At 41.9% G+C, this 144,179-nt stretch overlaps 1 protein-coding gene across 3 annotated transcripts; it reads right to left on the bottom strand.

Annotated features, from left to right (window-relative positions):
- Positions 1–49,914: 49,914 nt before the first annotated feature.
- On the bottom strand, positions 49,915–128,637 carry TRPA1 (transient receptor potential cation channel subfamily A member 1). 3 transcript variants are annotated; one of them, XM_072151727.1, is made up of 28 exons: positions 128,479–128,637; positions 106,751–106,919; positions 105,059–105,221; positions 101,532–101,707; positions 98,908–99,015; positions 97,421–97,529; positions 97,193–97,341; positions 95,886–96,022; positions 91,016–91,064; positions 90,132–90,231; positions 88,485–88,585; positions 84,250–84,419; positions 83,014–83,178; positions 81,331–81,445; positions 80,243–80,409; positions 75,512–75,605; positions 75,055–75,114; positions 73,357–73,455; positions 70,999–71,069; positions 67,581–67,722; positions 66,384–66,473; positions 64,197–64,372; positions 61,268–61,397; positions 59,404–59,586; positions 58,676–58,744; positions 56,096–56,215; positions 53,403–53,500; positions 49,915–51,877 (listed from the first exon to the last, which is right to left on the bottom strand). In XM_072151727.1, exons 2-28 carry the CDS (start codon positions 106,877–106,879, stop codon positions 51,679–51,681), a joined length of 3,369 nt encoding a protein of 1,122 aa, XP_072007828.1. In that variant the 5' UTR covers positions 106,880–106,919; positions 128,479–128,637; the 3' UTR covers positions 49,915–51,678. The 3 variants fall into 3 exon arrangements, with proteins under 3 accessions (XP_072007828.1, XP_072007830.1, XP_072007829.1); XM_072151729.1 differs by having other exon boundaries at positions 97,196–97,341; XM_072151728.1 differs by lacking the exon at positions 128,479–128,637 and adding an exon at positions 107,011–107,068.
- Between the last annotated feature and the right edge of the window lie 15,542 nt (positions 128,638–144,179).

Below are 144,179 nucleotides of genomic sequence, written 5' to 3'. Positions count from 1 at the left end.
TCAGAGGGCCCCAGCCATCAGACGAAGGCTGCAAACCAGCCGAAACGCGCGTCGGGGTTGTTGTCATTCCAGGCAACGATCATCTTTATATGGGTAAGCTATACTTCATCTACTTTTAATGACTATTGTTTTGGATTAATCTGTAATTGTCTTATGCTTCCCATCAATACCAGACTGATAGACATGGCCACTGGTGCCCTTATTAAATACCCAACTTTTTCATTATGTTCTGTTGTCTGGAGTGCAACATTATCTTGTGTCCCCTCTGGGGCAGAATCATTTTTTAACCAGTGTTTGTTATTTGATCAAAATAAAGTATTTATATCTTCTGACATCACTAGTTTCTTCTTGTTTTAAATTGTGCTACATTGTTGGATTTTTACTTCCTTTTTTTGAAAGGAAGAACAATAGGTTCTACTTATGTGTGTATCCATGAGTGTAGTACTCCCCAGTGTGTTCTTTATATGTGTATAGTAGAGCTGTGTGTATTCATTTGTGTAGTACTTCCCAGAGTGTTCCTTATATGTGTATAGTAGAGCTGTCTATGTATTCATGTGTATAGTAGCGCCCGGTCAGTGTCTGTGTATATGTTGCAGTGCCCACTGTGTATAGTAGTGGAGGGTGTATGCAGCAGTGGGGAGTGTTCCTATTTCTGTTTGTGTATGTGTAGCTGATCTGTGTGTGTAAATGTATGGATGAAGCAGAGCTGTGTGTGTAAATGTATGGATGTAGCAGATCTGTGTGTGCTGTGCTTTAGTGCAACCAACAGGGATATTTTTATTGGTTTAAATATATATTTTTCCCTTTTTTGGAGGCCTAAATCAGGGGTGCGTCCTATATTAAGGAGCGTCTTATAGTCCGAAAAATATGGTATTTTTACTTCTGGCCAAGGTAGTGGGTTTTTAATCTTCTTGTACAAACTCAAGCTCTGGGTTTTTTTGTTTTTTAATTTGTCTGTTTTTCAATTAAGTAAAAAAATACAGTAAATGATGCTACTAATGATGGAAGGGATGATTGTCTCCTTGTTGGCTGAATGTAACTTCTCACTATTCCACCTGCTTTCCATTTGTGCTGACATATGCAACCTCTCCAGCATCAGGAACAGACAGCATTGTGGCAGGGGTCCTTCTTACCAGTCATTCTCAGTACTCTCCTAAGAGCTAACACTCAAACACATCCTGCGCAGGGTTCACTCCTACGAACCTAGTGTCCTTAGAGCCTAGACTAAGTAGTCTCGTATGCAAGTCTGCCTTCTGCTAGGTTGATGTGACACTGTAAACACCCTATAAATCATTTGCTCTTATCAGGAAGATGGATGAATATGGCTGGACTGATCAATGGAGATGTAAACGGTTTTGCTTAGCAGGGAACAAGATGTTTTTGTATGGCATAGGGTGCAATCATGTCTAAATAGCTATGAAAGGAAGTAATCATTTAGAGCATAATATCTGCATAAAATGTTTTGTGGTATTTTTCACGACAGAGATTATTTTTTTTTACTAAGAAATAAGTTTTATGAAACTGATTATTGAAAAAGCTTTGCATACATCTTAGATGTAATTTAAATAATAATAATAATAATAATGTATAGCCTGTAAAGCCTCTGCTGGAATCTTCTTTGGTTCGTGCTGATAGACTGAGGAGATGTTGAAATTCCTTGTGTCTCACCTACTTTGAGCAGTGTGAACAGCAGAATTCACTAAACCCATCTCCTCTCCAGCCTGGCTCTGAACCAGCGACAGCACTTTAAAGATCCTGTGTTCTGCTTGCCCCTGCCAGTTAAAAGTTTGCTTTACCCTCTCTATTATTTGTGTGAACGTTACTCTGTTATCTGTACTTCTGGTTATTTGATCTTGTCTCTTGTTTTGTGACTATCCCTTTATAACTGCATTTTTGTGCCCTATATGCTCATCTCTGTTGTGATCTGGACCGCTAATTATCCTTTTGTGTTATTTGTCTGCTTGTCCTGTTTCGTGTACCCACTATGGCTTAGGGAAGGACTTTTTTATGTTTGAGTTTTTTCTTGTTTTCCTGTGTAGCCTTTATCTATAATTTTCAGCTTTCTCAGATGTCTGTATTTTTACCATGAAAATCTGAGGTAAAACATTTATGACACGTATTAAAGGAAATCTACTATCAAAATCCATCATGATAAGCCAGGGAGACTTACTCATAGTTCCAGGCAACTTGACTGTGGTAATCTTCTTATTTGGTTTCTATGGCCTTCTCCCTTCTAAAATCAACTTCTATAATTATTTTAATGAGCCTGAAGGGCTCAGGTGGGTGCTTTCAGATCCCCTTAGTGCTGTAGCTTCACAGACTGTTACAATGAGCAGAGCAGATCTCCCCTTCCACTACACTTCATGCTGCTGTTAGATTGCACAACCAGAGGGAGAAGGGATACAAACGGGGGTGGGGAGGGGGTGGGGGGGGTGGAGACATGTTCTGTTCACTGTAACAGCCAGCAGATCTAATAACACCCAAGGAGCCCTTCAGGCTCATTAGCATAATTCAAAGTTAATTTTAGAAGAAAGAAGGCCATAGATAAGAAATATAAGAACATTACCACAGTCACAGTGCCTGGATCTGTGAGTAAGTGCCCCTTGTTTATCATGTTGGATTTTGATAGTAGATTTCCTTTAACCAAATCCTGAGTATGATTTAGACAAACTTGGCCTACAATGTGTTATCACAGGGGCTGATGACAATCTTGAGACTATATTACCTAAGTTTTTATCTAGCTACTAGTTGGTGTACTTTGTACCAGAATTTTGGAAGATAAATGGCCATATAAACTACCAGCAACTACAACAGGTAGTGTAAGAAATGTCCGTTTTAGAATTCCCTCTTTTCTGTGAAATCTCACCTGCATACCTAGAGATGTCCTTTAGCGTCAGAACTGGATATATACAGGCAGCAGAAGATATTGAAAATGTTAGCTGCTGATAAAGATCCAGTTCCCTCCTATTTATTTTCCTGCCTGTTTTTCCTGGTCTGCCGATCACAGAACCACAAGCTTAATGTGATCTGTAAGATGAAATTCATATCTTTAATATATTCTGAAAGGTTTTTTAAAGATAGGAAGTGAAAAATGGAAACGAAAAAAAACCGCAAGGGTCAGGTTGTTAAGGGTTAAAAATTAGAGAGACATTTACAAGCCTTATATTTGCTATAATGTTTCCTATTTGTTATTAGGAGTAGTATTATGAATATTTTTGTTACATATCGTTGTAAGAAAATGTATAAAATACACAAAAAGTGAACTACATTTGTTGCAGATTCACAGACATCAAACTAAAGGCTAATGTTCCTTCGTGCAGATGTGAAAGCCATCTGAAGTCTGTAAAACATACAGCCATATTGAAATGATTAAGGCAGAGCAAGATTTAGGAAATCCATAGTATTTTATGGATAAAGTGACTTGCATTATCATGTGGAGGACCATATCCTAATTCATCACGTCTTGCTTATCATATCATGCTGAATGACAACTTTATATCTGAAAACCATCTGCCTGAGAAAGTTGGTTTGGATTCTTGTGCTACACATGACATGATTATAATCCAGTTACAAGGGTGATAGTACAGGAAATGTATCAGAATTGTGGCACCTTTAGCAACTAAGATACAAGAAAATGTTAGGTTTTGAAATGTTATCACTTACAGATGAGATAATGGGCACATTTACTTACCCGGTCTTGTCGCGATCCAGCGGCGCGTTCTCTGCCGAGGATTTGGGTCTTCCAGCGATTCACTAAGGTAGTGCGCCCAATGTCCACCAGGTGTCGCTGCTGTGCCGAGGTCCGCTGGAGTTCGCCGGAGTTCACCATCCTAAGCTGGGTGCAGGTAAGCGCGTGTCAAGCGACACTTTTTAAAAAAAATACAGCGTTTTTTTCCGAATCCGTCGGGTTTCCCGGTAATATTCGGGAAGCCCGACGAAAAATAGCGATTTGGGCCCTTAGTAAATGACCCTCAATGTTCTATTTTGGAGAGGAATAACCCATAAAATAATATGTATAAACATTATTTTAGGTTTATTTATTTTCTTCTTTTTATTATAGATAATTCTGGAATTTATTTTACTTTAAATACGGTGGCATAAAACTGGGATTGATTGATTTTTTTTCATAACAGACTTCATAAGTTTCTACAACAAAACTAATGCTCCTTGTATCGCAGTATGAATGATTGGATTGGTCATGGCCAAAACCTGCTCTGAAGATCCATGTTCTTTAGTATGTTTCACAGACAAAGGAGTAACTTGAAGATGCTAGATCCAAGTTAAATATTTGTAATAGACCTCAAATAAATTATTTATTATTTGTAGTACTTGTCTCTCTTTATGGGAAACAAAAACCTTATGGACTCCGGAAGAGGTAGAAAGAGGGTCGGAAGAGGTAGCGAGCCCCGACACTAAACTCCCGCCCTTAATGATGGTCCCAACTGGAAGGCACGTAGCAGATAGGTAATAGGGGAGACAAAATGAAGTTAGCTAGGTGAGTTAAACCAGAAGAAGACACAATCACGTAATAGAGAATAAACAAAGTCCAAGCCAAAGTTACACAACAAAGATGGCAGGTTACAGAGCCAACAGGTAACTAAGGTTTAGACAGTATACACATACAGGTAACGACTCATGCAGACGAATGGTGCTAAGCCCAGGTTTGACTATTGGAAAAGATGGAGTCGTGCATCCAAATCTTGAAGAAAGTACAAAGAAGCTGGAGGAGAATACATAATCCTGCAGAAGGAAGGGGACCATGCAGCTGTACGTACAGCTAAAGATAGAGCATTCTCTGTCTTTTTTCCACCGATGGTGCTGTACAGTGGGCAATACGACCATTAAAATGGATGGCCCTATTGCCCATTAAAGTGAATGTGTCCGTGTGCTACCCATACTGAAACGGTACAGGTAGACATGGGCGCACCTGCCATGAGGCGAGTTGAGCATCTCACCTCTGGCGGCGCGGCTCCTGCTCGATGAGGGGATGGCACCGTTCGTCCACGCACCATGATCCCCACCGGCGCTGTGCGCCTGCCCCCCACCACCATATGGCCATATTAAAATGAGGTCTAAGTGTTACCTATAACTGGCACTGATACTTCAGGGTGACAGTAGGTTCTTGCCTGAATACTGAAAAAAAATTCCAATCATGCTTTTAACCCTTGCCTGCCTCTAAACTGAACAGAAGATATAAAACTTGCTTTCTCTTTACCACTTACATAAAGCAGTGAATGGTGAATTACCTAGACAGCATGTTTTATGGTTCTGTTTTAGTACTGGATGTCCGTCTGCTTACCGAAACGCCCATTTCAGTGCAGCAATTTGTCTTGCATGAAGCCTAGTGCATGTGCAACACATATATAGCGTAGACACTTCTTAAATATCTATGCAATCAGTTTGCACTGAAAAGAATGTCCGACAGAAAACTCGCACAAGCTCCATACTAAATGTGGGCCTGTATATAAGATGACTGTGACTGGTTTCAGCAGGATTATTTATTAAATTATATTTATTCTGTTCCCTTCTGTGTCACCGCTTCCTCCTCATAGAATGTAAGCTCTTGTGAGCTGCGCCCTTACTCTTAAGACTTTTTTACTCTATAATGTCTTATTTTATTTGTATATGTCCCCCACAATCTGTAAAGTGCTGCAGAATATGATGGAGCTCTATAAATAAAGATTATTATTATTAAAGGAAATCTACCATCAAAATCCATGATAAACCGGGGACTCTTACTCATAGATCCAGGCACCGTGACTGTGGTAATCATCTTATATTTGTTATCCATGGCCTACTTCATTCTAAAATCAGCTTTAAGGATCAATGATACTAATGAACCAGAGGGGCAACCCTAACCACTCTGTGATCTGGCTTTACAGACTGTTACGCTGTCCCACCCTCCACCCTGCTCCCTCAGCAATTGTGCAGTGAGCACTTCCTCTGTTCTCTGACATTAAACAGGGCAGCAATGATGGGGAGAGATTGGGGCTTATTTACTCAGGTTCCACGGACACACTTTTGTCAGATTTTCCAATGTTTTCAGGATTCACGCGGCTGTGACAGGTATTTAACTGGGGATTGTGTCGAACACGATCGGATTGTGGCGCGGATGCGCTAGCTTCCATGCGACACTAATTGGAGGGCGTGGTATTTAACTTTCAAATTGTGTCGCAATTGTGTCGCAAGATCAAGCACTTACATACACCAGGAAGAAGAAGGTGAACTCCGTCAGACCTGAGCGAGGAAGCAACACATGCAGGATATCAGGCACACAATCTTAGTGAATCGCAGCACAGAGCATTTTGGTCGGACAGTGCAATTTCGGGGAAGGGTGGGTAAGTAAATGTGCCCCATTGTGTCCATTACAGCAGGTTAACTGTTAGAGTAGGGTGTGAGGGCACAGATGTTACATGAATCTTACACAGATGGGTTTTAAGGTTTGGAAAGTGGGAGACTGCCTGGCAAGTTGTGGTAGAGAGTTCTAGGGTATGGTTGATGCACGAGAAGGGGAAGTGCTCACTGCACAATTGCTTATGAAGCAGGGGGAAAGGTGAGCCAGTGTAACAGCGTGCAAAGCCAGATCACAGAGGGTCTAGGTTGCCCCATCAGACTCATTAGCATATCTTTTCGAAAGAAGGGGGCCATGGATAACAAATATAAGAAGATTACTAAAGTCATAGTGCCTGGATCTATGAGTAAGTGTCCCTGGTTTATTATGCATCATTTTGTTGGTAGATTTTCTTTAACATAAAAGATGTAATTCTAGAAAGGACGTTTCATACCCTACCCAATTATGGTGGTAACTTAGTGGGGTAAAATCTGGTGACAGGTTTCCTTTAAATAATAATTTAAAGATGTGTCTGGTCAACAATGATGGAATTAGGAATAGTGCTATGAGGTGGACCACCATAAATCTGATATCGCTGACCTATCCTAATGATAGGACATCAGTATAAAAGACTTTAGAAAACCTTACATACTTGTCCTCTACATTGTGCAACATCATGAGTAACAATGCTCAGTATTATTTATAATTCTCTTATAAAGGTGCATTTATTAAAATATAAGTTAAACCCAGAATTTGTTATGTAGATATTTTTCCTTCCCAGAAAGTCTTCCCTTTTTCCCATCTGATGCATGTTTTGGCTAACACAATTACATTATACTCCTCTAATCCCTTGTATAGAACAGAATTTTTCCCATCATCTCCGAGAACAGCTGCAGTCACAACAAGTAGATCCGCACTCCCACCTGTGTTTCTGGAAAGATGAGCCAATGGCTTGCACAACAATCCTCCACTTTCCAGAGCTCATTCATTAGCCCTTGCAATACTACTGACTCTATTACAACCGTATGTACTTACATGCTCTGACCTCACTGCTGACATCTTATGTGTTAACCAGATTAACATATACATTTATCAGACCTTCATTGCTGGCCACTGGCTGCAGTAGTAGTTGTACTAGATGGATAGTTTTCACATCCAGATTTACTTACTGTATAATCCTGTCCTTATCCTGGGCATCAAGTCCTAAGAGTATACAGGCGGTCCCCCACTTAAGAACACCCGACTTACAGACGACCCCTAGTTATAAACGGACCTCTGGTTGTTGGTAATTTACTATTCTTTAGACTTAGGCTACAATTAACAGCTATAACAGTTATCACAGGTAAGATTTATTGTTAAACCTGGTTCTGATGACAAACAATCCAACATTTAAAATCCAATTGTCAAAGAGACCAAAAAAATTTTGGCTGGAGTTACAATTATAAATATACAGCTCCGACTCACATACAAACTCAACTTAAGAACAAACCTAAAGACCCTATCTTGTATGTAACTCGGGGACTGCGCGTATTACATTTTGAGATTTTGGTCCATCCTAAAATTTGATCAAAATCCAACCCACAACATCCACAGTAGAAATCCAATGCTGAGGTTCCTTGGAAGGGCCACATCTGTCATGAGTGGGGATGAAAATCCCACCTCAGATGGTAGATGATCAAGCCAGGAGGGGGTCGACAGATTTCTCGGAGAACAGACTTGCCAAATGCCTGCAACTCCATACTATTAGAAAAATCAACCGCATCTGCGTATTTAAGACGCAGATGCAACTCACGTGCAGAGCAAAGCAGCACAGACACATCCATCTGCACTCCTCTGTCACTCTGTATGACACAAGCCAACATGACATCATTATCTCAGCACTGGAGAAGCTGGGAGTCATCAGCAGAAGAGTGGGGAGAAGAGGAGATGGCAGTAACGAGGGAGACCTGAGGTGAGTATTACTTTTATTAATTTTTCACTGACCACATGTTATATAAATTTATAAGGGTAGTGAATATAATGAAACTACTTTGGTGGGGTGCGGGTATCTACTAAAACTATTACGGGATGTATAATAGTATTAAGGATGTATAATGAAAAAAAACTAATTATGGAGATTATATATAATAAAACTATAAACTATCTACTGAAACTATTGAGAGGCTATATATTTATATAAAACTAATCTATAGGAGCTGTATATGCTTTACATATGGGGACTTATTATAGTATGGGACCCGGATACATGTTTTACTATGGGGGAGGTATATGGGTCTATACAAACCCATCAGGCAAAACGCATCATTAATCACATATGTGTTTTGTAAGTACAGGCAGTCCCCGGGTTACATACAAGATAGGGTCTGTAGGTTTGTTCTTAAGTTGAGTTTGTATGTAAGTCGGAACTGTATATTTTATCATTGTAATCCCAGCCAGAACTTTTTTGGTCTCTGTGACAATTGGATTTTAAAAATGTTGGGTTGTCATAAGAATCAATATTAACACTAAAGCTTCATAGCAGACACATTTGATAACTGTTACAGCTGATTTTTGTAGGCTGGGACTAAAGTACAATAAATTACCAATATCCAGAGGTTCGTTTGTAACTATGGGTCGTATGTAAGTCGAGTGTTCTTAAGTAGGGGACCACCTGTAGTTACAACTGTTTTACAACAAAATTGGCAAAAGACATCGGGGCACATTTACTAAGGATCCGCAGACCGCATTTACGTCGGGTTTCCCGCCTATTTCCGTTCTGCGCCGTATTTAACAGGGGTTTTTGGTGCACGAGATCGGATTTTGGCCCAATCGCACAGACTTTCATGCAACACAAATCGGGGGCGATTGCACTCAATACACCAAGCCATGCACTCAAATACACCAAGAAGAAGAAGGTGAACTCCAGCGGATCTGAGCGGGGAAGCGACACATGCAGGATCTCGGGCGCACAATCTTGTTGAATCGTGGCAGACTTCATCCTCGTCAGACAACGCACCTGGGATCGCGCAAGGACTGGGTAAGTAAATGTGCCCCTTTGTTGTTACGTTTGCTAATGCTTCGTCTGATGCATTTGTATTGGGATTTGAAAACAAAATAATGTAAATGACTGTGGTATTTTTAGGGGCACAGTTTGCAGATTTGCATCACAGAGACATCTGGTGAAAAATGCATCAGTGATAAACCATGATTGGGAGAAGATGTTATGAAGTCATTTTTCTGATGGAGCAGATCCTCACCCATAAGGCACTAGATGCCACTAATGTCTGTGTCACTGGGTGACCTACTAGTGTGTGAGACTGACGTCAGTATGTGTAGCGTCAGTCACATAGGGGCACATTTACTAAGAGTCTGCAGACCGCATTTCCGTCAGAAATTTTTCAGTTTGCTCCGCATTTAACTGGGGTTTTGGCGCACACGATCAGATTTTGGCGCATCGGGGTCGGCTTTCAAGCGACAGATTTGGACAACGCACGGGATTTAACATCTTAAATTGTGTCGCAAGACATGCATTCCCATACACCAGGAAGAAGAAAGTGAACTCCGGCGGATCTTAGCGGGGAAGCGACAGATGCAGGATCTCGGGCGCACAATCTTGGTGAATCACACCGGACTTCATCTTTGTCAGGCCGTCCGGATCAGGGATCACGACAGGACCGGGTAACTAAATGTGCCCCATAGTGTCAGGAATGTTATCAGCATTTTCTGATCAGGTTGTAGATGTTTTTTTGTCTGTAAAGTCAGTATACCAAATTCAGTGTATTGAGGGGATTGGGGGTTCATTTACATTTTTACAGTTGGTAGCAAAGAGTCTTGAATGGTCCTTGCTCCTTGGTTTCTACTGCATTTTGTACAGTGGGCCTTATCAACAGGTTCCTAAAAACCTAGTTCTAGCGTCCAGGGACCTGGTGTCCCCCAGTCTATGCTGTCCCTGGTTTGGTGCTGAAGGTACCATGACATAACTTCATCACAACTGCCGGGTCATAGAACATATATGGTGGCTATTGACCCCTTGTATATTGTATCTGTATACCTGTAAGTTAACAAAGGGTCATTTCAATGGCTGCCCAGGACACTCAGCCTAAAAACTGTGACTATCCTGCCGGATGGAAGGCAGTCAGATGGGCAGCATAAGGGATGTGTTAAGGAAACCAGAAGCCCCTTTCTATCTTGGTTCTAATATAACCTTATCTTCAGTTTTTAAGAATAATAAAATATCTATAAAGTAAATGTTTTTCTAAAGACATTGAAAAGGCAAATGTGCAATTATTTAAACAGACAACGCTGCTTTGCCACCATTACGCTGTAATATTTATCATTTTGTTTGTTCTGCAATATAAATCCAGATTTTTTTGTCATTATGATCATGAGCCACCTACTTAATGGATTGCAGTGCTATTTTCCTATGTTAACCTATGGACCGGGGAAATTGTAAATTACATCTGTATAATAAACAACAATGACATCAATTTATTACAAATAATATATTAGAAGAATTCACTTCAACATGGTTTGACAATCACTAACTAATGCAAAAAGTAACATTCGTTTAGAATATGGCTTGTGTCGGTCACCTTGCTCCAAGTTGCGATCATTCACAGAAGTTTTTATTTTTCTACTGAGATTATTTTTAAGGATCAGTTTATATTAATGTTTAGAGATGAGAAAAATTTGTGTTAAATGAGCACTTGTCATATAATTTCCTTCACCATCCGCATGTTACATTACAGGAGGAGCTGAGTGGACCATGTACATTGAGCCAGATGTATCACTGTTCTGTGCTGTTGTTGCGCCTTAATTCTGGTGCATTGTTGCTCTGGAATTATCACAGGCTACAACCTGCTGAGTTGAGTTCCTGCCTCTTAAAGGAAACCTACCACTTTGCAACAGTGCTTCTAAGCAGCAAATACCGTGCACCAGCTCAGCGTGAGCTGGTGCCGGAGCATATCTTCGTTATGTTCTTAAACTGTTGTAAAGCGTTTTAACACTTTAGTAATCTTTATATACAAAGTAGCTTTGGCGCACTGTGGTACGCGCTCAGCTCCGTGCACGTGACCACTTTCTATTCAGGTAAACAATTTACAACATTTTAAGAACATAACGAAGATATGCTCCGGCGCCAGCTCACCCTGAGCTGGTGCACGGTATTTGCTGCTTAGAAGTACTATTGTAAAGTGGTAGGTTTCCTTTAATAATCACTTTACTCTAGGTGTAATATTAGATTCAGGCTCTTACAAGCTCTTCTCTGCTTCTCTCCCACTGCCTCTGCCCACAAAAGTCCACATGCAGAGGGCCCAGGAAAAATGCCCAGTTTGCAGCCCCTTAATGCTGACCTTAGATTTATGTGCAGGCAGCATGTTATAGAACAGAAGAAGCTGGGCAGATTGTACATAGTGTCCTATCTGCAGGCAGCATGTTATAGGGCATGGGGAGCTGAAATTATTGTACATAGTTTCCTATCTGTAGGCAGCATGGCGTGGAGGTGGCGGAAAGGGGAAAATAATCTCAAGTGCTTGCTACAAGCTAGCATTTGCCATTATTTCAGGGCTTCTACGTTTTGAAAATGACAATTAAAAAAAATCACTAAGAAATCAGAGTTACACTTTAATAATAAATATTATATAATAGTTGGGGATATCCAGATTTAGGGGTTTCAAGGTAAAGTTTTGGAATCCTAAAACTTGAATTGCTTAGCTATACCTAGGTATCCGACATTGTAAAGACATTTTGGGATTTATTTTACATGCTGTAGGTCTGGTCTTTAGGGTCAACACTAAATTATTTGGCTAAAGTTTGCATCTTTATTTGTAAGACTGGTTTTATATATTTATTTCCATAAAACCTGAGAATTAAGAGTTATCCCCCAGGATTAGTTTTTTATCTTTCTTGGGTTTAATGTAAATCTCCAAATGTATATGACACATTTTACAGGCCTGTCATTATTCCATGAAGATGTCTTTTCAGTCTGTTTTGCTTATTGTTAGAAATAAACCTCTTCCTCAAATTTTATGGCTAAAAACGCAACTTAGACGGAACAATTCCGGTGTCCATCTTTAATAGCCTCGCGTCTCTAAGCAGAGTCATGCACTCTCCACGGCCCCCAATGCTGCACATGCAGGTGCATTGTCGTGACTTGGAACTAGCACTGAAGTCATGTGAATATTGTTGTTAACATGTTAACAGTCACAGAACAAGACAATCAACAATACAAGTTTTGTTTTAATAAAAAAAAATAACATGAAAAAAACTCTCTACGATTTCCCCTCTCATTGTAGAGGAATGCATCTAATCCAGCAGTACATTCTTCAACCTTCATTTATCCTGCTGCTCTACTATGGTTCACATGAAATCTTAAAATCACCAGGCTTCATGGGGTCCAAGAGTAAAACAGGGACATCCTTGAACATGTCATCTGCTGAGGGCTAGGGTTACATCTTTTACTCAATTACACAATCTTAGGAATTTTTAGAAGAAACTTGTTCTTCTCAATCAAGTAAAGTTCTGTAGCAGGAAAGTGTTAACTGCTCAACACATTCACATGAAGAAAACAAGGTTTTGCTTTCTAGGAACGGCCAAAAAAATGTTTGCAAACAAATTGGAAAGGAGCAATGTTTCTATATGTGTAATGCGGGGTACTCCTGAGTATTTAAGGAAGGTGCCCCTGGACTGGTGGCTGATGTTCTGGTGTTATTGTAAAGTTATATAGGGATGATACTGGCACTTTAATTAGTGGAGGGATAGTGTTGAGGTCTCTTACCCTCCTCCTGTCTACCTCATCAGGTTTTCCACGCCCGTCTGCGTCGGGTCCCGCCCTCCCTCCCTATTTTTGCATTGTTTTTGTCTAATTGCCAATTTATGTTTTATTTCTTATTGTACTAAGTCACAGCTGGCGGAAAAGTTGAACTATTGAGGTGAACGCTCGGTTGGCCGACTTGCCAGTTGGGAGTCCAGCTGGTATACAGCGGCCGAGCCGGATGAACGGAATTCAACCATGTGCCTTAAGAGTTCAAGAGTTTTGAGAAATTGTTAAGATAAATAAAGCTGTGACCATCTTTTTACCCATCAAGAATGAGTCTGCATGCGTTTTATATAGTTATGTAAGAGATGTTGGTTTTATATTAAAGGGCCCTACAGCATCTACGCATGGTTATGTTAGGTCATGCCATCCAGTCTACTTATATTATACCTATATAATACTTCTATATATATATATGTAATACTGTCATATTACATAGTTTATCTTTAGGAGGTCTCTATTGATTTTCCAAGGGTAGAGAAATAAAAAATTGGTTAAATATATTTTCCTTTTGTGATTATCAGTCATTGTGGGAAGTGATGTCAGGCTATGCAGTACTGAATGAAGAAACCTGTGCTCCAGCAGAAGTGACGATACCCTAGGGCAGTGGTGGCGAACCTATGGCACTGGTGCCAGAGGCGGCACTCGGAGCCCTCTCTGTGGGCACACAGGCCATGAATCCAGAATGAATTTCACCAGACAGAACTCAAAAAATCTGCCTGCAGAATCTTCCTACAATGATAGATGAATTTGCCTTCCTCCTTTCAACTGGGTTGGTGTTCTTGGGAGGCTGAAGGATTGAAAGTTGTCAATGAACACGGAGAAATACATTACTGCTTAAATTGCTGCACTGGCACTTTGCAATAAATAAGTGGCTTTTGGTTGAAGTTTGGGCACTGAGGCTCAAAAAGGTTTGCCATCACTGCCCTAGGGGGCACAATAGAATTCCTTTGCATAAATATTGTTTTCTAAAAAGACAGATGTAATGCCTGCCCACCCCCTTCCATTCCTCAGTAGGCAGCAGGAAATGGAAATCCCTAGGCTGGCTGTTGGTATGATATCTACCTTAAAGGTCATCTATCACCAGGATGAAGGATTGTAAACCAAGTACACTGACATACTGGAGGGGTGCCGCCTCTGGAAGGACCAGCTCTTTTTTTCCTATACCCTTGATTTGTAAGAGAAAAGGCTTTAAAAATTATGCAAATGAGCACAAGAGGCTACAGGCTCCATTAACTGCTCATTTGCACAATTTTAAAAGGCTTTTTTTAGTAAAAATAAGGGCATAAGAAACTAAAAGAAGAGCAGATAACACCCCCATTCTGTGGCCAGCCCCTCTATGAACCCATATTTAATTGTGTATAAGCCGAGTTTTTCAGCACAAAAAAAGTGCTGAAAAACCTCACCTTGGCTTATACACGAGACAATTAAAAAAAAAAAACTTAATACTCGCCCTCCAGTGTCCCTGATGTTTGTCATGGCTCCCGGCGGCTCCCGATCCCCGTCACGGCTCCCGGCGGTTCCCGTGTCTCCTCTTCCATCTTGTATCTTCTCTCTTCTCTAGCCGACAGAGTCGCGTCCATGCGGTCTGCCGGCCGTCGCACACTATGACGGCTGGCAGATCGCATGGATGAGACTCTGACGGCTAGTGAAGAGAGAAGAAGCTGTCGGGAGCCGCGACAGGGATAGGGAGTCGCCGGGAGCCGCGACAAACATCGGGGACACCGGAGGGTAAGTATTAAGTTTCTTTTTTTTTCTGTTTGGCAAACTGCGGGGACAGGCTGTATTCTACATGGGGGCTGGCTGTATACTACTGGGGGCTGGCTGTATACTACATGGGGGCAGGCTGTACACTAGATGGGGGCTGGCTGTATACTACTGAGGGCTGGCTGTATACTACATGGGGGCAGGCTGTATACTACTGGGGGCTGGCTGTATACTACTGGGGGCTGGCTGTATACTATATGGGGGCTCGCTGTATACTACTGAGGGCTGGCTGTATACTACTGGGGGTTGGCTTGCTATATACTACATGGGGGATGGCTGTATATTACATGGAGACAGGCTGTATACTACATGGGGGCAGGCTGTATACTGTATGGGGGCTGGCTGTATACTGTATGGGGGATGGCTGTATACTGTATGGGGGCCGGCTGTATACTACATGGGGGCTGGCTGGCTGTATACTACATGGGGGCTGGCTGGCTGTATACTACACCATTGGCTTATACTCAAGTCAATAGGTTTTCCCAGTTTTCTGTGGTAAAATTAGGGGTCTCGGATTATACTCGGGTCGCCTTATACTCGAGTATATACAGTAATACTCCATAATCCAACCAGCAAAATATAATGCCTCCCTTTTTTATTTTATTTCCCCTTTATATGCCCCCCACTTGTAATACCCATATAATGCCCCCTTTACTTTTGGTCCCCTCACCCACATATAATTCTCTAGCATTCTGTAATCCTATAATGTGGTATGCAATCCACCAAATTACATTGTGGGCCCTTTCCTCCTCCCTTTCACAATGTGAATCCCTCCTAATCCCTCTCAGTATGTGGCACCTCCCCTCCCCTGTCCTTCGCCTATATGCCTCCTCCAACTTCCATTGTGGCCCCTTCTCTGTTATTAGATTTTTTACAGAAAGGACAGTATGTTCTGTATGCTCTATAACATGCTGCTTCCTGATAGGCCACTATGTACAATGTGCTCAACTTCTCCTTTTGTATAACATGCGACCACTGTTACAATGTACAATCAACTTAACTTGCTTCTTAGAGGTAGGACATCATTTAAGAACTGCTTATCTTTGTCTGCTGAAACACATGCTATCTGCAGATAAAACACAGCTCACCCTGCCCTATTACATGCTGCCTACAGGTAGAAGTTATTTAAATTCTTATCCTGTTTTGCTCTATAACATGCTGCTAGCAGACATGATACTATGTATAATCAGTAGGTACTTGCTCAGCTTCTCCATCTAGGAGAGGCCGGACTGCAGGGAATCAAAGGGAGGCCGGCATGACAGGGCCTTTTGGGAGGGACCGTTGCAAGGGGTGGCTTTTGTAGGTCGTCTCCTTCAGTGACCGTGAGCCAGGTTGTGAGAAACTGGTTGAAAGTGTCCTGCCCGCCAACTGGTTGAAAGTGTCCTGCCCGCCCTGTTGTTAAGTGGGTTCTGGAATGGGTTTGGGGCGCGTTCTCTGCGGAGGATTCGGGTCTTCCGGCGAATCACTAAGGTTGTGCGCCCGATGTCCACCAGGTGTCGCTGCTGCGGTGAATTCCATCGGAGTGCACTGAAGTTCACCGTTCTACGCTGGGTGCAGGTAAGCGCGTGTCAAGCGACACTTTTTTTTTTAAAATGCGGCGGTTTTTCCGAATCCGTCGGGTTTTCTTGCGGCCACGCCCCCCGATTTCTGTCACGTGCATGCCGGCGCCGATGCGCCACAATCAGATCGCGTGCGCCAAAATCCCGGGGCAATTTAAGGAAAATCAGCGGAAATATTCGGATAACCCGTCGGAAAAATGCGATTCGGACCCTTAGTAAATGACCCCCATAGTGTCAGCACACTGTGACTGTTCTGGGCAGTGTTTACTCCCTATTTTACACACACAATTGTGTGCATGAGGCTTCTGCAAGATATTGAATGCTTTTGCAATGGTGTCTATATGTTTGCTACTTATTTTATTGTGTCTTTATATTATGTAAATGACATAATTTATTACTAAAGTATCCAGCAACAGAAGGAGTTCAGGTGGGGAGGGGGGGGGGGGCATCTTCTTCTCCATCCATGTATTGTAGTTACAACTAGTTACATCCCACAACTTTTCACTTCGTATAACCATACAAAATAATACATTTGTGTAAATATATGTAAATAATAATTTTGCAAGTAGTCTATTATTTTTGTTTCTATTGTTCCATTTTGTTATATATTTTAAAATAATTAGTTATTATTACTTTGAATACTACTTTGTGTTGATATATTTAAGTGATTTATAGCATAAAGAATCTATAAAGAATCTATCTAAGATATTTGTGGTCCCATCAACCACTTTGTGGCCTTATTACGGTGGGTCCCTACACTAACACTACACTAATAAGAGGAGGTAACCTTCCTATATACTCACTGTATGTCTAGTGGAGTCTCTAAGAACTTGATCTCGTGGTCTATAGATGGAGTACAAAACTTATTATAGAGGTAAACTGTTAGTGTTTGGACCCATCTGAATGAGGTCGCTGTGACATGGCAGATGGGCTCTCACAATTTATCAAACTATGCGCTAAGAACCTCACATTTATAAAGCTGTAGACAGTAATAGATGGAAACTCAGTTTTCTGAATTAGCTTACACTACACACAGAGTTATCAGGTCTGGTTAATGGGTAAAGCCAGTCATGTAAATAAGCTTTACATCTACATATAGAGAATTAGAGGTCATTGTACATGGAGGGAGGAGGAGATAAGCTGTGACATCATCTATTGTCAGTAGTGATGTAATGATGGGTCAGTGTTATCTATATAGAGGTCATTGTACAGGGAGGGGGAGGAGATAAGCTGTGACATCATCTATTGTCAGTAGTGATGTAATGATGGATCAGTGTTATCTATATAGAGGTCATTGTACAGGGATGGGAGGAGATAAGCTGTGACATCATCTATTGTCAGTAGTGATGTAATGATGGATCAGTGTTATCTATATAGAGGTCATTGTACAGGGAGGGGGAGGAGATAAGCTGGGACATCATCTATTGTCAGTAGTGATGTAATGATGGGTCAGTGTTATCTATATAGAGGTCATTGTACAGGGAGGGGGAGGAAATAAGCGGTGACATCATCTATTGTCAGTAGTGATGTAATGATGGGTCAGTGTTATCTATATAGAGGTCATTGTACAGGGAGGAGGAGGAGATAAGCTGTGACATCATCTATTGTCAGTAGTGATGTAATGATGGGTCAGTGTTATCTATATAGAGGTCATTGTACAGGGAGGGGGGAGATAAGCTGTGACATCATCTATTGTCAGTAGTGATGTAATGATGGGTCAGTGTTATCTATATAGAGGTCATTGTACAGGGAGGGGGAGGAGATAGGCTGTGACATCATCTATTGTCAGTAGTGATGTAATGAGGGGTCAGTGTTCTCTATATAGAGGTCATTGTACAGGGAGGGGGAGGAGATAAGCTGTGACATCATCTATTGTAAGTAGTGATGTAATGATGGGTCAGTGTTATCTATATAGAGGTCATTGTACAGGGAGGAGGAGATAAGATGTGACATCATCTATTGTCAGTAGTGAAGTAATGATGGATCAGTGTTATCTATATAGAGGTCATTGTACAGGGAGGGGGAGGAGATAAGCTGTGACATCATCTGTTGTCATTAGTAATGTAATGATGGGTCAGTGTTATCTATATAGAGGTCATTCTACAGGGGGGAGGAGATAAGCTGTGAAATCATCTATTGTCAGTAGTTATGTAATGATGGGTCAGTATTATCTATATAGAAGTCATTGTACAGGGAGGGGGAGGAGATAAGCTGTGACATCATCTAGTGTCAGTAGTGATGTAATGATGGGTCAGTATTATCTATATAGAGGTCATTGTACATGGAGGAGGAGGAGATAAGCTGTGACATCATCTATTGTCAGTAGTGATGCAATGATGGGTCAGTGTTATCTATATAGAGGTTATTGTACAGGGAGGGGGAGGATATAAGCTGTGACATCATCTATTGTCAGTAGTGCTGTAATGATGGGTCAGTGTTATCTATATAGAGGTCAATGGAGGAGGAGGGGAGGAAGGAAAACCACCCTTAGCATTCTTTGTTCCCTCTCTAGTTGCAGAATATGGCTTCAAAGCTCCTGGGGTCCACAACAAAGTTTGCATATGTGATTGGGGAGAGAAGCTCCTGCCTGTGTCCAATAAAAGCAGCAGCTTCAGGGGTAGGCGTTTTTTATGTGCCCCCGACCCCCCCATTTATCACCATCATCGCCACCTACACATTCAGCACCCCAGTGCTCCCCTCTACCATTTCCTTACCTACAGCCCACTAAATGCCTCACATGTAACATCAATCCCAACCCACAGAGCCTTAACTACCAATACTGAGAACTGACTGGTGATAGTGGTTATACTAGACTGAGAACTGACTGGTGATAATGATTATACTAGACTGAGAACTGACTGGTGATAGTGATTATAGTATACTGAGAACTGACTGGTGATAGTGATTATACTAGACTGAGAAATGACTGGTGATAGTGATTATACTAGACCGAGAACTGACTGGTGATAGTGATTGTACCAGACTGAGAACTGACCGGTGATAGTAATTATACTAGACTGAGTACTGACTGGTGATAGTGATTATACTAGACTGAGAACTGACTGGTGATTGTGATTATACTAGACTGAGTACTGACTGGTGATAGTGATTATACTAGACTGAGAACTGACTGGTGATAGTGATTATACTAGACTGAGAACTGACTGGTGACAGTGATTATACTAGACTGAGAACTGACTGGTGATAGTGATTATACAAGACTGAGAACTGATTGGTGATAGTGTTTATACTAGACTGAGAACTGAATGATTGGAGTGATTAAACTAAACTGAGCACGGTCTGGTGGCAGTTATACTAGACTGAAAACTGACAGTGAAAAGTGATTATACTAGACTTTAGACAAACTGAGAATTTACACTGACCTGTGGACTAATCAACAGTGTTCTACATGGTTTCTGAAATAGCCGAAGCGCATGACAGATATGGGAGCTATGGGTCTACTGCTCTATCATTCTATGATATGTCGTCCATTCATTTTTTTTCTTCACATCAATGTTGAACACTTTTACCACTGTAGTCTAAGTCACTTAAATAGGCATACCTTGATTCAGGACACACTTGAATCTGTTTAGCTCCCAGTGCTGAACCAATTCCCCTCATAATACATTTTCCAGTATACATATTTTTGTTTCGACCAGTGCATACTGAATGTCAACATCTAAATTAGGATTTTGCCAATCCAGTAATCCCAGATTGTTGTTTCTCACAGTGGTGAAGCTCGCAGGGCATGGCTGCTGATATCTTTACATACCTCAATGTTCATGCCGATTCAACATGTTTGTCAATGGCTTTCTGCATGATAACCTTAACATCACAAATATTTCTTGGTCACTTCTGCCACTATGTCAAGTGCTCCAAATTCCCATAACAGCATTTGCATTAGGAGGGTTTTATACCCACTCAGGGGACTTGCACAACAGCTGAAAGCTTTTCATGAGAGCGTTTAAATGGCAGAAGATTCTCTCATGACCTCTGCTATGGAAATACTTCACAGCCTTACACTTAAGTTACATGTGGTGAATACATAGAAGTATCATCTACTCCATTGTTACACTATGTAAAAAATTCCAAAATTTTATTTCATAACTTTAATTTACTGTATAGGAAATGTATTAATTTAACGTATGATGGACCAAGTATTTTTTTTCAGTTTTCTGCTATATTTATTCCTATATTGCTTTTGACCTCTTTAATGCTGCATCATTAAATGGGTTAAAAAGTTGGGATCTGTATTATTGCCGTATTCAAATACCTGGTTTTCAATCACTCAGAGTACTTGCAACAGCAAAAATTCGGAGGCCATGCCATCAACTTGATATAACAGTATGTCTATGAGGCATAAACTTATAAATGTTAAAAAAAAACTTAGTTAAAGGGGTGTTCCCAAATGGGCATTCACATTTAATTGAATTGTTGTATCATATATTTACATTTATTTAATTGCATGTTATTAAAAAAATGTACCTGTGTGAAAATATTTTACATAAATGTACCCCTGTTTGAACCAAAATAGCTGTCCTTGGATACAACCACCAGTGTCCTCTGGCAGCAGAGGCCACATATGCAATATTGAGCCCTGCACCTAAAAAAGGAGCCATGGCCATTACTATGTTCCTTCACCCAGTGTTTCCATTATCCTTCCATATAGATTGTGAACCCTCGCAGCCAGGGTCCTACTTTCACTTGTACCAGTAGTACTTATTTGTTTTTTTTTATTTAAAATTTGAGGACCCCTTTATGAATATATAGCCCTATGGAGGTAATGGTGGACTGTAAATGAATAAATCCAACTCCTTCCATAAAACTCTTTATGCTAATCTATGGATCTATGCCTGTTTCTCCTTGGAATTTTGCAAAACTTCAGAAGAATACACAGGAGCAACATGGTCATATGTATATGCTACACAAAAATAGAATTTACTTTTAATTAATTTTTATTAATTAATTAACATTTATCATACACCAGTGCATGCTACATCACCCCTGTCGCGCTGGATACATGAGGAGGCTCTGGTCAATCCGGTGAGTGTCCACACGGGCAGACAATTTGTGCTATTACCTACAACTGTTCATGCCTGATTGGTCGGTGGCAATAGCAAGTGTTCAGGTGTGGGGGAGGAAAGCCCACTTGGCGTAGAGAATCCGTAAAGGGGGAAATAATCACAATTCCGGGTGGTTTGCATGGAATTGCGATTATTTTATAATAATAATAATAATCTTTATTTATATAGCGCCATCAAATTCCGTAGCGCATTACAAATCATTTTATGGCATGTACTCCAAAAAACAGGTGAACAAACCATAATAAATGTCCCCTCATGGATATGGGAATGATATACAGGCGGTCCCCTACTTAAGAACACATGACTTACATACGACCTCTAGTTATAAACGGACCTCTGGATGTTGGTAATTTACTGTACTTTAGCCCTAGGCTACAATGATCGGCTATAACAGTTATCACAGGTGTCTGCAATGAAGATTTATTGGTAACCCTGATTCTTATGACAACCCAACATTTTTAAAATCCAATGGTCACAGAGACCAAAAAAGTTCTGGCTGGGATTACAATTTTAAAATATACAGTTCCGACTTACATACAAATTCAACTTAGGAACAAACCTACAGACCCTATCTTGTATGTAACACGGGACAGTAGAGTCCAATATAAATAAATGTTTCCATCGGTGGTGGTCATATATTTGCACCACCATCCATTAACCTAGGGGAGTACAGGACATGCATTCTCCTAACCATCTCAGCAGAAAAACCAAACCTCACATGCACAGCTCTTCTTCCTTAGTGACTGTGCTACGCAAAATGCCTACTATGTACCCATCTAAGTAGGTCAACCATTGAGTAGCAGTTTTGCAGAGAATAAATCCAGCCTTTTTCTTGTGGCATAAATGTCAACATCTTCCTGAAGTTTTCTTCTGATTATCGTCTGTTGACCACAATCCATGTTCCTTTTCACATCTGCGAGACAACAAAAAGCCAGAGGTTTTAGATCTATCACCACAAGATCACTAACAATCGAAGAGTGATCTGTCATTACCATCCAAGAATTCGGCTTTTTCTTCCACTTCTGATTAAAGTTTTTAGCCGCCATGTTTGAGGAAAGCTAACGGTTACCTGATACTATAGTATTTGGCCATTATTGGATTTATTTCCTCAGGAGACAGTGGAGAGACGTTCTTTATAGCAATGATGAGGTTGATGTCTTTGACAGATGTTGCCCTGAGATAAAGTTTACATCTTTCAATTACTTAGAGACACGGCTCTCAATTATTCTGCAGGTGCAAAACTATTTACCATGACTTGTGTACAAGCGGCAATAGATACAAGGGAATCAGGGTTATCTCAGATAGAAACAAAAACTCTCTGCCTTTCTGTCATGTGTTTCTTCTCTTAAATTGTATTGGCTTGTTACAATCTATTGGACATTTCCTGTTCATTGGAGCATTATTTTTTTGACCCCTTAAAGGAAATCTACCATTTGTTTTTATGTATTGTGGACCAAACATACCTTGAGAATGCTGTAGCAACACTGATGCAGAAACATATCTTTTTTAATCCCTGAACCGAGTGGTTTTGCTGAAAAAACAATTATAAAATTTAGTACCTTGGGAAAGCTGGTTGCCCTACAAAAACACATTACACACGGAGCTTTCTGAACTGTCCAGACAGGACTAATCAACCTAAGGGCACATTCACATGGCCGTCTGCGGGGACGTACATGCGGCCGCAAATTTGCGGCCGCATGTACGTCCCCATAGACGGCAATAGCGGCGCATGCTCTATCTTTTGGCGTGTGTGCGGCCGTGCGCCGCTATTCTCTATGGAGGGAGGAGGGGCCGCCTCCTCCTCCTCTCCAGCACACGGCGGTATGTCCGCACGGTGGGCATACCGCTGTGTGAATGTACCCTGAGCTGGATGACTTATACACAGCAGCTGGGGGACAGTGCAGCAATTGATAACTTTTGCCTGTCAGGGACAACACAATGATGATTTATGCTGGGTAGGACAAGGCTGAACCGCATAATTAGGGTTAAAGTAGAAGCGCCGAGGTAGCCACAGGTACAACAGAGCCTTATTATCATAATCTTATTATTGTTTTTTTCAGCAAAACCACTCAGTTCAGGGATTAAGCTAGATATGTTTCTGCATCAGTGTCACCACAGTATTCTCAAGATTTGTTTGGTTCACAATGCATAAATGGTAGATTTCCTTTCAAAGGATTTTACCACCTTCACCAAGAGTTATAATCTGCTAAAAGATGTTATAGATAAATATACTGTGATTTAAAAAAATATCTTCAGTTTTCATTAATGTTATTTCCAAGATATTTCTACCTTAATCTGAATGCTAATGAGGCAATTAGTGTACCCTGAAAGAGCCCTCAGCACTTGGAAAACTGTTTCTCCTACTTAAATATCTTCCCTCTTCATCATATTTTTCTTAGGAGACAATTCTCCTGCTTATCTGATGGAAAGGTTTGTGTTCCAAGTGAGAAAAGCTCAATGTGCTATGAGTGCATTCTGGGTACACCAACTACCTCATTAGCATATGGTTTAAAAAATGGAATGTCTCAGAAATGTTTTAATAAGCATGCATAATTTGTTGTATTGTTGAAATCATTGTGGATTTTTCTACAACATGCTGCCAGCACATTATAAACCTTGGAGGAGGTGGGAGACTCCCTTCAAGGCAATTTACATTTTGTTTTGTGATTCAAAGTGCATTTTTTGTTCATTTTTCTATTTCTGGAGCAATCTGAAGGCTTTAAACTTTCTTGTGGCAGAATTTAATATTTTGTGCATCAGGACAGTATCCATTGTAAATGCTTATCATGGGTTAGGGGGGCCTTAAAGTAGGTGAAGGAAATCAACCAGTCAAAAAACATTAAAAAACCTTGAAATACTCACCCCCGCTCCTCTTCATCTTGATCTTGGCACTGTCCTCTGGAAGTCTTGACACACCGGAATCACCTAGAAAACAAACTTATAATCAGCAGCACGGAGCAGCATGGAGCGCAGAATCCGGTGCTCCTGTGTGTAAATATGAGTGACATATTACTGCATTCTAAAGAAACTGGGTGACAAACTATGGGGTGCTTTTACTTCTTTAACCTCTTCTAAAAATAAATTTGGTTGTCAAAGCAAGGTTTTTTGGAAAAAGATTTTCACTTATACTTCTGTGGTGGTAAAAAGTTAAAATTACAGATGTGGCGCAGAAGCCCTGATAAATGATAATAATTCCTTTATTTACACTCACCGGCCACTTTATTAGGTAAACCTGTAGGGTTTACAAAGAATGGTCCGAAAAAGAAAAAACATCCAGTAAGCGGCAGTTCTGTGGGCAGAAATGCATTGTTGATGCCAGAGGTCAGAGGAGAATGGGCAGACTGGTTCGAGCTGATAGAAAGGCAACAGTGACTCAAATCGCCACCCGTTACAACCAAGGTAGGCAGAAGAGCATCTCTGAACGCACAGTACGTCGAACTTTGAGGCAGATGGGCTACAGCAGCAGAAGATCACACCGGGTGCCACTCCTTTCAGCTAAGAACAGGAAACTGAGGCTACAATTTGCACAAGCTCAGCGAAATTGGACAGTAGAAGATTGGAAAAACGTTGCCTGATCTGATGAGTCTCGATTTCTGCTGTGGATGGTAGGGTCAGAATTTGGCGTCAACAACATGAAAGCATGGATCCATCCTGCCCTGTATCAACGGTTCAGGCTGGTGGTGGTGGTGTCATGGTGTGGGGAATATTTTCTTGGCACTCTTTGGGCCCCTTGGTACCAATTGAGCATTGTTGCAATGCCACAGCCTGCCTGAGTATTGTTGCTGCCCATGTCCATCCCTTTATGAGCACAATGTACCCTGTAACATCTGATGGCTACTTTCAGCAGGATAATGCGCCATGTCATAAAGCTGGAATCATCTTAGACTGGTTTCTTGAACATGACAATGAGTTCTCTGTACTCAAATGGCCTCCACAGTCACCAGATCTCAATACAATAGAGTATCTTTTAGATGTGGTGGAACGGGAGATTCGCATCATGGATGTGCAGCCGACAAATCTGCGGCAACTCTGTGATGCCATCATGCCAATTTGGACCAAAATCTCTGAGGAATGCTTCTTGCACCTTGTTGAATCTATGCCACAAAGAATTGAGGCAGTTCTGAAGGCAAAAAGGGGTCCAACCCGTTACTAGCATGGTGTACCTAATAGAGTGGCCGGTGAGTGTATATAGCACACACAGATTACGCAGCGCTGCACAGAGCTTGCCAAATCAGTCCCTGTCCCCAATGGGGCTCACAATCTAATCAACCTACAGGTATGTTTTGGAGTGTGGGAGAAAATCCGAGGAAACCTAAGCAAACACAGAGAGAACACACAAAATCTTTGAAGATGTTGACCCTGGGACTTGAACCCAGGTCCCCAGCGCTGCAAGGCTGTAATGCTAACCACTAAGTAACCGTGCAGCCCTTAAATAGCCCCCATACACTAAATACAGACATACAAGAGTAAGGTAAGGAAAGACACTGCAGGTAATTTATCATTAGACTGTCTCCTTCTGACAGTTCTATTTGTTTGGAGTTCTGCTGCCGTCAGATTCAATTAGGCTCTTGATAAATCTGCTGGCATTGTTTTATGCTAACGTTTGTGGGTTGTTTGCGACAGTTACATGAAAAGTTTCAAAAAAACATCAACATTTTAATAACATAGACCAAGTAGGGAGTGGCATCAATTTGCACCAAAAGTTGCAAAACTAGCTTCAGTCCAGGTTGCTACCTCTTCCAATCGCTTTTGAAACTGAAACTCTGATATGACAGTGGTTTGTCTGCACATTTCCCATGGGGAGCTATCTGAGCTTTATCTTGACTTCTGTATTTGGTATTCCATGACCCTTTGCCTGTTTTCTGTCTATCCCATTTGCCTATTGATTCTGAGTTATATGGTCGACCACTCTTTTTTTTTGTATTGTCCAGTCTTTTTCTCTGTTTGGACTTTGGGGCAGGAAGGGACTGTCGAACTAGTTGTCTCATACTGTGTAGGGTAAGCTGAGTGATTGAGTAGGGACATCTGGGAAAAGGGTTTAGCCTTAGTGTTCACTGTCCTTGTTTATCCTTCCAGTCCATCCAAGCCATTCCCTTGGATTATTTAATATAAATATTATTCAATATAACACGAAAAAATTATGTTTTCACTGACATTGGTGGGTTTGACATCTAACTAAGGGATGGACACAAAAACAAAACTGGCAAATTTTGAAAGCATTCCCACAAGTGGACTGTTGGCTATTGTGTCTAATGGAATGCGCTCTGCCCCAGTCTCCTGTAGATATGCGTCAATGATTGATTATGAACACCGTTAAACATTCTTTTCTCAGTACAGTAACATTCACTTCAGAAACATGTGTCCTTCATTGCAAGCAATCTCCATGAACAAGAGCTCATCAGATCTACATTTTTCGCAAACAATGGAATCCAGGATCTGATGAAAAAAAATATCACAGATGTGCAATAAGTGAGGAAGCAACCCCGCACTTACTAATGTATGGAGCTAATTTTAACAAACAGTAATATGTCATGTCCTTAGTTCACACTCCCCGGAGGCAGTAAGGCTAATTCTCTAAAACTCAATTTCATTTATATAGGCTCCATAGAGGATTCCAAAATATTAAGATCACATTTTTGGTAGAATATTTTCTGGAAGAATTAGGATGTTGATTAAAATCTAAGTGTGCACTTTTATGACTTGGATAGCAGGACTCGGGATGACTGACAGTTTGTCAATGGGTGTGGGGGAGGTTGCAAAACAAAAGAAAACTTCATGGATAAATGGTAACTGATAATAAGTCTCTATGGCCAAAGCTTTAGGAAGAATGGCTGGGTGGTCCCCTGCAGCTCCATTCTTGCAGTGGGGTCCTACATTCATGTCGGACCATGGGCAACATCTTTATGGAGTTTCTATGTCCCATTTGTGCTTTTGGGGATTTCTCCCATATACCAAAGACATGTTTAGGGCTGTAACTGAAGATATCTATTAAATAAATTGCAATACCTTTTGTAGATATTTTTGTTATTACTTGTTAAAAAAATATCACCATTTTTATTGCAGCGATTCCTCTGTGCCTGTTAGTGTGTACTCCAATGCAGGGGCGTTGCTAGGATGGTAAAAGATCCAGGGCACGGGCCCCAATGCATGTTTATCGCACTTTCAGTAATGCCCCCTCCTGTACATACCCTCCCTCACATTTGGTTCTACCAATAACAACGTTACTGAGGGTATATACAGCTACAGAAACACAGGAGAAATCCCTACGTGTTACATGCAGTGACTGCTAGTGACATGTCCACTCCACTATTAGGCATCACCACTAGAGATGAGCGAACATGCTCGTCCGAGCTTGATGCTCGGTCGAGCATTAGCGTACTCGAAACTGCTCGTTGCTCGGACGAATACTTCGCCCGCTCGAGAAAATGGCAGCTCCCGCCGTTTTGCTTTTTGGCGGCCAGAAACAGAGCCAATCACAAGCCAGGAGACTCTGCACTCCACCCAGCATGACGTGGTACCCTTACACGTCGATAGCAGTGGTTGGCTGGCCAGATCAGGTGACCCTGGGATAGACTAGCCGCTGCCCGCGCTGCTCGGATCATTCTGTGTCTGGATGCCGCTAGGGAGAGAGCTGCTGCTGGTCAGGGAAAGCGTTAGGGTGTTCTATTAGCTTACTGTTAGGCAGGAGTGATTCTCCAAGAACCCAACAGCCCTTCTTAGGGCTACAATAACGTTATACATTTTTTTTTTTATTTGCAACTAGTACCATATTGTGAGGAATTTGCAGGGGGACTTGCTACCGTTGTGTTTAGCTCTTAGTGACACACATATCCACCTCAAACACCAAAGTGGGAAAATTTATTAGGGGTTTGATTTCAATTAGGCACAGTCTGCCATTTACTTTTTATTTTACGTTTATTTTTTATTTTTTTTTAATATTTTAATAACTCAGTGTCATCTCATCTTGCATAGTAGTGTGCTTTCATACTTGGCTAGAAAATAGCCATAGGAGAATCCAAACGGCTTACTTACGCCTACAGTAGCGTTATATATATTTGATTTCTGGTTGATCTGCTGGTGGCTGTACTTGCTGCAGTGCATCTACTAGCAAATTGTGAGCAATTTGTAGTGAGACTTGCGACCGCTGTGTTTTGCGCTTAGTGACGCACATATCCATTGCAAAGACCGAAGTGGGAAAATTTATTAGGGGTTGGATTTCAATTAGGCACAGTCTGCCATTTCCTTTTTTATTTTACGTTTATTTTTTTAATAACTCAGTGTCATCTCATCTTGCATAGTAGTGTGATTTCATACTTGGCTAGAAAATAGCCATAGGAGAATCCAAACGGCTTACTTACGCCTACAGTAGCGTTATATATATTTGATTTCTGGTTGATCTGCTGGTGGCTGTACTTGCTGCAGTGCATCTACTAGCAAATTGTGAGCAATTTGTAGTGAGACTTGCGACCGCTGTGTTTTGCGCTTAGTGACGCACATATCCATTGCAAAGACCGAAGTGGGAAAATTTATTAGGGGTTGGATTTCAATTAGGCACAGTCTGCCATTTCCTTTTTTATTTTACGTTTATTTTGTTTAATAACTCAGCGTCATCTCATCTGGCATAGTAGTGTGCTTTCATACTTGGCTAGAAAATAGCCATAGCAATAGGATAGCATCGTTTGGTTTTAAAAACTAAAAAACACAAAAAAAAACAAAAAAACAAAAAAAAGTTAAAAAAAAATTAAAGTTATAACTCTCATTTTAAAAATGTTTAACCCGAGGGCTAGGGGTAGAGGACGAGGGCGGGGACGTGGGCGTCCAACTACTGCAGGGGTCAGAGGCCGTGGTCCTGGGCGGGGTGAGACACCACCTGCTTATGAGGGAGCAGGGGAACGCCGCAGAGCTACACTCCCTAGGTTCATGTCTGAAGTTACTGGGACTCGTGGTAGAGCACTGTTGAGGCCAGAACAGTGCGAACAGGTGATGTCGTGGATTGCAGACAATGCTTCGAGCAATTTGTCCACCAGTCAGTCTTCCACGCATTCCACCCATGTCACCGAAATCGGCACTCCTCCAGCTCCTGCACCTCAGCCTCCTCCCCCCCATTCTGCCCCCTCCCAGGAAAATTTGGCATTTGAACCGGCATACTCTGAGGAACTGTTTTCTGGACCCTTCCCACACTCACAAACCACTTGTCCGGTTGCTGCTGAGCAATTTTCCGATGCCCAGGTTTTCCACCAGTCGCAGTCTGTGGGTGATGATGACCTTCTTGACGTAGTGGAAGAAGTGTCTAAAGAGGTGTCCGACGATGAGGAGACACGGTTGTCAGACAGTGGGTAAGTTGTTGTCAGGGCAGGAAGTCCGAGGGGGGAGCAGACTGAGGGATCGGAGGATGATGAGGTGACAGACCCAAGCTGGGTTGATAGGCCGGGTGAACACAGTGCTTCTGAGACAGAGGAGAGTCCTCGACCAGAACAGGTTGGAAGAGGCAGTGGTGGGGCCAGACGGAGAGGCAGGGCCAGAGCTGGTGCATCAGCGCCAAATGTGTCAACTAGTGAAGCTCCCGTGGCGAGGGCTCCTGCGGTGAGGGCTAGATTTTCAGAAGTCTGGAGGTTCTTTAAGGAAACACTGGATGACCGACGGACTGTGGTGTGCAACATTTGCCAAACCAGGATCAGCAGGGGTTCCACCACTACTAGCTTAACTACCACCAGTATGCGCAGGCATATGAATGCTAAACACCCCACTCAGTGGCAACAAGCCCGTTCACCTCCGGCCGTGCACACCACTGCTCCTTCCCCTGTGTCAGCTGATAGTCAGCCCCCTGCCCAGGACCCTGCCACAAAAACCCCATCGTCGCCTCCACGATCCTCCACAGCATCCACCAGCGTTCAGCTCTCCATACCCCAGACGCTGGAGCGGAAACGCAAATATAGTGCAACCCACCCGCACGCCCAAGCCCTTAATGTCCACATCTCCAGATTGCTTAGCCTGGAGATGCTGCCCTATAGGCTAGTAGAGACCGAGGCCTTTCGCAACCTCATGGCGGCGGCCGCCCCTCGGTATTCGGTCCCCAGCCGCCACTACTTTTCCCGATGTGCCGTCCCAGCCCTGCACCAGCACGTGTCAGACAACATCATCCGTGCCCTGACCAACGCCGTTTCTGACAAGGTCCACCTGACCACGGACACGTGGACGAGTGCTGCCGGGCAGGGCCACTATATATCGCTGACGGCACATTGGGTTAACTTGGTGGAGGCTGGGACCGAGTCTGACCCTGCGGCTGGTCATATACTGCCGACGCCGAGGATTGCGGGGCCTACCGCGGTCCAGGTGTTTCAGGCCTACTATGCCTCCTCCTCCTCCCACCCCTCCTCCACCTCCTCCTCCTCCGAATTACCATCCGTGGGCATGGCGCCATCAGTCGGTAGCTCTAGGCACAGCAGCAGTGCCGTCGCTAAGCGACAGCAGGCGGTGCTCAAACTGCTGAGCCTAGGCGATAAAAGGCACACCGCCCAAGAGCTATTACAGGGCATCACGGCGCAGACTGATCTGTGGCTGGCACCGCTGAACCTGAAGCCAGGCATGGTTCTGTGTGACAACGGCCGTAACCTGGTGGCGGCTCTGCAACTCGGCAGACTGACACATGTGCCATGCCTGGCCCATGTGTTAAATCTCATAGTTCAGCGTTTCCTCAAGACATACCCCAATCTGTCTGATTTGCTCACGAAGGTGCGCCGCATCTGTGCGCATTTCAGGAAGTCCAGCACAGATGCTGCCACTCTCAGGGCAGCGCAGCGCCGCCTCCAACTGCCCGCTCACCGACTGTTGTGCGACGTGCCCACGAGGTGGATTTCAACACTGACCATGTTATCCAGAGTTTACCAGCAGCGCCGAGCGATTGTAGACTGCCAGATGTCAACTTCCACCAGAACTGGTAGTCAGGTCAGTCAGCTTCCTCAAGTCTACAATGAGGAGTGGACGTGGATGTCTGATATCTGTCAGGTGCTGAGTAACTTTGAGGAGTCAACACAGATGGTCAGTGGCGATGCCGCCATCATCAGCCTCACCATCCCGCTGCTTGGCCTGTTGAAAAACTCTCTGATCAGCATGAAGTCGGAAGCTTTGCGCTTATCACAAGAGACGGGGGAAGAAGATTCCCTTGTTGATAGCCAAAGCACCCTTAGGTCTGTTTCTCAGCGCATATCGGAGGAGGTGGAGGTGGAGGAGGATGAGGAGGAAGAGGAGGAGAATGTTGGCGAGACACAAGAGGGGACCATTGTTGAGTCCTTCACTGTTCAGCGTGTATGGGCAGAAGAAGAGGAGTTGGAGGAGTTGGAGGAGGAGGAAATGGACAGTCAGGCCAGTGAGGGGAGTGAATTCTTACGCGTTGGTACTCTGGCGCATATGGCAGATTTCATGCTAGGCTGCCTATCCCGTGACCCTCGCGTTCAAAGAATTTATTCCAGCACCGATTACTGGGTGTTCACTCTCCTGGACCCACGGTACAAGCAAAATCTTTCCACTCTCATCCCTGGAGAGGAAAGGAGTGTGAGAATGCATGAATACCAGCAGGCCCTGGTTCACAAGCTGAAACAGTATTTCCCTTCTGACAGCGCTAGCGGCAGAGTGCATAGTTCTGCGGGACAAGTAGCGAGGGAGAGTAGGCGAGCAGGCAGCTTGTCCAGCACTGGCAAGGGTACGCTTTACAAGGCTTTTGCCAGCTTTATGTCACCCCAGCAAGACACTGTCACCTGTCCCCAGTCTCGGCAGAGTAGGGCTGATCTTTACAGAAAGATGGTGAGGGAGTACGTAGCTGACCATACCATCGTCCTAAATGATCACACAGCTCCCTACAACTACTGGGTTTCAAAGCTGGACATGTGGCACGAACTGGCGCTGTACGCCTTGGAGGTTCTTGCCTGCCCTGCCGCTAGCGTCTTGTCCGAGCGGGTTTTCAGTGCAGCTGGTGGCATCATCACCGATAAGCGTACATGCCTGTCGACTGACAGCGCTGACAGGCTGACGCTTATTAAGATGAATAAAGCCTGGATTTCTCATAATTTCCAATCTCCACCAGGTGAAGGAAGCTCAACCTGAATAATTTATCCACTCCTCCTCCTCCTCATTTTCCTCCTTCTCCTCCTCTTTGTACAGTAAAGCAGAGGAAACTGGCTATTTTTTGACAGGGCCCACTGGCTCTAGCTATAGTACTTTATGCATTTAATTTTTCTGGAGGGCCACCTACCCGGTCCTCTGTTTTAAACAATTTTTGGGAGTGCCACATACAGGCACTCAATCTATTCAATTTTTCTGGAGGGCCACCTACCCGGTCCTCTGTTTTAAACAATTTTTGGGAGTGCCACATACAGGCACTCAATCTATTCAATTTTTCTGGAGGGCCACCTACCCGCTCCTCTGGTTTGAAAACTTTTTTGGACTGCCACATACAGGCACTCAATCTATTCCATTTTACTGGAGGGCCACCTACCTGCTCCTCTGGTTTGAAAAGTTTTTTGGACTGCCACATACAGGCACTCAATGTATTTCATTTTTCTGGAGGGCCACCTACCCGCTCCTCTGGTTTGAAAACTTTTTTGGACTGCCACATACAGGCACTCAATCTATTTCATTTTTCTGGAGGGCCACCTACCTGCTCCTCTGGTTTGAAAACTTTTTTGGACTGCCACATACAGGCACTATCCAAATTAAATTGTCTCCATAGCAGCCTCCACACGTTGTCTCCATTGCTACCTCCAAAAGTCGTCCATATAGCTGCCTCCATACATCGTCCCCTTATCAAACGAGGTGTGTCAGGCAGAAATTTGGTTTGTTTTCATGGATTCCACATCAAAGTTGTTAACTTTGTCGCCACCCTGCTGTGTTATCCACAAAATATACTGGCAAACTTTTATCATTACATTCCCCTCACCCGGCATATCCTAAACTTATAAGAACGCTACTACACTTGATCTTATACAAAAGGTTCTTAGAAGTGCTGTTTGGGGAGTAGCCTAGAGACAGGGGCTTGGATTGGCGAAAGCTCGCCTGGCAGCGGAGCGCCAGCTCCATGCGCATCATGCGCTTCTTGCGCATCTGTTTACATTCCCCTCACCCGCCATATCCCAAACTTATAAGAACGCTACTACACTTAACTTGGTGCAGGCTGGGACCGAGTCTGACCCTGGGGCTGGTCATATACTGCCGACGCAGAGAATTGCGGGGCCTACCTCGGTCCAGGTCTCAAAGGTCTAGTATACCTCCTCCTCCTCCCACCCCTCCTCCACCTCCCCCTCCTCCGAATTACCATCCGTGGCCATGGCGCCATCAGTCGGTAGCTCTAGGCACAGCAGCAGTGCCGTCGCTAAGCGACAGCAGGCGGTGCTCAAACTGCTGAGCCTAGGCGATAAAAGGCACACCGCCCAAGAGCTATTACAGGGCATTCCACATCAAACTTGTTAACTTTGTCGCCACCCTGCTGTGTAATCCACAAAATATACTGGCAAACTTTTATCATGTACCGATATTATTTGAGCGCTTCTTGCTCACCTCCTTTGGTTCCTCTCTGCCACCCATTGGTTTGAAGCCTGAGTCCATTTAGAGTATGTCGCCATGCCACTCTCTAGCCTGCCGCTGCTGCCGCTGCCTCTGCATGCCGTCCCCTATAGTGTCAGGGTCAATTATTGGATGTTTTACATGCTATCTAGCTTCATTCTGTCACTCTGTCATGGCCATGCTGTTGCCCATAGTTTTGGCATAATGGTGCGATTAAGCAGCCTCAGAGGCATCCATGCATGCTCCCCCTGCTGTTTCCTGTCCATTTCCGTGGTGTTTCCATCCTTTTCTGAGGTTCCCAGGTGTTTGGCCAAGCTTCCCTGTGCAGAGCCTTGGTCCCCTTGAAAAATGCTCGAGTCTCCCATTGACTTCAATGGGGCTCGTTATTCGAGATGAGCACTCGAGCATCGGGAAAAGTTCGTCTCGAATAACGAGTACCCGAGCATTTTAGTGCTCGCTCATCTCTAATCACCACATGTCCACATGTCCACATGTCCTCTCCAATATCTTGGTTCTCCGAAGTTGCGTTCACATGTTGCAATTAAAAATGCATCGCAATCAATTTTGAGAAGGTTTTAGGTGCAGTTTAGGTGCAGTTTTGTTATTTTAAGTGAACAGGTTTCCCCTTCAAACTCAAATTCACCCATTCAGATCAGGTCTTTCATTTGTTAAATTGACAAAACTGCACCTAAAACCACCTCAAAACTGCAACATGTGAACACACCCTGACAGTGTTATGCTGCTGCCCTAACACTCTCCCAAAATACTGTAAGGCTGCGCTCACACGTTTGCATCTAAACAAATACAAGACACCAGGCGCTCTTATCCATCACATAACCATCACTGGAAACTCATGTGTGAGGAAACCGAGGCCCCATCCTACTGCCACGTGTGAACACGCCCCAAGAAATGTCCCCACAGTCCCTCAGTAATGTCTCCCCGACACAGCCCCCCCTTTAATGTCCTCATTTATGTCCCCACAGACAGCCCCCCTGTAAGGTCCCTCAGTAATGTCCCCACACACAGTCCCCTGTAATGTTCCCAGTAATGTCCCCACACACAGCCCTCCTGTAATGTCCCCACACACAGCCCCCCTGTAATATCCCCACACACAGCCCCCAGTAATGTCCCCACACACAGCCCCCAGTAATGTCCCCACACACAGCACCCAGTAATGTCCCCACACACAGCCCCCTGTAATGTCCCCACACACAGCCCTCCTGTAATGTGCCCCCAATAATGTCCCCACACACAGCCCCCCCTGTAATGTCCCCCAGTAATGTCCCCACACACAGCACCCCTGTAATGTCCCTCATGAATGTCCTCACACACAGTCCCCCTGTAATGTTCCCAGTAATGTCCCCACACACAGCCCCCCCTGTAATGTCCCTCAGTAATGTTCCCACACACAGCCCTCCTGTAATGTGCCCCAGTAATGTCCCCACACACAGCATCCCTGTAATGTCCCTCAGTAATGTTCCCACACACAGCCCCCCCTGTAATGTCCCCCAGTAATGTCCCCACACACAGCCCCCCCTGTAATGTTCCTCAGTAATGTCCCCACACACAGCACCCCTGTAATGTCCCTCAGTAATGTCCCCACACACAGCCCCCCCTGTAATGTCCCTCAGTAATGTCCCCACACACAGCCCCCCTGTAATGTGCCACACACAGCCCTCCCTGTAATGTCCCCACACACAGCCCCCCCTGTAATGTCCCTCAGTAATGTCCCCACACACAGCACCCCTGTAATGTCCCCACTAATGTCCCCACACACAGCCCCCCCTGTAATGTCCCTCAGTAATGTCCCCCACACACAGCCCTCCTGTAATGTGCCCCCAGTAATGTCCCCACACACAGCCTCCCTGTAATGTCCCCCAGTAATGTCCCCACACACAGCACCCCTGTAATGTCCCTCAGTAATGTCCCCACACACAGCCCTCCTGTAATCTCCCCAGTAATGCCCTCACACACAGTCCCCCTGTAATGTTGCCAGTAATGTCCCCACACACAGCCCTCCTGTAATGTGCCCCATTAATGTCCCCACACACAGCACCCCTGTAATGTCCCCAGTAATGTCCCCACACACAGCCCCCCCTGTAATGTCCCTCAGTAATGTCCTCACACACAGCCCCCCCTGTAACGTCCCTCAGTAATGTCCCCACACACAGCCCTCCTGTAATGTTGCCAGTAATGTCCCCACACACAGCCCTCCTGTAATGTGCCCCATTAATGTCCCCACACACAGCACCCCTGTAATGTCCCCAGTAATGTCCCCACACACAGCCCCCCCTGTAATGTCCCTCAGTAATGTCCTCACACACAGCCCCCCCTGTAACGTCCCTCAGTAATGTCCCCACACACTGCCCTCCTGTAATGTGCCCCCAGTAATGTCCCCACACACAGCACCCCTGTAATGTCCCTCAGTAATGTCCCCACACACAGCCCTCCTGTAATGTCCCCCAGTAATGTCCCCACACACAGCCCTCCTGTAATGTGCCCCAGTAATGTCCCCACACACAGCCCTCCTGTATTGTCCCCCAGTAATGTCCCCACACACAGCACCCCTGTAATGTCCCTAAGTAATGTTCCCACACACAGCCCCCCCTGTAATGTCCCCCAGTAATGTCCCCACACACAGCCCCCCCTGTAATGTCCCTCAGTAATGTCCCCACACACAGCACCCCTGTAATGTCCCTCAGTAATGTCCCCACACACAGCCCCCCCTGTAATGTCCCTCAGTAATGTCCCCACACACAGCCCCTCTGTAATGTGCCACACACAGCCCTCCCTGTAATGTCCCCACACACAGCCCCCCTGTAATGTGCCACACACAGCCCTCCCTGTATTGTCCCCCAGTAATGTCCCCACACACAGCCCCCCCTGTAATGTCCCCCAGTAATGTCCCCACACACAGCACCCTGTAATGTCCCCACACACTGCCCCCCCTGTAATGTCCCCAGTAATGTCCCCACACACAGCCCCCGCTGTAATGTCCCCACAGACAGCCCCCCTATAATGTCCCTCAGTAATGTCCCCATACACAGATGATCTCATATAACCAGATAGCTGAATCATCAAGTGAAATATTCTCTAGGTATAGAACTAGTTAATCCTTAAAGGGGGTTTCACAGAAAAAAAGTTAGGCTCTATCCACAGTATACGATCTAATGTGCTGATCAGTGGGGGTCTCTGTGGTGAGACCTCCACATATCAAGAAAATGAGGGGTCCAATGGGGTCTGAGGTATATCCGTCGCTCCCCGAGATTAATGAAGCAGACTACCGTGCATGACATTTCTGCTCCATTGATCTCTATGGAGCTGACGTAGATTGCAGACTGTCGTTGACAACGAATTGCCAGACCCCTGGAGCTTCACACTGGTGTCTCCTCAGAAAACTGGGCCATCAACATCAGAACAATCCCCAGAGGTAGCAGCCTTTGGATCTCTTCACATCAAATCCCACATCCCTATATAGGAGTGGAAGGGTGAAAAACAGAGAGGTGTAGGGCCTATGCCGACTTTCCAACTGATTGGAAAGCTCATTGGGTCCAGAACCTGTAGTTCTTACCTCTTATTAGTTCAGTGCAGGGGCTGGGTGGCCTGATGAAGTCCCTTAAAGGGGTATTCCAGGAATCAGCATAATTCATATACAAGTGGGCACTCAAAATATAAGCTAATGTGTAATTAGTTGTTATTTAAAATTTTGCTCCCCTTAGCAGAAAATGCTGGTGTCATAGACTGTAATGAAGAATTACAATGCTACTGGCCCTTTAATCAGTCCGTTAATTTCCTCCGCGCGGTCCGTCGCAGAAAAGAAGATGGCCGCTGGTCACATGTCCACATCACATGTCCTGCACCTGCCTGGGCCGGTCATGTGATCACCACTACGTTTGGCTGTTGTCGGTTGGTTGCAGTGCATCCACTATGGCCAGTGTTGTGGTGATGGCAGTTACACATCATTACTATGGTAACAGAGCAAGAAAACCTGTTACATCATCACTGGGAGCAGAGCATAGGAGGGAGGAGGAGTAACTGAGAACTAAAGGATCATGGAACTTGTAGTTACCAGTGGCGGCCATCTTAGTGATAACTCCACCTACTTTACAGAGGCCATAAATTTTGTAAATCATAAAATCATATTATTTTAGCTCCGTTTTGTGACTAATAACATTGAGTATTGTTGTATTCATTTATTTATATCATCATGGGGTTTTGTGTCAGACGTTCATATTCCCGGAATACCCCTTTAAGCATAGTTGTGACAGTTGTGCACATGATTTGTTGTTGATGAGATTTATAGTCGCTCATGCTTGTCTGTGTTTTCCAATAGGTGGAAATAGCACTGTTCCTAACAGCCATTTATAATTTAATAATAATTCCCTAATTTATATAGCACACAGATTACGCAGCGCTGCACAGAGCTTGCCAAATAGGTCCCTGTCCCCAATGGGGCTCACAATCTAATCAACCTTACAGTATGTTTTGGAGTGTGGAAGGAAACCGGAGGACCCGAAGGAAACCCACGCAAACACGGAGAGAACATACAAATCCATTGAATATGTTGACCTTGGGACTTGAACCCAGGCCCAGCGCTGTAAGGCTATAATGCTAACCACTAAGCCACCATATAGTAACATAATGACGTATGTGTCCCAGTTTGCTTTTTTTATGTTTTGATGCAGCCCTTATTATCTGTTTAATGAAATGATGTGAAAGGTCTGAAAGGTCTGTTATTGTCAGTATTATAATTCTTACTGTAAAAGCCTAATTATTCTTTCCCTGACCCACATCTCAATAAAAATAAGAATCCATTGTAGGTTAATATACAAGTTGCAGTAGTTATAATGGTGCACAATAACAGGACATGTACTAAAGTTTCAAAACAAATCACTTTGTGGCAAGGTTTATTTTAATACTTCTTATATCTTTATTAATATAAGTCATAATATTTAGAGAAGGGATAATGTCTTTGTTTAATTTCTTCTTCCCAAAATTTCTTCTTCTAAGTGTCTGTGTGGCCTGACAGATGCATGACAGACCTCAAAGCCCTGCACCATTAAATAGAATTGGCAAAGATTTTGGAGCATGTCATTTGCAAGTGAAAGAATGCAAAAAGTGGGCTGCCATCTTTAAACGCTGTAGAATTATTAGACATATTTTATGACAAAAGATATTAAACCTTATCTTATGGACAATAGACCTGACTTTAATTCTTTCATTTAGTGTGGGCTATTTATCATTAGGTCGGCTTCTTGGGGCAGTTCTATGTCTATTTTTGAAGCTGCGCTGCCCATCAGATTTAATAATCAATGGTTTGGGCCCTTTAATAAATGTTCTTATGGAAATAATCAAAATGCATAAAAAGTCCAAGCATCATACACCAGCAGGGGACCAGAGGAAAAATTTTACATTTTATGGGACATTTTTTAAAAAAGCCGCAAGTTATGAATCTGGCTTTGCACAGCATTACACTAGTGGCAGTTCTATGTTTATTCCAGATTAATGAAGAGGTGGAAATAGCCCCGTGCGACTTTTTAGCAGAAAAATCTCCCAAAAAGTGGTATTGCTGAAAAAAGAATGATAAAATTAAGATAATGAGGCTCTGTCGCTCCCGTGCCTGGCTCCAGTGCTTCTCCTCTTATATTAAGTATGCACTACTCCAGAGAATGAATGATGTAATCACTGTGTTATGCCTGACAAGCATAAGTAATCAATCACTGCACCATCCCCCAGCTGCTGTGTATGAGTCCAGCTCACGTTGATTAGTCCTGTCTGGACAATGCAGGAAGCTCCATGTTATTTGTTTATGAACTGCAGTGTCAAGGGTGTCCCTGCACACTCGTGCCCCTCTTCGCAGTGCCCCGTGCCCCAGTCCACACTCACTTCTCCACACTCCTGATCCCGTCCCACCTTTGATTGGTGCTGGCACTTCCGGGTTTTCCTATTTAAGCCAGCTGCTACCAATATTCCCTGCCGGATCTTTGAGCTCATTGTCTTAGTCAAATTCTCCCGGCGTTGTTTGTTCCTGCCTAGATCTCCAGTTGTGACCCTGGACTTGATCTCTGGCCTTGCATCTCTGCCGCCTGCCCTGACTGCCTGCCTGTGCCTGACTCCGAGACTCCCCGCTGTAACTGTACCTCGACCTTCGCTGCCACCGTGGGCTAGTCGCACCTGTGGAACAACCTGGTGGCACCATGCTGCAGCAAGACCGTCGTTTGCTGGCGGGCTCTGGTGAAGACCGGGTGCAACTTAGACTCAGGTCCCAGGTGTCGGCTAGTGTCATCTCCTGCGTTGGTCCGGGGGTTCACTGACCCTGAGCCCAGACATGCAGGCTGGATGCAATCCAGCATTCCCAAGGTCCTTAATGTAATAGCTGCTTTTACAGCTTAGCCACTCAACTCAGAGATTAAACAAGATATGTTTCTACAACAGTGTAGCTACAAATAGTAGATTTCCTTTAAGCATAGAGAGGCTCTGGCAACACCCTCCAGTGCCCTTCAGGTTCATTAGCATATTTCTAAAACTTGATTTTGTCACTGTGCCAGGATTTATGAGTAAGTGTCCTTGGTTGATCGCTTAAGTTCCCTTCACAATTCTGAATTGCTTGTGGGGTTTTGGGAGCTGGTGGACTCCCTTTAAAATTGCCTAATTACAGTCATTTTATTATTAGTTCCCATATTGTCTGTGTGGGTTTTGTAAACTCCTTATTCTATTACTTTTTTTTTGTAATAGGAAAGCTAGACAGAAATTTGTCACGATTTGTAGAGCGCTATGGAATATGGAAATACAATATACACAATATACACAAGGAGAATAAAAATGAAGCCTGTCTCAGGCGCTGGTCACAGCAGGGACAGCAGGGAGCTTCAAGAAGGGTCTAGATGCCTCTTTACACCTAAATAACATTGATGGTTATGTTATATAGAATTGTTTCCTATAAATCTCCTTCTCATCCAATCCCCTCCCTTCCTTGGTTGAACTTGATGGGCACGTGTCTTTTTTCAACTGTATAAACAATGATATGATAAAGTAATGAAAATGGCAAAAATTTTACTTAGAATGTAAATGATGAAAAAGCTTAGAACAACATGTTTCTATATATAATACAGGATGACTATAAGAGTAGAGCTGTTCTGCTAATAATCTTTTCCAGGGTTAGGAGTTGGAGATTCGGCAGTGAATTCTTAACATTAATTGACACTAATGCAGTGCAAACTATTTGGTGAAAGATTTTTTTAATGGCTGAAATACTATAACACAGGACTTACATTGCAGGTGCAGAAATGATATTCTACACTCCCGGGAGAACTAAATTGCTCTTACTGTGAAATATCAATTAAAATTTATAGTCGCCTGTGCCGGTTCAGTGTCCTTTTCATGGGAAGTTTTAACTTTTGATTCCGCCTCAGAATGTATTATCCAGGCATTTGCAGCCACCACAGCGTTCTGTGCATCTATTTTATAAGTAGAATGAAAGATGGTTGTTTTTTTTCCCAGTTTTATGAGGTCATCGGAGTGACTTTTAAATGGGGCACCGGGCCAAACCTGATTCACACATCAGTTCATTAATTCACACAGCTGTCTAGAAAATCGCCATAATAACATGTGCTGCGAGGAGTAGAGAGGGGTGAAACTTTTAAGGCGATATTTCAATCAGCAGCCCTTGCTGACATCAGAAACAAGGAGCGGACAACTTAAACTCATTGTGAACAGCAGCGGCGCGCAGAGCTGAAATAACATTACAGATTGCATTAGTTACTTATAGCGCCCAACAGATGAAGCTGATGCTCCTAAGAGGAAAACTTGGAAACTGCCAATTTTTGGGGTTGATCGTGGGGATTTGATACACTATCATTGCTAGTCACAATTACATTTTTTTTAATACTATTTATTAAAGCTGCCAAAAAATTATTTGGTGAAATAGAATTTCTACCAAAGGATGAACTCGTTTTTGGATCTTTTGTTAGAATTCAAATCCAAAGTTAAGGGGAACCTGTCATTAGGATTTCAAATTTTTTACCTAATGACTGGTTCCCTTAGGCTTTTTAATACTAATTCATAATCTTTGGTTATAATGAATATTATTAGTTCCTTTCAGTTTTAAAACTATATAAAAGTTACCTGATTACCTGCCACCAAAGAGCATCGAGTCCTGGAGACATCTATACAAGGCTACGAGGCCCTGTGTAATCAGAGCTCTGCCAGCTCTCACTCCTCCCCCCTCCCTTCTACCAAACTGACTGAGATTTGTTTGCAGCATGGCATCGGCTCATGTCTGCATGATATGGGGGAGGGGGAAGGAGGGAGCAGAAGGAAGGGGGAGCCAGGTATAATTTTATACATTTTATAACTAAATGGAACTAAGAATGTTGTTAATTATAAAAGATTGCAATTAGTATTATACAGCATATGGTAATTGGTCAGCAGGTCAAATGGAAAATCCTGATTAAAGGTTCCTTTTAAAAGCCGATAAAATGTACAGTCTTACGCTAAAAACACATTTTGGATTTTTACAGAATACTTTTCTAACTGATCCGAAACAGTTTTATTTTAGGATTAAAATTTTAATAAAAGTTTGATACTGCAGGGTGCCCATGTTATGGATAATCCTTTCCTTATCCGCATTCGAGAGAAGGACCGTTCATCCATCCTGAGAAGCATCCGAGGTTTTTCCTCAAACCTCTTAAAGTGTTGTGACTATTCCCAACCAAACAAGGTGAGAAAAATTTGAAAAATATACACTATGGGGCACATTTACTTACCCGTCCCGTTGACACCGCCGATCCGGAATGTCCGACAAGGATTTGGAGCTGCCGCAATTCACTAAGATCGTGCGTCCAATTTCCTGCATGTGTCGCTTCCCCGCTGAGGTTCCCCTGGAGTTTACCTTCTTCTTCCCGGTGCATGTGAGTGCTGATTTGGCAACACAATTTGATTTTTAAATTCCGCGGTTTGTTCGAATCAGTCGGGTTGTCTGACGGCCACGTCCCCGATTTGTGTTGCATGAAAGCTTGCGCCGATGCAACACAATCCGATCGCGTGTGCCAAAAACCTGTGTGCAATTCAGGGCAAAACGGAAAGAATTCGGGAAACTCAACAGAAATGCGTCCGACGGATCACTAGTAAATGTACTATTTTATATAATTTCTGTTCTCCCATTTTGCAATATGTGATCTGTAGTGCACCAATTACAGTAATTAGAGGTCTATGGTACCCGGTCAAGGTTCAGTGAGCACACAGCACACAGGTGCCGGGCCCCTCAGCTTTCTATGGAGAAGGAAGGGGTGAGGAACTCCTATCTCCTGCACCCAGGGATACAGCCATTCCATCGATTCCATTGATGTTTCTGTACGATTTCGCTGTGCTGTAAAAACATATTTTATTCTTCCTTGGTTGACTTCTGTATCCAGTCATGGAGGCGGGGAGAGCTCTTGAATCCAGTGAAGCTCTCCCTGCCTCCTCTCATTCATCCAGATACCTAAAACTCTGCCCTCCGCCCTGCCCTCTTATCCACATCACTCACCACCGGTTCATGATGGCAGCGCATGCGCGCCTATATCTTAAAAGCTGGCCTGATCGTTCCCGGCTACCTCTCAAGGCACGTTCACATTGATGCTACCTCCTCAGACACGTTCACATTGTAGCAATTGGAGCAAAATCGGTTCAGACAATTTCAAAGGCTCAGCAAGTCGATCATGAATGATTCGTTCATCTCTAGTCAATATATATGTAGATTTTGTTAAATTTACTAATCAACTTTGTAGCATTTATTGAAACATTGGGGGTCATTTACTAAGGGCCCGATTCGCGTTTTTGCGGCGGGTTAACCAAATTTTTCCATTTTTCCTGTATTGCCTGGGATTTCGGCGCTTACCTTCACCCGCCAATGGATTGTGCATTCCGGCGGACCTCGGTGGACTTCAGCGCAGCAGCGACACTTGGTGGACGTCAGAGGAACTGCCTTAGTGAACCGCCGGAAGACCCGAATCCAACGCAGAGAGCGCGCCGCTGGATCGCGAATGGACCAGGTAAGTAAATCTGCCCCAATGTGGGGACTGTGCTGAATCTGATATATGAATTGGTAGCTCTTATCTATGTTGTCTAGTCATCTAGTGAAAATTGTTTTAGTAAAAAAAAGTAATGTTATGTCTGAATCAATGTTAAAACCAATGAGTTATGAAATCTGTGAGTATTCGAGGTTTCCTTGTATGCCATTGGAGTCCCACTATTAGAAGAAACATAAGTGACCTTTATGGACCCCAATCAGTAGATAAACCCATCTGTAGGCAGGGGCGGACTGGGAATTTAAAATGGCCCTGGAAAAAAATATAAAAGTGGCCCCATTTAACGGGCGGAGTCAAAACAAGTGGGTGTGGTCAGATAAAGTGGGTGGGGTTATAACAGACAAATTGTTGGTAGATGGCCTTAATGCAAAACAATAACATCTTTTGCTAGTAAGTGAATCTAATGAGCAAAGAATGTGACCTGTCGATTAGTAAATGATGCAAACACACAACCCGATAAGCCTTAAATAGCTTTCCCCTGTGCCATACATGTACAATTCAGAGAAATAATATATTGATACTGCCTCCTATGTACAAGAATAATGCTACAATAACACATTCAATCCTGCCTTCTATATACAAAATAAAACTACTACAATACCTTCTCCCATACTATAATACTGCCCCTATGTACAGGAATATAACTACTATAATACTGTCCCCTATGTACAAGAATATAACTACTATAATACTGCCCCTATGTACAAGAATAGAACTACTATAATACTGCCACCTATGTACAGGAATATAACTACTATAATACTGCCCCCTATGTACAAGAATATAACTACTATAATACTGCTCCCTATGTACAAGAATATAACTACTATAATACTGCCCCCTATGTACAGGAATATAACTACTATAATACTGTCCCCTGTGTACAAGAATATAACTACTATAATACTGCCTCTATGTACAAGAATATAACTACTATAATACTGCCACCTATGTACAGGAATATAACTACTATAATACTGCCCCCTATGTACAGGAATATAACTACTATAATACTGCCCCTATGTACAAGAATATAACTACTATAATACTGCCACCTATGTACAGGAATATAACTACTATAATACTGCCCCCTATGTACAGGAATATAACTACTATAATACTACATATATACACAGAAGCGAACATGAAAAAAATCAGTATTTACCATATACAGCTACAGAAAACACACGAGATCCTCACCTATTACATCCAGAGACATCAGGTGACGTTTCCTCGGATTGTACTCGTTCCTCATCTTCTCCATTAGTTCCACCATCTCCTTGTCTCTTCCTCCAGGTACACAGCTTTCCTGCAGAGTTTACCACACAGACGTCTTATCTTCTGCACTTTCCCATTGTCCCTTCTTCTGCTACCACCTATACTGTGCCCCAAATACTGTAATAGAGCCCCCTGAAATATTAGTACCACACAAATAGTGCACCATAATGTAACACCCCTACCCCAGACATATAATTAATGGCCCCAGCCTACCCCAGACATAGAATTTATGCCCCAAACCTACCACAGACATAGAAATTATACCCCCTGCCCGCCCCACACATATAATTAATGCCCCCTGCCAGCCCCAGATATAGAATAATCCCCCCCACCCCTACCCCAGACGTATAATTAATGCCCCCTGCCAGCCCCAGATATACAATAATGCCCCCTGCCCGCCTCAGACATATAATAAATGCCCCCTGCCAGGCCCAGATAAACATTAATGCCCCCGCCATATAATTAATGCCCCCTGCCAGCCCTAGATATAGAATAATGCCCCCCGCCCCAGACATATAGTTAATGCCCGCTGTCAGCCCCAGATATACAATAATGCCCCCCGCCATATAATTAATGCCCCCTGCCCGCCCCAGACATATAATAATGCCCCCTGCCCGCCTCAGACATATAATTAATGCCCCCTGCCAGCCCTAGATATGGACTAATGCCCCCCCCCCCTGCCCCAGACATATAATTAATGCCCCCTGCCAGCCCCAGATATAGAATAATGTCCCCCACCATATAATTAATGCCCCCCTGCCAGCCCTAGATATAGAATAATGCCCCCCACCATATAATTAATGCCCCCCTGCCAGCCCCAGATATACAATAATGCCCCCTGGCCGCCTCAGGCATAAAATTAATGCCCTCTGCCAGCCCCAGATATAGAAAAATGCCCCCCTTCCATATAATTAATTCCTCCTGCCAGTCCCAGATATAGAATAGCGCCCCCCTGCCATATAATGAATCCCCCCCCTCCCCGATATACAATAAAGCCCCCCTGCCATATAATGAATCTCCCCCCCCCCCCTCCCCGATATACAATAAAGCCCCCCATTCTATAATTTAAAAAAAAACAAAAAACACATAATACACACCTCTTTGGAGCAGGTTTCTTCCCGTCTTCCCTCGGTCTTCGGCGGCTTGGTGCAGAGGCGCGGGATAGTGACGTCACTGCTCCGCGCCTCTTACACCAAGCCGCGGAGCTACACGGAGGCAGGCGACTGGACAGCTGACAGCTGGTAAGTCAGCCTCCTCCACACTACACAGGTCGCGCAATGAAGTCAATTGCGCGACCTGTGTAGCTGAATGTATACACAGACGCAGAAGCAGCGGTGCTGCGCTGCGTCTGTGTACTAATTAATAGTACCTGCATCGTACGATCGTACGATGCAGGTACTATAGATTAAATCAAAAGTTGTAGGGAGGGAGTGCGGGCCGGCCCCGGAGAAGCTCCGGACCGGCCCCAGACCGGCCCAGGACCGACCGGCCCACCGGGAAAATTCCCGGTGGGTACAATGGCCAGTCCGCCCCTGTCTGTAGGTGGCCCTGCTCATTACCATACTTGTGAAGTAATTTAAATAGCAGATTGAGGTATTTAATTACATTTTAATTACAAAAGGTGACGAACCATAACAACAATGCTCATTAGCTTCACACCACCTTTTAATATGCCTCGTAGGAGCTATAAAGCACAGCATTTGTAGTGTAAATGTGTGTGATTTCAGTACTATGTGACCTCTGTGATACTGTATACTATGAACTCGTAATTACTCCTTGGAGGAGTTCACTAAGGAGCGTTGGAGCTGTGAGCAGGAAGTACTTATAGAAGGGATGTGAACGAGCACACATCTGACCCACCATCAGATAAAACAATATTGGCTACAATTTGATGGGAAGAGGTTGCCAATATGTTTGTGGGATTTTAGTTTCTTTTAGATGATAATACATATATAGTCATTACCAGGAATATTGGAGGAATTTCTGCTAGGTCAAGCTATATTATTCACATGCTGTATGTATATATCTGGAGCCAAGTCCAACTGAGTGTGAAAAGCGATATCTTAATGCAGAATATATGGACATTTCCTATCATGAATCCAAGGAAAAGTCATGATGGTCCACATGAGGGTAGTTAGGATGAGATATGGGCTTTTTTATTCTTACCGCTTCGATCTAGAGGGACTAATACTTCTTGGAATTGTGGAAACCAGAAAATACAGTATTAACAAGATGATTCTCTATAGGAAAAAGGGTGCAGCTTTGGAGGAGCCCTATGTAGAAATAGTAGGTGGGTCCCATTCTATCACCATGGACAAGTTCCCTTTAAGAATCTTACAGAGACACTTTTGGAAATGTTGAATATAAGTTAACAATATATATATATAGTAAGTAACAATATATAGTAAGTAAATATGCTGTAACATCCATGCCAGCAGCATCTACTGTCTGCAGAAGGCAGTTTAGGAAGCGTTTATTCTCTTTTGTGTTTTGTGTGTGAACTGTGGCTAAGGTTGCTGATGTTTTGGGATTGATTTAGCTACATGCAGCTGCCCGCAGCCCAGCCCTGTTCAGCCAGGGTTATCAGAGTGATGGACGGCCGATTCACTCAGCTGCTGTGGGCGGCATCCAGGAACTCCTTTATTAGCCTGCCCAGTCCCATAATACCTTGCTGGCTCTACTAGTCTCCTCATACCTGTCCCCTGTGATCTTGTGGTATGACTTCCTGATCTGTGTAACCGACCTCTGATACATTTACTCAACCTCTCTCTAGTTATTCACTTCTGTGCTTTCTTCGCCATCTTGGTTTTGACATGGTTCTGTCCGACTCAGGTTGTTTGTCTGTATCTGTTGTTTGTCCTTCTATGTCCGAGTATAAATACTGGTCTGTATCTGACTTCTTGTTACCTGTCCACTCCACCATCCAGCAGCTAACCTGGTATTGGTATATGGATATTCCCCCCCATCCCTCCCCCGTGGACCGTGGAAGAGGCTTTAGGCTATAAAACATATGGGGAGCCTCCCACGTCTGTCCGTGTGACGCCACACATCTGCCTGCCCCACTGTTTTGTTTATCTGATACTGTATGTGGATTTGTCTGAGAAAGTTTGTTATACTAACTATGCGATCTTTATATCTTTTATAAAACTCCCAGATGGGAATGTTTATATGTATTTTTAAGATGTCATTGTATTTATCCAAGCCATTTTTTTCGATATTGATGAAATTTCCTTGTGGTAACCCCTCTAACAAACATATTAGCTTCTGAAATACAGGAGCCAATAGGATACATATACTACTGTATGCCTATGTAGTGATCTACTGATGGTTATCTCTGACTTAAAGCAAAAAATTATTAAGTATAACTCAAAAACACATCATCTCATCATATAATAGTCTGCATTCTTTGAACATGATTCTAATTATTTATAATAGAAATCATTTAATTTCAGTCATTTTCTCATGACCATGGATTAATATACAGAAGGGAAAATGCTTGGGAAATTTTGCATCAGAATCTGTGGGATAGAATGGGAAAAACCTAGTGAACTCGATCCTAAGTTTAAGAAAGCAGATTGACATGCATTCACTTGTAGGTTTAACAAAGCAAAGTTTCGACAAAGGAGAATGGATTCGCACACAATGCCCCCCACCCCCAGGTCCACCTCGTATTTTGCCCCTAGCAGCCCCCCTCGCCCCCCCCCCCCCCAACAGCTCCAATTCTTATTTTGCACCCCCCACCAGCTCCCCTTCTTATTTTGCACCCCCAGCACGGAACCTCAAGCAGCTTCCAATCTTATTTTGCCTTCCAGCACCACCTTTCCCTGTTACCCCGCAACAGTTCTTCTTTCCTCTCCTTCTGTTGTATTTAGCAGGGTAGTCGGAAGGCAGAGTCTTCACATGATGTCATCACCTACCGTCTCTTCTGTACTCTGGTAAACACGCCTCCTGCACATTTCATTCACACCCATTTCTGTGCTGCAGCTTAGCAGGTGGTGTGTTGGGGGGTGTTTACAAGAGGACAAGAGGAGGAATGGGGTGTTGCTGCCTGGCTCAGTTCAGGAACACCCAGCTGACTCAATTCACAGGATTACAATACAGAGTAGGGGAGGGGGGTCATTTTATAATTCACAGGAGGTGCTGACTCTGGTTTTAATATCATCATGCAGAGCAACTCACTACAGTAAATGAGGTAGTGAGGTTGGTTTGGGGGGACTAAATGTTCCTGAATTCATTTAAGGACTGGATTAATCTCAGGCTGTTGCTTAACTCTCTAGTCTAATCTTGTTGAGCATGTAGTACACCCTTTCTATTTGTACGCGTCGGCAAGACAATTCATGTATCATAGAGCCCTTTGATAATTTAAGGGTTTGAGATTTGGTAATAGCCTAACTACGTAAGATAACCAGAATGTTGGGTTTCAGAAAAAACAATATAAAATGACAGAAAGATTTTATACAATAGTGCAACACAAATCACATTTTAGCCCAAAACTGACCTTTTATTTGCAATTCACATTACTTTTCACAATATACAGGTTGTTTTTGTACAGCTGCTTATGTCGACTGTGTAAGCAGAACTGTAATATTGTAGCAATAAAAGTGGGAAACCCCCTCCATAATTTAGATATCAAAAGTAGAGATGAGCGGACCAGAAGTTTTCGTTCCGGTTCGGGGTTTGGGCGTGTCCCATGCAACCCAGAAATATTGCTGGATTGTCCGGGGGTTTTTTCCCACTGGCCAATCAGAGCAATAGCTAGTAGCTAGTAGTGTCAATTTGCCAGATTGGCTGTTTAGTCGCTAAATACTGCAATTGTCGAGGTAGTTCAGGATGCACTCAAACTCGAAATGGAACTTCGGGTCCCCTCATCTCCAGAAAAAAAGGGTTCAGTGGCCAGAATAGTTTTAAATATATAAAGGGACAAATAAAGAAAAATAAAAAGTTACAATTTACAAAAAACTTGATTGAAACAAAATTTTATTTTCGGAATAATTAGCAATTATAATACTGAAAAGACACTTAACTTTATATACTGCTCTATGAGATTATCCTATTTTTATAGGGTAAATATTTTATCAGAGGGTTTGTTCCGAGCAAGTTACCACCTTAGTCTTCAATTTTTCACGATGTCTCATTAGTGGAAACCCAAGTCATTATGGGAATTATGGGTCTCCTGTTATGCTGCCGCTTCAGTCAAACTCTTAGCATCTCACAAGAAGTTGTATATCTATGACTTTTTCATGGACTTTTAATAGAGAATCCAAATTTTTATTTTACAGCCAATCGATTTAAATAAACAAGTTTCTATCTTGAGACCTAGTCTTTTTAGAGCATCTCAACTTGTATCACAACGCATTGCTGCTACATTGTAATCCCTTCTGTTGAGTATATTGGAATAGGAAAGATTATGGGGCGGATCGCATTTTCGTTGGACTGTTCGCCATTTTCGGGATTTGCGCAGCTTTGACAGGTATTTAACATGGGTTTGCGTCGGGATTGTGGCGCATGCGATTGAATTGTGGGGGGCGGGCCATCGGACAATCCCACTGATTCTGACTAAGCGCTGGATTTAACTTTCAAATTGTGTTGCAAACCCTAGGACTTACATGCACCAAGAAGAAGAAGGAGAACTCCGGGGGACCTGAGCAGGAAGCGACACAGTGCATTATCATCAGACAATGCACTTTCAGGGAACTCGCTGGACCGGTTAAGTAAATGTGCCCCTATAGCTTTGAACAATTCCTAAAACTAAGTACTATTAGCAAAGGCTTGAAGACTGGCAGTCTGTAAATGATGCTCTATCGCTTACTACATTTTCTGCTGAGCACAATCCTATTCTACATTATATCCTGCTACGACATTTGTAGAGAATCGAAATACATGGCCTAGAAGCCTCACATAACTTGTTGGAACCATACAGTACTATGTGCATGGATCTTAAAGGCTAAAACTACATTTTCTTTACTTTTAGATTTACTTATGCCAGTTTTGAATTTACCATATAGAAAAACCTGATACTACTTTCTGCAGGAACCCAACAAGCCTTCATTTCTTTGGATACAGAAATTTTGTCCATAGCTTCCCAATGGTCTGGCTTAATGCCCTTCAGATATTACTTACTAAAACTAACTTCCCAACAAAAATCATAGTAATGAATATGTTTAGGGCTTAGACAAGATATTGACCATGATTAATACATTATCATACATTTCAGTTTTGGAAAGAAAGTCAATATTTGGCAAATTTATCTTCTGCATTTTACAGCTTTCACCACACAATCCCATTTGCTTTCTTTGCACTCCAACTTCTGTTTCATTGGTTTGGTATGTTGAAACGAGTCCTCCTGATCTTCATCATCTGCTTCTGATACAATCTCCATCTTCTGAATAATAAGCTTGATAAGTTCATGCTGCTTCTGCATGACTGATGACAGATCCTTCAACCTAGGTTTGGACATAAATTACAGTCAGATTTCATTGACTCAGTTTGGCTACTGTAGTTTACATTGGTTTATGTAGACATGCAAGATACATTATTTCTTAGATAGTGAGACTTATTCAAAATTTCTTTCACCATCAAAATGTCATAATCTTGTCTCCAGTTATAATATATGTACTACACAGGAGTAGACAGCCCTGTAGGTATAGACACTATTCAAAGGTCTTTGCCTAATGCTGGCAACCAACAAGACTTTAACTACATTACCAGCTTAAAGGATTTCAGCGGATGGCACAGCCAGGAGGGATGAGATTGGGCCAGGGCAGGGCGTTACTGTCCCCAGGCCTGCGCACATGCTGCATAGGCAATTTTTCACATGTGAAAAGTCACCGGCCGTGTTTATTTCTACTCCAGGCAGGGCCTGTTGTAGAGATAAAAGCTGTGCAATATCCGCTGGATACATTAAGTGGCTGGAGCAGAGCAGCACGAGCACCGGCATATGACAAATATCCCCCAATGGGTGGATGCTGGGTCTTTTTTCATTGGTTAGATTGGACATGAAATGCAGAGTCTAACAATCAAAGTCTGTAACGAAAAGTCTGGGAGTTTGACACAGATCTTCAAATATTCTAACATCATTGAAGGGAAATGAAATTCCCAACGGCTTCCTACGCTATGTGCAAGTTTCAAGTGAGCTGTGTTTTTTCTAAGAAGAAAGTTGACAGATGTGATGGGTAGTGATGCGCTCATGTTCAGGGTTGGGTCTGGGGACTGAACTGCCTCCATTTAACACCAGCGAACAGTGCTACTATCGATCAAAGGTGTTAACTCTTTAAATGCTTCCGGCAAAGGTGTTGCACGTTCCATGTGCATTTAAAAGACGGGGCATTTAGAGCCTTTATTCCCATTCACGAGTGTTAAATGGCTGAAGGATTGTGAGCCAAACCCTAATCTGAACTTCTGATTGAAGTTGGGATTCGGATTCACAAGACTCGTAATGTTTGGCACGGATCCGAACATTGTAGGTTTGGGTCTGCTCATCACTAGCGGTTAGACATATGTCCTTAACAATGTTTAAAGTTGGATGAATTATCTGAGAGTATCCCTGGAGAAGGCTGTACTTACAAATAGGCAATTAATTTATTGTAAAAACCAGAAAGTTGCTAAATACTTAAAGGTTGGACTTGATGGACTTTTGTCTTTTTCCAGCCTTATATATTATGATACTATGAAAGTGATCACCCCTTTAATTTTATGCTCCCTGAACTCAATGCATAAAATTAAGCTTGTAATACCCCCCCAGCTATATAGTACTGCAGTCATCTTATAAGACTAAGACTAGACGGCTCTTTTAGGTCCCTCTGCATCCCCTATACACAAGCTCTTCAAGTAACAAGACCATGTATGGAAAAAAAGTGCAACTCTCTGCTAAATATCATATAAGTGAAATTCTGTCTTGTTAAATGCTTAAATTGAACAATTTTAATAGTATTATAAATTAGAATAAGAAAGGAAATAGAAAATACTAACCGATTCTTCTGCTTCCAAAGTTGTACTTCCATTGTGGGATCATTTTCAGGAACTTCATGTCTAAACTCATCACAAGTCAGAAAATAACGTAACATATTCTAGAAAAATGGAAAACAACGTGTAATTATTAATGGACATGTTCCATCACATCACCTCCTATAGGCAGTGGTATTCTCTCAGTTCATGCTGTTGTATAGCACAAAAAATAAAATTCAAAAAGATTTGCTTTTAATTAACCGCAACTGAGAAAACTGTCAAAAAAAGATTTTATACCAACCAGATTGAAAAGGAGCATTGAAAAATGCATCTACAGTAGGAAACAAATTTTATAGCATGCATTCTCATAGCATCAAGCAAAGCTACTCTTAAAGAGGAGATTTCATCACCTTGTCCAATTCCAACTCTTTGAACATTTTAATAGATAATGGGGCTCATTTACTAAGGGCCCCGCGGACCGCACTTTTCGGATGTCCGACGATTTCCATTTTGCGGCGCTGGGACAGGGATATAAAAGGGGTTTTTGGCGCATGTGATTGGATTTTGCCACAAGCTTGCCGGCCTTCATGCGACAGAAATCGGGGGGGCGGGTCATCAGACGATCCGACAGTTTCAGACAAACCGCAGAATTTAACTTCAAAATTGTGTCGCAAACCATGCACTTACATGCACCAGGAAGAAGATGGTGAATTCTGGCGGACCTGAGCGGGGAAGCGACACATGCAGGATATCAGGCACACAATCTAAGTGAAATGCGGCAGAGTGCATTCCGGATGGACAATACACTTTCGGGAACTCAGAGGGACCGGGTAAGTTAATGTGCCCCAATGTTTCACTCTAACTCTGACATAGCTGGAATTATCTCTCTAGCCCCCACCGTTCCCAAGTAATCAATGTCAATATTCTCTGATCTTTACTGTCAGATAGGTGGAGCCAGGCTTTCTGCTTCAACCCAGCTCCTCCCATCTGACACTATAGAGGAAATGTAGTAAGTACCCAATATGCTAATTAGATTCTCTCGACAACCCATTTGACAGTACAGATCACAAAATTGTAGAGAAAATTCCAACTGAACAAGCATCAGTAGAGCAAAACCTATTACAGGATGTGGAACTTTGAATTTGTTGGAGGAGTTTTAAGGGCATTCAGGTAAGTTAATGTGCCCCAATGTTTCACTCTAACTCTGACATAGATGGAATTATCTCTCTAGCCTCCACCGTTCCCAAGTAATCAATGTCAATATTCTCTGATCTTTACTGTCAGATAGGTGGAGCCAGGCTTTCTGTTCAACCCAGCTCCTACCATCTGACACTATAGTGGAAATGTAGTAAGTACCCAATATGCTAATTAGATTCTCTAGAAACCCATTTGAGAGTACAGATCACAAAATTGAAGCGAAAATTCCAACTGAACAAGCATCAGTAGAGCAAAACCTATTACAGGATGTGGAACTTTGAATTTGTTGGAGGAGTTTTAAGGGCCTCCAAGGGGTTGTACGGACTAACAGTTTTTTTTATTACAGGTCCCAAATTGAGTAAAATTAAAAAAGGATTTATTTTTATGGTCTTCAACTTCCGTGCAGTGCGGCAGCTCTAGCCACCAGCATCCTCAGCTGCAATACAGAGGCTGAGCTGTGATGTTGCTTCAATAGTACATACCTACTACAGCATGTAGTGAGAGATAGAATCCACCATACATAGTAAAGGACCATAGTGTAGTGGTAAGAATAAATGAATATAAAAATAACATTTATACTTTTTACACCAACTTGAGCCATTAATGCAAAACTTAGAAAGTTAAACAAATTAATTGCTGTAAATTGAAGGCACACTGACAACTGAAATGGAATGGGTTAAACTGAGTCTGTATAGGACAGAAATAAATCAATTTTGAAACATTTTTCAATATATTTCACAAATCCGCTGTATCACTTATGATCTCTCAGGCAGAAAAAAAGCTGTATATTAGGCAATTTTAACAAACAGGCCTAAAGAAATATAAACATAACCACAACAGCCATGTGAACAAACACTTAATGAAATAACAAAAAAAGGAAAACAAGAATAATATATATATATTAGGCCCCATTCACATGACAGTATCGGGGCCCATGATCCAGTCTTACAATCTGCAGCCAGACCAAGGCCCCCATAGATGAGTATGACACCTGGTCACCTTGGGGTGAGCACAGTGGGACACATTTACTAAGGGTCCGTCGGACGCATTTCCGTCGGGTTTCCTGAATATTTCCGATTTGCCCTAAATTGCAAAGGGGTTTTTGGCGCATGCAATCGGACAACTCGACTGATTAGGACAAACTGCGGAGATTAACTTTCAAAATTGTGTCGCAAGACACGCACTTACATGCACCAGGAAGAAGATGGTGAACTCCGGCGGACCTGATCAAGGAAGCATTACATGCAAGAAATTGGACACATGATCTGAGTGAATCCAGGTCCAGATCGGCGAATGCAACAGAACAGGTAAGTAAATGTGCCCCAGTAGCTCAACGCACCGTGATCAAGTGGGCCACTTGGCTATCAGTGGAGAGGGGAGAGGTCAGGAGAGCTCACTCCTCATCCTTTCTCCATGCAGCCGTGTGCTACACCCAGGATACGGTCCGGTCATGCACCGTGTGAATGAGGCCTTATAATTTAAATGGACTTAAGATTATAACAAAACAGAACACCACTCACTGATTTGATTGCAACTCCCCATATTCTTGGCCTATTGGGGTAAACAATAACAGTGTTTTGATCCACCCGTTTCAAGAACCAGTATGGCAGTTTTTTCTCCAAATTTGTGTGAAGATTCACCTACACATAAAACAATTGAAAAAATGTAGATGATACAGTAAATAGATTGCCTGTGATTACCAGTGGGAAAACTGTTGTTAACCACATCTGCCGGGGGAGGCATCATATCATGACAACTGCTGAAAGACTTCACAAGGTCAGAAAAAAACAAAGTCCCGTAAAGAAAAATACATTAAAGATAAACACAAAAAAGATAAATACTTAAATGCAAAAACGCAAAAAAATGTGGCTAACACCTACTCAGTTTTTCTCTATAAGGTTTCCATAATAAGGATAAGTCCACGTGGTAAATAGTGTACAATGATTTAACCAATGAGTTGTATGTGACTTGTCTGCTGTGATTCTTAATAGCAACATAATTAAGAATATTTGAGTAAATTCCTTCCATGTCCGTGGGTCCATAGCATAAACTGACTATAATTAAACTATTTAAAGGGGGTTTCCCACAAAAGAAAATTCTCTCATTTCAATCCCCTAGTGATGTTAACCCAATAAAGATCATTTTAACCCCTTACTTTACAATTTTACTCAGTTTTATTGCTGTTTTAGCTCCTATCACTCCTATCATGCTGCTTCATGCAAAATCCCAGTGTGTGGGTGTGGACTCTTTAAGCAGACACATTACTGTATTATCCATCTAGTTTTGTGGGGTGACAATGTGGTTACATTATCTGGGTACAAGGTGTATATACACTTTAATCTGGCTTCTGACATTGTACTTAAACACTGGCGCATGGAAAGAGATGAGACAGATCAGAGATGCATGAGATTACACAGAGGCTGATAGACCATTACACTGTTACACTATCAGCTCTGCTACATCTCACAGACTCCCCCTTCCCCCGGATCACTTATCTCCTTGTATCTTATTGTTTGCAGCCTCTATCTCTGCTCATGATATCCTGGCAGGATGTGATCAGTGAGTGTCTCTAGGCTCCGTGCAGGGGGCAGTGATACAGGCTCATAGCAGAGAGAGACAGAAATCTCAGCTACACAATCTCACACAAAAATCCAAGATGGCTGAAAACCCTAAGTGAGAAGTTACTCTGTTGTGTCTAGGGAAAACTGAAATTGTGTACACCAGGACTGATAGAGACAGGTTGGACTTATATCTCTGAAATGCTGTATTTTTGTTAATAACAGTGAATTAGAGAATGTGTTATTTTGTTATCCTGAGTACATATAAGAAACTTGTCTTTGTGGGAATACCCGTTTAAAGGAAACCTACCACTTGAAGTGGCAGGTTTCAGATGGAAATACCGAGCACCAGCTCAGGGAGAGCTGGTGCCGGAGCTTATTTTTGTTAGTGTTTTGAACCGCGGTATCGCGGTTTAAAACACTTTTTAAACTTTATAGCCGGCGCAGGGAGGTACGCGCTCGGCGCTTACCATGTGCGCGGGTCTCCTTCACTTCCTATGTAGCCGCGCGCACGGTAAGCGCCGAGCGCGTACCTCCCTGCGCCGGCTATAAAGTTTAAAAAGTGTTTTAAACCGCGATACCGCGGTTTAAAACACTAACAAAAATAAGCTCCGGCACCAGCTCACCCTGAGCTGGTGCCCGGTATTTCCATCAGAAACCTGCCACTTCAAGTGGTAGGTTTCCTTTAAGCTCCATTTTGTGATTAATGACATTGGGACACATTTACTAAGGGCTTTGCGCCCATTTCTGATGGACTATGCACGTTCCTTCAGGTGAAAAAGAAGTTTCTGCACTTTGTGGCGCAGCTGCACTGGCCTCCATGCAACACAACTTAGGGGGCGTTGTGGCGCTCGGTCCGACTATATAGGACCGAGAGTTGTATTTAACATGCAAATAACGCTGCATGCCCTATGTTAAAGGTGCACCAAAAAAAGGTGGTGAACTCTGTCGTAGCATACACATATTAGGGCACCAGTTTATGGGCTTTTAAACACGGAGCCCAACTTCCCGTTCAGGGTGCCGTGAGCGACCCAGAGATATTCCTGTATTAATCTGTCACCTTTACACCCCTAGCTACCAGCCATGCCTGAGATTGGCCAAAAGGTCTTGTACTTACCTACTTACTTAAATTTATCATATACTTGTGCATGGTGCGCCAGTCTATATGATGTTCCCCCACCCCTCTGCCATGCCGAATATATCAAAATTGTGCTGTAATCTGTACCAAACTGTAGCTAATAAACAGACATGGGTCAGGAAAGTTCTTCACATCCATTTGGCATGGAAATGGCTTAAGGGGTAAAATAATCAAAATTTCTTGTTTGTGCGCTTGGAATTTTGATTATTTTAAGCTATTAACTGCCGTACGTGCACTAATAAAGCTACCCCTATGTCTCTATGTTTAGCTGCAGTTAATAATTTAGTTTAACCACTTAAAAAATGTCACATGTCAGCACAAAAATTCATGTTCTAATTAATTTTCAAAATGTGCAAAAAATGTAATGATATCATGTTTCATTATCAACACCTAAATGTATTTACCTGCATTGCAATCCGTTTGAGAGCCGCATTTCGCTGAACTTCTGCAATGTCACCTACAGCCAGACCAATCTATAGGTTTAATAAAAAGTCAACGTGATTAATCCAAGCCTAATCTTGCATACTAACATTGTATTCTTCATTGTTCACTATCATGTATCTATGTCACTTATGGAGGTCATTGGTGAAACATATATACTAGACCCAAATTTGATTTATACATGACAAGTAAGTTACTTTACTTTTCTCCCATTGGCCAGTTAGACAATTACTCTGGATAGTTCTATCAAACATAGTTTCAATAGGTATTGTCTTACACTGAAGAGCAAAAGGGTAAGAAGGTTTCTGAACTTTTTATTTTAGGCTCCATATCTCAACAACATGAGACTACTACCATCATTTTATAGACAATCATCTTGGCTATCTCATATATACATTTTTTTTATATAAATCCAAGATGGTGGTAGTCTCGTGTTCAAAGTTGTAGTGGATGATCGGATATGAAGCCTGAAAGTCAAAAGTTCCAACCATTGTTATCATTTGGCAAATCAATGGAGGTCATTTATCTTTATTTTTTTTCCTGTTTTGGCACCCCCCCCCCCCCCCAAGGAAGTGACAGGTGTTATGCATAAACAGCCAGATAGCCAACAACAACCCGAGCTGCCTATTGTCTGACATTACAGCAATCAATGCGAATGAACATTTTTTGTGCTATATTCACTATAACTTACAAGTAAATTCATAAGAAGGATTGGGATTAACAAAGTGAATACAATTAGATGAACAAATGTTAAAACTGGATATTCGATCTGATTGTCAAGCAGTGGTTCAAGGAAGCTATCACGATAGTTGATATCACCGAGCATCATGGTAAAGGCTTGCATTAGGGAAAGCACAGGATTCTTAAAAGCCATCTGGAAATAAAACAGACATAAATCACGTCATTCACTGTTGTAACAAAACAATCAAGCTCAATAATAATGGTGTTAATAATAAAGTATTCGCATCTTATGCACTAATAAGTGAAAAAATGAAAGAAAACCCAATGTTTAATATCTGAGGATGTGCTGATTAACATTGTTCTGTCTTTACTAGTGTGAACCCTGGACTGTTTCTTCCTCGCAGCTTTGATTAATTATACACCACACCCAGAGGAGTCCTACCTGGTTCACTAACAGTTAACATGCTTTGATAGGCAGAATATATCCAATCAGGAATAAGATTCTGACATCACTCCAAAAAACATACTGGTAGGATGATTAGATTGTGAGCACCCTTGGGGACAGGGACTGATCTGGCAAGCTCTGTGCAGTGCTGTATTATTATTATCCTTGGTGCTTGTTATAGTTCACACTAGCTTGCATGTGATCTGTCTGCTTATATCTGGTATTTACTGATCCTTTGACTTGTCTTCCTGGTTATACCCCCCAACATGTTTCGCTGTTCACATGGCTTCATCATCACGTGTGTCTCAGGCTGTCTATCATGTGCATGTGCCGTGGGCTACCTTACCCTGTCCAATGCAGGTTTGACCTAGCCAATACTTACCAATACTTACCTTCCCTGACCGCCTGATGTGAATATACCTTGATACTTTAAGGGCTATGATGTAAATAGCACCTTAATTGGTCACGACTCTTTTATGGAGTTATCAATATAGCACACATACTCTCTCTACCATAATCTGCCTCAGTGTCTTTGAGTACTGTGCAATACGTACATACAGACATATATGTGTAGATTCGACTGTTAGTCTGGTTACCCGGGAAAACCAGTCCTAACTGAATCAAGTACACTACTTTGGTGTTTTTTCTGTGTAAATTTCTGTGTAAATTTTAATTTCTTGGATAAGGTATCTTTGGGTTGACTGATAACCCCATTTTGGAAGTCTTGTTAGTAACCTACCAAGAAGTCATCCTTCTTTTCTTTTTGTAATGAGTAAGTAGGTAGGGACTGTCTGGTGAGTTCAACTTTAGTTTTCATAATTTGTGTCCCCCACAATGATTATTTGATCAGTTTTATGATCTATAGAGTAGAAAAACGAATCTGCATTTTATGGTGATAAAGGGGTTATCCCAAAACCAAACCATAAGAGCGAAACTTCCCAATTGGTGAGTGTCCATCTCACTGATCATGGAATGGAACCCTCAGAAATTAGGAGAATGGGGATCCCACTCTCAGTATTGGGGATAGCGGCAGAACATGTGCCCTGCCGCTGCATTCAATTCTATGAGAGTGGACAAAGATTACCAAACTAAGAGCTTGGGTATCCTGTAGATTAAGGATAACTTCCTAAATTGAGACAAACCAATCCAAAAACCACTTGCATCACATCTGCTACAATTACTGAGAAGCGCATGGTTCTAAGTAATTGTGGAATATTGGAGGCCATTAATGCAACATTAGATATCATCTACTCTAGTGACATATAAAAGCCGGTGTAGATTTCAGGTATTTTTAACTTCAGTTCTGTCATGTATTACATTGAACATTTTGACTATGGAGTCCACAAAGTCTACATTCTGTCACCTCTCACCCCTCTCTTAAACTGTGCTTTGGTAAAGTATTATAGGACAATCTCTCAATCGGACATACCTGTGGAGTAAGTAGTACGTAAAAGCTCAATGCAAATCCCAGAATCAGGAAAAAGAAGATAACCACAATCCGCACTAGTGTCCTCAGAATCTCCCAAAACATGACAATATAAATTCCACATGATTCAAACCTAAAAAAAACAGACACATATAAAGAAAATTTGTTGCAATTTTAAAACAATTATTGTGTCTCCCCATTTACATTTTCACAAGGAAAGCTTTAGGACAGAATGGGGGACATGTATCAAACATTTGAATTTCCTTTTTTAAAAAAATGTGAGACTTATTATGGTGCTTGTGCTCATTTGTGACTATTTGTGCGCCTAAAACAGCCTCCCATCAAAGTTCACCATTGTCTTGTCTTCTGCAGCTGAGCAGGAGCCCCTGAGTCGAGCAGGAGCCCTGCAGGATTAAGCGCTTGTAGCGCGAAAAGGGCCGTCGCCTCTTGTGGGATCCTGCTCTACTCCTCTCTCCTGTAGCAAAGTTTTTAAAGCGATATGGAATAAAAGACAGTTTTTACTTCATCAGCGGTGAGTGCCAGCTCTTTCTTTCCTCTTGAATGCATTGTTTCTTAAGCATTGTGAACTATGTGAGCTAGAGCACCCCTGCATACATTCTGTTTCCAGATCATTATTGCCTGGATTGATTGATTTCAAGTTAATGCTCAAAAAAAATCTCCTGTGGGACGTTATGTTAGCGCTGTGCCCTTCTATTTTCTTTTTTCTTATTTTTAGAAAAAAAGTTGCAAAAAAGTCGAAAATTTTCTCGCAAATCTATGGCTGTCCCAGATCAGACGGAGGTATTGGCTTGGAACTGATTTAGACTTTTGGAGACTTTTGGAGACTTTTGTTTTAATTCACTAAAGACCAAACACCACATGTATCAATAAGGAAATCCTACTAAAATACAGTACATCTGGCCAGCAGAAATGCCAAGAAAAGTCCCAAAAACAGAAGCACAAAGCCGGACCTATAATTTATGTGCCCCAATATATGTTAAACATAGGCAATCATCCCAATTATACTGAGAGACCAAAGGAGTGGGGGAATTTATCATTGATTGTACACCAGTTTTCTGATGTACAAGCCCTGAAAAGGTCACAATTTTGGGCACACCAACACCATGTCACCTCCATTAACATTAAATATAGTTTGGGCAGAAACCTCTTACTATACTTGAAGAGATTTGCACAATCATGGGGAGTATTATAACTGGTGCACAATGCGCCTTTTGACCTCAGTTCTGTGTTATCTACTGAGGATTCATTTGTTTAAAGGGGTCTTCCCATTTCAGCAAACTAAAGTTATTGTTTTTATGATATAAAGTTATACAATTTTCTAATATACTTTCTTTATCAATTTCTCATGGTTTTCTGGATCTCTGCTTGCTGTACTACTATAGAAAGCTTCTACGTTACTTCCAGTGGACAGAAATCTGACCATTGTTACACAGTTGCTCGACTCATTATATCACAGTGAGTAATCAGAGCTGTGTGACATAATGGGGCAGATTTACTTACCCGGTCCTTTTCGCGATCCAGTGGCGCGGTCTCTGCGCTGGATTCGGGTCCGGCCGGGATTCACTAAGGTAGTTCCTCCGCTGTCCATCAGGTGGCGCTGCTGCGCTGAAAAGCATCGGAACGCGCTGGAGTTCACCGGCTCGTGCTGAGTGAAGGTAAGTGCAAGCTCTGCGACACATTTTTTGTTTTAAATGTGGCGGTTTTTCCGAATCCGTCGGGTTTTCATTCATCCATGCCCCCCGATTTCCGTCACGTGCATGCCATCGCCGATGCGCCACAATACGATCGCGTGCGCCAAAATCCCAGGGCAATTCAGGGGAAATCGGCGCAAATCGGAAATATTCGGGAAACACGTCGGGAAAACGCGAATCGGGCCCTTAGTAAATGACCCCCAATGAGTTGCGCACCTAAGTGACATCACATGACCAGGTGATATAATGAGCTGTGCACCTGTGTGACATCACATGACCAGGGATATAATGAGCTCTGCACCTGTGTGACATCACATGACAGGGATATAACGAGAAGTACTAGTGTGACTCACAAGACCAAAGATATATAACGAGCAGTGCACTGGTCACCTGTGTGACATCACATGACAGGGATATAATGAGCTGTGCACCTGTGTGACATTACATGACCAGGGATATAATGAGCCGTGCACCTGTGTGACCTCACATGACAGGGAAATAATGAGCTGTGCACCTGTGTGACAATACATGACCTGGGATATAATGGGCCGTGCACCTGTGTGACCTCACATGACAGGGATATAACGAGAAGTACTAGTGTGACTCACAAGACCAAAGATATATAACGAGCAGTGCACTGGTGTGACATTACATGATCAGGGATATAATGAGCTATGCACCTGTGTGACCATGGTCAGTTTTCTGTCAGCAAGCAGAGATCTAGAAAACTGTGAGGAATTGATACAGGAAGCATATTGGAAAGTTGTATAACTTTTTATAACCCAAACAATAACATTAATTTGCTGTAATGGGAACACCCCTTTAGTGTATGAAATCCCACCGCAGACCCCACTATATTTTACAGAACTATCCATGGTGTCCACTTTTTTCACATCCTTATAGGTGTAAAATAGCACAGAATAACATCTGTTACAGGCTTCTATTCAACATATGTGCAGTGTATAAGAGTCTTGGTAAGTTTACATTTTGCTAATAGCAAAAGCCAAGTCCCTTTTTTTCCCCATAAACACAAGACTTTTGCTGTATGATGCAAAATAAGGGGGAGATTTATCATAAGTCTCTTAGAGCAGAACTGTTCCAGTTGCCCATGGCAATTAATCAGAGCTCAGCTTTTATTTTCCCACAGCTGCCTATAAAATTAAGGCTGATTGGATATGTCACTTTTAGTAAAAAAATAATAAACTGTTATGATTTATTACCTTTGAAGATAAATCAAAAAGTTGATCCATGATGTAAACACAGCAATGGCTGCACACTGCCATTTCCAACTGGGCACGTTAAGAGGATTCGTACAGATAGAGGAAGCAAAAAGGATGCAGGTCACATGGATCGACCAGTCTATAACGTTACTGCTGTCCATGAAATACTTGGCTTTCTAAAATGCAGAATGATACACAACATAAAAATATGTGAAAACGGTTTAAGACATCAGGTAATTGTCTTTGTGTATTTGTATGTGCAACTTCACATCTAACATTATGGCCCACATTTACTAAGGTCCAGTTTTCTGTTGGACTTTGCAAGTGTTACCCGAATATTTCCGATTTGCGACGATTTTTCCTGAATTGGCCTGGGTTTTTGGCGCACGCGATCGGATCGTGGTGCATCGGCGCCGGCGTGCACGCGACGGAAATCGGGGGCGTGTCCGAACGAAAACCCTACGGATTCGGAGAAACCGCCGCATTTAAAAATGAAAAAGTGTCGCTGGACACGCGCTTACCTTCACCAAGAATAGGATCGTGAACTCGCAGCGCAGCAGCGACACCTGGTGGATGTCGGAGGAACTGCCTTAGTGAATCGCCAGAAGACCCGAATCCACCGCAGAGAACATGCCGCTGGATCGCGAATGGACCGGGTAAGTAAATCTGCCCCTAAATGTCTTAGACAAATAGTTATATTGCCGATTGTGCCCCACATAACACTATGGAGAGCGTGATGTCAAAACAAAATAAACATTTCTTATTGTCATAAAAAGCAAATCTTTATTGATAAGCAAAAAATTTGTAAAATAGTATAAAGTTTACACATAAAGCCGCAGGTAATTGTACACAGAAGAGCTGTTATCTCCTTAGGTGCAACTAAGGAAAAAATTGATAAAACGTCATATGCCTATACAGGTTCAAAGATACAATATAAATATGGTGGATGACCGGGCGGGAGGGGGGTGGCTTAATTAATAAAATGTTCATGAGAGTATGCTAAATCATATTCCCTTTACTGAAATAAGCCAGAAAAATGTAACAAAAAATTTAAAATACCCATTGATCAATCCACAGATGCTCGTGTGCCGGGGATAATGCGTCCTCAGTGCGCTTCGGCTTGAATCGCCTTCATCTGGAGGTGGCCAAGGCACACGTTTTATTGAAGCACTGCAGGGAGCGCCAGATTCATGAAGAACGTGCACCAGAAATCCTGAACCTGGCACCCTCTGCACACTACACACTGCACATAATACAGACTGCACTGCTTTTAGTAAATGTGGGCCTATATACTTTTTGTAATTTTAAATGCACTGAGGGAATTTATTAAGACTGCCATTTTAAAGCCTCTTAAAAGATTCAGAAGCCCTCCTCACCAGGTTTTACCCATTTACGCTGTATGTGACCTGCTGGAGATTTCAGCTATAGTCTCCATCCTTTTTCTAGGGGAGACTGCAGTAAATATGGCAGAACATGACCTCACTCCCACCATGCTCCCCTCCCTGTCACACCCAAAGTGGGTGCATGGCAGAAACACCAAGAAACTGGTGGGGATGAGGCTTTACAAATTCACCCCATTGGATCTTGCCAAAATGACTGGACTAGGGTAAGATTTATCCTATCCTATGAATATAGCATTCTTAAGTTGAAGGGTTCTGAAGAAGGGTGTACAATGTGTGCAAGTAGTCCTCCTACTACTTGAAAGGACTGTAATACAGTCAATGCAGAACAATTAGGGGCTGATTATAAATGTTGCCTAGGGTCTATGACCATAAAGGCTGTATCTTAATAATAGGTAACTTTATGTCATACATAAGAATATTTATAGACAATTCTTCTGCTCTTACTGCTCATGGGTGGGGGGTGGAGGTGTGTGTGGTGCATGTGCCTCCCAATCCCCTTTCCCAACTTCTCCTTCTCCCTCCTTTTCCTATCCCCTTCCTGCTTCATTTCTTCTTGCTTTTACTAACTTATGGTGGTGGTTTATATATCTTTATGTTAGAGTATATATTATACCGTTGTTTAGTTGTATTGGATGGAATTAGCATTTTCAGCCCTGCTTGACCAAACTTTTGTCTTTTTTGTACTTCACAGATATGTTCTTCTTTTTTTCTCAATAAACCACAAATTAAACATACATTAGAATATTTATGGATATTTAAAAATGCAAGGTTGTTAGTTATATACCTGTTGAAACATCTGTACAACTTCTTTTAAAATCCCAAATGTACTCATGACCATAACAATGCCCAGGCAAGTGCGTATGAAATATGAGTCCTGAAAGGAAACAAGAAATAGAGAGAAATAAGGAATAGTCAATATATCCCATCATTAGGGTTTCCACCCATTGGACCACAATAAAGTCTGTGGCACAGATAAAAACTACATCTCATCTTACAAAAACCAAGCCCTCTTACAATTATATTGGGAAAACCTCATGGTTTTCCAAGTTCAGCAACACAAATACCTATGTTGAATTTTTCCAAATGCTAAAAGGTAAAACAAAAGAAAAATTTAGCATTTCTTTCTGAAATGAAGGTGACTAAAAGCCACTTGTAATTAAGAAAATGACAAAATGGCTTAAATAAAGGGGTGGATAAAGGGGATTTTCAGGACTTTTAGATTGATGACCTATCAATATCAGAAAATGGTGTCTCATATTTATCTATCTATAATTAATATTATTATTATTATGTAATTATTATATTAAAGTCCTGAAAAACTATTTTGACCCCAGTCACCAGTATCATGTATTTCTTAGCATTCAGCAATTTAAAAAAAAATCAACAGGAAGCTGTTAAAAAAAAGCAGTCTCTGATCATGTGATATCACACAAGTGCAGGGCTCGTTATATCATGCAGCTGTTATTACTCGTTAACTAACGAGCCATGCACCTTTGTAACATCACATTTCCAGGGACTGGTTTTTATGCACAGGAAGTAAAGAGTATATCTTTCTATTCAATCACAGAAAGCAGAGTTCTAGAAAACCGTGAGTATATTCGAAAATTATAGAACTTTTCATTACACAAACAATATCAATTATTTGCTTAAAATGGACAGGCCCTTTAAATAAAATGTGATCTTTTTGTAATGTTGTGCTCTGGTTAACACAAACAGTGGGCAAACCAGAATGATGATTGAGGCTGTTTGGGACAGGACCGAAAGATTTATTAAAAAACTGTAAAAAAAAATGTAATGTTTTTCTTACAATAAAGCTTGTTGAAAACTAAAAAAAAAACTGCACAGGAAACTGGGGAAGGTTATAGCTGGAATATACCCCGGCCTCTAACTGGCACAAGTTATTATATTTCTGGTGCATCTTGTGCCAGAAGAGAAGTTGATTGAGAATTAAGCATGAATAAAGAACTGGATGGAAATATACCTCAAGCTTTAAGGGTTTTATTGCTGCTGTTGAATTGGTGCCATTGCCTGTCCCAGCATTTACTATCAGAAGTGTAAGAGGAATGAGTCCCAGGGAGTAAATGGCCAGGTTTAGGAGATGTGCTTTGAATCCATATGCTCTCCTGCAATACAAGCAAATGTATACTGTATGTTAGCAACATGGACAGAACACATTACATGTCCAAGTAATTATTAAATGACCCACACGGACAGGAACGCAACCTGCTCTATCGTTTGTAGAGTCTGTCAATTGTGAGTGGAGTTCACCCGCCAATGCTACATGGGATGCAAAAATGCTCTATAGGACTATAGGTCCGAGAACTGTACACATTTATGTGCAGAAAGTGGTGAATGATGCCAATCACAGTAAGGGGAGTATTTGGAGGTGGGTAGAGCTTCTTCTGTGACTGTATGCAACCATTTAACATTTCACTTCAAAATTAATTTTTTTGGACGACCCAAGAAAGAGACATGTTATAGAGGGTGTTTAGCTGCTTCACAAAATACTGGTAGTGGATTATTAGATGAATTTCTGCTGACAGATTCCCTTAAAGCTCTGGAGTCTCTTGAACCTAAACATTGTTACAAACCATGTATTTAACTCCTTAGAGACGCGGCCTGTAAAGGCTTTAGTGACCGGGCATTTTTAGCAAATATTTGTAAGCTCAGGTTTAAGGGTCATAACTTTTTGCGTGGTAACTTAAAATTTATTGTGTTTTTTTTTTTCAGGACACATACAGCTAAAACGTAACAAAAGTTTAAAAAAAAATTCATTTATATTCTTATTTGGGGTTAAAAGTGGAAAAAAGTATTTTAGTACATATTTTTTTTAAATTTTAAAATTAACTCAAAATGAACATTATTCATGAATTCCCTATTTTGTTTCAGTCGTTTTGATGTATAATATGTATAGTCTTGGGCAAACGGGGCGACCATGGTGATGTTTTATGTAGTTTGGCGGGGTTTTTTTTAAAATTTTATGGGGAAATGTCATTGTATTTTTTAATGAATATTTCTTAATATTTTGTGTGTGTTTTTACTTAATGGGGCTTATTTACTAAGGGTCGAGGATCGCACTTTCGTCTGACTGTTCGCCAGTTTTGGGATTTGCGCAGCTCTGACAGGTATTTAACAGGGGTTTACGCTGGTATTGTGTTGCAAGTGATCGGATTGTGCCACAGCTGCGCTGGCTTTCAAGCGACAGAAATGGGGTGGGGGTGCCGTCCGACTATCCTACTGATTCAGACTGAGCCCGAGATTTAACTTTCAATTTGTGTTGCAAGACAATGCACTTACATGCACCAGGAAGAAGGTGAACTCTGTCGGACCTGAGAGGGGAAGCGACACATGCAGGATATCAGGCGCACGATCTTAGTGAATCACGGCGCATTATCGTCGGACAATGCACTTTCTGTGAACTCCTTGGGTCGGGTAAGTAAATGTGCCCCAATATGTCCCACATGAGGTTATAAAAGACCTCTGGGGGACATTTTCACTTTTTTCTAATTTTACTTTATTCTTTTTGTTTTACAAGTTTTCCCCTGTAACTGAGGCATAAAGACGTCACTGCAGACTCCTAACCTGCACCGCTGACGTCTAAAGAGAGGAGGTAATGGTACTAATCTGCCCATGTGAGACAAAGAGATCTGTCCAGTTTCTTCAAGCTCTAAGGCTCAGATGCAGTTTGAAATCTGTCCAAATTTGTTACATAGACAACATTCACCTATTCACAGCAGTCTATGGAGCGCAGCACAAAAACTCTACACAAATTACTTCACGACTTCCAGCACAGCTTGGCATTCAGTTCTGGTCCCCTCTTCTCCCACACCAGGTAATTTTTGTGCACAAATTTTAGCTGTCGGCTGTCACCACTAGAGGGCAGACAGCCCACTATATAAATACTACCTTCTAGTGGAAAGTTTCTGTACTAAAGAAATAGGGCCCTCAAACCTTTTCCAGGAAGATGACTGTAACTCAAAAGTTGTTTATATGAAAACATCTTTTAATGAGGAAAATGTGAATACACCATTAGGCCTCAATCACTAATTATTTCACAGAGTGTCTTTGTTTATTGTCCAGCAGCTCCTTCTAAAACTTCAATTTATAAATATACAAATAAGGCTTAAGTGCTTTGGCAAAGCACCTCATGGCTCTGCCTCTAAATCTCCCTGGACTCAGGAGTGATATGGCTGAAGGGAGAAGGATGAGAGAAGACGCTGGGTAGTGGCGGTGTAGGAGGGGGCGTTGTTACTGCAGTGGAGCTGGAGCCCTGAGATGCTCTGCTAACACCTCCCAAAGCACTTCAGACTCATTTACACATCAAAGTTGAGTTTTGGCACAAAAAGAACAGCTGGAAAATAAAAATAAAGTTGTTATCTCTGGGCAAAGCCCTATGTAACATACCAGTTACTATAGGTAACTAAAACATAGTAGCAGACTCTCCTAAAGGGGGAGGCCACTTTCAATAAATCTTTTCTATCTGACTTGTCTCTGCATGCATATGTATCTGTGTCTTTCATTGCTTCTTCATTTCCCTGTTCTCACCATGCTGCCCTTTGCATATATATACAACTGCCCTTTCTATCCCTGCTCTAAGCCGTCCTTATGGCATCTCCCACTGTATCTTTCTTCTCACAGTCTGTCACTGACAATGACAGGAAGGGGGGGTTAGCAGGATGAGTCATAATCTCCTGCTGCAGCTCCTCCTATTCAACAGAGCCTACCAAGTCTGCACACAGTAAAAGTAAGTAGCAGGTCTGTTGAACCACTTGATGAACAGTCACAGATTATCCACATGGCAGTAAAGGCACACAGGCAACTTATGTAAAAAGAGTGGCCAACCCCCTTAAAGTTGGTCATGAATCAAGGGCAGATGTACATGCTTGACCTAAAATACAATGAATTATGTAGGGGTTGTTGGAAGTTGTCACAGACATCCCATAGAAAACGGATGGGGACAGATTGAGGGGACCGATTGAGCATACACACCTACACATCATATAGAACACTATAGAAATTTTCCAGTCCACCAAACTTTTAATCACCAAGTCAATGGTGATGCCTGAACTACCTTGAGACCACTAAAAACATGAATAGTCTGTAGTTAAAGACTGACGGGTAACACCACAGCACAAACGTGTGCAGCCCTTGTAAACGTGCCGTATGGTGACACGGTACTATGGGCTGTACACAGAGCAGAGGACTGGAGTCCTTGCATTATACAGAAATTTAATGCAGGAACGTTCTCTCTGACGGCCAAACAGCCGCGCCGGAACTGTATTAACTATTACGTTCTTACGTTTTTTGCAAGAGCCCTAACATTAATTCACAAAAAAGATCTAAACACTGGTATTGCCTTTGTCCTGGTACATCCCTTGCACTGTCACCTCATTACATACCATTTCATGAGCAAGTATTCCTTACACACCGGATGAGACAAGAGCTCCACGCGATTGTGTTGTACCATGGCCTAAAATAGTCAACGGGAAAAAAAAGTTACAATTGGCAGTTCACGCACCCAAAATCCAATGACATGCACAAGTAAAAAGTATGTGAACCACAAATCTGATGCTTGTGGATGAAGAGAATACAGCTCCCATTGAGGTCTGTACTAATTCTCATGAAACCGGCTCCCCCTGGTGCTTGTCGTGTGTATACTATACAGAGCTTGTCCCATTCACAACGTTTTTCCCTTTTACAACTTGACAAATTGTAATACATCAAAAACAATTTTTTTCAAAATAATCTTTATTAATCAAATAGGTTTAAAATCCATGATCCGTTGCTCTTTTATGTCTTTTGTATTTACAATTGGGGTAACAGAATTAGTGGTTCTTTTTCTTTATAGTTTTTTTTGCTGATGTTTTAATATTAAAGGGCTTATTCTTAGCTGTATTTATTCAGCGTCTAATAATTTTTGGGGGTATAATCCGGTTCATAATATATTAATACAGAAGTTTAATGCAACCTTGTTTGTTCTGTTTGTTGCTTCCTTATTGCCTGCAATGTTTTAGTGTTACGTTTTAAACCTATGTGATTTTTTTGAAAAAGTTTTTCCTATTTTGGAACTACTATGTATTGGCTTTTGGAGTTGAACTTGACAAATAGGTCATAAAAGCAAGTTGAAAGTGTGTTCAACCTCTGGGATCCATATCTTTAAAGGGAACCTAACCCCATTTTAGCCCCTGTCCCCATAGAGCATTGCACATACACTGCTAAACTTTTTTTTTTTTTTTTGAAAAATCACTTTTAAAGAACAAAAGATAACTTATATATAACCTTTGAAAGACATGTGCTGTGTGACTACTCAAGTCACAGGATAAGCCAGTGACAAATACTCAGAGATCCAGACACTGTGACTGTGGTAATATTCTCATACAGTATATGTGATATATATGCTCCTTCCTTCCAAAATTATGGTAAGGAGCCTAAAGTCTTTGGGGGTGGTTCCTAGAACCCTCTGTGTTACAGATTTAAAGGCTGTTACTGTGCAAAGAGCATTTCCCCCTCCCACTGTGTACTGGAACTTTCTGTGCAGCAGTGAGATTACCGGTACATCAGGCAGGGGAGCATGATATGACCTTGCAGGGTAACCAGATTTAGATAACCCTATTCACACTTTAACCAATTAAACAAAATGTCTTCCTCTGCCCCATGAATAGAAAATGCTAATTAATGCAAATGTATTCTCAGCCTTTTGTCTCTAATATATCTATTCTATGACTGTTTGTACTCTGTAATGTCTTATTATATTTGTATATGTCCCCTATGATTTGTAAAGCGCTATGGAAGTTGATGGCGCTATATGAATACAGATTATTATTATTTTTAATAATAATGTTATTATTATTCTAACATATAGATAGAATAGGTCTACAATATCAGATTGTTACGCTGTGCTAAGTAGTTGATAAACAGAGAATAGAACAGGAAGACCAAATTACTTTTATAATTCATATTAATGGTTTTACTCACTCATAAAGATGACATAGAAGAATAGCTGGTTTTCTGCTTTGAGTTACAGGGGTGTTGGAGTCACTGTGTTATCATCCTCATTATCTCCTCTCTGCTATCTCTTTGAGTATTTCTCCCTGCCCACCTCTCCCCTCTTCTAGACTTGAACTGACAGAAATTTTCTTGGATCACAGGGTCAGCTATAAGCTGCATGAGGGAGGGAGTTGGGAGGAAGGAAGAGCTAGAATAGCGGAGAGGAGATAATAATGTTGATGATGATATAGAGACTGCAGCCTTGTAGCAGACGTCCCCATGACTTGATGCAGTTTGTGTGCAGGGAGCAAAGTATACTTATGTATCCATGTAAAAGTGAGTAGCATTAGTATTAAAAATGGGAACCTGTCATGAAAGTGTGTGATCCTGATGACAGGTTCCCCTTTAATAGTGTAGGTGCCAGTAGGTATGACTGGAACAGTGCCAAGGGATGGTTGGGACTTGTAGTGGGGTCCATACAATAGTAATTGTTAGGTAAAGTTAAACTTTAATTTCCAACCAATCCTTGGCACCGTTCTAGTCATGCCTGCTGGCACTTACATTATTGAGGAAACCAAGAGTTTTCATCCGACTGTTGAACAGCCGTATGATACTTTTTTAAGTTAAACTTCCACTCAGGGTGTGGTGGGGGTATACCATAAATATTCTTTAGTCTACCTGACAGGGTGCTTTATCTTTTCCTACTGGTTTTACTTTAAGAAACACCATATTGAAACAAATATTAAAGTAAACCGAGAAGCACAGCTTACATTTAAAGTCACGAGAGGCTCATACGTGGCTTTGTTATCCACATTCTTTTTTTTCTTAAACGTGAGAGGACATTGAAGATAACGAAAATTGTACTCAACCTGATGAAAAATAAAATATAAAGGTAAAAATCTGCTCACAACATTTAAAGTCTCTCTACTATATACAGATTTATCACCTTTTAGCTGGTCATTCACATTAGATGTGTTTTAGGTAAGACTGCCTGTGTCAATGGGTTCCCCATTAATTTAATATTTACAGGGTCCTTGTGACTCTTTCCCAATGGCAGATGTCATGGCAGATAAGGATCAGGTAGTTCAAAATGGCAGACACCCAAATTGAAGCCCAACAGATTTTTGGTCTATGATGGTGCTCATTATTTTAAACATCCAGTACATTTATTGTTATGATCCTATATCGGTGAAGATAAGTATTAACCTATCCTAACTTGTGAAGCTTTCAGATAAAATCTCCTAGATCTGTAAAGTACATACACTTGCCTCCACATAATGGTCCAAATCATTTCTTTTTGCAGGGATGGAGCAGTAAATATTATACCTTCTAATCAGAGTTATCTCACAAACTATAGTATTGTAACTTTTATCCCTTTATGACAATTTTAAAATGGCCAACACTGTTTCTACCTCTCTATCCTCACCTATGGACAAGCAAAGTGAAAACTGTAGATTTTGTAATTAAACCCAACTCTTTAAGCAATATTGTCTCTGCTGTTTTTCTAAATTTTGCCAATTGGTAAACAAGACTGGAGTAGAAGATTCTAATGTGAAAGAAATCTTAAAAGTTTAGCTTGTTCTGAGATAGATATATATAGAGATATAGATAGAAAAGGGAAAAAAGTCTTTTTGCAGCACAGTGTGAACAAGCCCCAGTGTGTGTGTGTGTGTGTGTGCGGGGGGTGTGTGCAAAACAAGGCTTCAAAGTCCAGGTACACGACTAACATACATACAGTATCTAAGAAAAATGAAGCAGCACTCCAAGTAGTTGGTGTAAATGGAGGGTGTAATTTATTCCAAGACAAGCGACGTTTTGGTGCGGTGTGCTGCTTCATTTTTGTTGGATATAGATAGATCGTGATTAGAGATGAATGAATCTTGTTGGTTTGTTGGTTTTCAGGCACTGAATTGAAAATGAATTTTAGCTCTAGATGAACAAGTTCCGTATATACGCTAAGCATACACATTGGGAAGGCACCCGATGTATACACTTAACGTATACATTGAGAAATAGTGGTAGACTGAGGCATAGTTGTTGCCTCCGTCTGGCCACTAAACATCCAGAAATGCCAGATAGCAAGCCAAATCTAGAAATGCAGGATAGCAAGCCAAATCTTTTCATCCTGCAGCCTCAGCCTAAATACGGCACATGTGTTTGACAGAGGCAATAGATCTCTATTGGGATCGGATGCAGTGTATTGCACCCCGCCCCATTGTACTCCCGAGCGCATACATCACTCGGCAGGAGGGAGGACCCAGTGCTGTCACTCTGCGTATTAGGATCGCCGGCTGCTGCCAATGTACATCCTTCCCTCCTCATTCAAGGATGAGGGAGGGGGGTCCCCCAGGCGATGTATCCCACTGTATAGACATGCAGTGGGATACATCTGTGCTATACATTGTTAAGAAATGTCAGACTCCTCCTGATCATACAACATATGGCATATATGGCTGTAGATAACTCACAAAATAATCCCAGCTCTTTCTGTCGGCTGATGATTCAATCATACATCTATCCAAAAGATTCTAAATGAAAAAGAGAAAAGAGAATTAAAATTTGGGTATTTTGTGAAGCAAATATACAAATACATTTTACATGGCTGAATAAGTAAAACTTTGGTTCCTAAAGCAAGACTTACAAGACCAGAGACATGAGGTGGGATAGTAAAAAGAACCAACATGTTTTCTCCAAAAGGAACATTTATCCAGGCGATTATCACACATCACATCACTAGGCTTCATGTAAGTCATGCTTGAGGTAAAGACGGCTGTCTTTCCAGGTCGCATTAAGGCAAAGTTTTCCCAAAATCACTGGAAGGATGAGGCAATAGTTGAAGACATCAACCTATCCAAATAACATTGTACCCCAAACTCAATGACATATTTACATTTTTATATGTAGTGTTAGAAAATAACCCATTACCTTTAAGCCTTCTGGGAGATAATTTACCATTTCGAGAATGGGGCACGTAAAACTTGTAGAAGTGTCTGAAAACGTGACAAGTACTTCTTCCCACCTACAATAAAATATGGTGAGATAGTAAGAATACTGCACAGAACTATCCTAGATGCAAACATTTATATGTGTCATTTTTTCCATTTACAGTAGAGATACAGTGGTGAGGATGTATTAACGCACTAGTGCCACAATTCTGGTGGTTTTGCGCCTAAAACACTCTCTAAAATGCCTTGCGCCACATTTATCAAGGCTTTTAGACCAGCTTTTAGCCATTTTCCGACTTGTCCGACTGAGGGGCGTGGCCTTCCCAAAAGGGTTGTGGTTTGGACTAAAAGGGGGTGTGGCCTATTTGCATGTTCCGTGCACCAAAAATTGTGGCGCAGAGTTTAGACCACTTTAAAGTAGGTCTAAACTAGAAACCGACAGTGTTATCCTGCACCAGATTCATTAGCCAGTGATAAATCTGCTGAAGAAAATGACTAGGGTTTTCCTCCACTAAAGTGACGGAACCTGGGACACATTGATACATCCCCCCCAGTAACTTGCATTCGAATACAACACTTCCACCTTTTCCGTTTTGGTGTTTGCTTAACTCATTCCTGACCTTCCAAACGCCATAGTTTTTAAAATGTTTCTGTTTATAGAGCCATTTGCAGGTTTGTTACCTGTGTTCGTCCTGGCTTCAGTGTCATCCTCTGCCCGTAAAAGTGCAGCATAGGATGCACTGATGTATGTGAATTTATGCCTGCATTAAGTCCTGCACAATACAAATCATACGCAAGCCTTTGTATAGCTTTCTTAGGTAAAAATACATTTATTCTATATCACAATATTATATATGAAAAAGTAGTAAAAACAATGGGGCTATTTTACTAAGGGTCCGAATGCTGCACTTTCGTCGGGTTTCCTGAATATTTCCGTTTTGCGCCGAATTGCCCCGGGTTTTTTGCGTACGCGATCGAATTGTGGCGCATCAGCGCCGGCTTTCACGTGACAGAAATTGGGCTGCGTGGCCGTCGGACAACCCGACGGATTCAGAAAAAACGTGGAATTTAAAAAACAATTTGTGTCGCAAGCCAAAGCACTTACATGCACCAGGAAGAAGAAGGTGAACTGCGGCGGACCTGTTGGATATCGGGAGCACGACCTTAGTGAATCCCGGCAGACCCAAATCCTTGTCGGACAACGTGGCGCGGGATCGCGACTGGACCAGGTAAGTAAATGTGCCCCAATGTATATTTCACCAAAATGTAATCTGATCGAATTCCTAAGTATTTTATGCTTTACAAATCCAATCAATAGGTAAAGTTTGTTTCATTGCATTCACCAAGGCGTGGGCTTCACTGAGAAGAAAGGTGTACACTGCTACATTTCGGAGGTCACAACTTCTTCTTTCTTTGTGACCGCCGAAACGTAACATTGTACACCTTTCTACTCAAGTGAAGCCCACTTTCTTATACTTATAACCTATAGCTTGTCACCCCTCCTCCCTAGGCAGAAGAGCGGCCGCCCAACACAGTCACATTGCAGTGATGCACCGTGTGCTCACCACGCCATAATCTGCGCCATTGAGATATATGGGGGATATGATCTGGTTGCAAGTCATGCAACCAGATCACGGCCCCAATTGTGGCCGTGTGAATGAGGCCTTAGAATGTAAGAGTTTATGAATATATGTGTATATAATTACATAAATGTGTGTGTATATACTGTATATGAGTGTATAAACGTGTATTTTTATTAGGGTATACTGATAAAATATCAGTGTATACTCTAAATGTGCTTGAGTCAATTAATATTTTTTAGAGGGGGGGGGGCATACAGAAGTCTATAGACCTCAGCCTCTTCTAGTTACACCACTGTGTGTACTGTATGTATGAAACTGTCTTTTAATTGGTTGCAGAAATTCCATATGAGTTTATTTAGATGGGAATAAACCTGCCCATTTTGAGTCTCTATTTATTCACCACCATACGTGTATACCTAAAATGGATGCTGATACTGTAAATTGTATTTTGACTTAGTTCTTGATGTCCTTCTATATTCCATCATGGGGTAGAATAATGTCCACCTAGAGCTGATAGTAAACAGAAGACCTTCCTTTTTTCATCCATTTCCCTTGACTTCCACATAAGCAAGTTCCCTTCTATTGCCCATTTGTTATTTATACTAGCAAAAATAGCACTTCAGTTGGTATTATTTATGGTGTTAAAAATATTATTAAAATGTGATATTGTATGTATATAAAGATATATAAAATATATAAAATTACTTAGAAAAGAATTTTAAATATAACAATTGTTGATTAGAGTAGGTATCTTTGTTACACTCATCATGCTAAAGGACTCCTCAAAGGAAGCCTGTCGTTAAACTTTTGAATCCCACCCATGAGTGCTAATCTGGTTTGTCTTGATGTCAGTGGCCCGGTCCACTCACTTTTTAGATCGGGACTCTGATATCTCGTAAGAGGATTGTCTTCTAGAGATGAGCGAGCACTAAAATGCTCGGGTGCTCGTTATTTGAGACGAACTTTTCCTGATGCTCGAGTGCTCGTCTCGAATAACGAGCCCCATTGAAGTCAATGGGAGACTCGAGCATTTTTCAAAGGGACCATGGTTCGGGAATAAAATGTGTTAATTAATTGAAAAAGAATGTCTTCTGATAAGTTAGCAGATGTATGCAAACATCTGCAATCTATTCTTCACTGTTCCGCGCGTATATTATCTCCCGACAAGTTAGCAGATGTGAAGAACAGTGAAGAATAGAATAAAAACAGTGAACACAAGATCATTTAAGTGAAAAACACAGTGAAGAATAGATTGCAGATGTTCGGCACATCTGCTTACTTGTCGGGAGATATGCTGTCCCGGGATCGCTCCTCTTCTTCCACTGAAGTCTCCCCGATGTCTCCGTGCCGCTGCCCGATGTCTCCGTGCCGCTGCCCGATGTCTCCGTGCCCCGATGTCACCGTGCCCCGATGTCACCGTGCCCCGATGTCACCGTGCCCCGATGTCACCGTGCCCCGATGTCTCCGTGCCCCGATGTCTCCGTGCCCCGATGTCTCCGTGCCCCGATGTCTCCATGCCCCGATGTCACCGTGCCCCGATGTCTCCGTGCCGCTGCCCGATGTCACCGTGCCCCAATGTCTCCGTGCCGCTGCCCGATGTCACCGTGCCCCAATGTCTCCGTGCCCCGATGTCACCGTGCCCCGATGTCTCCGTGCCCCGATGTCTCCGTGCCCCGATGTCTCCGTGCCCCGATGTCTCCGTGCCCCGATGTCTCCGTGCCCCGATGTCTCCGTGCCCCGATGTCTCCGTGCCCCTATATCTCCGTGCCCCTATGTCTCCGTGCCGCTCCGTGTCGCTGCCCGATGTCTCCGTGCCGCTCCCCGGTGTCTCTGTGCTGCTCCCCGGTGTCTCTGTCCTGCTCACCGTGTTCTTCAATGTGTTCTTCACACATATATATTGTTCTTCACATGCTATTTTGTTCGCACCGTTCCGCGCGTATCTTCCGACAAGTAAGCAGATGTGCCGAACATCTGTAATCTATTCTTCACTGTGTTCTTTACTGTGTTTTTCACTTAAATGATCCTGTGTTCACTGTGTTCACTGTTTTTATTCTATTCTTCATTGTTCTTCACTGTGTTTTTTTTAATTAAATGCTCGATCTCGAGCAGGGGAAATACTCGTCCGAGCAACGAGCCGTTTCGAGTACCTTAATACTCGAACGAGCATCAAGCTCGGACGAGTATACTCGCTCATCTCTATTGTCTTCCCATTTCCCAGTGTTTTCTATCCCAAGTCTTCTCTGGAGCTTGCTAGCATTTTCTGGACTTACGTATTTTAGATCTATTGACCTCTTGATTGTATTCTGAATGTCTCTCCGTCTATTGATTCTGTACTGGATTGTTCTCTTGGTTTTGACACATATTTATACAACCATTCTTCTGTTTTTTGTCTTCATGTTATCACTTTGGGACAGACAGGGAACTTTGGCGAGTTGTGACCTACTTTGTCTAGGGTTGGTAATGGCAAGTATGTAGGGAGAACTGTTAAGGGCTCACTGTATGTGTCTGTCCTTTCCTTCCATCTAATTGTTCTTTGACCATCAATAGCATTACAGTGATTATTTTATATCTCATCCAATATACTTTGGATATACTAAAAATTCTAAATGCAGAACAACTTACAGCTATTTTTACAGCTTTCAATGTGCAATGTGCAAGGCCAATGTCCAAATGACACATCTCCCTTATTATTTGGGTCATTATTATCATTAAGATACTATAATGCAGACAACCACCATGTGTAGAGAGGACACCACCCATGAATAGATCTATCTTCAAGCATTCGCATAATTTGTACAAGACTGAAAAGCAATACCAGACACCACATATGGACAGGCATGGGGCTATTCCTAGGTTTATCAAGAGCTCTGGTCTGTTGTCTTTTATAAATCCCATAGACTTTAACTGAGAAATTCAAGCACTTGTGTAGAGACTTATCTAGAAGGTAAAGGTAACTGTGGTTCTCAGTGGGTCAAGCAGATATCGTCGTATCCTAAGGGCCATATTGAAAAATCCCCCACATTATTTCCATCTGCCATTTAATAATGGATCTATTACAACATAAAATACCAGGAAAGAAATTTGACAGTTTTCAAGTAACTTGCATATTACACAGAATCAGTTTTTACCTTTCACTATGAATAGCAGTAAAGACAACATCCTTTCTACCGCCACGTATTGCCTCATGAACGAATGACGCCTCAACCGCATTCAAAGTTATGGCTGCCCCAGTCTCTAGCAGAAGACCTACAGCTTTGAAATGTCCCTCGCGGCCGGCTAAATGCAGAGCTGTATTCTACAATAAGAATAGATATGGATTAGAGTAGGACAACAATTGACTAAATACAGGCAGTCTCCGGGGAAGGTATAGTCTGACATTTATGAGAACTATGGATGGTCTGGTCCTTAAAATAGGACCGGGAATGAAATGTGAGGAAACCTGTGAGGGAAATCACGATCCTGAACACTAGAGTCATTTTTAAACACATACAACTTGTGCAATTCTCTCTTAGGGCTCATTCACGAAGCCGTAATGGGGACCGATATGCGGCCGCACTATTTGCGGCAGGATATAGGTCCCCATTGGCGCCAATGGTGCCTGGTCACAGTGCAGTAAGCAAACATTATTTCACCAAACCGGGAAATGGCTTTTTCTTAGTTTCTATTACGCGCTACTAAAATGGAGATTGTAACAGAAATTCCGACACAGGTGTGAATTGAGCCTAAGATTTAGTAGCATTTCAACAGTGCTATAAAAATGATAAATGTCGGCACTGTGGCAAAGCTTGTATTCTATATAGATACATATTTAAAAAGTCTTCATGATTGCACTCGAAACAACTAGAAATGCGTCAGATGATTTCATTAGTATTGTCATATAGACCACATGCACCAAAAAATACAAGTTTTGGCACAGTGCCAAGGTTTATCCTTTTTGGAATAAACTATAGATGTCCAAACTGACTTCCTTTCCTGAACACAACAAAGTTTTTCAGTAATACTGATTGAATGAATCTAAGAGTGATGCACATTTGAGAAACCAAAGATGAAAGCAGAGGTCACCCAGAAGACCTGCCGATTACTGGAATATGTTTTAGGCCTGTAGTAAATAACCCTACTAGTAAATTTGTATTTTTAATATAAAACTCTGAGCAGATAATACAGTATCCTCAAATGATTACAGTGGGATGAGGAAGGGTTCATGGAAATAATTTACCTTTTCTTTGTCAGGCTTATCAATAAGTGCAATAGATGTATCCAGAAGAACCTTGATGGTACGAGTATAGCCTCCAAAAGCTGCATAGTGCAAGGCTGTCCAACCACGATAATCACTAAAAACCAACAAAGGCAACATTGTTAAGATAAAATTTGAACCAAAAATATTTTCGTCACATATTTAAAGGGGCTTCATTATTTTGAGATAAAGGGGGTTATATATCATACGGCCTCTTCGGCCTCTTGATGTATCTGGCAGGGTCCTATGCAGCAGTTATCTCTATGCCAGGCCCTGCGAGCGAATGCAAAGGCGTTGGGACAGCCCACTCCTAGCTGGCCGTGCCCTCCGCTCAGCTGACCGAACCCCCCCCCCCTTCATGGCCCACTGCCGTAAAAGTGGCGGATTGGGGAAAATAATCGCAAGTGCTAGCAATAAGCTATTATTTGAGATCATTTCAGGGCTTCTACGGAGAGGCCTTCATAAATATCCCCCAAAGAAGCAAAACCACCATAGAAGAAATAAAAACTGAAGAAACTGCTGGTATCCCAAAGTAAACGTTCACTGCTGCACTTGGGAAATGCAAAACTGGGGCTAGGGAAGTACAACAGACATAATTTGTATATTGTTATTGGATTAATTGGAGGACTTGTATCTTTATTTTGGCCTGTTTTTTTCTCTTCTTTTTGTTTTTTGATTTTTTTAGGACTTTTTGGGTGCATTTTTGCGACTATGACAGGGGCTTAATAAGTGAGCCGGTGGGTGTGTCTGTTGCAGTGTTCCAAATGTATATAAATGTTTTCTTTGGTTTGCGACGTTTTGTAGAGCAAATTTTAGGTGCAAAACAGAGTACAATTGACCCTATGCTTAGTTTCATAAATGCTCTTAAAAGCTCACAAAAAATAAAATAAAATCGTAAAACTAAGACAAATGATACATGTGCCCCATTTCCTTTACAAACTATTCACATCACACCTAAATCAACGTCCAAGGCAACTTAAATTATTACCGTTGTTTCAATAACCCCTTAATGACGCGTGATTTGGAGAGGGCTCACAGGCTGGCAATTGAGGGTCTCGTTACCAAGTGGGCCAACTGCTATAAACAACAGGACCACTTTCAGAAGAAACACTCTTTGTATCTTTCTGTAGAGAGGACCAAACCCCTGACTTGAGGATAAAGGGTGAAAATGGGGGAGGTTCATTGGTAATTTCCACAGCGGTCTGCCAAAATGGTTGTATCACACAGTGGGTTTACATCCACTCATTGTTACCATTACGGTTACTCAGTTCACAACACAACCACTGATTTGCTCCTCATATTGGATGGTCATTTTGTGCCAAAGTATCATTAAACAATGGTGTTTTGAACAGATGATCATCTCATGACACAGAAATGTCCAGCTAAGAGGAAGGGTAACGCAGGACATATATCTGTATGTTGTCAAATAACAGATGGGAACATAACTTTTGTACCCAATATATGACTACAGAAGGTTAAGAAGATAATGTTCGTCTTCTGCCTAGTATATATAAAGGACAAATTAACATTTTATTTAATCACTCTACACATTGTATTGACTATAAACTTCCAAGATAAGAGAACATCACAGACATGAAACAATCACTTATTGGTGATTCAGACCTCTCTAATCTAACATATCCTGTAAGAAATAGACGGTTTTACCTTAATAGAAGAGCTCCCTTCTTGAGTAAAAGAAACACTATTCTGTCATGTCCATTTTCAGCCGCCAAATGCAGGGGCGTCATTCCTTTTTCATCGGCGTCATTGAGAAGTGTGGCATCCGGCACAAATCTTAAAAGTCGCTCACATGTATTGAATCGGCCATAGCTTTATTGAGAAATAAAAATAAAGATTATGACTATAGATATTATACATTGTTTTTTTTTATACTTTTTAAATTCAATCCATAATAAGTAGATAAGTAGATACCTAGCATGTTGTCAAATCAAGGTTTGTCCTTGAAAAGTCAGTGGAGGGAATTCTTTAAGACTAGCATTTTGAACAGCCTTAAAATTCCCCCCACTGGTACTCTGGTGTCCATAACCACTAAGAGCTCTACCCCGCCGAGCATCCGTCACAGACAGATACATGAAGAGACTCCGGCTTCTTGGTGTATCCGTCGTGGTCGTGTGCAGAGTTTATTTCTACGGCAGACCCTGCCTGCTATAGAAATTCGCGGGCTACGAATTTCACGCCCTCCCATTGGCTGGCCGTACCCCACCCTTATTGACCCTCCACACCCCCCTGGTGTGGAGGTGGCAGAAAGGGGAAAATAATCATATTTCTAATTAGTGCTGACAATAATAGATTGTGAAGGGCTGCACTTTGCCAAGATCGGTTAACAGGGAGAGGGGTGAACTTAACTATCTTCATCACCCAAAGTAAGTTATATGATTCTGTGTCATCTACCTACCTACCAGTTTTGTAGATATATTACATGTATAGATATGTAGAGGTATTACATGTCATTGTTATTCCTTCTTGTGTTGAAAAAGAAATTACTGATGAAAATTGAACTCCAATGAACAGGAATGGGAGGCCTATTGTACATCTCCTTGGCGAGAATAAATACTAAGAACTAAAAAAAAAAATCTAAATGATAGAAAAATGTTAAACATTGCTTCAAAAATATAACTATTTGTCTGATCTTTTTGAAATTTGATTTCTAAAAATGTACTTTTTTCTGACACAATAGGTAGTCCCTGCTAGAATGCACCATGGTTTCAATAAAAGAGGCTTACAGAGACATATAGACAGTACCACAGGTGAATAGAAGTGGCGCTGTGAAACAGAACTTTATGTCAAATTTACTGCTAATTTTCGTGTATCCATAACTGACAATAACCGTGATACTATTACAACCAATAGACATCTATTACTACACAATATAAAACATACAAAGCAGCAAAGTGCAGAGCTGATCTTTTATTCTTGCTCTTGGAATACAGCGACACGTTGAGCCCAAGAAGATTGTTCACTGAATTCGGGACACCATGGCGGCAGGCGTAGTGTAGGGGGGTGCATCCGTCCGCATCTTCATCACTCACCAGACTCTTGATGTCCTCCCTCTAACATAAACAAGATGAAAGTATTATGGTAATGTGAATAAAAGATGCTTTTTAAAAGAATTTAAAATTCCCTAAACCTTTATCAATACATGTATATTAAAAATGTGAAATGGATTCATGCCTATATATGGAAGCAATTGTTTCTAGTATTACATTACATCTCTGTTCCATAGACCACAGATCTCCTTTCAAATTATACAGTCAGAAACATAGGGAATATTTATCAGGGCTTATATGCCAACATACAAGCCCTAAAATAATTGAAATTACTGGTGAATTGCCAATGCATAAAAATGGTGAAATGGACCGGAGTGGGGCGTTCCTGCCCAATGCCTGTGCGCCCACTATAGCCCGCTATAGCCTGCTGCCTTTCATGGTTTTCGCGTAATTCTATACTAGACACGGCCTGGTTTAAGATTTTATTCTGGCACACCCAGGCTGGGGTCTCATACACTGCAGTTTGATAATTGCCTCCATAAAATCTATTAAATGACAGAATCTTGGTCCATATTAGAGGCAGATTGCTGAAGGCAGATTTGTATAACCACCCATTCATATTTGTATCTTTCAGCAGCTTCGGGGCTCCCATTACAAGCAAGCACATTGAAACCACTATTTGGCCATTTAAAGGGTCTGCTCCAGGTTTTAAAATTATGCTGTTTTCACAGAATAGGAAATAACTTAAAGGGGTATTCCTGGAATATGAGCGTCTGATACAAAAACTTGATGATATAAATAAATGAATGTAACAAAACTTAATGTCATTAGTCACAAAATAGAGCTTAAATTGTTTGATTTTATGATATACAAAATTTTATGGCCTCTCAAAAGAATGCAGAGTTATCACCACGATGACCGCCACTGGAAACTACAAGTCCCATGATCCTTTAGTTCTCAGTAACTCCTCCTCCCTCTTATGCTCTGTTCCCAGTGATGATCTAACAGGTTTTCTTGCTCTGTTACCATAGTAATGATGTGTAACTGCCATCACCACAACACTGGCCATACTGGATGCACTGCAACCAACCGACTACAGCCAAACGTAGTGGTGATCACATGACCTGCCCAGGCAGGTGCAGGACATGTGATGTGGACATGTGACCAGCGGCATCTTCTGTCCTGTGTCTGCTCCGTGCGGAGTAAAATTAACAGACTGATTAAAGGGCCAGTAGCATTTTAATTCTTCATTACAGTCTATGTCACCAGCATTTTCTGCTAAGGGGAGCAAAATTTTAAATAACAGCTAATTACATATTAGCTTATATTTTAAGGACACATTTATATATGAATTATGGTGATTCCTGGAATACCCCTTTAATACTTAGAAGGATTCCAGCCTTTTAAATGCATGGATGATGAGTATGCCTCTCACTGTCTTTCCTAGAAGTCCTGTTCTGTTTACCTATATCATATTCTGTTCCCTGATAGGAAATCAGAGATCACTTAACAGGTTTGATTTGAAAGGTTATACCAAGATTTATTGCTATTTGATTGGCAGAGGTGTTACTGCAGGAACCCCCTTATCTTAAGAACGGGGGTCCCGTTCTCATTAAAGGTCATCTACCACCTGGATGAAGGATTGTAAACCAAGCACACTGACATACTGGTGTGTACCTCCTATGGTAGGATCTGCTCTTATTTTAGCTTCTTATGCCCTGTTTTTTCCAAATTAAAGGTTTTAGATATTAAGCAAAATGAGCCTGAAGGGCTCCCGGCTCCATAGATGCCAATGGAGCCAGGAGCCCCTCAGGCTCATTTGCATTATGATTAAAACCTTTTTTGTAAAAACAAGGGCTTAAGAAGCTAAAATAAGAGCGGATCCTGCAAGAGGGTGCAAACACCTCATGTCAGTATGCTTGGTTTACAATCCTTCAACCTGGTGGTAGATGTCCTTTAACTTATGGAGCAGAAGGTTGAGCACTCATCTTGCTGGTCCATTCAATTCTCTCCAGGATGACCAGCTTCCAGTGGCGTAACTACCGCCGTAGCAGCCGTAGCGGTTGCTACGGGGCCCGTGAGGTTCAGGGGCCCGGGGATGCACGCTCCCTGCAGTGCTTTGTCACGGCCTGGGGTAAGTGGTCCGGGGTTGCAGTGCCGGGTGCCTGCCAGATCGTGCCCCCGGGCCCCTCCCTCTCTGTGCATCTACACATGTCTCCTGAGCCAACCCACCTCTTTCCGGTATCCCTGCCTGCTCATCTCCTTGACCCGCCCCCCCAGCCACCTCTCTGACCCGCCCCCCTCATCTCCCTGACCTGCCCGCTCATCACCCTGCAGGGTGGCACAGTTGACACTCTGCCCCTCCCTTCCCCCGCTCGGCCCCCCCCTCCCCCGCTCGTGCCCCCCGAATGCATCTGGACACCCACCTGAACAACTGCCTGAACACCCATACAGCCCCCAAACTTCCTAAAAGGTAAGTATATACAGATGTATTCATCTGTATGTATATATGTATTTATCTTTTTGTATATATGTATTTATCTGTATGTATATATGTATACATATGTATACAGTGTATATGTGCATATACTGTGTATATGTGTATATATGTATATACTGTGTATAGATGTATGTACTGTGTATATATGTATATATTGTATATATACTGTGTATATGTGTGTATATACTGTGTATATGTGTATACATTGTATATATACTGTGTATATGTGTATACATTGTATATATACTGTGTATAAAGTGTATACATTGTATATATACTGTGTATACATATATATATATATATATATATATATACTGTTTATGCATATTCTGTATATAAATATATATGTAAATCCTATGTATATTTGTATATATGCATCTACTATGTATACATGTATATACTGTGTATAAATGCATTGAAGCAAATACTGTAATTTTACATGCATATATTTATATTAGCATATATATGTGCACATTTAAATATATGTGCATATATATATATATATATATATATATATATATATATGATGTGTGTTTTTGTATGTGGTAAGTATGTATGCTGTATATACTGAATGTGTGTGTATATTCTGTATGTATATGCAGCATGTGTGTATATAGTGTTTTTATCCTGCATGTATGTGTATATATGGTCAGTGTATACTGTATGTGTGTATGTATATATATATATATATATATATATATATGTGTGTATTGTAAATGTATTATATGTATATACTCTGTGTATTAGTGTATAAAAGTATATGAGTGCATAAATGTGTGTGTATAGGTCTATACTTGTATGTATAAGGGTGCGAGTATACGAGTGTAGAACTTTATGTGTGTATATAAAGGTGTGTATATATCAGTGTATAAATGTGTGTAATTGTATAAACATGTCTGTATAGGGGTACATTCCCAAGAACATATGGGGGACGTATATATCTGGCCGCAAATTTGCTGCCGGATATACTTCCCCCATAAGCTTCTATATGCATGGGCTCGGTACGGTGAGCACGAGTACTCACTGTTTTGAGCAAAAGAGATAGAGCCTGCTCTATCTATGGCCATAAGAACGGCCATGTGGCTCTATTCTCTATGGAGAGGGGAGGGGTGAGCTGCGCTCACCTCTCCTCCTCTCCAGCGCGCCCGACGTGTGCCTGCCATATATATATATTTTAAGGGGAAGGGGGGCCCCATGCAGAAATCTGCTATGGGGCCCAGCCTCTCCTAGTTACGCCCCTGCCAGCTTCATCATCTCCATCCTCGGGAAATCTGTAATTGCCAAGCACAGTGCTTGGTTATACCTGGCAGTTCCATTAACTGGCTATGAGATTGCTATAGATACCGGAGCGCTATGCTCAACCTACCTTTCTATCAATTAGTGAGAACAAGACCCACACTTTTGTTTTCCTTCACTTCCCATTCAAGCAGTCAGATCCGTACTGATCAAATTGTTTTCACCTATGCCTTAAATAGGGGATAACAATTAAACTTGGAACAACCCCTTTAAGTAAAATGGCCACCCTCAAGGCAAGTCGGTTACATGACCGATACAGTCAAAAAAGGATTGACAAGTTGTAATGCAAATTAACCTGTAACTACATAACCACAAACTGCAAAAATACATACATGTAGAAATTCCTCCCTGATGTTCTTCAAACCCCCCGGCTGCAATACAGTCAGATGAAGAAAATTCCTTCCATAATTATCTGTCAGCTTTACATCAGTTCCTATGAAAGAAAATACAGATTACATTGTAATCCAGTGTTAAAAGGGTTTGCCCATTAAAGTAGCTCGTAGAGTAATCATGCAGCCAAGAGACACTTTTCATGAGAAGAATCTGCCCTGCCCGACCGTAGGCAGATTTATGGTCGGATCCTGGGGCAACCGAAATTGTGTACACCAGGACTGGTGAGATATAGGCTGGAATTATATCTGTCAAATGCTGTATTTATGTTAATAACAGTGAATTAGAGAATGTGTTATTTTGTTATCCTGATTATATTTAAGAATCTTGACTTGGAGTGGGAAAACTGCTTTAAAGTTTATTGATATATAGACGGCTCTGAGATTACCCATTCCGAATTTAGGAAATCAAAAAGACAATGTGGGAATCCAATAACTCCCTTCCCCCACGAATACTCTACAGGACTGTTATACAAAGAGGTTCAGACCTCTTAATATGTGCAGAATTGATTTCTCCCTTGTCAGGTGAGTTTATACCAGTTTGACTTGGCAGATATTTCTATACTATACTATAACCTATATAGTATACATTGCGGGCTGGGGCGTTCACACTCCGTCAAGTCCAGAGTGTCGGAAATATGGTTTTGGCAAAGTATTTAACCTATAATATTCTGCTGCGTTTCTTGTTTTTTACTTGCCTTTCTATGTATTTCCGGTGGTGAAGGATATAATTAGCTTGTGTAGATGTGTGCATGTTTGATGAAGGTCCCGCCTGGTGTAGTTTTGCCTGGTGGCAAGGCCACCAGACAAATACGTCAAGAGGTCTAAGCCTCTTGATGTATCCGTCGGGACACGGGGGTAGTGACCTTAAACAGCGTATAATCAATTCTGCCCTTTTTTGGCTTGAAATTAACTTTACTTATTTGAAAGCGGATCAAAAGTTCATAGACCTAGCTAAAGTGATTGTGCCAACAATTTAAAGAGAACCTGTCACCTCCAAAAACCCTGTAAAACCACAAAGAGTACCTTATCTGGCATCATTGATCTGTTCCAAAGATGTTTCTATAACCGGCCAATGCTATGGCAATGTGCCTGTGCAACAGCATTGGCAAGCCGGAAAATCACCTAATGGGAAAGGAGGCTATCTCGTAATAGCCGCCAGGATGAAAGCCAGCTCCCCACCTCCTTTACTGGATGATAGCAAGGAAAAAGTGTTATTTTCACAAGCATGCTGCAGCATTGTCTGGTTGTACAGACACCTCCGAAACAAATCAATGATACTAGATAGGGCCTGGGTGCCAACAGAAAGGATTATGAGTGCCACCTCTTGCACTCGTGCCACCTCTTGCACTCGTGCCATAGGTTCGACACCACTGTCCTATGCCATGGATAAGAGATATCTTAAATGGATGGTGCAACCTCTTTAATATTCTTCATAAATTAGTAATTTATGGCCAAGTCCATTCTTACCCAATTTTGGGCTGTGCAAGCTATTTTAGGGAGTTGTGGAGTTTTATCTGGGCCTCAACATTCATGTATATTTTTCAGGTTTAGTTATCTATTGCCACTTGGGCAGTGTTTGATCTGTACCATTTTCAAGAAGTAAATTCACAATCTTCCAAGAGGAACATGAAGTAGCCAGGAGAAGAGGCGTGCGTAACTCATTATCCACACTGTCAATATTTGCTTCCTATAAATAAGAGAACAATGTGAGTACACAATGGAAGAAACACAAGATAAAAACTGGTAAAACCCATAATAACTGTACAGATAGCAGGTGGGAGGACTCTCACCTGTGGTCACTAATGTACTGATGGGTACACATTGCATTGCCATAGTACCCTCTATAGTCAAAGTCAAACATCAGAGACTGAATAGTAGTAAATCACTGAATTAGGACATGAGAGCCATTTAATAACCAGAAAGATACAAGGGTCACGTGTTCATCGCTCAATGTATGAAAAGTAAATATTTGAAAAAGTTCAAGGTCTACTTTGGTCTTCTGCATGAGTAGTTTTAAGTGTGGATTAATCATATCTTGATTTATTAATATTGATCGCAGTATTAATCAACATCATAAGGGATATTTTCCTGTAAAATTCAGCATAGAGGGAGGGGAACAGAACAGACTGCATGGATACTCACACAGGACAGTTTATTTACATACCTCCCTGCAGATAGAGAGACACTTAGCTTGTCATATACTGTATATGTAGTCAGCCTGTAGGGGAGGGGGGCGGGACGTGAATTGTAGCCTGATAAACAACAAGCTAATTTGAAATGTGAAGCCCATCATTAAACAATATGGTGATGGGAGTGATATCTAGAATTTATAAGGGTAATTGTAATCTCCTTGCCCTATGACCTAGAAATGTTTATTGGGCCATTGATTTAGCAGTAAATTGAGTTCTCTAATGGAACAGATTTAGCACAATATTGCATTTTTGTACAAAATTTATTAAAAATGTACTTACCATTGATATTAAATACTCTGCCAGGTCCACATGATCAAACAGACACGATCTACAAGAGAAGAATGCCCAGGAAAAGAAATGAGTCACATAAGAAACATATTAATACTATGAGAAAAGTCGGCAGTGGTACTTATACTACAATGAATACCAACAAAGATACCCTCTACAATCAAATGTAATCCCTATACCAATCAAGAGATAAATACCAAAAGGCAGTATATAGGATCTAAGTAGTTTATCACTATCAATATACAAACACCATATTATTGTGAAATCAATTCAGACTTTATAATGCAACAAATTGACACTCCAAAAATAAATGTAGCACTTATACTACAGACTGTTTTTCTAAGGCATATTCCTAATCCTTACTGAACATGACGCTTCATATAAATGCTGGATTAAACACATCTACACCTTATCATTAGAGATGAGCGAGTATACTCGTCCGAGCTTGATGCTCGTTCGAGTATTAAGGTACTCGAAACGGCTCGTTGCTCGGACGCGTATTTCCCCTGCTCGAGATCGAGCATTTAATTAAAAAAACACAGTGAAGAACAATGAAGAATAGAATAAAAACAGTGAACACAGGATCATTTAAGTGAAAAAGACAGTGAAGAATAGATTACAGATGTTCGGCACATCTGCTTACTTGTCGGAAGATACGCGCGGAACGGCAGCAGGGAGACATCAAGCAGCAGGGAGACATCAAGCAGCACGGGGAGACATCAAGCAGCAGGGAGACATCGGCCAGCACGGGGGAGACATCGGCCAGCACTGGGGAGACATCGGGCAGCACTGGGGAGACATCGGGCAGCACGGGGGAGACATCGGGCAGCACGGGGGAGACATCGGGCAGCACGGGGAGACTTCAGTGAAAGAAGAGGAGCGATCCCGGGACAGCGTATCACCCCGACAAGTAAGCAGATGTGCCGAACATCTGTAATCTATTCTTCACTGTGTTTTTCACTGCGTTTTTCACTTAAATGATCCTGTGTTCACTGTTTTTATTCTATTCTTCACTGTTCTTCACATCTGTTAACTTGTCGGGAGATAATATACGTAGGAACAGTGAAGAATAGATTGCAGATGTTTGCATACATCTGCTAACTTATCAGAAGACATTCTTTTTCAATTAAATAACACATTTTATTCCTGAAAAATGCTCGGGTCTCCCATTGACTTCAATGGGGCTCGTTATTCGAGACGAGCACTCGAGCATCTGGAAAAGTTCGTCTCGAATAACGAGCACCCGAGCATTTTAGTGCTCGCTCATCTCTACTTATCATCATATTTTGAAGCCTTTCATTTGTTTCAGGAACAATATTATGAAGCAGATTTATTCAAGGTGTCTTAAAGGACTTCATAGTGCATGCGCCGACTGTCCAGGCAGCAAATTATAGAGCAGGACCTTTTCCAGCCCGAGTTTGCGGCTTGGCAGTCATTTCATCAGCGTGGTATGTGCCCCATTGTATGCGCCCCTGAAACATCACAGGTACATGTGCTTGGGGCCTAAGACAGTGGAAAGTTAGTCCACGTCTTGGTAATAAGAAGACTCCTACCATTTATAGAAAATCTACCATCAACCATCCAGCATGATAAACCAGGGGCACTTACTCATAGATCCAGGCACTGTGACTGTAGTCATCTTCTTATACTTATTATATATGGCCTCCTCTATTCTAAAATCAACTTATAGTAATGATAATTTGTTTAGCTGTTACCAGAGTTGCTTTGCAGGCTGTTACACTGGGCACGGGTACTTCTCCCATCCAACTGTGTGCTAAAACTTCCTTTGCTGCTATGAAGTTGTAGCAGGCAGGGGGTGGGGGCACTTGCTGAAGGAGCAGGGGGGAAGGTTACCAGCCTGTGAATCTACAGCAAGGAGGGGCTCTGGTAACACCGCAGGGAGCACTTATGGCTCATAAGTATAATTTTACAAAATCATTTTAGAAGGAAGGATGCCATGGATAACATACATAACACCTGGATTTATGAGTGTCCCTGGTTTATCATGCTTGATTTTGATGGTTGATTTCCTTTAACCCTTTTGTTGACATAGACAAATCTCATCTCCTCACAGGATGGCACCTCAGTGGCCAAGGATGTATGTGACATATTCCTGGTTCAAGGAGCCATTTTTCTTTGGGCACTTGGTACATAGGATCTAGTTTTGTTTCCTCTTTCATAATAATCCAGGATTGTGTTTATGGGTGCCAGGGATCTATGGAGATTTAAAGTGACAGTTTTGAGGTGTAATTTTTATATACAGTAAATTCTTCCCAGTCCATATCTCTAGTTTTCTGGCACCTAAAAACACACCCCTAGATTCATATAAAAGAGGAGATTTCAGGTGCCAAGGATCCAAAGTTATAGCCCCCTGTAGTGTTCCCCTCCGTCCTCAGCTTCTTAGACACCTGGCAGAAAGAAGGAAAAGAAGAAGGATGCACAGAGGAGCTTCTCACAGCTCACATATAAAGTAAATATTTGTTTATCTGTAGCTAAATTTAGGAAACCGATAACATGAACTTTATGTTCATGTTATTAACCTTCTCTTAACCAGAACAATCATAGAGCACACAGGATCTCTGACTGTCATATATTGAGTGATCGTTTTTTTATGTAATGGAGGGAGAGGATGACCATTCAATCCTCTTCACTTAATATGGGTACATATTAACATTGCAACCCAGAACATGAAAAATACCTTCCCTCCAAAGTTATAGTGTTCTTACTCAAGTTCTTATGAACCTCGGTAGGTTCCATTATTCCACTGCTAATACAATGGGGCACATTTTACATCTAAAAATGAGCTTTATTATCTCCTTAGCTCGGTTTATGGATATATAGCTTTTTATTTGGGTTCCCGTTGTATAAGGTAGTTTAAACTAATATATCTGTTGAAACACAGTCCAAATTTCTGAAAAAATTTTTGGTGCACCCCAAATTCATCAGAAAGTAGTGTGTGAAAAATGAAATTCCTGGTGACAGGAGTGCTTTAAGGTTCTGTTGTACACAGGAATATGAGTCAAAACTACTCATAACAAGTATTATTTATGATCTTCTATAATACTATAAATCCCATTGTTGATCAGGTAAATGCTACTAATCCTCAAAATGCCAGATGGTGATCGGAAGCTACACCTTAATGGCAAATAATAAAATGATAAATGTAAGAACATACAACAGAAACTCAGCACTTAAACCAAGCTTCACTTAGTCCCAAGCAGTAAAGGCCTGTTCAGGGGGACATGTTTCCCCCCATTTTTCCATCAGCAGTCAGATTCCCTATGATAACACATTGATACTTGTTATGGCGGCAGAACATCATGTCCATGTGTCATCATAAATGTCTGGACAAAAGAAGCAGATGGAAGCGATAACGTCTGCTCATCTCTGAACCTACTTAAACCATAAAGTTAATAAGTTAATATCATTTAGTTTCTAAACAAACTGTATCTGGTCAGCAGTCTCTTTACAATGTCATGTTTATGGCTATATATTATAACTAGACAGCACAATATTATACCTATGCACATATAGATAGCACTATGGAATATATGAAATAGGTTGTCTCACACTGACATATTGGAGTCACTAAAGTAAGCAGGGCCCTTATTCCTGATGTTATACAAAAATAAAATACTGGTAAGCCTTTACAGAGTAATATGTAATCTCTGATCCTTAGTGCTGCGGAATATAATATAAATGTATTATCATGTAATACATGGAAATCAGAGCAGCTCTTGGCTATAGCTCATAGAGAGGCGTGAGTGCATGTCATATGGGGAGCATAATATTGCATCATGTTTAGGCTACATTCACACGATGTATGCCCGCCGTACCGTAGGACGGCGGGCATACATCTGCGCTGCGGAGAGGAGCAGGGGATGAGCGCTGCTCTCCCCCGCCCCTCTCCATAGGAAGATACAGCGCATGTCCTATCTTTTCCCGGGCTACGGAGCTTGTACGGTGCCGCACGTGTGCTGCACCGTACCTCTCCCGCAGAGGGCCGTGAGCCCATAGAAGTGTATGGGGGACGTATATCGGCCGTACATACGCCGGCCGTATATACGTCCCCCATACATGTGTGTGAATGTAGCCTTATGGAGTAAATACCCAGTTATTTACCAATGGGTAGAAGTCTTTGCACAAGCAATATTTAAATGACAGTATGTTGGACGTACAAATGATTTTGGCGTTACTGTTTATGCTTTAAAGGAAACCTACCATTTGATTTCATACATTATGAAAATACCTTTAAAATACTGTAGCAACACTGACGCAGAACCATTTCTTGTTTAATCCCTGAGCTGAGTGGTTTTGCTAGAAAAGACAATTATAAAATTCAGGACCTTGGGAAAGCTAGGTTGCATGCTGTTTGCCATTCATAAACACATTACAAGGAGCTTTCTGAACTGTCCAGACAGGACTAATCAACCTGAGCGGGATCACTGATTATTTCTGCCTGTCAGGCACCACACAGTGATTACATCATTCTCTGAAGCAGTGCAAGAGGAGAAACACCGAGCCAGGCAAAGGAGCGACAGAGACTCACTATCCTAAATTTTATAATTGTTTTTTCAGCAAAACCACTTAGCTCAGGGAATATACTTCATTCAAAGAACTTTTTTTGTTTTACCATATACATTTTCGTCAAACAATTAAAGTAACAACAATGAGAGTAAACCCAGAACAATCAGAGAGTACACGGGATCTATGATTGTCATACATTGAGTGATCATTTGTGGAGTTTTTCCATAAAGGAATTTTTTCTGGAACAGATTTCTGCCTGCACCTCAACCAAGAAGTAAAGTTATGACTTAGGACCAAATTCTATCAGTAGATTGTTTTCTATTTGCTTTCTTACTTATGCAGTGGAGTTTCATTATTTCCATCTGGCAAATCCACAATTTTCTTGTCGCCGGTGTAGGAGGATACCATGAATTTCACGATTTCAGTCGCTCCTTGTGAGGCCGCAAAATGAAGCGGGGTCGCATTATCAATCTTAGAATAAAAATGACCGGTTACTTACTTTATCAAAGATAGAAGGAATGACAATTGTATCTTCGATGACTAAGAACTTTCTAATTAATTGATCCTGGGTTCAAGGCAAACTAAGGCCATCATCAACTTGGTGCCTATAAAGTTGTGTGCTCCCTTTCTTGTCTAGATTTTTTTACATCAAATATCCAGCCTTTCAAAATAGTATGGTTTTGAGATATTGGGGCAGATTTACTTACCCGGTCCATTCGCGATCCAGCAGCGCGTTCTCTGCGGTGGATTCGGGTCTGGCCAAGATTCACTTAGGCAGTTCCTCCGACGTCCACCAGGTGGCGCTGCTGCGCTGAAGTCCGCCGAGGCCTGCCGTAATGCACTGAAGTTCACCGGCCTATTCCTGGTGAAGGTAAGCGCGAGTCCCGCGACACTTTTTCTTTTTTAAATGCGCCATTTTTTTCCGAATCAGTCGGGTTTTTGTTTTGCCACGCCCCCCCCCCCATTTCCGTCAAGTGCATGCCAGCGCCGATGTGCCACGATCGCGTGCACCAAAATTCCGGGGCAATACAGGGAAAATCGGCGCATATCGGAAATATTCGGGTAAACGTCGGGAAAACGCGAATTGGGCCCTTAGTAAATGACCCCCATTCTGTCCTGTGATGTCTATCCTATAAAATATGTCCTGCTGATTAGTAGCCTTCTTTGTATTACTTGGTATTGTACTGAACAAATGATGAATTTGGAGTTTTTGTAGGGTAAATTTATCTTGTATTATATCCTCTCCATGGAACTGGGAGCTGAGCCAAGTTTATTTGGCCATGTTACTAAACAGAAAATATATCTGACCTGATATTGACGACCTATGGGTGTACATGTCGATTTTTTAAAAAAAAGTCCCCTAATAAACTATATTAGAAAAATTGTTTTAAAGCACGTTACTTATTCATTTAAGAAAAATAAGTAAAATGTCTTTTATGCTTTAAGGCCATGCAGATATCTAACTGGATGCAAGATCCAAATCAGATCCACTGGGATCCCATTATGAAGCCACTGATAAAGTGACCCCCCAACTCCCAAGTAAAGAAATATTCTAGAATATTCTTACAGTGGTAAAAGAAATCTTATAGATCCTAGCTAACACCTGTCCTGTAAAACATGCAAACACGGTAAAATAGCAACTACCTGTTTGAGGTCGATTTTCGCTCCATACCCTATGCAAGCTTTCACAATTTCTAGACGCCCATTTTGTACGGCCACGTGAAGTGGACTGCTTTTCTCATTATCTGTGAAATTGATGTGGTCTTCGATGCTAAATCCAAATTCTTCCCCTGGAAGGCAAAATATACAAATGAATAAAGAGTGATGAAGATAACATATTCTTACTAATAATGGTAATTTTAGTGATACCTTTCTTTAGAACTATATCCATGCACTTTAAGGACCCTGCGAATGCAGTCATGTGTATTGGGAAGCATCCGATCTTGTTTCTCTTACAAAGCTTTGCATCATGATTAAGCTGGAAGAGAAAGCAATGATTTTAAGAGAAAACTATAAAAAAAAACACTTTAAACCTTTCTAAAATGTGCATATAACCTATTCATACTTACCTAGTACAATCTGATTCAGAATATATAGGGACAGATTGATACAAATTGAAATGCTCCAGAATCTTAATTTGTGCTTTGATTTTTTTTAAAGGCTAATAGATCTTTTAAAGTTAGGCTCCATTCACACTTTTGTGGGAAAAAAAGGGCTGCAAAGTCATAAATACTTAAAATCAACATACTTATTGATATATAATAATTTCATCGTCATGTTATAATTTTCTGAAACATCGTAATGACTCTCCAAACTCTCAATTCCATCGTCAATTTCCTGTAACCCTACTGTCTTTAGAATCTTTGGCCCTTCCTTGAATGAGCTCCTCCATGTAGCTGCTTGTAGCCATTGTATACATCAGCTCCCTTCTCCTCCTTTTCGTCTCCATGCTGCCTTCAGGTGACAGTTTGAAGGGGGAAGACTTCAAACAATGATATCTGAATCATGGCACCCAGTTCTTGTGCCATTTTAAAGAGCAGCATCTCCCCTAAAATCGGGTGCCAGCGCACGATGCTACCCTGCCCTTTATGTAGCTTTGGATATACTAAGAGTATATCAACAGCTGGACGATTCTATGACAGGTCCATTGTGCTATAACCTGCTTTAGCAATGTGCAAAATCCATTCCATGCTCTATTGGAGTGGAGGTGGCTTTAGGGTGAAAATAATTACAATTCCTGGCTGTAAGATTGTAACAAGCCTTGATAAATCCCCCATTGTATTTCTAGGCGCCACAAACACAGCTGCATCCATTGTTAAAGTTATAGTCATGAATGAAAATTACACTGCAGAGCGTTACGTCAAAAGTATATATTTCTGGTTCTGTGGCACCCAGAATCAAAATCCTTATGTGATATTATAGTGGGAATTCTCTTTGAAATGAAACCAGAACTGTGTCTCTAGGTGTCATGGTTCAGAATATATAGTTGTTTGTAGCTATCTCCTATTTTCTGGGTAGAGTTTATTATTTCAGCCATGCTCTGAAAAAGCTGAAAAATTATGTCTATTTTCAGGGTAGGTCTTATTTTTGGAGAAAAATGGTATTAGCAAATATTAGGGAATCTGCCTGGGTGACCACAGAGCCTCTGTAGAAGTCCTTGTATAGATATTGTTCTACTGTGTGAGCCTTGGCGTATTCTATCTGAATATTAAACGTCTTTTAAGGTTATTTGATATTTTACATTTATTGTTAGAGAGTGAATGTTGCATTAGGAGAAATCTACATTTACAATCATACATGACCAGATATATTTATAAAGGCCAAATGCAGTATTATTACAGAATCTATAGACTCACCAGTATTAGTAGGGCTTCTGAGTTATCCTTATAGCAGGCCTGCATGATCGGTGTATTCCCAAGATCTCCTTCTAGATTAATATCGGTCGTACTGTTCTCAACTAATGCCTGCAGGAAAGCAAACAAAATTATCTAATATTTAATATATAATAATAAAATACAACATTTAGACAAAGGGTTATGGGTACAGACAGCCACCAATAAACTACATTTCTATCAGGGTTCCAAATAATGGGGGTGGCCACTTTACCTCATGTTTTTTGTAATGTGAGTGTAAGGGTACATTCACATGGCGATATGCCCACCAGGCGGTGCGCTGGGGAGGAGGTAGGGTGACTCCTCCCCTCTATAGATAGAGCATGCTCTATCTTTTCCCAGTGTACGGCGCGGAACGGTGCCACACATTGCTGTCTATGGGGACGTATTTGCGGCTGTAAATTTGCGGCTGCATATATGTCCCCACAGACGGCCATCTGAATGAGGCCTAAGTGTTAGGCCAGGATACTAAGTATTTTAATGCACCACTTTCTTGAAATGTAAAGTAAAGTCCTGGTTCAGAAATGTCTTTTACCTCACCAGCTGCCATTCCGGTCCATAAAGCGGCAGCAGATGGAAGGTCATGTGATCTTATCTGTCCATGAACAATTTATCTACCAGGACCTTATGACTGTATTCACGTATTCAATGATGAAGGTGATGGCCACTTTATCTCATGTTTTTGTAATGTATAAGTGTTGGGGGGGGGGGGGGCAGGATATCAGTTAAATTACCAATATACATCTAGTAATAGTTCTGCTCCGCTTTCTTGATATGTGATGTGAAGCCTCCTGTATTTTACCTCATCAGCCAGAGATTCCTCACCATAAAATGGCTGCAGATGGTCATGTGACTAGTGATTGTTCATGGACAGTTAGAGATTACATGACCCTCCATCTGCGGCCATTTTATGATTTAGGGATGTCTGGCTGTCATGTAAAAGACAGGAGGCTTCACTTTACATATCAAGAAAGCAGAGCAGAATTAAATCAAGAAAGCAGAGCAGAACTAAAGACAATGAGGTAAAGTGACCAACCTCTTTAAGGTCCTGTAAGGGAGTTTGGTTATGGACAGTTAGAGATCACATGACCCTCTATATACGGCCATTTTATGTTCAGGAATGTCAGCTGATGTGGTAAACCCCTATAAGTCTGCAATGAACTTTTTGTCCATAACTTGTAACATAAGCTGACACCATGTAATCATATAGTCGGAGGATTATTTGGTGACCACTTTAATCAGTGCTAGATTTGAAATTTAAATAAATTATCGCCAAATCTGTGGATTTTTCTACTACTAGGCCTTCCTGTAATAAAATACTGGATACCCTACTTTTTCCCCATGTTGGGTTTAAACATATCCGATACTTCTGTTCTACCAGGAGATAACCATGACAGGTGTCTGTGTGCAGCATTTACACCACTGTCTATGTTCAGAACATGCGCCTGCTAGGCCAGGTCGGGTGTACATATGTATGGATGGGTTATATATGGCAGCACATGACTGTTCTACAACTGTTTTACAGCTATGACTTCTCCCAACAACAACACTACAGGCGGAACCATACTTAAGGACACCTGACTTACAGACGACCCCAAATATGAGAAATAATTGGAGTGAGTTGCATGAAATGTACAGAAATATATTTGATATATTAATATTGGCACAAGAAATGTGCATCTTTATTGTGGCTTTTATTTTATAAATCTGACGGCAACTGCATTAGCCGGAGAAAATAACAACTTTTCCGTCTGTAAATTGAAGAGTTTTTTCTTTTGCTTATTAGTCAAAATTAGAAACTTGTAAAAATGCATTTCTAACATTTACAAAGGTGTTGCAAGAAATAATATATTAAATCATGTCTATGGTCATTTGCCAGAGGCTATGAACAATGGAATCTTGTTGGTTGACTTTGGTAATAACTTTTCATTTGTTTTTAAAGGACATCTAACACCACATTTACGCCATATGCATGTTTATTACCTTAGGAGTGAAGGGGGGCCTTCTGCCGCGTTCCGGTACATTTGCTACATCGATATAAAGACTTTTTAAGCTCATGCAAAATGATCCGGAGGCATTCACCCCTCCACTAGCCAAGCACCTTCTGCCTCCATTGGGAAATAATTCCCCCACAAATTAGACAGCCGATGACGTCACCCGGCTGTCTGCTAATCTTGTGTGTGAGCTAACTACCTTGTACAGCTGGAGAGAAGTGCAGCTCCGCAAGGAGACAGATATGTGACTTTGTCCGATGAAGAGGAGGAGTTTAGCTGATAGCCAGGTGTAGCGCTAGCGGCCGTCGACGTGTGGGAATATCAATGAGGGGGCATGCATAATTTATCTTCCAGGGGATCCAGGAAGCGCTCGGCTAGCAGAGGGGTGAGCGACTCCGGCTCATTTGCATAAACTTACAAAGTCTTTATATTTTTGTAGCAGACATGCCGGAAAGTAGCACCTTTACCCCCTAAGGTAACGAGCATGCATTTGGTGAAAGTCTACCACCCCTAAATGTGGTGTTAGATGTCCTTTAAGATTTTAGAAACCTGAATCTGATCAATAAATGGTAGAGGAAGGACTTGGCATACTACCTCCACAATACTGTTATGATGCAAGTGAACAGCCAGGTGTAGAGGGGACAATCTGTAATAGCTGAGAATGTTCGGGTCAGCTCCGCGGCTCAGTAGAACTTTCACACTGTCCAGCTGGTTCTTCTGAACAGCCCAATGTAATGGTGTGCTACCTTTATTATCCACTGCATTGAGGCCTAAGGATAACAAAGGGACAAAGACAAATTTTTTAATAATATAATAGTTGTGGTCGACATTGAAAGGTTGGTAGAATGAAAGGTACAGGAAGTAAGTTGTAAATATAGGTGATCAGATTGACTTTCACATACAAATTAATGGTCTTCTATGAAGTTGCATTTGCCACTGAAATTTCAACTGTCTTCAGAAATAGGGGATTTATTACCATCAAAACACTGAGAGACATTTATCAGTGTGTTTCACATTAGACTTAGTCCAGTCTTCTGATGTATCTGAATCATCACTAACACCCACAGGAGCCCTTCAGACTCATTTATATGATTTAAAAAGATGATCTTAGAAGGAAGTAGAATATGGATAACAAATAAATATAAGAAGTTTACCACAGTCACTGTGCCTGGATCCATAAGTGTGCCTGGTTTATCATGTTTGATTTTGATGGTAGATTTCATTGTCGAGTCATAGTTTGCACCATCTATTCGTCTAGTTTAATGCCACGTAAATTTACTCATTCTCTTTGAAAAAGTGCCATAAAACGGTTTAATACCATTAATAAATGTGGCACAAAGTTTTTCACTCTAGAATTTTGGTGCACACAGCTTTATATATCTCCCTCGTCGTGTTTTGCTCATCTCTAGCTGCTTTTACTGTATTTGCTGTAACATATTCCATTAACAATTATGATGTACACCCAGTTGTATGTGTTAAATGTCCATTTTCGCTGGATACTTCATCTACAAAGGCCATCTACAAACAGCATTCTGGTTACTATTCTGTATCAGTATTTGGAAGCCATAACCAGAAATGGATCCTAAACACATACAAATCTGTCTATGCTGCTCTTTCTCTTTGTAAAATCTAATCACAAAGCTTATGTGTACTGACATAAAATGCTGTCATAAGAAACTGGCCTTTTCATGACTTTTAGATAATGGTATATTAATATATTTTCTTTAATTTAAACATATATGTCCTATATTTATTATACAGCAACTTTGACCTGGGGACCCAGTGTGACCTGAGATCACCTTATCCATATCAAAAGTGATGGAGAAAAGGTTAACTGCTGACATTTTGTGCCCAGACATTTCGGAGTCTGTAGAATAATGTGTGTCTCTGCAGCCTAAAGCACTCTAAATACAATAATACTTTTAGGTTCCTGATTTCTGAGTTATGCAATCTCTATACGCTGATTGCATTAAAACATTTGGACACACTAATATTACTCAGCTTCTAAACAATTTGGAACAACCCATATGATGATGCCATTTCTTTGGAGGCTTCTGATAGTTGTATTGGCAACATCTGAGTTAATTAGAGACAAACCTATGAATGTATTTGAAGCAACACTCGAAACACACTGCTGCTTTTTGTAACATCATGGGAAAGTCTAAAGAAGTCAGCAAAGATATCAGGAAGAGAACTTGCACAAGTCTGGTTCATCCTTGGGTGACTATGTCCAAAAGCCTAAAGTGCCTTGATAATCTGTACAGATAATTATATGCAAAGAAATACAAACAAGCTGGGAATATCCAGCCATTATGCCACTCAGGAAGGAGACGGGTTCTGTGTCCCAACAACCATAGGCATATGAACCGGAGAACAAATGCCAAAGACCTTGTGAATATTCTGTTCTGTATTGACATGGGCTGAAAGGCCACTTTGCCAGGAAGAAGCCAATTCTCCAAAAGAAACATAAAAAAGCCAGATTAATGTTTGCAAATGCTCACAAGTACAAAGACCTTCATTTTTGAAGACATGTACTTTTGTCTGAAGACACTAAAATTGAACTATTTGACCATAATGACCATTGTTACATCTGGGGAAGAAAGGGTGAAACTTGAGAACACCATCCTAACTATGAAACACGGGATGGGCGGCAGCATCACGTTGTGAAGGGACTGGTGCACTTTAACAATCTATGAACACTATGAACAATCTGTTTATCTTCTCCTACTCTATAACAAAAAGACTTCAGATAGGACACCATGCACAATCTGCACAGTTTATCTTGCTCTATAACATGCTCCAACTAGACAGAACACCATACAATGTACTTATTTCCTCTTACTCTATAAATGAGAATATGTTGCATTCTCAGCTAACAAATTGTCTAATTTGTTTCAAGATAAATACTGTTTCACATAATGAACTGGATATTCTCGTATACCTGTATTCAATATTTTGTAAAAAAAAAAAAAAAATTATTACAATCATGACAGCTGTCGCCTTCCGTCCATAAGGACCGTGTTATCTCTAATTTAAACAGGAAGACAAACACTTTCTTATCTTCCTTCTCAAGGTCAAGCAGCTTTCTATGAAATGACTAGAATAACTATGAAATTAGAGAATTCATGTGACTTGGCTCTCTATGACAGACCATACATGCCGTGATTTCACAGATCAGATCCGTTACCAAAATTTCTGAAGGATAACCATAATGAAATAGTGAGTAGCTAACCCCCCGTTATTTCCATTAGTAGCATAGTGGATGGGATTTATACAGATGCCGAAAGATAAAACTACACAGGGGGTTTAGAGTCCAAAAGATGTCATTTATTTCTGTAGATTATATAGGCACCAAAACTAACTAGCCCCAAGTAACCTAAACTAACCATACCATTCACTGTAAGTTTATTGTGGGTTACAGCTGTGGCAAAAAGGAGCCATTCTCCTCTTGTTTCTGTGGGGATCAGAATTTCTCTGGGATGCCATCGTGCAGCAATTGCACTACATGTGGCCCCGGCCTTAGGGAAGATGAACACAACAATGAAATTGACCATTTTTACAGTGGACAACATACGGCTGCACTAAGTCCTATACTTTTTAATAGAGGTCCACGGCCATTATTGTGATGGACAATTAAGATGTAGAACTTGTCCAAGTCTGAATTGTTTTTCACTCATTGTTCATGAGGATCCATGAAAAATGGATGCATATTGTTCATCAATGTCCATATTTCACAGCCAATCTTGTCCATGGTCATGTGCAGTGGGGCTTAGGCTACACTCAGATTGTTGTAACAGAACGTGTGCTTGCCTGGCCGTAGCCCAGGTGAGCACGCGTTGGCACGCAGAAGAGGATGAGGAAGGAGCACTGCTCACCCCTCCCCTCTCCATATGAAATAGCGCTGCATGGCTGTAGACATAGAGAAAGATAGATCCTGCTCTACGCTGCTGTGCCACGCGGCTGAACATACGTCCCTACAACGGCCCGAAGGAACGTGGCCTTAGGCAGTACTATATGTGCCAGATTTTTATCTCATTGTTCTCCGAACTGTGTTGCCATATTATTAGACAAGGTAGATATATGCAGTATAGAATCAGTGCACATAGGATTATATATATTACCTTCATCACAAGTCTCATTGATAATCATCAACATCAGCTCCAAGTGTCCGTATTTGGAAGCGTAATGAAGCGGCGTGGCCTCCGAATCATCTCTACCCATCAGGCTTGAAGGGTTTTTCATTATAAAGCTCCGGATTCGGCACACATTGCCCTCTTGAATAAGCTGAATAACAAATATAATAGTAATTTATTTTACATGCATTATATAGACACATAAACATATCCCATACAAATTTTATATCCACAGCAAGAACATTCAGAATAATAGAAGAAAAACTTCCAATATCTGCTGTGTCATTCTCACTGCTGATATGAAATCTTGGCTGCGGAGATTATAGTTTTAACATGTTATTCAGATGACAAATAGAATATGAAACCTCATGTACCATAGTGTATTACGACTTTTAGTCGTCTATGGGGGTCATTTATTTCAGGATTTAGGATGCGACTTTTTGGCATATTTGATATCTGCACTTAAATTTGCGTCTTTTCCACTCACCTAGCAAAGTTTTCGGCGCAAGAATTTTCAGTGATATATCTTTAAAATCCAGATGCAAATACTTGAAAACACTTGAAAATGGCGCAATTTTGACAAATTGTGGTTAAAAAAGTTGCAAATAAACTCCAGTCCTGTCCAGGCATAGGAAAAACTTTAGAAGATGTTGCAGAAGAGTTTGAGACTTTTGTGCCGATAGGCTCAGCTGTCTAATATCTTGACCTCTAAGATAAATCAAACAAGTCCGAAACCCAGAAAAAACGAGAAAAGACCTGCAAAAATGCCCTGGCTAATGATAAACGACCCCCTATGTCATTTATCATTGTCATTTCAAGGGGAACTTAAGTGAAATGACAAGCCCCCCCATGTTACGAATCACTATTCAACAATCTCTAGAGACGATGATCTTAGAAATGTAAATTTTAATGTTTGACGTTCATCAGCTCATGAGATCCTATTCATAAATGATTGATAAATCTCTATAATGAGAAGTACCAAAGCAATGATTTATAAATCATCAGCGTGTATTACTAATATCAGGACAAGAGCGAGAATGAAACACGTGGTTTAGCCTGAGTCACGTTGGAACTTGGTCAATATGGCAAACAGAGATGTGATTGAAAACAAACCCTTAGAACATGTCAGTCCATGTACAGTTCTGGCTTTTTATGGGGAATCAGGATCACAGTAGTGTTATTGAAAAGCAAGCACATATAAAAGTATGGAAAGTACCTTAGAAAAATGAAGGCAATAAAATGAAGATACTACCTTGTCTAAGTGTAACTTAGAATCTTAGTGTTAGAAGAGCCTATATGAAGCCTCTACATACAGTAGTAGAGGAGTGACTATACAGTACTGTGATTTCCTGATCTATGATCTAATATTAGACCAGAACATAGAAATGACATTAACCTCCGCTCCATTCCTCTGCAGGTGTAATAGTATTGGCTGTCATACAGACTTGGGCTCATCTTACAGTCAGGCAAGTTGCCTTGTACACATTGATCGAAAAGCCTCCTAAGAATCTCATGATCACTTTGGCTTTAGAAGTGCTAAAAGAATTCCTTCTGGGCAGAGAGCTTTCAGTACTTGGAGGAAGCTGCACATAATTAAATCAGCATGCTGTGTCCTAACTGTATAAGCAATCCTATATTATAATGTACAAGCACGATATACAGCATTGTAATCTCACATACCTTGAAGATAAGCTGTGGGTCCTCCTGAATGGAGGTGGAGGACTCCGAGTGCAGGATGACCCCATCATATGGCCCACTGTCCTTCTCCCCTGCAGGATGGAACATTTTCCGGATAGACCTCTTCATCATATTTCTTCTGTACCGGAGCTCTCTGTATTATAGCTCCTTCCTATAGATAAAAGAACACAGATATTATATCCAGACTGTGCAGAATTCTATTCTAAAGTTTACTTAACTTCGCCTCCAGCTTCTTAAGAGACCTTTGGGAGAAACATAAGGTTGTGATGTTTCTGAATGGCCTATGCTGTGTATAGTAATGAGCAGCGTGCAATGCATGCTGTAGAGTATAATGTAAGTACATGGAAGGCTGCGATACAGAAACTCCCACATCAAGTCCCGCCTAGAAATCAGAGGCCAATCTCTGGAGCGAGTCCTGACAGGATCAGACACACCACACTCTCTGAAATTCTGGAACCTCTTCTAATACCAAAAAATACAGCAATAACAGCTATGTGCTGCACACCTCTCTCATGGAGCTACAAAAAGTCAAGGGTTGATCCAGTAAACCCAAATTGTAAAACATAGAAAATGAGTTCTGACCGGAGCTCCCGATTCCCTTGCTTCCGTGTGTCTTTCTCTTCCAATATGTCAAAATAGAGCAGTTCACACTCCTCCAGCACAAATTCCTGAATCCTCCGATAAGAATATACCGCTATTCAGACCAACACTCCTGCGTTTTTCTTGTGACCTCCTCCGTATGCAACATATGTTGCGGTAGATCGCTGGAAGAAATTCACCCGCAGATAGCTTAGTACAGTTTACACTCAGAATTTATTTAGATTAAAAACATACTCACAAAAGAGCGATAAAAATGCGCATATAAAACTCCAATATGGGACGCCAGCTGCACGTTCTCGCCTGGCGTCCCATATTGGAGTTTTATATGCGCATTTTTATCGCTCTTTTGTGAGTATGTTTTTAATCTAAATAAATCTTGAGTGTAAACTGCACTACGCTATCTGCGGGTGAATTTCTTCCAGCGATCTACCACAACATATGTTGCATACGGAGGAGGTCACAAGAAAAACGCGTGTTGGTCTGAATAGCGGTATATTCTTATTGGAGGATTCAGGAATTTGTGCTGCTCTATTTTGACATATTGGAAGAGAAAGACACACGGAAGCAAGGGAATCGGGAGCTCCGGTCAGAACTCATTTTCTATCTTCTAATACCAGTAGTATGAATACTATGAAATTATGTCCCCCAATGGGAGGGAGATCGTATTCTTCATATACATCTACCGTATAAAGAAACTGTGACAGAGAGACTTATATCCTAATCATTTATGCAATGGAGCTTGCGGAACCTTTTTATTGTTCTACCAATAATGTGATAAATAATTATATCATTAGTAATGTATAGATTTTATAGAAGGCTGACGTTTTCACCCTCACAAGAATTAAGCATCTATACATTGTATAAAAATCTTGCATGGTAAATGATACATTAATATATTATGTGCAGATTACTTAAAAGCGTTCTATAAATTCAATAAAAATTTGCCCCAAAAAATTGCTAAAAAAACGGCACCGTAAGATGAATAAATGAGCGTCAGAAATGACAATCCACATTCATAAGGGGGTGTAGAAGTTGGCAAATTTGCTCTTATTAAGTGCCAAAAATTCCGCCATAAAAAATGTCAGGAAAGTAGAAGTGCAGGAAAAGTGTCAGGACTCAAAAGGTGTGCCCAGTTGATTGTCGGAAAAGAAGCTAAGTTGTTGTGCCGACATTTAATAAAATATTCAGCAGCAACAAAAGAAAATGCTGATGTTAAAAATACTGCTGCAAAGTCAATAATAAATGCAAATATACGTCCCCACAACATCAGTGTGAAAGGGGCCTAAAATAATACATCTGGTTCCTCTGTTATTCCTCCTACAAATGTATGAATCTATTGAGAACTGGGTGTTATTATTTGGAAAATCCTTACAAGCCATTGTCCAATCAGTTCTGCAATAGTGGATTATAATAAATGGCCTCAGTAGCCCTAGCGTTCTAGATGGCTCATGGCCACCCACCAAATTTTATACTAAGAATGGCCTTCACCCATGAAATCCTTGTACATCTGTTTCTGCCCTCAATACAGATGTACACAAGAGCCATTTAAGGACCTCTGAAGGTCTTCCAAAGGTCCTGAAACAGACTTAAATCAGGAGGAAGGGACACATCCTCCATCCCCCAAGAAGCTGATTCTGATAAACATTGTATCTTAGATGTAGTGATGCAAGTCCTGGGCATGAAAGGCAGCACCTGAATAAGTTTGGATGATTGCCTTATTTATTATGTTAAGGTCAGGAAGTTTACCATCTACACCAGACACAAACTCAAAGGGGTTGGCCGAATGTTCTTTAATGTTTTTCTTTATTAACATTGATATTGAGGTTTGACTACTGCTGCCCCACCTGTAGCAATATTGGGTTTTATAGTTTCCCTGTATAACTGGAAGGGTAAGACATGGATGCTCTCTGCCAGGGCACTGACAATACCTTTACCATCTATGGGACTGCCAGAGATAGCCAAGGACATGTGCCCTGGTCCTAAATTTAATCAGGTAAATGGGACCCTTGATCTCATGATTTTGTGGTGGTGCCAATGGTATTCCCATTGATCAGCATGTTGAAACATTGAAGCGCACCTGGCTCCCTGCCAGCAGTGTGCAATGACTCCTGCGGAAGGGGCAGCTGCAGCCATGTCTCCTCATGTATTCTTCCTCTCCTCCACACCATCCCCCTCCCTCCCCTGTCTGCTCAATAGACATGACATGAAGTGGGGAGGGGATGAGACTGACACAGGCTGCAGCCGCCTCCTCCCCAGGGACTCACCACACGCTGCTGGAAGGGAGCTAGGTAATGCGAATAACACTTACTGGTATATATAAAATACTGAAATGATTTATAATGCGGACAAAGGCATTTTTAAAATCAGCATAGCATAGACTATTGGAACTTGCCACCAGCTACTAAAAATGACTTTCCTGGTGACAGGTTCCCTGTAATGTCCAATCCTTTGAAGGCACATATTGCTGACATGCTAGTAACACCATATCATTTAGAACCACAAAAGAGAGCCTTATATCATCATATCATCTGTACAAATATTTACTGTAAGTTTTATAATATACCAACTAATTGCTCACACAAATGTGCAAAACTGTTAACTTAGCTGCATATAAAGAATAATTAGCTCAGGTATCAGGCTTGGCTGTGTAATCCTTGGGGAAATTATTATGTATATCCTTATAGGAAGGAAGAGAGAAGGTTTCCTAAGTGCGAGTGATAAGAGGCTTATAGACTTTATGCTTACAAGAGAAGGATGACTATTTTATCACCAATTATACACATACAAGAAGTATATTTGGCAATAATTAAAGGTTCTTTGAAGGGAGTCTACCACCACCCATTGGCATTATAATCTGTTGGCAGCACGGGGGGGGGGGGTAATTTATTAAGACTGCTATTTAAATTCAGATTTACGAAGAGGCCATCTGTACCAGTTCGGATCTGGCAGAGATTTCAGCAAGAGTCTCTGGTTTTATGGTGGAGGCTATATTAAATATGAAAGGCCAGGGAATTCATTTCCCTGCCCCCCTCCCCCCGCTCGCACCATACTTCACCCCATCACTCCCAAAGTGTTGTGGGGGTAGAAAAGCTTCCCAACCTGCAGCGATGGGGATATTTACATGTCTTCTCTGCTAGAAAACTGTCAGAGAAGTAATTGTAAATCTCCCCCACTGTGATTTCAAAAACACTGTTATAATTTTGAGCCATTATGCCATTCCTGGGAAATTCTCATTTTAATCCATATGCTAATGAGGCAGTTGTTGCACCGAGGAAGTATCCTCTGCAGCTGGAGCGCTGCTATTTCTACTTGGACTACTTTTCTCTCCATCAGATAAGCAGGACATTTGTCTTGTGAGTCGCATGGAATGAAATCGGAAAAAGAGTGATTTAGGCAATGATCTGTTGTTGAGGACATGTTCTAACTGCCTCATTAGCATATGGATTTAACTGTGGAATATTTTGGAAATGGAGATAAATAATATAGGCACTGTATGAAATACATTCCCATTTGCTGCCAGGGTGCATGTGGTATATCCCTTTAAAATGACCAAAAATGTACGGTACATCTTTACAAAACCCCAAGGAAAAAAGCCCTTAAAAATAGTGACTCCTTTTAACAATTTTTTCAGGTGCCCCTACAGGTAACAATTGACCCCAGTTCCTTCAGCAGGACACTTTGTATTTTATCTGATTGCATATAAATATTATTTTAATATGGACAACACTTTTTGTTGTAGTCAAACCCTCATGATTGATATCTGTTTTTACTAGATATCATAATGTCTCCCTTTTATTAAGCATCATATTTCACTCACCTCCACTCGGTTACATAAAAACATTGTCAATAGAGATGAGCGAACACTAAAATGCTCGGGTACTCGTTATTCGAGACGAACTTTTCCCGATGCTCGAGTGCTCGTCTCGAATAACGAACCCCATTGAAGTCAATGGGAGACTCGAGCATTTTTCAAGGGGACCAAGGCTCTGCACAGGGAAGCTTGGCCAAACACCTGGGAACCTCAGAAAAGGATGGAAACACCACGGGGACGGCATGCAGAGGCAGCGGCAGCAGGCTAGAGAGTGTCATGGCGACATACCCTAAATGGACTCAGGCTTCAAACCAATGGGTGGCAGAGAGGAACCAAAGGAGGTGAGCAAGAAGTGCTCAAATAATATCGGTACATGATAAAAGTTTGCCAGTATATTTTGTGGATTACACAGCAGGGTGGCGACAAAGTTAACATGGAAGCCATGAAAACAACCCAAAATTCTGCCTGACACAGCTCGTTTGATAAGGGGACCATGTATGGAGGCAGTGAACTAGTAGTAGATTAAAGGTGCTGCAGTTAAAACTATGTTAGTTGGATCTTGGCATGGAGCTGGCGCTCCGCTGCCAGGCGAGCTTTCGCCAATCCAAGCCCCTGTCTCTAGGCTACTCCCCAAACAGCACTTTTGTATAAGATCAAGTGTAGTAGCGTTCTTATAAGTTTAGGATATGCCGGGTGAGGGGAATGTAAACAGATGCGCAAGAAGCGCATGATGCGCATGGAGCTGGCGCTCCGCTGCCAGGCGAGCTTTCGCAAATCCAAGCCCCTGTCTCTAGGCTACTCCCCAAACAGCACTTTTGTATAAGATCAAGTGTAGTAGCGTTCTTATAAGTTTAGGATATGCCGGGTGAGGGGAATGTAAACAGATGCGCAAGAAGCGCATGATGCGCATGGAGCTGGCGCTCCGCTGCCAGGCGAGCTTTCGCAAATCCAAGCCCCTGTCTCTAGGCTACTCCCCAAACAGCACTTTTGTATAAGATCAAGTGTAGTAGCGTTCTTATAAGTTTAGGATATGGCGGGTGAGGGGAATGTAAACAGATGCGCAAGAAGCGCTGAAATAATATCCCTAAATGGTAAAAGTTTGCAAGTATATTTTGTGGATTACACAGCAGGGTGGCGACAAAGTTAACAACTTTGATGTGGAATCCATGAAAACAACCCAAATTTCTGCCTGACACACCTCGTTTGATAAAGGGACGATGTATGGAGGCAGCTATATGGACGACTTTTGGAGGTAGCAATGGAGACAACGTGTGGAGGCTGCTATGGAGACAATTTAATTTGGATAGTGCCTGTATGTGGCAGTCCCAAACATTTTTCAAACCAGAGGAGCAGGTAGGTGGCCCTCCAGTAAAATGGGATAGATTGAGTGCCTGTATGTGGCAGTCCCAAAAATTGTTCAAACCAGAGGAGCAGGTAGGTGGCCCTCCAGTAAAATGGAATAGATTGAGTGCCTGTATGTGGCAGTCCCAAAAATTGTTCAAACCAGAGGAGCAGGTAGGTGGCCCTGCAGTAAAATGGAATAGATTGAGTGCCTGTATGTGGCAGTCCCAAAAATGTTTCAAACCAGAGGAGCAGGTAGGTGGCCCTCCAGTAAAATGGGATAGATTGAGTGCCTGTATGTGGCAGTCCCAAAAATGTTTCAAACCAGAGGAGCAGGTAGGTGGCCCTCCAGTAAAATGGAATAGATTGAGTGCCTGTATGTGGCAGTCCCAAAAATTCTTCAAACCAGAGGAGCAGGTAGGTGGCCCTGCAGTAAAATGGAATAGATTGAGTGCCTGTATGTGGCAGTCCCAAAAATGTTTCAAACCAGAGGAGCAGGTAGGTGGCCCTCCAGTAAAATGGGATAGATTGAGTGCCTGTATGTGGCAGTCCCAAAAATGTTTCAAACCAGAGGAGCAGGTAGGTGGCCCTCCAGTAAAATGGAATAGATTGAGTGCCTGTATGTGGCAGTCCCAAAAATTCTTCAAACCAGAGGAGCAGGTAGGTGGCCCTGCAGTAAAATGGAATAGATTGAGTGCCTGTATGTGGCAGTCCCAAAAATGTTTCAAACCAGAGGACCGGGTAGGTGGCCCTCCAGAAAAATGGAATAGATTGAGTGCCTGTATGTGGCACTCACAAAAATTGTTTCAAACAGAGGACCGGGTAGGTGGCCCTCCAGAAAAATTAAATGCATGAAGTATAGCAAGAGCCAGTGGGCCCTGTCAAAAAATAGCCATTTTCCTCTGCTTTACTGTACAAAGAGGAGGAGAAGGAGGAAAATGAGGAGGAGGAGGAGGAGTGGATCAATTATTCAGGTTGAGCTTCCTTCACCTGGTGGAGATTGGAAATTCTGAGAAATCCAGCCTTTATTCATTTTAATAAGCGTCAGCCTGTCAGCGCTGTCAGTCGACAGGCGTGTACGCTTATCGGTGATGATGCCACCAGCTGCACTGAAAACCCGCTCGGACAAGACGCTAGCGGCAGGGCAGGCAAGAACCTCCAAGGCGTACAGCGCCAGTTCGTGCCACATGTCCAGCTTTGAAACCCAGTAGTTGTAGGGAGCTGTGTGATCATTTAGGACGATGGTATGGTCAGCTACGTACTCCCTCACCATCTTTCTGTAAAGATCAGCCCTACTCTGCCGAGACTGGGGACAGGTGACAGTGTCTTGCTGGGGTGACATAAAGCTGGCAAAAGCCTTGTAAAGCGTACCCTTGCCAGTGCTGGACAAGCTGCCTGCTCGCCTACTCTCCCTCGCTACTTGTCCCGCAGAACTACGCACTCTGCCGCTAGCGCTGTCAGAAGGGAAATACTGTTTCAGCTTGTGCACCAGGGCCTGCTGGTATTCATGCATTCTCACACTCCTTTCCTCTGCAGGGATGAGAGTGGCAAGATTTTGCTTGTACCGTGGGTCCAGGAGAGTGAACACCCAGTAATCGGTGCTGGAATAAATTCTTTGAACGCGAGGGTCACGGGATAGGCAGCCTAGCATGAAATCTGCCATATGCGCCAGAGTACCAACGCGTAAGAATTCACTCCCCTCACTGGCCTGACTGTCCATTTCCTCCTCCTCCAACTCCTCCAACTCCTCTTCTTCTGCCCATACACGCTGAACAGTGAAGGACTCAACAATGGTCCCCTCTTGTGTCTCGCCAACATTCTCCTCCTCTTCCTCCTCATCCTCCTCCACCTCCACCTCCTCCGATATGCGCTGAGAAACAGACCTCAGGGTGCTTTGGCTATCAACAAGGGAATATTCTTCCCCCGTCTCTTGTGACGAGCGCAAAGCTTCCGACTTCATGCTGACCAGAGAGTTTTTCAACAGGCCAAGCAGCGGGATGGTGAGGCTGATGATGGCGGCATCGCCACTGACCATCTGTGTTGACTCCTCAAAGTTACTCAGCACCTGACAGATATCAGACATCCACGTCCACTCCTCATTGTAGACTTGAGGAAGCTGACTGACCTGACTACCAGTTCTGGTGGAAGTTGACATCTGGCAGTCTACAATCGCTCTGCGCTGCTGGTAAACTCTGGATAACATGGTCAGTGTTGAATTCCACCTCGTGGGCACGTCGCACAACAGTCGGTGAGCGGGCAGTTGGAGGCGGCGCTGCGCTGCCCTGAGAGTGGCAGCATCTGGGCTGGACTTCCTGAAATGCGCACAGATGCGGCGCACCTTCGTGAGCAAATCAGACAGATTGGGGTATGTCTTGAGGAAACGCTGCACTATCAGATTTAACACATGGGCCAGGCATGGCACATGTGTCAGTCTGCCGAGTTGCAGAGCCGCCACCAGGTTACGGCCGTTGTCACACACAACCATTCCCGGCTTGAGGTTCAGCGGTGCCAGCCACAGATCAGTCTGCGCCGTGATGCCCTGTAATAGCTCTTGGGCGGTGTGCCTTTTGTCGCCTAGGCTCAGCAGTTTGAGCACCGCCTGCTGTCGCTTAGCGACGGCACTGCTGCTGTGCCTAGAGCTACCGACTGATGGCGCCGTGCCCACGGATGGTAGTTCGGAGGAGGAGGTGGAGGAGGGGTGGGAGGAGGAGGAGGCATAGTAGGCCTGAAACACCTGGACCGAGGTAGGCCCCGCAATCCTCGGCGTCGGCAGTATATGAGCAGCCCCAGGGTCAGTCTCGGTCCCAGCCTCCACCAAGTTAACCCAATGTGCCGGCAGCGATATATAGTGGCCCTGCCCGGCAGCACTCGTCCACGTGTCCGTGGTCAGGTGGACCTTGTCAGAAACGGCGTTGGTCAGGGCACGGATGATGTTGTCTGACACGTGCTGGTGCAGGGCTGGGACGGCACATCGGGAAAAGTAGTGGCGGCTGGGGACCGAATACCGAGGGGCGGCCGCCGCCATGAGGTTGCGAAAGGCCTCGGTCTCTACTAGCCTATAGGGCAGCATCTCCAGGCTAAGCAATCTGGAGATGTGCACATTAAGGGCTTGGGCGTGCGGGTGGGTTGCACTATATTTGCGTTTCCGCTCCAGCGTCTGGGGTATGGAGAGCTGAACGCTGGTGGATGCTGTGGAGGATCGTGGAGGCGACGATGGGGTTTTTGGGCCAGGGTCCTGGGCAGGGGGCTGACTAGCAGCTGACACAGGGGAAGGAGCAGTGGTGTGCACGGCCGGAGGTGAACGGGCTTGTTGCCACTGAGTGGGGTGCTTAGCATTCATATGCCTGCGCATACTGGTGGTAGTTAAGCTAGTAGTGGTGGAACCCCTGCTGAGCCTGGTTTGGCAAATGTTGCACACCACAGTCCGTCGGTCATCCGGTGTTTCCTTAAAGAACCTCCACACTTCTGAAGATCTAGCCCTCGCCGCAAGAGCCCTCACCACGGGAGCTTCACTAGTTGACAGTGGCGCTGATGCACCAGCTCTGGCCCTGCCTCTCCGTCTGGCCCCACCACTGCCTCTTCCAACCTGTTCAGGTCGAGGACTCTCCTCCGTCTCAGAAGCACTGTGTTCACCCGGCCTCTCAACCCAGCTTGGGTCTGTCACCTCATCATCCTCCGATCCCTCAGTCTGCTCCCCCCTCGGACTTCCTGCCCTGACAACAACTTCCCCACTGTCTGACAACCGTGTCTCCTCATCGTCGGACACCTCTTTACACACTTCCACTACGTCAAGAAGGTCATCATCACCCACAGACTGTGACTGGTGGAAAACCTGGGCATCGGAAAATTGCTCAGCAGCAACCGGACAAGTGGTTTGTGACTGTGGGAAGGGTCCAGAAAACAGTTCCTCAGAGTATGCCGGTTCAAATGGCAAATTTTCCTGGGAGGGGGCAGACTGGGGGGGAGGAGGCTGAGGTGCAGGAGCTGGAGGAGTGGGGATTTCGGTGACATGGGTGGACTGCGTGGAAGACTGACTGGTGGTGGACAAATTGCTCGAAGCATTGTCAGCAATCCACGACATCACCTGTTCGCACTGTTCTGGCCTCAACAGTGCTCTACCACGAGTCCCAGTAACTTCAGACATGAACCTAGGGAGTGTAGCTCTGCGGCGTTCCCCTGCTCCCTCATCAGCAGGTGGTGTCTCACCCCGCCCAGGACCACGGCCTCTGACCCCTGCAGTAGTTGGACGCCCACGTCCCCGCCCTCGTCCTCTACCCCTAGCCCTGGGGTTAAACATTTTTAAAATGAGAGTTATAACTTTTTTTTTTTTTTTACTTTTTTTTTTTTTTTTTGTGTGTTTTTTTGTGTTTTTTGTTTTTTTTTGTGTTTTTTGTTTTTTTTTGAGTTTTTAGAACCAAACAATCCTATCCTATTGCTATGGCTATTTTCTAGCCAAGTATCAAAGGAAGCACACTACTATGCCAGATGAGATGACACTGAGTTATTGCCTAATAGAAATCCAACCCCTACTGAATTTTGCCACTTCAGCCTTTGCTATGGATATGTGCGCCACTAAGCGCAGAACACAGCGGTCGCAAGTCTCACTACAAATTGCTCAGAATTGGCAAGTACATGCACTGCAGAAACTACAGCCACCAGCAGATCAACCAGAAATCAAATATATAGAACGCTACTGTAGGCTTCAAGAAGCTATTTGTATTCTCCTATGGCTATTTTCTAGCCAAGTATCAAAGGAAGCACACTACTATGCCAGATGAGATGACACTGAGTTATTGCCTAATAGAAATCCAACCCCTACTGAATTTTGCCACTTCAGCCTTTGCTATGGATATGTGCGCCACTAAGCGCAGAACACAGCGGTCGCAAGTCTCACTACAAATTGCTCAGAATTGGCAAGTACATGCACTGCAGAAACTACAGCCACCAGCAGATCAACCAGAAATCAAATATATAGAACGCTACTGTAGGCTTCAAGAAGCTATTTGTATTCTCCTATGGCTATTTTCTAGCCAAGTATCAAAGGAAGCACACTACTATGCCAGATGAGATGACACTGAGTTATTGCCTAATAGAAATCCAACCCCTACTGAATTTTGCCACTTCAGCCTTTGCTATGGATATGTGCGCCACTAAGCGCAGAACACAGCGGTCGCAAGTCTCACTACAAATTGCTCAGAATTGGCAAGTACATGCACTGCAGAAACTACAGCCACCAGCAGATCAACCAGAAATCAAATATATAGAACGCTACTGTAGGCTTCAAGAAGCTATTTGTATTCTCCTATGGCTATTTTCTAGCCAAGTATCAAAGGAAGCACACTACTATGCCAGATGAGATGACACTGAGTTATTGCCTAATAGAAATCCAACCCCTACTGAATTTTGCCACTTCAGCCTTTGCTATGGATATGTGCGCCACTAAGCGCAGAACACAGCGGTCGCAAGTCTCACTACAAATTGCTCAGAATTGGCAAGTACATGCACTGCAGAAACTACAGCCACCAGCAGATCAACCAGAAATCAAATATATAGAACGCTACTGTAGGCTTCAAGAAGCTATTTGTATTCTCCTATGGCTATTTTCTAGCCAAGTATCAAAGGAAGCACACTACTATGCCAGATGAGATGACACTGAGTTATTGCCTAATAGAAATCCAACCCCTACTGAATTTTGCCACTTCAGCCTTTGCTATGGATATGTGCGCCACTAAGCGCAGAACACAGCGGTCGCAAGTCTCACTACAAATTGCTCAGAATTGGCAAGTACATGCACTGCAGAAACTACAGCCACCAGCAGATCAACCAGAAATCAAATATATAGAACGCTACTGTAGGCTTCAAGAAGCTGTTTGTATTCTCCTATGGCTATTTTCTAGCCAAGTATCAAAGGAAGCACACTACTATGCCAGATGAGATGACACTGAGTTATTGCCTAATAGAAATCCAACCCCTACTGAATTTTCCCACTTCGGTCTTTGCTATGGATATGTGTGCCACTAAGAGCTAAACACAACGGTAGCAAGTCCCCCTGCTAATTCCTCACAAAATGGTAAAAGATGCAAATTAAAATAAAAAAAGTAGAACGTTATTGTAGCCCTAAGAAGGGCTGTTGGGTTCTTTGAGAATCACTCCTGCCTAACAGTAAGCTAATAGAACACCCTAACGCTTTCCCTGACCAGCAGCAGCTCTCTCCCTAGCGGCATCCAGAGACAGAATGATCCGAGCAGCGCGGCCAGCGGCTAGTCTATCCCAGGGTCACCTGATCTGGCCAGCCAACCACTGCTATCGACGTGTAAGGGTACCACGTCATGCTGGGTGGAGTGCAGAGTCTCCTGGCTTGTGATTGGCTCTGTTTCTGGCCGCCAAAAAGCAAAACGGCGGGAGCTGCCATTTTCTCGAGCGGGCAAAGTATTCGTCCGAGCAACGAGCAGTTTCGAGTACCCTAATGCTCGACCGAGCATCAAGCTCGGACGAGCATGTTCGCTCATCTCTAATTGTCAATTTAATTTGTTACATGATCTCGTGAGAAGACTGGAAGCAATGGATCGAGCTCCTGCTGTTGTGTAATGTGTAATTTCCTGTTAATGTGACATTTGTATTGGTGTATTCATCTATTGTTCTTACAGACACTATTACATTACAGACAGTAACGGTAATATTACCTTCTATTTCCCAAGCATTACATCTGTGCCAACATCTAAAATGGGCACTAAATTAAAACATTACTGAAAGAGAAATGAACCATTTTACATTAGACCCATTATCTCTGAAAGACTGGACTTAATAGAACCTACTTAAAGGTGTTCTAAAATAAACACCATAAAGATAGCGGATAATATATCTTTAGCCTTACAATTCCAATAGTGATCCTGTATAATATCTTCCACTTCCAGAGATTACACCGTAAAGGGACTTTGTCACCAGCCTTTACACCACTAAACTACCTGCGCCTTCTGGGACTGTATGAAATATCCTTTCTAGAAATTCCTCTTTTACATAGAAAAATGCACATTCAAAGTGATTTACAAAAATTTGTTTTTATCTGAGATGCATCACTTTAAAAGGCTGCAAATGGACCATCTACCTATCTTGAGCAAAGTCCTGGTGACATTGTAAACATGAGAATTTTGTCTTTAAAAACACACAATGATGTAGTACAGTACTAGGGATACAGGCAGTTGTCAGTTACATAGCTGCGAATATGAGTTGCTGATAAAGATAATTCCTGACTATATTTTTATCTGCACATATCTTCAGAACACATCACACAAAAGCTCAAAGAACTGCAATCCAGATGCATTTTGAAAAATGAAATCCTCATCTTGACAACAACACCAGATTGATATAGAGTCCAAGAAAGGAAGTACAAGCGGTCCCCGGGCTACATACAAGATAGGGTCTGTAGGTTTGTTCTTAAGTTGAGTTTGTATGTAAGTCGGAACTGTATATTTTATCATTGTAATCCCAGACAGAACTTTTTTGGTCTCTGTGACAATTGGATTTTAAAAATGTTGGGTTGTCATAAGAATCAGGATTAACACTAAAGCTTCATTACAGACACCTGTGATAATTGTTATAGCTGTTTATTGTATCCCGGGACTAAAGTACAATAAATTACCAATATCCAGGGGTCCGTTTGTAACTGGGGGTCGTATGTAAGTCGAGTGTTCTTAAGTAGGGGACCGCCTGTATCTGCAGTAACGCTCCTTTTTTATCCTTTTAAAAGTGACTCATCTCAGGGTAATTCTTTTCAGCTCATCTGCATATGACATTGTATATGGAGGTAATTTTTTATAGGAAAACGTGTGTGGTTTTACATAAACATAAATGATGGAATTCTAGGAAGGACATTTCATACCTCACTTGAGGGGGCTAGTAGTTAAATGGATAAAACCTGGTGGCCGGATCCCTTTGACATTTGGTTCTATAATCATAATTGAGTAGAAAAATGGTTATAAACTCCCTTTAAAGGGATTTGCTCAGTATTATCCCTGATCCACAGGATAAATGATACCAAGCTGATCATGGAAGTCTTATTATTTGCATTCCCATTAATCACAAAATTAAAAGTTCCATACCCCTGACAGAATGATATGTGGCGCAAACCCATGGTGAATGAAGCAGTGGGGCTCATGCTTGACATGCTCCTCCATTCATTTGCTGGAAAAAGACCCCAATTTCAGGACTGCTAAGAAGTGTTCTAGTGATTGGATCCACAAAAACCAGATTGTTATTCATTATGTTGTGGATAGGGGCTGCAATTACATTCTGCTCAGCTACTCCTACTCTATAACATGCTGCCTGCAGATAGGACACATTGGGGCACATTTTCTAAGGGTCCGAACAGCGCATTTTCGTCAGGTTTCCCGACTTTTTACCGTTTTGTCCTGAATTGCCCCAGGTTTTTGGCGCCAAGATTGGATTGTGGCGGCACCGGCTTGTATCTGACACAAATAGGGGGGCATGGACGTCAGACAACCCGACTGATTCGTACAAACCGCAGAATTTAAAATCGAAATTGTGCCGCAAGATCAGCACTCACATGCACCGGGAAGAAGAAGGTGAACTCCAGCGGACCTCAGCGGGGGAAGCGACACATGCAAAAAATTGGGCGCACGAGCTATCAGAATCGCGGAAGATCCGAATCCTCATCGGACAACGCACAGCGGGGATTGCGACGGGACAGGTAAGTAAATGTGCCCCTATGTGTAATCTGCTTAGCGCCTCCTGCTCTATAACATGCTGCCTGTAGATAGTTTACCTTGTTCAAACTGCTCACCGCCTCCTGCTCTATAACATTCTGCCTGCAGGTAGGGCACAATGTACAATCTGCTCTTCTGCTCCTTGCTCTTTAACATGCTTACTGCATATTTGACACTTTGTAAAATCTGCTCAGCCCCTCCTTATCTATAACATGCTTCCTGCAGATAAGACACTATGTAAAATCCACTCTGCTTCTGCTGCTCTATAACATGCTGTCAGCATATAGGACACTATGTAAAATCTGCTCAGCCCCTCCTGCTCTATAACATGCTTCCTGCAGATAAGACACTATGTACAATCCGCTCAGTTTCTGCTGCTCTATAACATGCTGCCTACAGATTGGACAATATGTAAAATGTGCTCCCCCTCCCGTGTTACACAATACTGCCAGCAGATTGGACTTCGATTGCATGGTAACAGATTTTCAGACAGAGAAACCACAGGTTTCTCCAAGCCTCATTCAGATTAATTAGACTGTTGCATATTTTTCTGCAACACATTTATTGATCACAAATTCAATCTAAGCATCTTTATAACACCGAATAAGAAGTAAAATGGATTCAACTATCAAATATAAAAATAATGGAAAAAGACATTCTTATTAAAATGTACTGTATGTATAATTCTATAGCCTATGAATGTCCTGATTCTTTCATTCTTTCATTCTTCTGGATACCTGTTATCAAAGAGCAGTATCTTTTTGGAAAGTTGTATATCTGACCATCAAATAGAGATAAATTGCTGTCTGGACAAAATAAAGACATCAGAATTTCAGGGATCTCATTATTCCAGTAAGGAGTGAAATAAAGTGACTTGGAATTAATGTGAAAACAGTGAAGTAATTGTAAAATGTTGGTAAAAGTGGAATTTTACTTATACTTGTATCATATAACTCTGCATATTGTAACAATTTAACCTCTTAATGGTTAGCTAATAATTATATTATACTGTATATTGTACTGAAATATTCATATAATTGAGTACTACATTGATATTAGACAGTCATTTAATTGAGCCGCTACACAGAGATGGGACCTGTCTGCTTCCTCTTCATTTCCTCTTTATCAGTCGCTGAGAACTCCTGATCTTGTAGGAGAAGGAAATTCTAGTGCTGGTTATTGAACCCCCAGCAATCTGATATCAAAGAAAGGTCATCAATATTTTTAGCCCAAGAAAACATACAGACAATTGAGATTCAGTTCTATGTCCATAGTTCTGTTTTTATAAACATAAAGGCATTTCTGAGAAGTTACTGATGTGGTCTTGTAATAGCAATATTCCTGCCAAATAAACAATGATGAAGGGGCGGTCCAGACAACCTATTTTGAGTGAATTTGTGGTCTGGCATGGACACCAGGGGGGAGATTCAGTGGAGCTGTTATGTCAGTTTTCTGTCGTACAGGCCCTGAAATAATTTCCAGCACATCTCCAGCATTTGTGATGTTTTGCCCCTTTACACCCCCTTCACGCCAAGTGGGAATGGAGGGGTGTGAGAGTGGTGTGCCTGGCAGTGCCTGACAATTCTGTGCACAGTCGACCGCAGTAGATATCAGGAGGCCAGAGCCTTCTCACATATCCAGCGTGGCGGGAGGGGATGAGGAATATATCATAATCCAGCGCAACTAGGGCGAAGTCAATATATCTTGAAGGTAGAAATGTTTGCGCTGTATACTGAACTTTTCCCCACAGTTTAATTGTGACATACTTTTGTCACCTGACCATTAGAACAAATCAGTGGTGTTAAGTAGGGAAGAGCAGACCCAAATGCGCAGTGTTAAACATGCATGCTACCAGTACTTAAAGGAAACCTACCACTTGAAGTGGCAGGTTTCAGAAGAAACCACCGAGCTGGTGCCGGAGCTTATTTTTTTAGTGTTTTACACTGCGGTATCGCGGTTTAAAACACTTTTTAAACTTTATAGCCGGCACAGGGAGGTACGCGCTCGGCGCTTACCATGTGCGCGGCTCTCCTTCACTTCCTATGTAGCCGCGCGCACGGTCGCGCGCATGGTAAGCGCCGAGCGCGTACCTCCCTGCGCCGGCTATAAAGTTTAAAAAGTGTTTTAAACCGCGATACCGCGGTTTAAAACTCTAACAAAGATAAGCTCCGGCACCAGCTCACCCTGAGCTGGTGCCCGGTATTTCCATCTGAAACCTGCCACTTCAAGTGGTAGGTTTCCTTTAAATGCTTTGGTGGCTTTGCCGGTGGCATTTGAAGGGTGGCACAGACAGTGGCTATTACCAGGAGGGGATCAGATTCGGTACCTTATCGGGTCCACTCATCCCATGTGTCAAGTTATTTACAAGGGCCTTTGATTGTGCTTTAATTTGACCACAGAAGGTCTGCCATAAACCATCGTGTCATGGATTTGCTAGAGAACTGCACTCTATAGCTCGTAATATATTACATATACATTACAACTCCAGAAATCAACCAGTCCAAGAAAATAATACCTGAAAGGAAATAACTTGATCCACTGCCTATTGTTTTGCCAGTTAGATAAACCTAGTGTTTAAAAAATTCCTTAAACATCCAGTGAGAGGTCCAGCTGTATACATCGCCCTTTTTCTCGTTGTACTGAGCAAAAAGTCAAACCTATTGCCCATTACAATGAGAAAAAGGGCGATGCATACCGCTGGACCTCTCACTGGATTTTGAAGGGATTTTCTTCGATCACTTGGATTTTTCACCTGTACTGGGATCTGGACTTCGAAGTGATTCGAAGGCTCAACACGTACTTCTCAGTGTAGTCCTGGTGTAATTATGCTGACTTGGGCCGGTTTAGAGATGCTGTTGTGATGCACCAGGGGTTATGCAGAGAATGGTCAGGGATAAGTCAAGGTCCTTAGAAATCAAGGAGTTCTAGCAAAGACGATATAACAGCCAAAGGTTAGGGTGTGCAGCACAGATTTAATGTCAGGTCAAACTGAGGTTATCATACAATGTCCACAGGACAAGAACAAGAATCATAAACAAAATCATAAAAGAAACCGATGTCAGAAACATGGAGGTCAATGAGCACCTTAGTTTGGAACCTTTAAAGGATCAATGATTGTAAACCACACACACCGACATACTGGTGTGTGCCAGGGTCTGCTCTTCTTTAAGCTTCCTATGCCCTTGTTTTTAAGAAAAAAAGTCTTAAAATTATGCAAATGGTATCTATAGAGCCTGATGCTTCTTAGACTTATTTGCCTAATTTTAAAAACTTAAAAAAAAATGGGGGAATAAGAAGCTAAAAGAAGAGCAGATCCTGTCAGAGGGGGCACACACCAGTATGTCAGTGTGCTTGGTTTACAGTACTTTATTGCTAGATGTCCTAGATGTCCTTTAATGTGGCTGAAGGTGCCTTTTGTAAACAGGGCTGCCAGTGATTGATCAGGGCATTTTGCTGCAGGTAAGAGCCCCTTTAAATTGACTAACGTGAGGTATATGTGAAGGAACACAAACATATATGTGAGGTAATAGACCTAGTGGCTGAAAGCAACATTCACTGTATATGTGTGATATAAAGGGCCACAACAAAACGTCATCCATCTATCACTGAAATCAAATATCAATTTTAGGATGACTATGATAACTTCTAAAGGAACATGACAGTAACACATTTTTAACCCATTTTTATATAGTAAAGTGTTCTTTATGTCACAAATACATAAGTGTTAATTTGCTGGAATTATAAAAAGCAGATCCATAAGTTGCAGCACATCTTACATAATAAATACCTGATTCCCTGTACTCCAGCAACAACATAGGATACAAATAAGTGTGATATACAGTACTGTATAAAAGTACAGAGTAAAGTAAAGCACAAAGTACAAAGCAACTAAAGACTGCATTCATTTTGTCAGTACCTTTGTAGGGAACCTGTCCTGATATTATAGGCCAGAAAGCCATGACTGCTATTTATTAAATTACTTTATTCTTTTCCTTTATAAAAAAATGTCTGGACCATTTTACAAGCTCTTATATATCTTGTGCCACCCCTTCATCCTCATATACTGTAAGCTCTTGTGTCACCCCCTCATCCCCATAGACTGTAAGCTCTTGTGTCACCCCCTCATCCTCATAGACTGTAAGTTCTTGTGTCACCCCCTTCATCCTCATAGACTGTGAGCTCTTGTGCCACCCACTCATCCTCATAGACTGTAAGCTCTTGTGTCACCCCCTAATTCTCATAGACTGTAAGCTCTTGTGTCACTCCCTCACCTCATATACTGTAAGCTCTTGTGTCACCCCCTCATCCTCATAGACTGTAAGCTCTTGTGTCACCCCCTCATCCTCATAGACTGTAAGCTCTTGTGTCACCCCCTTCATCCTCATAGACTGTAAGCTCTTGTGCCACCCCTCATCATCATAGACTGTTAGCTCTTGTGTCACCCCCTCATCCTCATAGACTGTAAGCTCTTCTGTCACCCCCCTCATCCTCATAGACTGTAAGCTCTTGTGTCACCCTCATCCTCATAGACTTTAAGCTCTTGTGTCACCCCCTTATCCTCATAGACTCTAAGTTCTTGTGTCACCCCCTAAACCGCATAGACTGTAAGCTCTTGTGTCACCCCCCTCATCCTCATAGACTTTGAGCTCTTGTGTCACCCTCATCCTCATAGACTGTAAGCTCTTGTGTCACCCCCTCATCCCCATAGACTGTAAGCTCTTGTGTCACCCCCTCATCCTCATAGACTGTAAGTTCTTGTGTCAACCCCTAATTCTCATAGACTTTGAGCTCTTGTGTCACCCTCATTCTCATAGACTGTAAGCTCTTGTGTCACCCCCTCATCCCCATAGACTGTAAGCTCTTGTGTCACCCCCTCATCCTCATAGACTGTAAGTTCTTGTGTCAACCCCTAATTCTCATAGACTGTAAGCTCTTGTGTCACCCCTCATCCTCATAGACTGTAAGCTCTTGTGTCACCCCCCTCAGCCTCATAGACTGTAAGCTCTTGTGTCTCCTCCTCATCCTCATAGACTGTAAGCTCTTGTGTCACCCCCTTATCCTCATAGACGGTAAGCTCTTGTGTCACCCCTTCATCCTCATGGACTGTAAGCTCTTGTGTCACCCCCTCATCCTCATAGACTGTAAGCTCTTGTGTCACCCCTCATCCTCATAGACTGTAATCTCTTGTGTCCCCCCTCATCCTCATAGACTGTAAGCTCTTGTGTCACCCCCTCATCCTCATAGACTGTAAGCTCTTGTGTCACCCCTCATCCTCATAGACTGTAATCTCTTGTGTCCCCCCTCATCCTCATAGACTGTAAGCTCTTGTGTCACCCCCTCATCCTCATAGACTGTAAGCTCTTGTGTCACCCCCTCATCCTCATAGACTGTAAGCTCTTGTGTCCCCCCTCATCCTCATAGACTGTAAGCTCTTGTGTCACCCCTCATCTTCATAGACTGTAAGCTCTTGTGTCACCCCCTCATCCTCATAGACTGTAAGTTCTTGTGTCAACCCCTAATTCTCATAGACTGTAATCTCTTGTGTCCCCCCTCATCCTCATAGACTGTAAGCTCTTGTGTCACCCCTTATCCTCATAAACTGTAAGCTCTTGTGTCCCCCCTCATCCTCATAGACTGTAAGCTCTTGTGTCACCCCCTCATCCTCATAGACTGTAAGCTCTTGCCAACAGGGCCCTAACTCCTATTGTTCCATATGACTGTTTGTACTCTATAATGTAATATTATATTTGTGTACGTCCCCTTTGATTTATAAAGTTCTAAGGAATTTGATGGCGCAATATAAATAAAGATTTTTATTACAATATAAAGTAATGTGTAATCTGTGTGCACTATATAAATAAAGTATTATTATTATTATTACCTGCGCTGACTTCTATATGTCTAATTTTATAGATAGTTTTGGATATATAGTATGTTGGGATACATATATGACTAATCTGAAGCTCGTGAGGTCCGTGCCTATGGAACACCAGACTGCTGGATGATCGGGCGATCCCCAATGGTTGGATGAACTCCTTGCCAGTTCTATGTCTATTTCTGGATCCCCGCTGCTCATCAGTTTCATTAAAGTGACTTTGGCCCTTTTATAAATGTTCTTATGGTCTATATGTGCCAGGCATTTTTGTTTTGAAAAAGGGGCAAAATTCATCAAAAGTCACAGCACATACACCAGCAGGCGGCTGGACTGACATAGCAACTTATTAGAAAAGTTGCAAGTCATGAATCTGGCTGTGCACGGTGTTGCATATGTTGAATAACATTTTTAGTAATTTTTTTATTTATTTTTTTTAAGTATGTCCAAAAGTAGATCTTCACTATTAAAAAGTTTTAAAAGTTTTCCTCTTTTGCACTTTTTGTCTTTCATTTTATAGTTCTTAAAATGACTGTCCTAAAAAAAAAAGTAACTACGGTATGGTATATTCTTCAGAACACACTGTTAAAGTCAGCTCTAGGAGAGTCCAGAATCTAAGTCCATGGATCTCTAATAATCCTTTCCCGACCCTTAGTGGAAAGTTACTGTACTGCATGGAAAGTCATGAATATTAATGGAAACCAAACTTCTTCGGGAACCAGGATCCATATTACCTAGTGCTCGAAAAAGTGGCTGGTCTTGCTTCAGATGGTGGATTTTTGATATATGATTGTTTTTTGATGACCAAATTAAAAAATTTAAAAAATTAAAAATATGGTAAAGATCGGTAAATAAATATTACAATATCTTAGTATGTAAAAAGCAATTGATTAGGAGGTGCTGGAATATATAATTGGACAATACAATTTATTTAGAATTTATTTGATTCTAATTTTATTTGATGTTACTATTTGTCACTTTATTGTGATGTTTGCTACATGGCCAACTGAGAAGTTCTGCAGAGCAACTACCTACCTATCTATCTATCTATCTATCTATCTATCTATCTATCTATCTATCTATCTGTAATTGTCTAGCAATTATCTATATAAATATAATTCCAAAATTATTCCAAAAAAGCACTAATATTATAACTCATCTAAAGTTAAAGTTATGTTCTAAAGTTATAGTTACTGTTCATATCTACATTAATTCCATCTCTGACTTTCCAGAATTACTCTTAAGCACATTGTATTCTCTGCATTATTTATACATTGTATTAAGTGCTATTAATGTACATTTACATGGTATACTCTATGTAGTATTAATCACTTATGCTAGTATTAGCAAACATCAGACTTACGGAGTGCAGCAGAGTCCAGATAGGCTCCAGTTTTCCAGATATCCTGTGATAAAGAATCCCAGAAATAAAGTGCCTGGATCCACACAGGTCTTCCTCCTTTATAGGTCTACGCCTCTGGTCAAGCAGAGTCATTGGTCGTGTCACATTGTGATTCATTTGTGTCAATACTTGTTCTCTGTGCCTGTTTTACAAACAAGATGGGAGGAGGAAGCCTACAAGAGGGAGGCTGGCTAATCTATCTCCATAATGACTTGTAGACATCCTTATTTTCATCACAAGCCCATGTGCGAGGACCTGTAATGAGATAATGTGCAGACTGTGTGTCCTGCAGAACCACTTACACGGAATATTTTATTAATTATATTTATTTTAAGTGCAATAATTGTCTATAAAGACAACATTTAGAATATTTTTAGGATTCATTTTTTCTGGCTCGTATAAACTTGTGGCTTACCAGCTAGAGTGCTTGACATTTGCTGCACAAATCAGAGTAAACATAGGAAGTGAGTGTGATAATAGCTCCGTTATTTATATTCCTGGAGGTTCTGCTGAAAAACATGCACATATATTTTGTAGAATTGAAGTTGTCCTCTATGGACTCCCATTATTGAAGTTGCCTGGCTCAGTATACAGGATATTTGGCTGGTTCTGATGAAAGTCTTTTGTCGTGCTGGAGGTCTAACCAATTAGAGCAGCGCAACTACTTTATAAGGAAAATAAAATATAAGATTTCACTGAACTGTGGTCTTTTGGGAAGTCATTTATTCAACTTATGATGGCAAATACCTTCAATATCTATTGCCTGAACTATTAGGGCTCTTTCACGTTGGTGCTCAGCTTCAGTTGTGTTTTGTCTCCATTTTTCTTCCATTTGGTCTCTATGGTGCATACTTTTTGTCTCCAAGTCTGCAAAAAAAATGAAGGTTTAACATTGAAAGCATCACACCTGGTTTTTCAGTGAAGAAAAACGGATGTTTCATCAGTTTCTTATGCGAACCCGTGTTGCCTTCTGTGATCCGCATCAAGACAACGCCAATGTGAAAGAGCCCTTGCTGCAGGTGATCACCCACTGTCCCAATGAGGAGATAGACATGGAGCACTCTGGTGCACCAGTGTTTCAGATCTCTTAGATGACCACAACATAGTCGCTCCCCTATGAGTAGCTGCCTTAGTATTCAAACAGAAGCTTGCTAAGCAGTGTAAAGCAAGTCCAGCTACAAACCTTGAATATAAATGCATTTTTCACAGTTCTGCGGCAAATAACAATCCACACAATAGTATGGTTAAGCAAATCTCCATGGCCAATACATAACCCTGTCTTTTGTTTTGTATTGTCTAAACTGCTATCAGATTCCCTCTAAGGACATTGTCTGTCCTTCACCATTTTAATCATATGGGGATCTTTTCTACATCCACCAGATTTCTATATCTTGGAATAGTCTCTATTCGTTGACATCTGAAGAGAAACTGGTCTCTAGAACCAAAGCGACAGAAACAAGTTCTGCTGGGGGCAGGGAAAGTTTGTGCAGAACAATAAGACATAGGTCAGGAGAGGTGGCACAGAGTCAATAAGGTAGGCTGGCAGAAGTCATGGCAGGTACAACAGGTTCAGAATCAGGTAATGGAAGGGGAAATCCAACACAGTGAAAGGGGTTTTCTCTTATGGGCATTGACATTTAATTGAATTTCTCTCTCCATATGCCAGGGTCTTTTTCATACCGTATTTTTCAGACTATAAGGCGCACAAAAAATCCTTTGATTTTCTCAGAAATCAAAGGTGCGCCTTATAGTCCAGTGCCCCTTATATATGAACCGTACTTACAAGACAACAGCTGCCTTGAACTGTGCACAGGTCTGCCACCTGCTGGTCATTCATCCTTATAATCAGGTGTGCCTTATAATCCGGTGCGCCTTATATATGAACCTAGACATTTTAGCGGGCATTTATTGATGGTGCTCCTTATAATCCAGTGCGTCTTATAGTCCAAAAAATACGGTAGTAAGAAAATATGATTTTAGAATGATTATGTATGATTATGTATGAATTAACTAGGTAAAGGCGGGGACTGAATCCATATGAACTTCAATAACAAAATGTTGATATTATCTTTGTAGCTCTGTGGATATATACTTTTTAAAGAAATTAACAGTCAACATGATTCAGAGGCTGAAAAGTCACCCAATTCCTGATCGTTTTCATAACTTTTCATTATATAACAGTTAAGCCATTTACTTACTATTAGAAAATCCTAGATTTTAGACAATCCAACAAAACATATAATTTCCAACTGTTATTTTAAACAATTCAGTAAATAAAAACCTGCTTAAGGCTATTAAGATGCATTTGCTTAGCCAGGAAATGCATTACTTACTCATTTAGGGTGTAGTCACATGTAAGAGTAGAGGATCTGCAATCCCCTGCAGCCACATAAATTAGGAATACATGTAATCACAGACTTAATGAAACAGTCATTAAGGGATGGTTTAAAATGGATTCAATCATAAATATTTATTATAGAACCAGAACTTACCACAAGGGTGTCCAACACACTTCATGAACGTCAAATACAAGGAGGGTGTTAATTTTAGTGCATCATAATGGGAGGTTTTGCTAATGTCTTAGTGCATTAAACTATTTTCCTTTAGATAGATTTTGATCTATTTAACCCTCTTTATAGCTACATCTGCAGGAATGTCGGCCCTAAACTCACCCACAACCTCTGTTCCTGCCCACTTGGCAATACTGCACTAACCTGCAAGGGACAACTGGACAACAGTCCTTACTCTCAGTAAGTTCCCAGAAGAGATGACAAACTAATAGAGACACATATAAATGGAGTTAGGATAACCAAGTCAAAAGTGAAGTACAGGATTATAAAGCAAAGAGTAGTCAAAAAACAAAGAAAGGGTCAGAATACAGCAATATCAGTATGGAAGAAGTAGAACCACAAGTATCAAGAGACTAGTATAACCAGAAACTGGTAGGAGGGAGGAGCAGGTACCTGGATGTCACCTCAGCAGCTGACTGTTTCGGTCTACCATCACTCAACCAACACCAGACATGCACAATAAGCCCCATGGATGAAACCATTCAACTTTCCACAGAACACACGTCCGGCTCAGCCAAGGGAACTTAAATCTCTAGGGCAAGCTGTCATTCACAGCTCCAACTGAGTAACCCTGGGTGTGGCTCACAAGCTTAGAATATTGCAGCAGTAACCCATTCAGGGAGACAATGTCGTTCAATGGACTCCAACAAATATCTGTTGTTTCTGTGATGCTTGATCAACAGTATTTAACAAAAACAGATTGAATAAACAAAAATTATATTTATTTTTTCCAAAATGTAATCAACTTATCATTCAATCACCTCTTTCTATTGTCCCATTGTGACTTCACATCAGTGATGTACGTGCATGTGATGCAATTCAGTAGGGAAGTAAATAAATCCCTATACTTGTGGTTGACACAATATACTTTCTTCTTGTTTCACTGTTAGAAACTTTGACCAATGCCAACTGAAAGATGAAAAACTGGGCACAGGGCTCCAAAACAAAAGATCATGCACACATATTTGCCATCATTTCCATACACATCATAACTGTCCACTTACAGAAAAGGATTTTATTACACAAAGAAGAACAATTATTTCTCTGAGTAAGAGCTGTCTAAGGATTATTTATATCCCAGAAGAACACAGACCAGACTTTGCCTTATTGCTGCAAATGAATAAAATAGAGAGGGACTTTCAAAACCCAAAGTCCATAAAAAAGTTGGTCCCCTTGCCATCAAAATCAGCATGATAAACCACTTACTCATAGATCCAGGCACTGTGACTATGAACATCTTATATTTGTTTTCCATAGCCTCCTTCTTTCTAAAATCAATGTAAAAAAATATGCTAATGAGCCATGGGGCATAACCCGAGCCCGCCAATCTGTAGTTTTACAAGCTGTTACACTGTCTCACCCTAACCCTCTGCAGCAATGAATATACCACTCATAAAAATATACAGACAGTAAATATACCACACATAAATATACGCCAAATGTAATGAGAGGCTGGGACTTAGGAATGATGGACAGGACAGTGAGCCCTAAACTGAGCCTCTAAAACTGTCACCTTCCTCCTTCTAAGCAGTGGCCAGTAACTGGCCACTGGTTCTTCCCTACGCCAAAGTGAGGACACAAAACAAGACTCACAAACAAATAGCACAAAAGCGAGGTCAGAGTCTGGGTCACAACAAATATAGCAAATACAGCACAAAATTGGAGGCAAAAGGGATAGTCAAAAATATGAAAGCCAAGATTGGAAAAACAGAAATATCAAGAGAATAGCGAATAAACAGACAACAAAAAAGCTAAGTTAGTTATATAACCAGTTCCAGACGAGCTATATACAGGTGGTAAAAGAGCCTCAGCCTAAATGACTGGAGCAGAGGTCTGTCTATCACAACTAGTTAACTGTTGCTGAACCGGAGCTGAGCTGCAGAGGAATTGAGTGTGGAGCAGTCAGTCCCAATACAGCGGCAACATTAGCCACAGTTCATACACACAAAGGGAAAGTCAATGTCTCCTTAGCTGCATTCTGCGGACAGAAGACGATGCTTGGACATATGTTACACCAGCAGTGAAATTACCACACGTAACATCCTCACAGGTGACAATTGTTCTCCCCCAGGTATCAACTTCTCCTGGCCATGATGTATTGATAATTATATTGCGGCCCAGATGTCCTCAACTCCGTGCAGCACATCACCACACTGCAAACCGAAAGATACTAAACTCACTTATAGTATAGTGGCACTAATTAAGATATGTACCCTCATTTCTATGTAACACAGTAGTACACCACTTCATTAATATGTAGTATAACCCCCCCATTGTTAAATATTATATAACTCAGCTCTTTGAGTGACTGTCACTAACCGTCTCTGTCTCTGACCTTTTCTATTTCTGACTGTGTCTTTTAGTGACTGTCTCTGTCTCTTTCAGTGACTGTCACTGACCATCTCTGCCTCTGACTTTCTTTGCCTCTAACCATCTCTTTCAGTGACAGTCTCTGACAGTCTCTGTATCTGGCCATCTCTATCTTTAACAGTCTCTTTCAGTGACTGTTTCTGACAGTTTCTTTTAGTGACTGTCTCTGTCCCCCGATTGTCTGTCTCTGACTGTAACTGTCTCTGTATTTGTCTCTCACTATGACTGTCTCTGACTGTCACTTTGTCTATGGGGAGATTTATCAGAAATGTCTGAAAGCAGAACTGTTATAGTTGCCCATGGCAGCCAATCAGAGCTCAAGTTTCAAATTTGCACAGCTGTTTAAAAAATTACAGCTGATCTCTGATTGTCCATGTGCAACAGTTTTTCCTCAGACACTTTTAAAAAATCTCCCTCTATATCTATCTCTCTCCATCTTACCTCACACATAAGCATCTTATACTCATTGCTTATAGTAACCAATGAAAACTCAGAGCTCATATTAATGACCTGTGGCAAAACAGCAAACAATCACAGCTCAGATTCCACAGCAGTAGTAGACAATGGGGCACATTTACTTACCCGGTCCAGTCGCGATCCAGCGGTGCGTTCTCCGACGCTGATTCGGGTTCTGCCGAGATTCACTAAGAACCGTGCGCCGATATTCACCAGGTGTCGCTGCTGCGCCGAGGTCCGCCGAAGTTCACCTGCTTTTTTCTGGTGTATGTGAGTGCTTGATCTTGCGACACAAATGGCTTTTTAAATTCTGCGTTTTTTACGAATCCTTCGGGTTGGCCGGTGGCCACGCCCCCCGATTTCTGTCGTGCGAAAGACGTTGCGATTGCGCCAAAAATCGATCGCGTGCGCCACAATCTCATGAAATACAGCGCAAAGCGGAAATATTTGGGAAAAACCCGACGGATTCGCGGCTGCGGACCCTTAGTAAATGTGCCCCAATGACTCCTGTATATGGTGGTTAATTAGTGGATTTTGGAAAGTGTGGGGTGAAATTTTCAGCTCAAAAACTGGTCTATGATGTTCCCTGAGTCACAGAGAGTAGCTGTGCAAAATGTGGTGATTGTCCATACACATACATACATACACACTCACTCACACACATACACATACACTCCGCTTTATATATTGGATATATATGGACAGAGAATATCTCTGAGTGAAGAATGATGGAATAAGCTGTTGCTGAGGTCTTTTGTATTCCTTATCACTGATCTACAATCCTGCCACAGCTGTCCTATTGTTCAAGATAAAGAGAGGGATTTGGCTCCTTACATAAATCATTTAAAACAAGCAACTACGAAAGTAGAGGGGAACCCAGTAACATACATGGGGCTATACACACCCTGGTCTGTAAGCTAAACATTTGGTATTTACGAAAAATAGAAGTTGAAAGGGAAGAATGGTCAAAGAGAAGGGAATATTCAATTCTTCAATTTCATTGAATTTCCCTCATTTCATTTCATTGCCTTTTTAATCATGAATTTCAGGAAATGTCAGAAAGCTTCTCTGGTCTTCAATCAAGCAATCATTCAATATGGATGTTATGTAATTATCCACTACCAGTAGTTACTAATCCAAGGGGTTGTGTGTACAGGGTAAGCACTACAGACCTTGCATCAGTGAAATGGTGGATAGATGACAGGCGATATTTTGGTTAAAACATTAGGTGGGTTTATAAAACTGAGAATTCCAGGAAGTGTTGATGGAAATCGACTATTCAGAATGGATTAACACCTCTAAATATTAAGAAAAGTGTAGAGCACTGAGACTTATGGTATTTTTAATACCATTTTGTAAGGGTTCGATAATCTGAAAGCAAATCTTGTGGTTGGAAATGGTGTTCAGGGAACACATTAGCATTATCCTACAGTAATAAATTACACTTGCAAAGTGGTCACATGTGCAGGGAAATCTTCATGTATGTTATAGAGCAGGAAGAACTGAGCTGTACACAGTGTCATATTTGCAGGTGGTATGTTATAGAGCAGAAGGAGCTGAGCTGGTTGTACATAGTGTTCTATCTGTAGAATAGAGAAGGAGATTGGAGTAGATTGCACACAGTGGCCCACATTTATCAAAACCAGTGCAAACTGGTTTGCCTGTAGAGGGTGCAGGGGGTGCCAGATTCATGAAAAGTGTCAGAAGTTCTACGGGGATATGGCGCCCCCTACACTTCTACAACAGAATGCACCTTTTTTTTCTGGTGCATCCTCATGCTTTAGAATTGTGGCGCACGTCGGACAGAATTGTGGCGTACAGTCCACTGGTGCACCGGAATGTCCCTTTAGGTGCACATTTTTTCTGTATTGTCGGAAATAGTGCAGCTGTAACACAAAACGGGTACAAACACTTCTTAAATACATTTGCCAGAAGTTTGCACTTTCTTTCCAGTGCAAAGTCAGAGAGAAAGTGCAAAGGCTTTAATAAATGTGGTTCAGTATCCTTCTGCAAGCGGCATATTATAGAGCAGGAGGAGCTGAGCTGTTGTTGCATAGTGTCCTATTTGTAAGCATCATTTAATTATGAGATCCTGAGCAGATTATACATAGCATCCTATCTGCAGGCAGAATGTTACAGAGCAGGAAGAGTTTAGCACATTATAAATAGTGTCCTATCTGCAGGCAGCATTTTATAGAGAAGGGTAGATGAACAGATTGTACATAGTGTCCTATCTGCAGGCAACATTTTATAGAACATGAAGTTCTGAGCAAATTGTACATAGTGTCCTATCTGCAGGCAACATTTTATAGAACATGAAGTTCTGAGCAGATTGTACATAGTGTCCTATCTGCAGGCAGTATTTTATAGAACATGAGGTTCTGAGCAGATTGTACATAGTGTCCTATCTGCAGGCAGCATTTTATAGAACATGAGGTTCTGAGTAGATTGTACATAGTGTCCTATCTGCAGGCAGCATTTTATAGAAAATGAGGTTCTGAGCAGATTTTACATAGTGTCCTATTTGGAGCACGCGATCGGATTGTGGCACATCGGCGTCGGCATGCACGCGACGGAAATAAGGGGGCGTGGCCATACGAAAACCTGACGGATTCGGAAAAAACGCAGCATTTTATAAGAAAAAGTGCTGCTGGACACGCGCTTACCTTCACTCAGTCCGGCTTGGTGAACTTCAGTGCAATCAGCGCAGCAGTGACACCTGGTGGACGTCGGAGGAACTGCCTTAGTGAATCGCCAGAAGACCCGAATCCTCCGCAGAGAATGCGCCGCTGGATCGCAAATGGACCGGTTAAGTAAATCTGCCCCATAGTGTCCTATCTGTAGAATCTGTTCACCACTTCTTGCTCTATAACATTCTACTTTCAGAAAGGCCACTGTGTACAATCTGCTGAGCTCATTCTGATCTATAACATACAATAAAAATGCATTTGTTTCTATGTTTCACTGTTTATACACACCATTCTGTCTTCATGGTTAAACACTACAAACAAACACACATGTTAATGAGAGGGGGTAACACAAGACGGTTCTCTGTAACCAGGAGACATTACATTTTGCATTCATAAAACGGTAGATTTTTTTTTTAACAAGAATTTTTCTATATCAACTAAATTTTATTGAAAACATAGAAACATTGGTTGTAAAAGTGTTAACATCCTTTAGAGTTATACTTCTCATAACCCCCATCTCTCAGGCAATAAATGTTATTGCTGGATGCTATAAATGATGTTTACACTTGTAATAAACCTGGTTAAGAAGAACTCGACTCACTACAATTCAGCCAGAGAAATGTGGAGAGAGACATAATCGCATTGAAAAGGTTTTTTGTTTGCTTTTAATGTAATTTGCTGTAAAATTTGGTGTTTTAACAAATCCAATTTCCCTTCCATGACCATTTAGTAATGTTAATGAAGTATTTGATCTTGTGGAGCAGATGGGATTTGCAGTAATGGTCTTTACTTATTGGTCATTTTGTGCTGATTTCCTAAAACCGATATAATAAGTAATTGACTTATTGCCTTAACATAAAGGCAACACAAATCTGCATATTTCTTCCCATCTAACATACAGTAAAGATGCCTTAGGAGGTTAAATGACGCATAAGTCAATATTTGTAGGAAAATAGAAGACTTTGGGCAATGATTATGTCTTGTGCTCCTGTTTTCTGGCATCCAAAGCCACAATTCCAGGTGCACAACTAGGTAATTACAACGTATTCCTCTTCGCGTTAACCTCATACCACCTTGTTAGAGAAGTGGACATGACCTAGCATGGGGTAGCTCGGGGAGGCTTCCTAAATTTACCATAGTTTGTGCTAAAAAGCCAAAGAGGCTCTGGGGGAATCTTACCAGAGCCCCTCCGTGCTGTCGCTTCAAAGGCTCTTACAGTGTGCACTTCCCTTTCCCTGTGTCAGATTACAGTAGGTAGAGAGACGGGAAAAGGCTGAGGGACTGCACAAAGATTTGGTGGATTTGGTGAACTCTGTCATGGGGTGGTGATCTGAGTGCCCACAGAAATGGCTCTGAGTGCCCCCTCTGGCACCCGTGCCATAGGTTCGCCACCACTGGTATAGGGTATGGTTTTGAAAACTGTTTTGCCTCAGAATCTTTTTTTACCACTTAAAAATAGTATATAAAAATGGAGATATGGCCAGTCCCTGGGTTATGTACAAGAAAGGTTCTTTAGGTCTCTACTTAAGTTGAATTGGTATGTAAGTCAAAACTGGTCTGACTGGTCAGAACAGGGTTTTTATCCCTGTGACAATTGGATTTTCAGAATTTTTTGCTTTAATGGGAAAAAGAATTATTGATAAAACTTCATTACAGAAACCTTACAGCTGATCATTATAGCCTAAGACTAACGAAAATCATCCAGAGAGCTGAACCAGAGGTCACAAAGGGCAGAGAGGTCCGTCTGTAACTAGGGGTCCGTCTGTAAGTCGTGTGTCCTTAAGTCATGGACTTTGTTTTTTTCCCTTAATTTTCACCTTTTTCCCTTTAATATACAAAAAAATATATCATATGCATCATCTAAATGCATAAAACCATAGTCTTGTGTGTCCTGAAAAAATATATAATATTTGTATGTTGAGTTAGAAACGTAATAGTTGCAGTTATACAGGTCCATTGCTAAAACTGAAAAATTGGCCTGGTGAGGAAGACGGGTGAGCACTCCAGTAATGAGGTAACAATACACACAGCTATGGTAACACAGATCTCCAGGGCTGCTGCCTAATCCTGTCTGCAGCTTTATATGGTCAAAACTGCTGGTAGAGCCCCTTATCTCTGGTGTTTTGCTAAAGGTATTGATAATTTAAAGTTCTTCCCGCTAAATCTTGGCTATAACAATGTGTTATCAACTGAAGCCTGGCTCATTGTCAACTTGACAAATACTAAACTAACAGAGAAAAAACATTCCCAAATATTAAAGCCTGATTTTTCAGTTTTGGGCTTGCCTGGAGTCTAATATTGATACATGATTGCCATGTGTGAGAATACTGTACCTGTATATAATACACCAAAGCAAAAAGAAATTTCTATATATGATTCTATATTTCTAGTTAATAGTAAAGGGGTTTTCCCATGAAGCAAAGTTAGGTCCTAACTTGCTGATCAGTGGAGGTCTCAGTGCTGAGACCCCCGTGGATAGCAAAAACGAGGGGTCTGTCGGACCCCTCGACGCTCCTCAGACATGGAAATGATTGCAATCACAAATTCTTTGGTATTAATATCTTCATTCCTTTTGCTTGCAATGAAAAAACACAAAAGAGAATGAAAAAAAAGTCAAATCATTGATCATTTTACAGAAAACTCCAAAAATGGGCTGGACAAAAGTATTGGCACCCTCAGCCTAATACTTGGTAGCACAACCTTTAGACAAAATAACTGTGAACAATCGCTTCCGGTAACTATCAATGAGTTTCTTACAAGGCTCTGCTGGAATTTTGGACAATTCCTCTTTCTAATTTCTGATTGCAATCTGACAGATTGCAGGGGTGCCAATACTTTTGGCCGCCACTGTATATATTTAGTCAGAAATGTTGGTATAACTGCTCTAGGTCCGTGAGACTTGAAGGCGCCTTCTCCAAACTTCCATTGTGAGATATCTCCACAGGTGTTCTATGGGATTCAGGTCTGGACTCATTGCCGGCCACTTTACAAGTCTCCAGCGCTTTCTCTCATACCATTTTCTAGTACTTTATGCTCTACATTATGCTGAAAAATTTGTTGGCAGTCTTCAGACTTCATTATGCCATGCACACGGTCAAGCTGTCCAGTGTCAGAGGAAACAAAGCGACCCCAAAACATCAGGGAACCTCCGCCATGTTTGACTTCTTTAAGCTTGTTTGTGCTGTACTCCAATACAATCCACTAAACAGTATACAAAGATGAGCAAACTATTCACACATGTATGCAAAGGAGATATACACATATGATGGCAACGTGTATAAACATATCAGTTCAGATCAGAGGGTGTGTGTTCTTCTTGGCTGGCCCCTCCCATCTGCTCCTCCCTATGCCTACCCACTATTCAGCACTGCATGTCATATGACCAGGGTGATCTCATCTAAGGTCCTATACCTTTTACATTTGCAAAATATACCACACATATGTATCTAATCACATGAAATCACAGCATGCCTCCATGGACTTCTACTCCTCCCCTTTCTCCATGGAGGTATGCTATGATTTCATGTGATCAGATACATACTTTGGGTACATTTTGCAAATGTAAAGAGTATGAGATGACATTGTAGTTATATGTCTAAAGTTGAATATTGCCAGCCAAGCAGTACAAGGATGCAGGGAAGATGCATAGAGCTGTCAGTAAAAATAATGGGGCATGGTTCACTGGCATTGGTGGTTTGGGGGTTAAAATTCAAGGTGGTGTAGCATATAAAATAAACTAAAATAAGATATTTGTATATTTCATAAAATAAACCTTCCTTACAGAAGGAATATAAGAGCTCTTAGATATGTCATACTCCCGGTGCCTTTATCCTGCGCCATTATCATGTTTCATACTTCAAGAGTAAAATTTTTCTTGAAGAAAAGCCATCAGTATTAGCACCTGCTACATGGCATATTGATAGAAGCAGCTGTATCATAACTCACAGCAAGAAGTATGCATTTAAAAGCAGTCCCTTAGACATATGATAGATGAAAAAAATATTCCATCTTTATAAACAGTGGAAAACTGTAGGTTTAAGGCATATAAAAAAAATAAATATCATTATGCTGCATATAGAAAATATAGAGTACAGCGGCACTCACCAATACGGTGCGAAGAATACTTTTATTGAGGTGCGTACAGGTACAGAGCGGGGCCAGGCGACCGTATTGGTGAGTGCCGCTGTACTCTATATTTTCTATTTGGATTACCTTTGCTCTTGCTGAGCACCACCGTTTTACCGAGTTGTGCAAGAAGGCCTTACCACCCTGCCAAGACCCCTGCCGGGTTATCACTGGGATCTATATATTATTATGGTCGGATGGTGCCAGACTACTGTCTTCTTCGTTGATTGACTTCATTATGCTGCATATTAACATAAGTTACACGATATAAAGCGAACCTGTCACCAGGAATGTCATTTTTAGCTGATGACAGGTTCCATTAACCTGCGCTATGTTGAATTAAAAACTGCCTTTATCTGCATTATGAATCATTTCAGTATAGTTTATATAAGTTGACATTAACATTACCTGGCTAATTCATTTACCGTGTCTCCTCATGCATTCTTCCTCTACTACAGGCCTTCCCCCTCCACTGCCTACTCAATGCATATGACAGGAAGTAGGGAGACATGGAGAAATGGCAGATGAGGTTTAATATAGATAAATGTAAGGTTATGCACTTGGTCCATGAAAACAAAAGGTATAATTATGTTCTAAACATCAAATTACTTGGTAAAACTGCAGCTGAAAAAGACTTGGGGGTATTGGTAGATGGTAAACTTAATTTTAGTGACCAGAGCTAGGAGGCTGATGATTATAAAGAAAATAAAATTATGGGATTTATCAAGAGAGGAATATAAGGTTTTTCCCTGGTCAGACCACACATGGAATATTGTGTACAGTTTTGGGCACCAGTGTATAAAAAGGACATAGTAGAATTGGAACGGGCGCAGAGGAGAGCAACCAAGATAATTAGGGGAATGGGGGGACTATAATACAATGACAGATTACAAAATTTGGGATTATTCAGTTTAGAAAAAAGAAGACTAAGGGGAGACCTCATTACAATGTACAAATACCTGAATGGGCAGTACAATAATCTCTCCAAAGATGTTTTATACCTAGGCCTGTGACCAGGGCAAGCGGGCATCCTCTACACCTAGAGGAGAGGCGGCTCTACCATCACCATAGACAGGGGGCATCCTCTACACCTAGAGGAGAGGCGATTCTTCCATCACCATAGACAGGGGGCATCCTCTACACCTAGAGAAGAGGCAATTCTACCATCACCATAGACAGGGGACATCCTCTACACCTAGAGGAGAGGCGGTTCTACCATCACCATAGACAGGGGACATCCTCTGCACCTAGAGGAGAGGAGGTTCTACCATCACCATAGACAGGTGGCATCCTCTGCACCTAGAGAAGAGGCGGTTCTACCATCACCATAGACAGGGGACATCCTCTACACCTAGAGGAGAGGCGGTTCTACCATCACCATAGACAGGGGACATCCTCTACACCTAGAGGAGAGGAGGTTCTACCATCACCATAGACAGGTGGCATCCTCTGCACCTAGAGGAGAGGTGGTTCTACCATCATCATAGACAGGGGGCATCCTCTACGCCTAGAGGAGAGGCGGTTCTACCATCACCATAGACAAAAGTTCTTTACTGTAAGAGGAGTGAGACTATGGAACTCTCTGCCACAGGAGGTTTTTATGACTCTATGTACATACAGGCAGTTCCCGGGTTACGTACAAGATCGGTTCTGTAGGTTTGTTCTTAAGTTGAATTTGTATGTAACTCGAACTGTATACTTTATAATTGTAGCTCCAGTCTCTGTGACAATTGGATTTTAAAAATGTTAGGTTGTCATAAGAATGAGGACAAACAATAAATCTTAATTGCAGACACATTTGATAACTGTTACGGCTGTTTATTGTAGCCTAGGGCTAAAGTACAGTAAATTATCAACATCCAGAGGTCCATTTGTAAATAGGGGTCATCTGTAAGTCGGATGTTCTTAAAGGGAACCTACCACCACGAAACTACCTATAAAGGTAGATCGGGTGGTAGGTGGATCAATAGGACGTGAGGATAGCCCTTTTAAAGGGCTAATCCTCACGTCCCCGCAATGATTCGAAAACTTTTATTGCCCCAATATTAAAATGTTCTTATGCGGCTACTGGGGCGTGGAGTAGCCGCATCTGAGGTTACACGAGGCCTCTTTTCTCCTCCTACCAAAAATCTTCGGCGCGCAGCTACGAGGAGCTGCGCGCCCTCGTCCGGCACATCTGCTGTCTGCGCATGCGCAGAACAGCAGGCCCGCGCCTGTGCAGCTCCGACTCTGTAGCAGTGACCGCGCAGGTGCGGGCCTGCTGTTCTGCGCATGTGCAGACAGCCAATGTGCCGGACGAGGGCGCGCAGCTCCTCGTAGCTGCGCGCCCTCGTCCGGCACATTGGCTGTCTGCACATGCGCAGAACAGCAGGCCCGCACCTGCGCGGTCACTGCTACAGAGTCGGAGCTGCACAGGCGCGGGCCTGCTGTTCTGCGCATGCGCAGACAGCAGATGTGCCGGACGAGGGCGCGCAGCTCCTCGTAGCTGCGCGCCGAAGATTTTTGGTAGGAGGAGAAAAGAGGCTACCGGGGCGTGGAGTAGCCGCCTCGTGTAACCTCAGATGCGGCTACTCCACGCCCCAGTAGCCGCATAAGAAAATTTTAATATTGGGGCAATAAAAGTTTTCAAATCATTGCGGGGACGTGAGGATTAGCCCTTAAAAGGGCTATCCTCATGTCCTATTGATCCACCTACCACCCGATCTACCTTTATAGGTAGATTTGTGGTGGTAGGTGCCCTTTAAGTAGGGGACCGCCTGTATTCAAGAGAGGTCTGGATGACTTTCTGGAGATGTTATGATACTTTGACACAGGCACTCACAGGCTGGAGCTGCCCCCTCCCCTGGGACTGACTACATACTGCTGGCAGAGAGACAGGTAATGTAAAATAAACTATTTCAATCATTCAGAATGCTAATAAAGGCATTTTTAAAATTAGCATAGAATATATATTGGAACCTGTCATCATCTAAATTTACATTTCTGGTGTCAGGTCCGCTTTAATGTCTAATTATTGCCATAAAAAAGATCACCTATTGTGAATGAAGAGAATAATGCATGCAGGACAGCCTCTATATTCTGCATGGTTGTTGGACGGGATATTGGAACCCTATCTTACAATAGGTGCAATCCTATATGTGCATATACTCTGGATATCTCATAAACATCTAAGATAAAGATACCCCTTTAATTTCAGAAGCGCCAACAGATCAGCTTTCAATAGAAAGTCTGTGCATTTATTTAGTCACTTCTGGCCTTTAACCCCTTCCTTTGTAAGCTCTTCCTGGCAAACAATCACTATGACGTATCGCTCTTTCTCTTACTTCCGATCGTGTATATATATGGAACTTTATGCTCTTTAACGTTACTTCTCTACAAGGCATTTAGTTTCTTGATGCTCTGATCAAGAGCAAGGTGTGGACCAAGTAGATGATCCATAAATACAACACAG

The sequence above is a fragment of the Engystomops pustulosus genome, chromosome 5, assembly GCF_040894005.1.
Source record: "Engystomops pustulosus chromosome 5, aEngPut4.maternal, whole genome shotgun sequence".
NCBI classification, from domain to species: Eukaryota; Metazoa; Chordata; class Amphibia; order Anura; family Leptodactylidae; genus Engystomops; species Engystomops pustulosus.
Note: the sequence above shows the minus strand (reverse complement) of the source record. Positions and strands in the feature narration are given on the sequence as shown.

Excerpts from the sequence above, each read along its gene's own strand:
- TRPA1 (XM_072151727.1), bottom strand. The coding sequence starts at position 106,879 with ATGATGAAGAGGTCTATCCGGAAAATGTTCCATCCTGCAGGGGAGAAG. Across the intron at positions 75,606-80,242 it reads ACTGCTATTCATAGTGAAAG|GTGGGAAGAAGTACTTGTCA; the intron begins GTAAAAACTGAT and ends ATTTTATTGTAG. Across the intron at positions 61,398-64,196 it reads TTTTTGATTTATCTTCAAAG|GTTTGAATCATGTGGAATTT; the intron begins GTAATAAATCAT and ends TGTTTTTTTTAG.